Source organism: Rhinopithecus roxellana, chromosome 17, assembly GCF_007565055.1.
Source record: "Rhinopithecus roxellana isolate Shanxi Qingling chromosome 17, ASM756505v1, whole genome shotgun sequence".
NCBI classification, from domain to species: Eukaryota; Metazoa; Chordata; class Mammalia; order Primates; family Cercopithecidae; genus Rhinopithecus; species Rhinopithecus roxellana.
The window spans coordinates 113,998,826-114,143,004 of NC_044565.1; the positions used below are offsets into that span (position 1 = coordinate 113,998,826).

A 144,179-nucleotide genomic window follows, 5' to 3' on the forward strand; every position below is an offset into this window, starting at 1 on the left:
GATAACTTCAAATACTGGTGAGGTGAATACAAGTGCAATCCTGACAGGCACCATTTCCAATGCAGAATCAGATCTGAGAGCTGTAAGGGTCAAAGCAGTTAGATACCTATCTGGCCGTACATGGCATCATATAAACCCTGAGGTGACCTCTTTGATACAAAGTAAAGGATATCACAGTCAAGCTCCAGTTTTGAAGGAAGAACTAATTATGAACTAGGTAAAAACTCTGAGTCTCAAACAACATGTTGGAGTGAGACTTCTCTCTCAAGGAAAGAAACTCAATAAGCATGAGAAAACTAGTGAGACAATGGCAAGAGTCACATGTATCAGCTTTCTATCTCTGTTGAGGGCACAACTCAGCCTTTAACCTTCAAAGATAGGAACTGGGTAAAAACATTAGCACTAAGAACATTCATTAAAGGGCTAATCAGAAAGTAAATAAATAAACATGCATTGACTGCTTTCAATATTCTAGGTATTGTCCAGAGGAAGCATATTAACTGCAAGTGGTGGGGCTAACCAGTATTCCTTTTTCATGGTACCCTTTGGCATGATCATATGTTTCATCTGACTTATGGGCAACACTAATAATATCTGGCTATGTAGTGTCTTAGTGGTTCTTGGCTGGAGTAGAGTTGAACACACTAGTAATTAGTGATGACTATCAATATCAGGGTGGAATTTAGATACATAAGGTTTAAAAACAACTTTCATAACCTCTAGGATTCAATACAGTTGAAAGGCTTTTTGTCTTGTCTTTAATATTCAACTGACACCATAAAATCCTCATGAGTGATAATATTGCTTCACAGTCTTCGTGTGATTTGACCAAGGCATTTTCAGAGTGAGTTTGCAATTCCTTTCAGAACTGTGAAATCAAGGGGCCGTTATCTTTGTTTCATGAGAAAAAAAATCTACTTTTATTTTTGTGGCCATATTCATATATCACAGATGGACGTGTGGGAGGCAGGTTTACTTACACACGCACACACACACACATTATATATATATGTTCATGTGTGTGTGCATAGATACATACATATTTGGTCTCTGCTCTTGTTTCCTAGCACCCAGTTTCTAAAACCCTTGGAATCTCCAAAATGATGAGGGTCTTTTTGTGTGCTGATATGGTTTGGCTGTGTTCTGACCCAAAACTCATCTTGAATTGTAATCCCCATAACCCCCATGTGTCATGGAAGGGTCTCTCAACCAATTGAACCATGCTGGCTGTTTTTACCATGCTGTTCTAGTGATGGTGAGTTCTCAGAGGATCAAATGGTTTTATAAGTATCTGGTATGTCCCTGCTGGCACTCATTCTCTCTCCTGTCACCCTATGAAGAGATGCTGTCTGCCATAATTAAGTTTCCTGAGGCCTCCCCAGTCATACAGAACTCTCAGTCAATTATACCTCTCTTCTTTATAAATTATCCAGTCTTGAGTATTTCTTCATAGCGAGAGAGGCGGCAGGTAGGGGCTGGTTAGGCAGATAGAGAGGGAGGGTCTCAGAAGAGGGATAAGGCCTGCAGAACTGTAACTGCACTGCCCCTGTTATGTAGCTAGCAGGAGGAAATGTAGTTAAGAACTTCCCCTTAAACCAAGATGCTTGCTTGCTCACAAGTGACTTTCCAGCCACCCATGCAGGCACAGACAAGGGCAGAGGGCATCCTGAAATGACTCTGGACTCATCATAATGCCATTATAATTGTGGTTTTAGCCCCCTCACCCCCTGCGCCATGGTTTTCACTTAGGCACTCGTGGGTCATAACAAAGATGGAGTAGCTATGGCCAAACCCAGGCATGTGTAGATGCAACACCCTCATAGGGGAACTTTACCCCTGCAATTTGGGTGAAACCCACAGAAGACTTCCTTGTGTTTGCCACATAAAAAACCCAGAACTCAGCCATTATTTCTGGCAGCCCATTCTTGGGTCCCTTGCTGAGGTCAGGTTTTCTGTCATTTAATATATTTTACTTTGCCTTACTCTGTGGTGTTTGCCCATCTTATTCTTTTTGGTCATAGAACAACAACTGAGACCTCACTAAACTATGTGGTAATGAAACTGTAACAATAGCAGCAAAAGAAAGGACTAATACAGTAAATTGGCACTGAGGTACTGGGGCATTGTTATAAGATACATGAGAATATGGAAGTGGCTTTGGAACTGGGTATGGGACAGAGGATTGACAAGTTTGGAGGTCTCAGAAGAAGGCAGGAAGATGTGGGAATGTTTGGAACTTCTTAGAGACTTGCCAAATGGCTTTGATCAAAATGCTGATTAGTGATATGGACAATGAAGTCCAGGTTGAATTGGTCTCAGATGGAGATGAGAAATTTGTTGGGAACTAGAGTAAAGGTCACTTTTGCTAATGCTTTAGCAAAAAGGCTGGTGGCTTTTCTGCCCCTGCCCTAGAGATCTGTGGAACTTTGAACTTGAGAGATATGATGTAGGGTATCCATCAGAGTAATTTCTAAGCAGGAAAGCATTCAGGAGACGACAGAGCATAAAAGTTTGGAACATTTGCAGCCTGATGATGCAGTAGAAAAGAAAAACCCATTTTCTGGGGAAAAATTCAAGCCTGCTACAGAAATTTGCATACATAGTGAGGAGCCAAATGCTAATCTCCAAGACAATGTTGGAAATGTCTTCAGGTTATGTCAGAGACCTTCATGGCAGCCCCTCTCATCACAGGCCTGGAGGCCTAGGAGGGAGAAATGGTTTCCTGGGCCAGCTAATGTTAAATAATTGGCTAATGTTGGGGTGGGAGAATGTTACCCATTTGGTGGTAGAAGTAAAAAATATATATGAAGGGGTGTGTGTGTGTGTGTGTGTGTGTAGCAGTCACACAACACTCAGTATTTCACTTTTGACAGTATATATGTAGACGCATACCTCAAAGATATTGTAGGTTTGATACTAGACCACCATAACACAGATATCACAATAGAGTGAATCACAGGATTTTTGTTTGTTTCCAAGTGTGCATAAAAGTTATGCATACACTCTACACTATTAAGCATATGAAAAAGACCAAAATATCCTTCTCTACAATACTGGGGATTTTATTTAAATTACACAGTTAAAACATAGGGGCACATTCTGCCTCTGCTCTTTGCCTTTGTCAGCTCAGAAACAGCTCAGAGACAGCAGCACCAGAGGATCCAGAATTAGACATTATTCTGCTTAAAAATTACTTTCCCCACAATTTTCTGTCATTTAGAAGCCTGAAGATACTGTTTTCTTCATCTTGTCACTATATAGGACTTTGACCCTTCTAAATAAGTTGCTTAAGCAAGGTCCCTAAGCCACCACCTTGAGAAATACTTTTTGGAATTGAGGTTTTGCCTGTGAGATGGGTACAGCATGCATTAATAAACTTCTGTATGTCTTTCTTTTGTTGCTCTGACATTTGTCTTCAGAATATTGTCTGGTTAACTAAGAACCTAAAAAGGGGAAAAGATAGTCTCCCCAGCAAATATGGAAGCATTACGTCTAAGAAAAAAATGTACACACCTTAATTTAAAAATGCTCAGAGAAGGGGCTGGGCATGGTGGCTCACACCTGTAATCCCAGCACTTTGGGAGGCTGAAGCAGGTGGATCACAAGATCAGGAGATCGAGACCATCCTGGCTAACATGGTGAAACCCTGTTTCTGTTAAAAATACAAAAAAAATTAGCCAGGCGTGGTGGCAGGTGCCTGTAGTCCCAGCTACTCGGGAAGCTGAGGCAGGAGAATGGCATGAACCCAAGAGGCGGAGCTTGCATTGAACTGAGATTGCACCACTGCACTCCAGCCTGGGCGACAGAGTGAGACTCCGTCTCAAAAAACAAAAAAGAAAAAAAAAAGCTCAGCGAGGGAAAGGGGCCAAGATGGCCAATTAAAAGCAGCTATAGTCTGCAGCTCTTACAAAATGGCCAGTGAATTCTGCAGGTGAGGTATTCAGGTTCTCACGTTGGGACTGACTAGGCTGATGGCTCTACTCAGGGAGAGAGGGGAAAAGCCGGGTGGAGTGATGGACCAACTGTGAGCAACATGGAGCCAGAAAAGCCCCCATCCCCACCACACCAAGCTAATTTTTTATTTGTAGAGATGTTGACTAGGCTATTCTCAAACTCCTAGCCAAAGCAATCTTTCCACTTCAGCCACCCAAATATTGGGATTATAGGCATAGCCACCATGCCTAGCCCGAACACTTCTATTTATTTATTTTTGTTATGTATGAAAAGTCTTTATTTTACCCTTTAAAAATTCTATTTTTGACAGCTGTAATGAGGTCTAACTCATATACAATATAATTCACCCATTTAAAGTGTGCAATTCAGTGATTTTTTAAGGACATTTAAAGACTTGTGTAACCGTCACCCCAACCAGCTTTAGAACGTTTTTATTACCCCCCAAAGAAACCCCATATCCATTATCAGTCACTCCCTTATTCCTTGCAACCTTTCCCAGGTCTAGAAAACCACTAATCTACATTCTGCCTCAATATGTTTGCTTATTCTGGAAATTTTATATAAATGGAATTATTCAATATACAGTCTTTTGTAATTGGTGACATGGGCTCATGTCATGCTAATCCATCAAAAGCAACTCCTCATCTGCTCAAGCCTTATCATGAGATTGCAGCAACTCAGTCACATCCCAACTTTCATTTCTAATTATAATTTTCTTGTTATTGCCACCATATCTGCAGTTACTTCTCCCACTGAAGTCTTGAATCCCTCAAAGTCATCATGAGGGTTGATATCAAGTTCTTCCAAACTGTTATTAATGTTAACATTTTAAACTCTGCCCATGGATCACATATGTTCTTAATGACATCTTAAATGGTAAATCCTTTCCCCAAATATTTTCAATTTACTTTTCCAGATCAACAGATAAATCACTATTTATGGCAACTACAGGCTTACAAAACATATTTCTTAAGAAATAAGATTTGAAAGTCAAAATTAGTTCTTGATCCATGGAATATATAATGGATGTTTCACCAGCAGGCCTGAAAACAATATTAATCTCCTTGTACATCTCTATCAGCCCAATCTTGAGTGACTAGGTGCATTGTCAATGTGCGATAATAGATTGAAATGCATCTTTTTTACCAACTACTAGGTCTCAAAACTGGGCTTAAATTATTCAGCAAACTATGCTATAAACAGATGTGTTGTCATCCAAGCTTTATTGTTCTATTTATAGAGCACAGGCAGAGTAGATTTCAAATAATTCTTAAGGCCTCTAGAATTTTTAGAATAGTAAATGATCGCTGGCTTCAATTTAATGTCTCCAGCTTCATCAGCCACTAACAAGAGAAGATTTGAAGCCTCTCTCTTTGAAGCTTTGAAGCCGGGCACTGTTTATTCCTCTACAGCTCTGGAAGTCCTAGATGACTTCTTTTTCCAATAAAAGGTTATGTTGTCTACACTGAAAATCTGTTGTTTAGTGTAGTCACCTTGATCAATTACCCTACCTAGATCTTTTGGATAATTTGCCGCATTTCTACATCAACACTTGCTGCCTCATCTTGTACTTTTATATTATAGATACAGATTATTTCCTTAAACCTCATAAACCAACCTTTGCTGGCTTTAAACTTTTTTTCTATAGCTTTCTCATCCCTCTCAGGCTTCATAGGATTGAAAAATTAGGGCTTTGCTCTGGATTAGGTTTTGGCTTAAGAGAATGTTGTGGCTGGTTTGATATTCTATCCAGACCACTAAAACTGTCTCACTACAAGCAATAAAGCTATTTTGTTTTCTTATAACTTGTGTGTTAACCAGAGTAGTACTGTTAATCTCCTTTAATAAGTTCTTCTTTGCTTTTGCAACTTGGCTAACTGGTGCAAGAGACCTAGCTTTGGAGCTGTCTCTGCTTTCTACATAACTTCCTTACTAATTAAGCTTAATCATTTCTGGCTTTTGATTTAAAATGAGAGCCATGAGGCTCTTCCTTTCACTTGTACACTAGTGGCCATTGCATGGTTGCTAATTGATATAATTTCAACATTTTTACATCTCAGGCAATAGGGAAGCCTGAGGAAAGGGAGAGACACAGGGAGACACATGATTGGTGGAGCAGTTAGAACACACACAACATTGATTCAGCTTACCATCCTATATGGTTTGTGGTGTTTCAAAACAATTACAAGAGTAACATAAAAAAATCATTGATCACAAATCACCATAACAGATCCAATACAAATTACCAAAATATGACACAGAGACATGAAGTAAGCACGTGCTATTAGAAAAAAAAAAATAGCACTGATAGACTTGCTTGATGCAGCATTGCCACAAAACTTCAATTTGTAAGAAATGCAATATCTGCAAAGCAAAACAAAGAAAATAAAGAAGAGTGCCATAAAATGAGGTATGTCTGTATATAAATATATACAGAGAGTTTTTCAGAGAGAGAGAGAAACTATAGGTCCCACAGACCAGAATTAGCAAGCAATACAGATTCTCAACCCAATAATTTATTGAACTTAGTTATTATTAGCTTGCCTCCCATGGCAAAAAATGTCCCTCAGTCTGCATTTTGCTTGATAACATTTGCATTTTATTAAAATCCTCCACAGAATATTTTTGATCAGTTTTCCTAGAAATAACTTGATTTTGCCCTTTTATAACCAGTCTCTTCATTGTTTGCTTGTAGGCACATAATTTCTTCTGACTATATTCTCCAAGTGTGTGAGGTATAATGTTGTTACTCTAAATCAACATTTTCAACAAAAAGCGACAGCAGCCTTTTACTATAGCTCCAAGTGTTAGCTCCCCATAATTTGGCTGATTGGAAAATGTACCACCTTACTCATTCCAAAATATATTTCACTAGTATGCAATATACTTTGTCTTCTACAATATGAAATAAAGAAATTGATATGAAACAAAATGAAGCTCTTACACCCAGAATAGAACAGCAAAATGAATGTAATTCCAGGTGGAATTTGCACACATAAAATTTGGCTATAAATATGCCTGAAATAGTCATTTGCTTTTATAATGAAGAGAAAAAGGTTTTTTGAAAAACATGTTATGTGATATTGACAGGATTGCTAGCATGAACTCTACAAACTGCTGCAACATTACTTCCTGATCTTTATGTTAATAATGAAGTGATTTATTAACTTAAAATATATATATTAAATTATTTCCATATGCCAAGTTTTGTTTTTGATAGCAGGGCATACAGCAGTGAACATAACATGTACATGTACATACACACACAAATCCCTTTTTTCATGGAAATTAAAAACCACTAAATAATTTTAAGATAACTATGAGTAAGAAAAAATAGAAGTTGGGATTAAGCTTAAAATTTTTTAAACAACAAGGTAGAACTCACACTAGAAATTGACATTTGAAACTTCTGGGTAAATTCTTCTGCAAAACATTGTTTCTAAAGTCAGTTTAAGCCTCCCCATGTACATAGACAGCAGACAGTTCATTTAAAATAAATTACAACAAAAGTCATATTATAACATCCAGGACAGAGCTCTATCCTTTAAAACTGTTTTTAAATTAAGGCACCAGTACTATTGGCTATTTTTTTTTCATTGATTTTTTTCCTCAGAAAAATGCCTAACAATAATTGAGAGTAAATTATTTCAATTTTTTATTATAATCTGGGAATACAGATGTATTTTATAAAAAAGGGTAACCCGAGAAACAAATGTTTATTATCATCATCATGAAGACCCAGTTTTGGGGTCAAATCTAGTCTAAAGGCTAGAGAATAAAGAGCGAGAACTGGATCTCTAAAAGAATGAGAGGACTTGGAATGCTCAATGTGGCAGGAGGCCTAATCCTGGTTATCCTGTTACTAAAATATGCTGTAAGTATTGAAAAGGGGAGTTGATTTGAACCGCTGTTCATACACACCTTTTGGGTCAGAAAAAGTTGTTGTGCATACATCAGGTAAAGTCAAATTGAAAACTAATCCAAAGATGAGATGCAATAAACCTGAAGAACAAGCAACATGAAACATTTTCCTCCCAATGTACATGAGTTGTAACCTAGCAAAGGACTTCATATAGCAAATAAAGTGTACAATAAAGCACTGCCTTTTTTATTATTATTTTATTTTTTAGAGATGGACTCTCACTCTGTCATGCAACCTGGACACTATCACAGCTCAGTGCAGCCTCGAACTCCATGCATCAAGCAATCCTCCCACGCTGACCTCCCAAAGTGCTTGGATTGTAGGTATGAGCCACCACTCCCAGACAGCAATGCCCTCTTGATGTCCAACCTAATCAATAGGAAGCTCTCGACCTTGCCTCCTGAGCCTCCTCTCTCTTTCTCATGAAAGTGCCCTGCACCCAGCCACTTAAATATGTTGATAAATTAACAGCTTTGAGAACTTTTACTTCTGTCCCTCAGGGTTCTGTCTCTCAGGAGCAAGAATCTGAGCTAAGTGAATTGGACTTCCCACATCTTCATCTCCAGCCCAACACCTGTCAGCAAACACCTGATAATAATGTTCCTCTATGAATTGCTTCTTCCCATTCCAGCCTCATAATCTGGTCTTTCTATGATCATATGGAAGCTCCTTGGAGATATGAAATTGAAGAGGGATGTGAAAAGGCAAGTGGGAAGGATGAGAATGTTGAACTGCCTACAGCAATGAGGTATCACCTGATCAGCTTTTCCCTTTGACAGAAGAAGTCTTTGGCAAACTGTTGACTTTATGAGCATGAAGGAGAAATTATGGTTCATTTAGCCAATATGGCACAAGGGCTGAAAGTAAATTTTCTTTTTTAGATTATCTAGCCTTTCCCTCAATAGTCAAAGTTGACAGGCTCGACCATTATACAATAATTTTTTTCTAAAAAGCCCAGTTGACATTTATTAATCTTACTTGATTAGCTTCTCTTCCGTTAGGGAATTGTTTCTTTTCACAGACTCCATGTGGCTCCAGTGGGCTCACCGATGACAATGTTTTGCTAACCTTGTCCCAACATGGTATACGCCAGGTCAATCATTGATCTTTCCTGATATCTGATAAATAGATGCTGTAGGACAGTCCTGTTGTTCTGTATTCATGTAAGCCTAGAACAGTCTATGGCTATTTCCACAAAATGGGGGAAAATTCATCAGAAATTGGAGAAAATGAGGTCCATATAGAAGAATTGAGTTGAAAAATTAACAACAGTCCTGAGAGTCTCTGGAAAAGGTAAGACCAGGACAAAAAACTGTTACACTTGAATTTTTTTTTCTTGTGTATTTATCCTCTAACGTAGTTTGAATTGGGACTACTGCTTTCACCATCCACATAAAATATTGTGGCTAATGTAGTTAGTTGATTTCTAAAAGACTGAATTTGGAATGTAAAAATCCATTTAAGAGTACCAAATTAACAACAATTTATGATGTATAAAGATGCATATGGTAGAGTAGTTAGAGAACTAGAGGAGTGACCACAGACACAGTTCTGCTGTAACACACCATCTTTAAGTGAAGGCTGCCTTGAATCTGTGGAATCTGCTAAGTGGGAGTGTACCTGCTTGTTGAGACTGATAAATTTTCACAATAGGACAGCAGCAAAACTAGGATCATCCCCCAAAGCCTTCCAAGTCTGAGTTCCCATGTTTCTATGATCTGAGACACTGGACCGTAGAATGCTAATTCTAGTCGTTGCAACTGTTTTTAATCTGCCTACATTGAAACTGTGTGGGAACATACCATAAAGCTAAAAACACACATCAGTGACACAAACTGTTTTGCTACTTCTGCTACTTATATGCATGCAAGAATTAATATTCACCAGCCTGGCACATTATGCACGAGAGAAGTTTTAATTCTGGGAAATCTGCTCCTTGCTAACAAATTTAACATTAATTTAAAATCTAATATTAGAGACTTACCACCCAAAATTTGTAGTTGACTTTCTGCTACATTACTTACTGTTATGTAAGAAAAATTAAATATCTCATATATTTCTTGACTTTTAGTTTAGTTTATGACTTTTTAGATGATGTTTAAGTTTATTGAAGCACGTTAATAGAGTCAGATTTTTTCTTAGTCTGCATTCTATCTTAAAATTCCTAAGAATTCCTAAATGGTTTTTAATATTTGTGTACTTTAATGTTCACTATTTCTATGTACAGTATTTTAAGATCAATGTTAAGGTACAGATAGGATTATCTATTTGAATTAGAACAATAATTTTTAAAAACCTGTAAGATAGAAAAGTTAACTTCTATATGGTTGCAATGCTAGAAAATAGTAAGTTGAGATTAGAACCCACGTATCCCCGATGTGCTACTGTTTTGGAACACAAAACTTGTGAACTTTCTTAGGTTCTCTTGAATCTTGAATGCTTCCTGCTTTCTTTATCTTGGAAAAGGCATACCATACTGTACCATCTCTCTACTTCGATATGTAATCTGTACACAATTAGGTGTAGGTCCTGGCTTTCTGAGTGTTGCTAGGGGCTGGATTCTGCAAACCAGAAGTGTGTGAATGTTTTTCTAGATGGGCCACATTTTTATCAACAAGAAATAGGAGGTAGGTAAAAAAAAAAAAAAAAAAAAAAAAAAAAAAATCCCCTTACTCTGTTCTTCATGGACCACAGAAGGTTACAGACTTTTCTTGCAATACTCTGTACAATAGCACATGCAGGAAAAACAGATCTACTCTGTCTTCTTATGGCTCTTCGTAAAGTAATTTGCCAGCATAGTAATGCATTGCATCACATTACAATTGTATTTCTGCCTGCTTAATTTTACTTCTTATTTCACCTTCATGACCTTGGGTCTTTATTTTCCACTCAAAAAAAAAAAAAAAAAAAAAAAAAAAAAAAAAAAAAAAAAAACTGCTGGCAAGCAATCCTTGCCTCAGGCTCTGCTTTATAAAGAAGGTAGGATTAGACAATGTCTAAGTCTTTAATCGCTGGGACTTCAACCCAACTAATGGAATCAAAATATTTCCTGGGGTTTTGTCATCATTATAGTTTTGGAATTACAGAAAAAAACGTTATTTTATAATTAACACCTTTGTGTGTATATGTGTGAATGTGTGTAGGAAGAGAGAGAAAAAGTGTTTTGATTCCTGATGACTACACATATAGTAAACACAATTCTACAGAGATACAGAGACATAGTAATAGCTGGGACAATGTTTTTATTTCTAATACGTAGAAATTAAATTTTACTGGTTGCACTCTCAGAAAGCAGAATATAGCATCTTCTGAAATTAATGTATATGGTTAAATCCTCCAAATTCTATAATATTTCTAGCTATGTAAGGGAAACTCTATTTTCATCCCCAATGCATTATGATTTATCTTAATTCTGCATCTAAGTAAAAGAACTGAAGCTGTAATCAAACACAGGTTTGGCTGCTGACCACTTGCAAAGCCTACTAAGAATGAGGTGTGGTGAACAGAAAGTGACTTTATTCCAGAGCTAGCAGTGGGGAAATGGCCAAGGCTTCATGCCTTAAGGAAACCAGTTCAACTTTTTGACAAAATGCAAGGGCTTAAGAAGGAGAGCTTCATATGAGGATCATGCAGGAGGGGTGAGGAGGTGTGGATCTATGTGACTTGTTCTGATTACTTATCTTGAGTTATTGTTACATCTTGTGAATGGGCTGACACCATCCCAGGCACAATAGGGTGGTAAATTAACTAGGCTTGAGGTGATCTCCTGGTGGGGAAGAATTCCTGATGTGCCTAGATTGTTTCAAGATTAATTCCCTGGGGCTGAGTGTGGTGACTCACGCCTGTAATCCCAGCACTTTGGGAAGCTGAGGCAGGTGAATCACTTGAGGCCAGGAGTTCGAGACCAGCTTGGCTAACATGGTGAAACCCCATCTCTATTAAAAACACAATAATTAGTCGGGCATGGTGGCACATGCCTGTAATCCCAGCTACATGGGAGGCTTCAGCCTGGACGACAGAGCAAGACTGTCAAAAAAACAAAAACAAAGAAACAAAACAAAAAAAGAAAACCAAGAATGATTAAGTCCCTAGAGCTGATACAGGAAGGGGGCAGGAAAGTGCTGGGTAGAGAAGGGCAGGGTCACTGGCTGGGGCTCCACCCTTGAGTCTGTGCCCACGGACCTAAATGAGGATAGACATTTCTGTTTTTGCACCCAAAAAGGTGACTTTTGGCCCACCACGGCACCCATCCTTTACCCATAAAAACTCGAGACCCTAGCAGGCACAGACACAAGCGGATGGACAACAAGAGGAGCAGAGGGGCATACACATAGACACAAGCAGAAGCCAGCAGGCCATCCATGGCGGGTGGAATTCAGCCCGGGCAGTCAGAGGAGGATCTCCAGGGGAAGACCAACTTCCCACTCCATCCCCCTTCTGGCTGCCCATCTACGTCGCTGACTGCTACCTTCACCACTTAATAAAACCTTGCACTCATCCTCCAAGCCCACGTGTGATCTTATTTTTTTGGTACACGAGGGTAAGAACCCAGGATACAGAAAGTCTTCCATCCTTGTGATAAGGTTGGGGGTATAACTGAGCTGATTAACACAACTGCCTGCAGACAGCAAAGCTGAAAGAGCACACTGTGAACGCACACCCACTGAGGCCCCAGGAGCTATAAACACTCAACTCCAGATGCAGCTGTGGGGTTGGAGCCCAAAAACACTCCCTATGACCTGCCCATCTGCGTGCTTCCCCTAGGGGTCTGAGCAGCAGGACACTGAAGAAGCGAGCCACACCCCTGTTGCACACTCTGCAAGGGGGATAAGGGAACTTCTCCTGTTTCAGAACTTATAAGCAAGCATTTCAATAGACAAGGGAAACTGCAGGGGCGTGAGGTGGAAAAAAGAGACCAAAGGGTACCACTTCATGATTAAGAAGCTAAACATAAAAAACAAGAAGGGGCCGTGTGCAGTGGCTAACGCCTGTAATCCCAGCACTTTGGGAGGCCGAGGCAGGCAGATCACCTGAGGTCAGGAGTTCGAGACCAGCCTGGTCAACATGGTGAAATCCCGTCTCTACTAAAAATACAAAAATTAGCTGGGCGTGGTGATGGGCACCTGTAATTCCAGCTGCTTGGGAGGCTGAGGCAGGATAATTGCTTGAACCTGGGAAGAAGAGGTTGCAGTTAGCTGAGATCATGCCATTGCACTCCAGCCTGGTCAACAAGAGCGAAACTCCATCTCAAAAAAAATAAAATAAAATAGGCTGGGTGCAGTGGCTCACACCTGTAATCTCAGCACTATGGGAGGCTGAGGCGGGTGGATCATGAAGTCAGATCGAGACCATCCTGGCCAACATGGTGAAACCCTGTCTCTACCAAAAAATACAAAAAATTAGCTGGGTGTGGTGGTGCATGCCTGTAGTCCCAGCCACTCGGGAGGCTGGGGCAAGAGAATCGCTTGAACCCATGAGGCGGAGGTTGCACTGAGCCGAGATTGTGCCACTGCACTCCAGCCTGGTGACAGAGCTAGACTCCGCTCAAAAAAAAATTAAATAATAAATAAATAAATAAATAAATAAATAAATAAATAAATAAAATAAGCAAGAAGGGAAAAAGAAAAAAAAAAGTGGGGGGTGGGGAATGTTTAAAATCAGGGTACTTTGTTACAAAGCCCTCTTAGAAGGAAACTATGCCCCCTGAACATTCTACACTGAGTAGGTATGGTAAACCAATGATACTCAGAATTTAACCAATACCCTATTGTATTATCCTAGTTTATCCTATTTTATTTTCTTTTGAGTCATTTTTTAGCCAGTATTCTTACAACTGAGTACAATAGGTAATGCATTCATTCTTCATGTGTGCTAAAATGAAAAATATTAGTAGAGAAACAAAACATTAGATACTGTATACAGAGACATCTTTACACATGATTGTACACACATATCTAACCAGGTTTCCTATACTTACCCTCAATGTTTCTACCCCTTATTTTGTCCTCTCTGAATATATACTTTAGTTCTAATATACTATTTGATGTCAAAGAAAACAGGCTTTGTATTTTCATATTCAAGTTGATTAATAATTCCTTAGACCTATCTATTTAATTGTATGCCTAATAATTCCCAAGCATGTAGTATTCTAAGTTCCATGGGCACTGTGGGGGGCGGGGGAGTGTTACATTATAATAGCTGGTTAGGTTATAAGTGGAGTGACAAGAAGAAGGGAACTACCTGAAAATTAAATGCAAAACAAGCACAAAACCTTTTGTGCATAAGTGAGAGCCTGCAGAGTTGTTAGAATTCTATGAACAACAAGAGCAGCTAGAAATAAGTGTGACTATGTAGGTATGATACCGGCATGCTCTGGGTCAGTATACCCTCTTAGCCCCTATCTAAGGCCTTCTAGACTGAACTCTCTACATGTTAGCTTGTTCTAGAATACCGGGTTGAACAATAAAACTTCAAGGATGGCTTTATTACACTTTACTTTTAGGCACAAACCATAGTTTTAGGCACACAACATAAAACAAAAGGAAATGTCTGACCTCTCAGAAGGAGTTGAAGATAATTTGCAGCTGTCAAAATAATATTAATCCCTTAACTCCCTTGCACACCCTTTTCTCCTGTCCCAGACTCTATCTCTGTCACTTAAGTTTTATGCCTCTAATCCTTGGCATGTGTGAGTGTAATGTAAAACCACAGGGAGGATATATGGTTAACAGGGATTCATCACATGTTCCTTCATTCTGTGGAAAGGCAAATAAGAGAAAAACAACCTGTATAACTTAAAGTGAAATGCAATTCTTGTCTCTGCTTCATTTTTTTCAAGTTCTATTGAGACACTTTAAAGAGTCTCAGGCATTTTTTAACTTGGATTGTTACCGACTATGCAAAGACACTTGAGAGAACCTCTTTGATAATCACGTTATGTTTATAAAGTTAATCTAAAAAGTAATCTTTAGGATATAAATGTTCTAATGTGCAATATTAATAACAATGCTGAGTAAAACCTGAGAATAAAAACCAGTTGAATATTTTCAGAAGATGCTCCAAGGTTGAGGCTTCTTTGCTTAGATAAAGAATCTGAGTGTTTTTAAAAGATGACTGATGTACAATTTTTTTTTTTTTTTTTGCATTTCACTTGATACACAGTTTCAGCTACAAAAGACAAAACTGAGGAGTTAGTCAGTATTAGATTCAGGAATGTGAAAAGACCTACTATTATAAAGAAGAAAGTTATTTACTCTATCCTATCTTTGCAAAGCAGAGGCAATGCTCTATTAAAAGAAAACAACAGCTTTCATAGTTTGTGCAAAATGTTCCAGAATTTTACTGTAGATGTTTTATCACCCCAACTAGTTTATAAGCAAGTGGAGAAGAGATATGCTTGTCTTCTAGGCCTTTCTCACATCCCACTGCTGGCCCCAAATACCTAACAAAATAGACACATGAATACATGCTATTTTAGTTGAAGTGGGGAAATGAGAGGCCTGCATTTCTTTTAAAACACAAAATCCCATTATACCTATATTTGAATGTTCTTTTCATAAGATCCAGGCTTCCCAGTCTTGGTATCTGCAAAATACTGAAAGCAGATTACTCAGGAACTGCCAAATGGAACCTTATCGATTAGCGTTTTCTTCCTCTAAAGCACATTGCAGTAATAATTCTTGCTCTGAATAGCAAGCGTATGCCGGCACTAGACTCTGAAGTCCCTTCAGTATCATCAAAAGAATGGCAAATTGCCATCTCTTTTTGAGACGCAAGGTAAACTTTTCATTAAATAAACAATTCATTAATCAAATCCTGATGATTTCAAAAAATGTGATTGTATGGTATGTGGTCCATATAATCAGCCTCGGATGGGGTCATGTAGGAGAACGGCTTTCTAACTGGTCTTACTGCTTCTCTCATTCATCATCTGTGTTGCTTCAGATTTATATATCACACCAAAGATGTCCCCTCTCACCACTCCTATTCAACATAGTATCGAAAGTCCTGGACAGAGCAATCAGACAAGAGAAAGACAAAAAGGCCACCCAATTAAAAAGAGAGGGAACTCAAACTATTCCTCTTTGCTGATGACATGATTCTGTATCTGGAAAACTCCGTAGTCGCGGCCCAAAAGTCCCTTCAGCTGATAAACAACTTCAGCAAATTCTCAAGATACAAAATTAATATGCCAAAATTGCTAGCACTGCTATACACCAACAGCAGTCAAGCCAAGAGCAAAATTAGGAATTCAAACCCATTCACAATTGCCACATTAAATGTATTTGTTCCATTTATGCTGGACATGGCTGGTGGGAGTGAGAGTGGGGAACAAGGAAAATGGACCTAAGAGTGATTATTTTGCAAGACCTTTGGAGCATTAAGATTCTTCTATAAAAGTTTAGTGTTCCTATGTGCATAAACTTGTCACTAAATGCTAAGATACCAAAGAAGGATAGTATGGTTTTTGAATGAGACTACAAAGGAGCAATGTCTTTTCACTGAAGGCAATGCTCTTATTGGCAAGTTTGCTTCTCCTATTTATCACAATACTTAGACTGTTTTGAGAAAGGCTTTCCTGCTCAAAAGACACAGAAATACACAAAAGCTCATTCAAATCAAGAGATTCACTGAAACATTATAAGTGCAGATGCAATAAAAATCTTATGAAGACATAACATGGATCATACGAGAACTAAAGTTGTATCAAAGGACAATAACTTTTGTTTCTCAGTAACTATGCACTGTTTTGTCCTTATCTTTCTCTATACATTTGCTCAAGTCTTCGTTCATAGCAACTGGCTTCCTTATTACTTAAATTTGCAGTCACATGACTAGCTAAACTATTAAATCTGCAGACCATTCAGCTCCGTTTCTTAAAGTTACCAATTTCTCAGCTTCCTAAAAGTAATCTTGAAAAAAGGATTGGGTTGAAAAAATTTACCACTTAAATTACCTAATTTTCTTTTTTTTCCAGGCACTAAGCATTGACAAACCTTTGTATGACTTCTCTGCTTTAGTTCATGAATCCTTTTCTAATAAATCATAATTTGGTGACTGCATCTAGTATACAAGATGTTTCTATTTCTCAGGGGTTGTAGGTTAGGAAATATTATACTTTATTACTTTGAGGATGAGGGTAGGTATCCAAAACATGCAAGGAAACGTCAGAAAGTTTATTAAAAAATTGGATTAGAAGATAAAAGTTAAAAATAAGTAAGTTTTATTTCACAACACAAGCTTAATCATGTTTGAGACACCTTTGTAAGTGATTATGGCAGTCATTTAGTCCATCCCCAAAGAACTGAGGATGCTAAGAATTTAAGCATGCCTGCAGTCTTTTTTATATTATTAACTGAATAAAAATGGGTACCCTTTATAAACTTTTTTAAGACTAAGAAACAAACAAACAAACAAAACAATCGGAAGGAGCCAAATCACAACTGTATGGTGGATAATTTTACCTGAAAACTTTTACAAAATTGCCCTTGTTTGAGAAGGAGCATTGTCATGGTAGAGAGCTTTCTGGTGAAACTTTCCCAGGATTTTTTCTGCTAAGGCTTTCTTTTTCTCAAAACATTCTCATAATAAGTAGATGTTATTGTTCTTCGGCCCTCTGGAAAGTCAATAAGCAAAATGCCTTGAGTATCTTAAAAAACTATTGCAAGGACCTTTGTTCTTAACTGGTCCACTTTCACTTTGACTGCAACAGTTCTATTTCTCGGTAGCCATTGCTTTGATTGTGCTTTGTCTTCTTACTGTTACAGCCCTGTTTCATCTTCTGTTACAATTCTTTGAAGAAATGATTCAGGATCTTAATCCTGCTTGTTTAAAATTTCCATGGAAAATTTCTTTTGTCTGCAGCTGATGTGGGTACAATTGTTTTGACATCTATTGGTTGAAATGTTTGCACGACTTAAATTTTTCGGTTGGAATTATATAAGCTGAACCAGTTGAGATGTCTATGGTGCTGGCTGTGTTTTCTGCCATTAATTACCAATGTTCTTCAAGTAGTGCACAAACAAGGTGAATGTTTTCCTAGAAAATTGATGTGGACGATCTTCCACTGCAGCTTCATCTTTGCCATAATCATGTCCTTCCTTAAACAAGTTACTCATTTGTAAAGGACTGGTTTCTTTGGGGCATTGTCCCCATAAACTTTACAGAACGCATTAATGGTCTCACCATTCTTTCACCCAAGCATCCCAATAAATTTGATGTTTGTTCTTGCTTCAATTTTGGCAGAATTCGTGTTGCTCTGATAGGGGCTATTTTCAAAGTGATGTCATAGCTTTCTTAGCTCCTTGAACTAGATCCTGTTTGTAAATGTTACAGCAAATTAGTACCAGTTGATTTTGGTGCAAAAAATTGAAATCTATGTATAGTTCATTTCATAATATGCATTTTTCATGAACTTTTTAGAGACCCTCACATATTGTTCTACTTTATGTTAAAATATAATTATAAAAAATAAAGAAGTATGACCATGGGAGTAGATAAAAAGGTGGAATTCATAAAAGTTTATGAGTAAATTACTGTGGACATTCAGATATTAAGAAAAATCTGCGTTTAGAATAACTTACACATTGTAAGCTTGAGTTACTCTGTGCAGGTTGACACCAATCACTGAGGCATAGAATATCCAAGGAGAAACAAATTTTGGAGCTGAATTAGGGTATGATACTGAGTTCTATTTTGAGGATGTTTATTTTTCATGAACGTGAAGTACTGAAGTTTATCTAACTAGCATTTTCATATAATGTATATGGATTTGATATGGAAACTTGAGTTAAACACAATTATAGTTACCAGACTATGAGAATAAGATTAAAACCTGTACTGAAAACAGATATACTCTGCAGAACTGTTTAGACAGAGCAGTGCAGACTGCTAAGAAAACCCCACAACCACCAAACTTTAAGAGACTGGGGAAAAAAAAAGTGGAACCGTGTAATTAATATTGAGAATAAATGATATGAGTTAGACAAAAGTTAAGATGGCTTAAAATTGAAACGTTTGAGATTACACTGGTTACATAAAACAGAAAACAAAAATAGCAGTGGCTTTAAACCAACATAAGTTTATTTGTTATGTAAAATAATTCTAAAGCTTTAATTCAAGCAGTCCAGGGCTGTCTGCCGTAATTGTTTTATAAAGTATACAAGGCCTAGGTGCTTTCCAGATCTTTGCTCTTCATTTCTCACATGTAACAGTTATTCTCATGGTCCAAAGTTATTTATTATGAGTTAGCTATTATATTCCTTTTCCATAAATCTCAGGAAGCTAAATGAAAACCAATAGCCTACATACTTCAGTTAAGACCAAGTCTGCTGTACTTCTCTCACTTCCATTTGAAGACATCAAGTGGAGACCAGAACTCTGCTTGCTGAAATCAGAATGCCTCTAACATTCATACTGTATTCAGTACGAGTCAATATGGGTCTCAAGAACTCCATGTCCTCTGAGGCCTGGCTTCATATCAAATACTTCATTCCACAGGTCTAAAGAGCAAGGAAAAGGTTTTCAGATAAGCAAAATACATAAATGGATCACCGTTGTATAATATAAACCTAAAGTGGTATGGGTGATAGAAGGAAGGTTCAATAGGACCAGTTAGGAGGCCCTTGTCTTACATAAGCAAGACTGATTATATAAAGGCTACAAATAAAATTGCTCTCTAATCATATTTTTCAAATAATCAGGAAATTAGTTATTTTGCTTAATCAATTATCTATTTAATGAAAAGGTTACTTTATGTCTCAAAAGCAGGTAGAAACTTAACATTCTTTTGATGCTACTGAAGCGACTTCAACCTTTAACTTCATATAAAAATTAAGGGTGACATATCACACTTCTTTCTTACATGTTATATTCTACAGGCTCATTTTTCTATAGGTCTGAGAGGTCTGAGCATTTAGCTAGTTAGGACTAATGCAATAATTTCTCAGCAACTGCAGATAGCATCATAAATGTGCTGATTAAATGATGCTTGCTCAATGCCAAAGTTCATCACTTGAGCAAAAGAAGCTGAAGGCGAAAGAATTAACTTCATTTGAAATTAAAAAGAAAAGAAAGCTGTGAATATGGATTCTATGTAACTCCAATAAAAAAGCCCCAGGCCTGCAATTAATAGGAGTCATTTGGGCTGCACTTCATGGAAAAATGCTGCATAAAAAATGAAAAGTGATTCTGGAAAGTATTCAGGCCTTTCTGATAAACTCTAAACCCCATTTTCACTGTGAAGCCTTAAGTCACCACCAGTGAGCCTGCAATCCTCTGGGTGGTTGGTTGTTTTCGATACATTTAAAATGACAGCCTTGCTTCCTTTTTTAACTAGGAAAGCAGTAAATTGCATGCCATCTTTCTTATCATAAGAAATATGTAAAAAATGGCAGCATGAAAGGGCATCTTCAACTTAAAGACAAACTCTTTTATACAAAAGAGAATTATGAAGAATTTCAAACAAAATAAACTCTATTTTGAAGTGTAACACATTGCATTTTTCTACCCAATCAATTTCTGGTTTAAACAATACTTCCTAATATGAGACAGAGATGCAACTCTAAAGGATATGAAGAAGAATAAAATATGTTGTCACTATAGAATTGGAAGATTCAGTTCAGGTCAAGTGTCATATCTCAATGGAATAATTATTAATTTTGACCTACATTTTATATAATCAAACACATTGAGAATACTTCAATTATTGAGAACAAATATTTAACATAAAACTAAGTGGATAAAAGCATATTAAGAAGTAACTATGGAGTGTGCAGTTGGTTTTAAATACACACACCAATAAAAACATAGCTAAAACCACATTAAAATATCTAAGTCATATTAGTTATCACTGGTCTCAGAGAGAGACATGCATTTGAGGTAAATATTTTACCCATCTCAAATTTTTTTTTTTTTTTTTGAGACAAGATCTAGCTCTATAATCATAGCTCATTGTGGCAACAAACCCCCAGACTCAAGTGATTCTTCCACTTCAGTCTCTGGAGCAGCAAATCTCAAATTTCTAAAGCACAAAGTTTTTCTTCATTTTAGGTTATACTGAATACTCTGTATATTTTTTGCCTCCCATTTTTTAACCTACACAACAGACGATTTAGTTGTCTTTGTCTCATAGCAGAATTCCTGTACATGGATAATACAGATCTTCACCCCTGTTGAGTTACGACCACTTACCGCTTTAAGCATAAGCCTGATTCTCCCTCTTCCCCTTGATGTAGAACAGAAAGTTATTTCGAACAAATAATACAACAGGGTAAATAGAAGAAAAGAATAGCACTTTACTAACCAACTTGTTAATAAGGTCTGATATTTGTTCTTCTGTACATGTATTCCTTTTCTACCAATTTTCATGCCATTTATATATCCACTTCACCATCCTTAATTCCTTAACTCCCCAACAACTCTAGAAGGCCCAGTTGCCCAATGTAGAATTAATTTCTCTCACCTGTAAATCCCTATTTGTTTTCCATTAAACAGTATTCCCTTGGTATACACATTGTAAAGTACTTAATTATTAAATACAAAGCATGCTGCCTACTCTAATACATTGTAGATTCTTTGAGAAACAGAACTGAATCTGTTATTTTAATCTAACCTTCAAATACTCTGTTATCATTATCACCAAAAATTACCTATTTTTAATAACTTATCTGCACTTGTTCCCCATCTTTACTTTGAAGAAAAAAAAAAGTTGAGTTATTTGATATTTAATGGGGTAGTATCTTTCCAACTTGAGTTCAGATGGAAGTAGCCATGTATATTTCTGGGGTTATTTGTTTGCTACCATAGCTATTTAAGAATACACTACCAAAAGGGGATTGCGATACTCTACATGCATGTACATTTCCAGGAATCTCAGAAATCCAGCTGTGACTTTAATACTTCCCAGCATGTCAAACTCTAATTGCTGTAGGAAAGTGTAACAAAGATTTGGCCTTAGTGTACTCAAACAAAATTTTCAGTGCTAGATTACATGCACATTTTTTCCAAGCATTGTACATCAGATCTTAATTTTTTTAAAACTGTTTTCTTCTAAACTTTTCAAACTACTTGATTTTTAAGGCAAAGTTCAAACTTTTAGGATTTACTAACTTTTTCTCATGACAACTGTATTCAATCGACATTATTTTTATTTGTGTTTTATTTCTGATTAAAATGTACCCTAGTGGGACTTTACGAATGGTCTAAGATCATACCAGTTACTCAGAGTTAGAGGCAGATTTGTCAACTCAGAGTCTGATTTTAAAACCTGCATTTCAACCATTACTCTTTTTTATGGTTTTCCTAAATACAATATTTGATATTTATCAAAGTGATATCAATTGGTTAATACATTCAAGCAAACACTTCGATTATACTTGAATCTCATTGGTTATCCTTTTTAAAATGTTTTTTATCCTTTATTTTTTCTGAGAAGAACAATTTATATGAATAAAAATTAACCCGTTGATCCTTATTCCATCAACGTTATTTTAATATATAGGTAATACGTTTTATTCTGACTGCCTGAAATATTCAAAAAAGGGTCAAATAATTCATAATGTGCAAATTTCTCAGAGATATTTAGCACAATTTTTTTTTCAAGAAGCAAAGAGCCTCATAAAAAGAAAACATTATGATGGTAGTACTCACATTAGACACAATATGCTATCTGAAGAAGACAGATAAAATTATACTTTCTGTCAATGAATTTCATCAAGGGGAAGAAAATGTAACAACAAAGCTGAAAAATGCTATAATATTGTTTTAAAATATAAAAAATAAAGAAAAGTGAGCAAAAATTTCAAAGAGCACCTTAAAATAGAAATAGAGAAAATCAGAAAAAGAGGTGACAGCCAGAAAATAGGAAGATGTGAAATAAGACTTAACAAAACTCAGAAAAGTATAGCAAGAAATCCAAATTGAGACTAAATTAATAAAAGCTTTTTTTAAAAAGAGAAAACTATGAAAAGCTCATAAGTGCATTGAGGAAAAAAGAGAATTAGGAAATCAATCAAAATTAAAAAGTAGATTTGAAAGAAAATAATATAAAGAAAACATGGAATAATTATATACACAAAGAACAATAGTGTGCGTATAGAAACAATAATATTGTTCTTATATTTATTATACACACATATTGTAAGCATATTGTAATCCCATTTTTCCATTAACATATGGTATGGGGTGTTCGAATTTTGACTTCTCTGAGCCATGTTGGAAAAAGAATTGTCTTGATATAATAGACTAATGTAAAATACACTAACACTAACAGTAGCTGATGAGCTAAAAAAAAAAAAAATCACAAAAAACTCACTTTTTTTTTTTTTTTTTTTTTTTTTTTTTTTTTTTTTGATGAGGTCTCGCTCTATGATCCAGGCTGAAGTGCAGTGGCACAATCTTGGCTCACTGCAACTTCTGCCGCCTGTGTTCAAGTGATTCTCCTGCCTCAGCCCCCTGAGTAGCTGGGATTACAGGCATGCGCCACCACACCAGACTAATCTTTTATTTTTAGTAGAGACAGAGTTTCTCCATACTGGCCAGGCTGGTCTCAAACTCCTGATCTCAAGTGATCTGCCTGCATTAGCCTCCCAAAGTGCTGGGATTACAGGTGCAAGCCACTGCACCTGGCCAGAATCTCATAATGTTTTTATAAAGTTTATGAATTTCTACTGGGCTGCATTCAAAGCAGTCCTGGGCGAAGGGTTGAACAAGCTTGATTTTAGTGTGAGAAGAGGAGCAAAACCCTTTGATGCTCAGATAAAAATGTCAGTTATAAGAACTCAGTATGACATTATAAGAACTTATAATTCAGTATGAATTATAAGAACTCAGTATCTTATTTTATGTCTGATAATTTTTATCACTATTTTACTTGGAAATCCTTAATATATGTTATTAAATTTATTCATAATCATTTTATGCTGTTACTTAGAATATTGTTAAGAGAATAAGTAGCTAAAATAAATATTAATTATTTTGTATAATTAACATATTTCTTATCAGTTATATTAATTGCCCTTATTAATTACATTTTTCCTTAGATACCCACAGTACTCTTTATCATGTCAACAGAAAAGAAAGTATTTTCTCTTTTCCAAATATCTTTATAGTTATCTTATTTGTTTCTCCCATTCCATTCACTAAAACCTCTCATTCAAATTAAACCAATAATGAGTATAGCAAAAATAACCTAAAGTCTAGGTCTGACAAGTTGTTTCGATATGTATCATTTAGGACAATATTTGTTATGAATTTTAGAAAATAAATTTTATTATATTTGTAGTGGTTTATTTATTTAGTAAAAATTTATTTTGTAGTGTATTTATTTAGACTTTTAAAAATGGAAACTGAATAATTTTGTTATATTTCCCAGTTCATATTAAGGAACCCCATAATTTTATCACTATAATTTACCATTTAATATGGTAGATTATAATATGTACATAAAATAATGTGTCATTTAATGTAGTAGATTAAGTGGGTTACTTTTTAAATATGGAAACACCATTTAAATTATATAATCACATTCTGTTTGATTACCCTTGACCCATTGTTTATTTTTATTTTCTATTTTGTTTAGAATACATGCAGCAATATCCAACAGAAAAATGTGAATATTTTTATATTACCTTTTTCACAGGATTTTATTAGGTTCTCAAAATAAATATAGACAGCCCTGCCAATTGAATTACTTTATCAGACTATCTGCTCTTTCAATACTAGATAACAGGCCAAAGGTTACAAAATTACAGCTACATAGAAGGAGTAAGATACAGTGTTCTATACCACTGTAGGTTGACTAGGCTTAAAAATAACGTTATATAATTTTAAATACGTAGAAGAAGGATATTGACTATCCCCAACACAAAGAAGTGATACATCTTTGAAATAATGGATACTCTCATTATCTGATCAGTGTATATTGTATGTATCCAAACATCAATATGTACCGTATTAATACGTAAAATTATTATGTGTCAATTAAAAAAATTGTGAAGCCATGTGATGATTGATCTTCTTCACTATTCTAATACCTTCTATTAAAATTACGTATTCCAAATTTTTACCTCTTCTGAACTCAATTTTAAAATGTATACTTTATTAGAAAAGTGTGCATTTTCTGTTTTCAAATACGTTAAGCACATTTATTTGCGATCATTGCTCATTTTTTATTCCTAACCTGGCATAATTTCAGTCTTTCCGAATTTCTCTTATTTTTTCTAACCAGACATTAAATAGTATAGTTGCTTTATAATTATTTGAAACAACTGGATTTGCATTTGTTAATTCTCCCTGTTATAACTACTTTTTACTTTCCTTATTTTCACTGTTTATCTTTTTTTACTGCTCTCCCTGTGATTTATTTTGAATTATTTTATTGTCAGTTTTCTTATATCTGAGAATACTATTTTTTATATTTTTTAAATAATGATTTTTAAGAGAACACATTTTTCTCTAACTATAGTTTTTATTTCTGCTAACACATTTGGTACAAAATATCTTATCTGTATTAATTATTCCTTTTAATTTTTACTTTGATCAAAAGTTCTTTAATAAAGACTATCATTTATTTCCAAAATGACTATAATGTTGATAATATTTTAACAATATATTTTCCAATTTTTATATTTTATTAATAGAGAAAGGCTCTTAGATTGTCAAGTTTTTAAACAATGGCTTAAAATATTTTTATTGTGAGCACTTATATTATCAATTCTCATAACTATTCTGTGCCCACATGAAACATAATAATTATTATACAATGGAAGTAACTGGGTCTGTGTATATATAATTATATTATCTATATTTACATAATTTCATTTTTACAATACTTGTCAAACCAGAAGGGATTATGTTGATTGCTTATGCTCTGATTATATTTTATTTAGTTGCTATTTGCATTTATAATAATATTTTTTCATGTATTTCATTCCTATCTTGTTTGGTACACATAAAATTATGCAATATATTCTTAATAAAGTGTGCATTTTTCATTATCCAGTGTTCCATTGAAACCTATTATATATTTTATTTGTTTTTCACCTTGTCTCATATTAGTCTAAGAAGTTCTGATTTTTTTTTAATTTGTATTTGTTTGGAAGTTTGAGATTTTAATTTTACAAAGGAGGCAATATCAACCAAAGAATCTATGCTTAGTGGCACACTATTAACTTAAAGTTTGTACCCCAAGAAAACTGCCTTGAACTCACTAAGTTGAAATAACCAATATTGTGACAAGATCTCCATTCAAGGTCTCTATAGTTTCAATTTTTTAGCAACCACTGTCTGTACAAAGCATGGTGGAACTGAACCATTTAACTCACACATGGTTTCATGGAGAAAATAAAAACCACGGAAGAGACCTGGAAAATCCTGTCCCTCATTATGGAATTAGATACACAGGTGAGTGATCATCAATACACATTAAAATGCCGTAAGGAGCATTATCATAAGGAGTTTGGTGAAGATTTGCTTGGATATCTGTAATAATCAAAATCAGGGAAGATTTGCTTTAACCAGTGTGAAAACTGGAGTTAAATGTCATTATGTTGTCTTTATGTCCTCAGCACAAGATGCTAGTCATCAGCAAAAGACAGGTGGAGAAACATTTCCCCTTTAGAGAATGCTTCTACTTAAGTTTTCAGAGTCTCAGATATATTTAACTCTTAAGCATGAACATCAGTTACACATTTTTTATTATCTTGTATTTTTACCTTAAGAAAGAAAAAAAAGTCTATACCCAATTGAGCACATAAATGTGCAGATCTTGTGCTCCATATTTCAGAGAGCAGAATCAGAATGGCCAAATGTAATCCAGCCCTCAGTGGTTAGTTAGAATTAGTCACCTAATGTGTTCTATTGCTCAATATTGACACGGAATCAGACTTAAAAAACTAAAAGACAAAAATCTAACCTATGTAGTTGAGAAGATAGGCGAAAATCTAAGGTGAACTCTAATGAAATGTCTGTTCTAGTTTGGATGAGTTTCCAGAAGAGAGTTTAGCTATGCTGCACTCAGTTACCTAAACCAGCTAACTTCTTCAGAATGTACCTGAATCTACAATTGACACAAGTCGGGAAATAGGGGAGTAGGCAGTAACTGACAATGACCTAAGGGGACTAGAATGATGTTCTTCTTATTTTAAAGTAAGATAGGTCCAAAATGCAGCAAGTAATTAAACCTAAGAGATTAGTCCTGAGTCAGAGCCTTTGAATCACAATCTAGTAACTGAATAAGACATCCTAACTAGAAGACACAGAGCAGCTGTCTAGAGCTGAGGAGACTAGAAGGGCCGTAAGTAGGTTTTAGCAAAACAAAATGTATGCCTTCACCAGGAATCATGTACCCAACGATAAATGATTAATCTTCAGAAACTTGGAAGGAATTAATTTTAGAAGACCAAGGCTGTGAAATGACTGGTCAGTTGGGCCCTATATCAAGGGCATATTTTGTATTTATTCATAAAAATAAGAATTTCTCTTATTTTTCCTTAAATAAGGATGAGGTTCATGAAAAGAAGTAAGGAAAACACTGGTTTTCTTTTCCAATGAGAGTAAATTTATTGGAGAATAGAAATTAAATGCCTTAGTTCCATGAGAAGTTTCCTGACAACAGCAGAATATTTGAGGGAATTTTAGGTTGCATACATAACCTACCCTATCCTGTACCAGATGAGTACAGTTTTACTTTAAATATTACCTCATCACTCCAGCAGCACTATCCCACCTGCACCTGCCAATGAGTTCTCATGGTCCTCTATACATAACTCCATCCCCCACCAGGGAATGGGCTGAAGGCAAGAAGAAAAATACACAGAGTAGCGCTATTCTACATTTCTGCCAGTTTTCATTTGCTATCCAAAGTATAGTTATTTGATGATTCCTATAAATAGCAATGATCTAAGTTGCTGACATGTCTATCATTGTAGCTCAATTCTACAGTTCCTGTTCAATTTCATCTCTCCTTAGTGGTAATTATTATGATAAATTATTACTATTGTTATTATTAACTGCCTCACTAGGCAGTTCCATCTTTTCTTCTTCTCTTTGGTTATTGAATCATCACTGGTCAGATTCCTGGCTTTATATTTTACTCATGTCATATTCATTCACACATTCATTCATTCATTCAAGACACTTTTGGGCTTTTGTGTGGCATGACCCGTGCAACATATTTTTTAAAAATGCGAATGTTAATCAGAAATAAAACTACATGATGTGAAACAAAAATATTTAATATTAGATCAAAATATATAGATAGAATTAATAGCAGCTTATATGTCATCCCTTCAGTACTCAATAGAAAAAAAACAAAGATATATCTATAAAAATAAATAAAATTATTAGAAACCAAAATGATTGATAGGATTTAGAAATGCAGGAATGGAATATAGAAATAATTTTGCTGGTAGAATAATTAGAAGGAAATGTTGCAGATTCTATGGAAGAAGAAGTTAGTGGCTCACTTCTTCCATAGGGAAATAATGTTGGAAGGATTTTTAAAGCTTTAGCTAAGACAGAAGTCTTTCAGGCCAATAAGTGCTATTGCTTGCATTAGTTTCATACATATTTCCTATACTGAAAGCAGGTTTTGTAATTGTGTCTGAGCATGCAGTATACTCCAAGGTTTCTGATATACTCAAGCGTGAAGTGAAGATGAGGCAGCTATTGGGTTTTGTTTTGTTTTTGTTGTTCAATTTCTTAATACAGAGCAAGTATTAAGAACATTGAAATGTTTATGTCTATTTTTATTGTTAGCTATTTGAATTATTTTTCTTCGTCAGTCAAACACATAACTGAGACTAAGGAGTAGAAAGATAATCTTTTTTATTTTTCTCTTAAGAAGATAGTAATGGCATCTTTAGGAATAATACATTTCAAACAGAAATAGTAAGTGAGAAATAAATTATATTTTGCACATGTCACATTTAGAAGTCATCTACCAGCTTCTAAGAATGCCAGATAGTTCTTCATGTTTGAAATACCAATTTTGTAGTCGCAGCAGGAAAAAAACAACTCCATATATATCACTTGCATGTGCTAATATCACTGCCTAATAATTCCACATGACACTTCTAAAAAGCCACTTGCATCTAGTGCAATGATGCAGAAGTCTCATGACAGTCAGCAACATTCTGGATTCATTTATGACGGCTTGCCATGAAGGTTGGAAATATATTTAATAAAAAGTCCATGATAAAAACGGAAGAGAAAAAGATAAAATCAAAGGAAAATGTGGAAAATCACACATCTAGAAAGATAAATAACTGCCAGATCAAATAAACTGGAAGATCAAATAAAATGGGCAATTTAAAGTCCACTGTCAACAGAAAGAAAAATCATGCACATATGTACTTTTCAGCAACAGTTTTTTTTTTTTTTAATTAGAATTGCTAAGAATATTTCTGAGAAGAGTCTATTCTGACATTGCTAAATTGCTGCATAATAGCAACTGGATTATAAAAATTGATTTTTGCTTCTTATCATTTAAAAAATGGTATTCCTTATTATTTGTAAGACATCAAGAATATTGGAAGAAGAGGAGGAACTCATTTCCCATGGCTTCATATTTCCTTGTGATTAGACCCATTACAGTCACTTCTCCCTATCCTTCTCACTCTACTCCTTGCCATGGTAGGAGACATGAGTCATCTGTTCGGTGAGTTGAGAAGAGGAATTGAGCTTTGTTGCTCAGCAACAACTTACTTTCTCCAATTTTTTGCATCCTGCTGCTCATGAGAAGGGGTATTCGCCAACTTAGTGTGGGCAAAAGTAGGTTCAATTCAGGCAGTGTTAATATGCTCTTTGATGAGATTTAAGTCACACTCTTCAGTATAGCCTTAATGAGTAGCACAGGTAAAATTCTTATGTGAAAATACCTGCCTCCTGCCTCTTGAATTTCTCTCAATCATTTCTGAATACAAGCAGAGTAGAAGGGAAGTAACGTGTTGATCCTTTGAACTCGAAGAGAATGCACTGAAGCATGGCAGGTTGTCCTTATAGCACTATGTATTTGGACTGCTACACAAAGAAGAAAAAAAAATCAATGTTAAGACCCTTTGTACCCTAAAAATGAAACTATTGTGCTGCTAACTTTAAGAGAACAAATGTGACTGAGTTCTGCAAAAATTTTTAAACCAATGTAATATTTAATTTAAATACCCTCAGAAATAACGCCACACATCTACAAGCACCTAAACTTTGACAAACCTGACAAAAACAAACAATGGGGAAAGAATTCCCTATTTAATAAATGGTGTTGGGAAAACTGGCTAGCCATATGCAGAAAACTGAAACCGGACCCCTTCCTTACACCTTATACAAAAATTAAACATAAAACCTAAAACCATAAAAACTCTAGAAGGAAACCTAGGCAATACCATTCAGGACATAGGCATGGGCAAAGACTTCATGATCAAAACACTATAAGCAATGGCAACGAAAGCCAAAATGGACAAATGGGATCTAATTAAACTAAAGAGCTTCTGCGCAGCAAAAGAAAGTATCATCAGAGTGAATAGGCAACTTACAGAATGGGAGAAAATTGTTGCGATCTATCCATCTGACAAAGGGCTAATACTGAGAATCTACAAGGAACTTAAACAAATTTACAGGAAAAATACCAACAACCCCATCAAAAAACTGGGTGAAGGATATGAACAGACACTTCTCAAAAGAAGACATTTATGCGGCCACCAAACGTATGAAAAGAAGTTCATCATCACTGGTCATTAGAAAAATGCAAATCAAAACTACAATGAGGTACCAACTCATGCCAGTTAGAATGGTGATCATTAAAAAATCAGGAAACAACAGATGCTGGAGAGGGTGTGGAGAAATAGGAACGCTTTTACACCATTGGTGGAACGGTAAATTAGTTCAACCATTGTGGAAGACAGTGTGACAATTCCTCAAGGATCTAGAACCAGAAATATCATTTGACCCAGCAACTCCATTACTGGGTATATATCCAAAGGATTACAAATCATTCTACTATAAAGATACATGCACACGTATGTTTATTGCAGCAATATTCACAGTAGCAAAGACTTGGAATTGACCCAAATGCCCATCAAATATAGACTGGATAAAGAAAATGTGGCACATATACACCATGGAATACTATGCAGCCATAAAACAGGATGAGTTCATGTTCTTTGCATAGACCAGGATGAAGCTGGAAACCATCATTCTTAGCAAACTAACACAGGAACAGAAAACCAAACACTGCACATTCTCACTCATAAGTGAGAGTTGAACAATGAGAACACATGGACACAGGCAGGGGAACATCACACACTGGGACCTGTCAGGGGGTTGGGGGCTAGGGGAGGATAGCGTTAGGAGAAATACCCAATGTAGATGACGAGTTGATGCGTGCAGCAAACCACTGTGGCATATACATACCCGTGTAACAAACCTGCATGTTCTGCACATGTATCCCAGCACTTAAAGTATAATAATAATAATAAATAAATAAATAAATAATACCGTATGTTGACCTATGCCTTTTCTATATTCTAGTATGATAAGGCAAATCCTATCTTTGTCAATCTCACTTTTAAAGTCATTGACTATATCCCTTACATTTCTCCTGATTGCTCTTGGGTCTTGTGTGAGGGCAACAGTTTCACTGTAAATAAATTAAGAGAAAAGAAAGCAAGGTGAGGTAATATAAATAGATGGAATATTTATTAGTTCTTGAGGTTGCCTGGATAAATCGCAATTCTAATTTGCTGTCATCAGAACAATCCCAGCACAGTCTGAAACTGAGGGGAAGTTAAGGAAGAAGGAGAGGGATGGAGTCAGATATAATATATTTACAAATTCATAAGAATTCTCATTCCCCTGACTCATTTTATTCTTGCCATATGATCACATAAGAGTTCTTTTAGTTTTTTTTCTGGATAAAGTCTGATGGTTTTATTATTACAAAATTGTACTTTCATGAATATACTCCTTGAGGGAGCATAAAAGAAAGGAATGTTTAATGAAACTTATTCTTTATATTTGTTTTTTCTGTCTGCTTAATTTTACTAAAAACCCACCATCTGAATATAGATATTTAATATAATCATAGTACTATTCTTTTGTTTTTAATCACAGTTTATTGAGTTAACAGTTTAGAAATATGGTTATCAGAAATCTGTATTTGACAACAGGACTGGACAACAAGTACTACATCGGAACATTTTCCTGTATATTTTATTTTTAAAAATAAAGCCTGTGATCTCAAATTCTAATATTTCATTTCACTGATGATTCAAAAGCTGCTTTACAACAAATGAAACTTCTGCTTTGCAGTTGGGTCTTATTTCATGTAAAAAAGCATTGTATTTTTACGCAAAATTGCATATAAACTAATTGTACATCAACAAAAAAGACCTCGGAAAACTCACTCCTCCATAAAAGCAACAAAAATAATTGCAAAAATCATTAGAATATTTTTTTCCCCCAAACTCTACTAACCAAAGGCTGCCAGTAACCCATTTCAAGAAGCCTCTTTTTCAAATAAAACAGCTAAATTTCAACAGTAAGCTTTATGGTAGTTTAGCTAGCCTTAGTCTTCGTATTATTTTCAACTTCCTAGCTCAGTGGTAGCATTAAACAACAATTTGGGGGAAAGAGAATGAAGCTCAAGATTTTTTGAAGTCTCATTCCCAGAGAATTGTCATTATTTGACCTGTCAAGTGGGACACGCTGGGAGACTCCGCAGAAAAGGCTTGTCTGTATTGGCCTGGTTCATAACTCACTCAGTGCTAACAGTCTTTTCCTAGGATGCATATCTTTAAAATATTTACAGCAGGTGTTCTAACATAGTCGTTATTTGAGAAAATGTGTATCAGGTGCAGCAAACAATATACTAAATGAAAAATAGAAAAAGCTGAGGAACAAGATTCTCCTGGGAGAATCATAAAAGCTTTAACATATTCTAAGGACTATAGAAGACCACGTACATACGTAGAATTGTTTGTGTACATGTTCAAGATAGACATAAGAATGTCCTCAGTTGTTAACTACGGCTTATCTTAAAGCTTTATACCAGGTAAAAATGAAGGACAACACAGACGTAGAGAGAATGCCCTTTGCAAGGCTGGGAGATTTCTTGCTTTCAGGCACTTAAGGAGATACCTAATCATTTACTAAAAACTAAATAATTGAGTAAGACTCACAGGTAAAAGAAAATGCAGACTTTATCAAATTAGTTAAGAAATGTCACTAAACAAAGAAAGAGTATCACATAGAGTATCATATAAACAACAGCAACAATAAGTACTGGGAAGGGGATCTGATTTGCTACAGAGTTACGCTTCCTTATTTATAATGCCCTATTTTTAACAGCAACAACAAAAAATACAATTCATGCAAATTAAGAAAAAAGTGTGGTTCATACATTGATACAAAAGCAATCAAAAGAATTTATCACTGAAGAAGTCCATGTCTTATTAGATTCATACATTGATACAAAAGCAATCAAAAGAATTTATCACTGAAGAAGTCCATGTCTTATACTTATTAGACAAGGACTTCAAATCAGAAATTTGAAATATTTATCAAAGAGCTAAAGAAAAACATGACTGAAGAATTGAAGGAAAGTATGAGAACTTTGTTTCATCAAATAGACAACTTCAGTATAGAAATGGAAATTACAAAACGGAACCAAGTAGAAATTCTACAGTTGAAAAGTATAATAACCAAAATAAAAACTGCTTTACTGTGATTCAAGAGCAGATCTACGCAAACAGAAGAAAAAAATAATCAATCTTAATATTAGGTTTATTGAGGTTACTCAGTGTGAGGAACAGAAAAAATAAATTTAAGTTTAGAAAAATCTCAGAGACTGGGAAGTACCAAGATAATTACTAACATAGGTATAAATAAAGTCCTAGAAGGAGAGGCTAAAGAAAAAGCAGAAAACAGAGTATTTGAAAAATAGTGGCTGAAAGACTGACAATTTTCTGGTCAATAAAAATCCTGAATTTATACTTCCAAGAAACTTAATAGTCTCCAAGCAGGATAAACTCAAACAGACCCACACTGAGATACATTATAACAAAAATGTCAGAAGCAAATAGGAAGAAAGGATCTTCAAAGAAGGAATAGAGTAATGACTTGTCATGCACAAGGGAGTCACAATAAGATTAACATCCAGTTTCTCATAAGAAACTACGGAGTCCAGAGGCAATGAAATGCCATATTCAATGTGTTAAAATAAATAATCAATCATTAATTCTACGTCTGACACAACTATTCTACAAAAATAAAGGATAGATTAAGACCTAACCATATGACACATAAAACTCTTAACACAGCTGTCCTACAAGTAATATCAAAGGATGAAGTCAAAGGATAGTAGACACTAACTCAATACCACATGAAGAGGTAAAGCACACCAGTAAATATAACTATATAGTTAAAGATAAAGGACCGTATTTTTTGCTTGCATTTTTTTCATCTGATTTTAAAGACAAAAGCATGTCATAATTGAGCATTTAACTTAATGAGCACAAAATGGATAAACATGTAATTTATTACATTAAAAACTTAAAAGAAAGATGAAGAGTTCTGCAGGAGAAAATCTATGTATACTATTTAATTAAATTTGTGCCTATCCAAACTAGACTGTTATAAAATAATAAATAATGGTAATCTCCAGGAAAATCACGAAGAAAATACGTTCAAAAACGTAGTAAAAGAAAGGAAAATATACTTGAAAGGTTTCACTAAAAATACTTTATCAAAAATAATAATAGTGAAATTGGCCTTGCACAATGGCTCCCACCTATAATTCCAGCATTTTGGGAGGCTGAGGTGGGCTGGTTATGAGGTTAGGAGATCAAGAACATCCTGGCTAACACGGTGAAACCCCGTCTCTACTGAAAACACAAAAACAAAATTAGCCGGGCGTGGTGGTGGGCGCCTGTAGTCCCAGCTACTCGGGAGGCTGAGGCGGGAGAATCACTTGAACCTGGGAGGCGGAGCTTGCAGTGAACCGAGATCGCGCCACTGCACTCCAGCCTGGGCAACAGAGGGAGGCTCTGTTAAAAAAAAAAAAAAAAAAAAAAAAAAAAAAAAAAAAAAAAAGAATAATAGTGAGATCAAGGGAAAGAAATAATTCCACAAACTCTTTTACAACAGGAGGAAGTGAGACCACTTTTCAAACTCATTCTATGAGGCTGGTGTTACCCCAATACCAAAGAGCATAAGAAAAATAAAAAACGGCATATTAGCATCTCTTATGGATGTTCACACAAAAATTCTCAATAAAATACCACCAACCCAAAATCATCAGCAAATTACCAAGACAGATACCCCACGATCTAGTGGGTTTTCTCCCATACATTCAGGTCAATATAGGAAAATCAATGTAACATTTATGTCATATGTTACATTAGTTGAATAAAGGGAGAAAAGAATCCAAATGGTCATCTGGAAAAATACAGAAAAATCATTTTACAAATTCAGCATTCTTTATGATAAAAATATTCAACAAACAGAAATAGAGGGAAATTTTTCAATCTATAGTAATAATTGGTAGCTATGAAATCCCACAGAAAACATCATGCTTAATGGTGAAAAATGTAAAACTTTCTATTAAAATACACAATAAGAAAGACAAGGCTCTCCACTCTTGCCACTGTTACTCAATATTGCACTAGGGTTTAGAGCTGAGATAGTTAAGCAAGAACATTACAAAAAAGTCATCCATGTTGAAAACAAAAAAGTAAAACTATCTCCATTTGCAGAGGACATTACATATAGAAAACTCTAAGAATCAACTAAAATAAAGGATTATTTGGGCTAATAAATTCAGCAAGATTGCAGGATATAAGATCAATGCCACGTCAAATCTTCTAGGATAAGAATAATAAAAATAATGGAAAAAATAACAGCATAGTGAAGAAGTATGAACGATCCCCATACATTGCTGATGGGGATGTCAAATAGTGAAGCTTTTGCTGAAAATGGTTGGGTAGTTACTCAAAAAGTTAAAGATGGGGTTACAATAGGACTCAGATATTCCACACCTTGGTACATACTCCAAAATTGAAAACACGTGTTCAAACAAAAACTCTTATAAGAATGTTTATAGCATCGTTATTCATAAAAGACCAAAAGTACAAACAACCCAAATGGCCAGCAACAGATGAACAGACAAATAAAATGATGTCTATCCATACAGTGAACTGTTATTCAATCAAACACAGGCATGAAGCACTGGTACATGATGTAGATAACCTGAAAAAGATCATAATAAATAAAAGAAGAGAGACAACACAAGGATCTGTATCGTATGATTCCATTAATTTGAAATATTCAGAATAGGTAAATTCATAGAATCAGAAAGAACAGTGACTGCCACTGTCTGGAGATTGAGAGCTAGGTAAAGTGTGGGGGTTTCTTTTGCTGTGATAAAATTTTCTGAAATTGAGACAGTAAACTAATGAATATACTAAAAAACAATTTTACACTTTAGTGGGGTGAATTGTAGCATATATGTCTTATTTTTCTGTAAAAATTAATGAAATAGCATCTCCTTTAAATTTCACTGTATTTCTAGCGGCCAGGTCATGTAGAAGAAAGGCCATAGGCTTCATAGCTGTACAGAATGGTAATAAACCAAAGCTTCATTCTGTGGGAGCTCTATGCCTTAGGGCAATTACTTAATCATTTTGATCTTGGATTTTCTCACCTGTAAAATGGTGATAGTTACACTTACCTTAAAATGTTTTGGTGAGAATTAAAAGAGGTAGTGCAGGTAAAGAGCCAAGCCAAGTTAGCTGCACAGTAAGCATAATTTTATTTTCTGTATTCATATTGTTGCTTCTTTTTCTCCTTCTGCTTATGTTTAACGCAATTTAATTGCATCCTGTTCCTTCAGATGTCGCTTACATAGGAATCGTGTAATAAATTCATTTTTCTTTCTTTCTTTCTTTTTTTTTTTTTTTTTTTTTGAGACAGAGTCTTGCTCTGTCGCCCAGGCTGGAGTGCAGTGGCACGATCTCGGCTCACTGCAAGCTCTGCCTCCCGGGTTCACGCCATTCTCCTGCCTCAGCCTCCCGAGTAGCTGGGACTACAGGTGCCCGCCACCACGCCCAGCTAATTTTTTGTATTTTTAGTAGAGACGGGGTTTCACTGTATTAACCAGGATGTTCTTGATCTCCTGACCTCATGATCCGCCCACCTTGGTCTCCCAAAGTGCTGGGATTACAGGCATGAGCCACCGTGCCCGGCCCATTTTTCTTTTTTTTACTGCCTGTAATTGTATTTTTGCTCTCCTTTATCCTTATTTCAATTTCCTTATGAGAAAACAGACAACCATGTTTGCTCAGTGTTCTTGCCCCTCTGTGGTGCTGTGGCTTTCTGACCTCATTTAAAAGGAAACGTGCAAAAGTCATTTGGAAAAAGGAAACTGAGAACTTCCTAAGGTTTCTGGTTATACAATATTTAGGGACTAGATTGGACTTTTGTTACGAATAAATCTCTCTTTGGAAAGAGTGCCCAACAGTAAAATTAAGATGTTAAGTTCATAATTTGCATGCCATTAGTATTCTCATAAAGAATATCAAATTCTGCCTCATTTCCAGAAAATTTCAAATTTGAACAGTAGAAAAATAAAGCATGTGAGTAAGGGAAAGCTTTCAATCAGAAAATTTTAAATGTGGGGGGAAATAGTACAAACATATTTTTTCAATGTTAAATAATATTTGTACCAAAAATAATGCTTCATCAAATCGAATTTTTAAATATCTTGTATACAAAATAAGTAGAAGAGGACAACCCTGGGTTATAAGTAGATAGATCTCCATCTCCCAGTTCGGATAATCCTCTCATCAGTGACCTCCACAGGACTTTCATAAAATAACTTTTGAAAACGGTTTTCTAAGGTAACCTCTTCTTTTAAAGATAAAGAAGGGGAAATCTAAGAAGATTCAGTTAATTATTTAAAGCTCCCGAATATTGTCAGAACTGAAAATATAACTTACATTTCTGAATATCCAGTAATGTATATTATTTGTACTAAACAATGTTGATTGTTGAATGAGAAAAATTAAAAAAGAAACAACTACCTACTTGGAGTCACCCTATGATTTAAATCTCATATTTTTATTCAAATCTGTAAGTATCTCAAGGTCAGAGGCAGTCAAATATACACAGGCTGCATTAGTATCATTCTAGTGTCTCCACATATTTCCAAGTAGTCATTTGGACCATTTGACAACAAGAATGAATAGAAAATATGCGTAAACAGTTTGTCTGTAATTCATGATAAGATGTGCTAATTACTATTAAGCAGCAAGAAAAATTAGAATCTTCACAGTAAGGTCTTCTAGTAATGTATAATTAACTCTGTGGATTTCAAAATAACTGTATTTAAGATTACTTGAGGTTTGTCTTCTTTTGAATCTAATCTGTACTGAACTCATAGGTGACAATTATATATATATATGCACATATACATTTTGTAGTATGTGTAAAGTACATAGAGATTATATATTCACAATATGTAAACAGATATATATGTGTGTGTGTGTGTGTGTGTGTGTGTGTGTGTGTGTGTGTGTGTATGTAGTGCAACCTTACACAATTTTTAGGGAGCTTTGGTCATTTTGTATATATGTGCAAAATTTTACTTTACAGAAAAACAACCACAGATCTCTAATTAAATATTTGAAATCTAATTTTAGTGTGCATAAAATTTGGATTAAGAAAAACCTATGGAACTTAATTTTGGGTCCCACAGAGGTCATATGAGAAAACCTTTCAGCTACACATGTCGCTGGTAAAGATTATTCTAAAATTGAGTCAGTGCACTCTTCTGCCTTCGTTCAGCCAGTCTTCTAAATAAAGCTGAGTCTCTTGTTTGTAATGTGAGATTTAAGAGGGTCTCAAGAATGACAAACTAAGAATAATTACTCATTTCCCAGACTTCAACTAAAGAAGAAAAACTATCTTGCATATGTGAACAAATCCTGTAAGATATCCTCTGTGCTAAAGAGTACCTCACTAACTTCTCCACAAGTATGAAAACAGCTTATATCTTCTCTCCAAATTAGGAGATGAAGGAGAGATAGATTATCAAACATAGAAAGGAAATAATACTTCAGAGTTTCTTTTTTCAAGGGAAATAGGATTTGGTCTCAAGAAGGAGGTAAATAAAACTATAGAGTGGAGGATAGATTAATGAAAACACACTACTTTATTTGGAAACACAAATGAGAGAATCTACTCACCCATGAGACTCTGGCAGACTCTGAATGTTTATTTCAGAAGGAGCTCTAACACTATGTAGCTCTAAAATGGTGGTTGGAAACACTGCAAGACATGGTTCTATGCTTCTGGAGTATGGGAAGAAACTAGACAGGTAAGTCTTCGACTCTTATAGAACATTCAATCTATGAAAACACTGTATATTCAACAATACCAGATTCATCATTAATGACTCAAAATACAACATTCATTTACATTTATCTTTCTTCACACCTAATTTCTTCCTTCAGAAATTAATTTTCTTTTTTTCTATGCTCTGAAAACTCTGATTTTGCATTCAAGAAAAGGAATATTTTCCCCTAAATGAATCATGTCTAACCTGCTGTCTAGAATCTCACATTTTTAGGTTGAAAATGATATTGTAATGACATATAATGACAGAACTCATAGAAGCAGAGAATGACTCAGGTAACCTATAACATTTTGTGCTATTTCTAAATACATGATGGGTGTTTTCCTAATATTAAACTGAAATTTGCCTTTCTTTGGAACAATGTTTCTCATTCTGCTATATGAGGCTTCAATGAGAAATTTAAATACCTCTTCCACATATAGCATCTACACCTCCTACAACTTCATGTTCCTTTTACCAAGATAACTACCCCAATTTCTTTACCTTTCCTTTAATATTGTGTAATTTAAGACACTTCTTTAGCCTCTTCACTACCCTGTAAGAAATCTATTAATAAAAGCTTTTCTTAAATTTAACAACAAGAACTCAATTCAGTATCAGGGATGCTGTCTATAGTTAAAGAATGACCAAATATATATAACTAATCTCTTCTAATATAACTCAATATTCCAGTAGTTTCTCAAACTAAAAATCTAATTATTCATTGTTTAAAATATCTATATTACTGACATAGCTCTGATATCGCACAAGAACACCTCATTAAACAAAAATGAATTTTTAAAACTCATCATTCCTCAAACTCTATTTAGTGGAAGAGATTTCATCTCTTCAGATAAAACTGCAGAAAAAAATTAGGCAGTTTATGACTTCTCTTCTCTTAGTAAGTAATAAAAAGCCCTAGAGTCTCAATTTACAAATAAGAATGTTCCAACTCATGTAGTAATCAAAACTTGAAGATTGACAAATCATTCTCCCCTCTCAGCTTGGGCCTACTTTAGACCAGAACCTCTAGGGAAAAGGAATGTTAGCAGGGCTGCCTCCCTCCCACCCCCAAGCCTCACAAATAACAGATATATCATCAGGGTTTATCTAAGCCACTGGATGTACCTCATCAAAGAGTATGTGGTCATGCAGTGTCAGAGTGTGCTTGGTGGTAGCAGTATCTTCATAGTCTCTGATATTCGGAGGTAAAGTGATAAAGTGATGTTTTTATTTACTAAATATTCAAATTTAATGCTTGATCAAAAGAAATCATCATTAAAAATTAAAGATGGCATGTGTTTCCTTCAGTGCCTTCCGTTATTTCAGTGGTGAAGAACTTGAGCTTAAATATATGCAGTGATATGCCCAATATTACGATATTACGTAGCTGTTAAATAGTTTGATTTCTTTAGCAGTAAAGCAAAGACCTGGCTATTTCTCTATTTCTCTAGCAACAGCCAAGTCAACAAGATAAAGCCATCTCTTATTAAAACACAATTTTGGTTACAAATATCAGTGTTGATATTAACTGAATAAAATTTAAATTTGATCAAATTTAGAACACTCGATGGGGCTCTAGGCCATTTGTTTCATTTACCAATTATGTGTCACGTGCAGTGTGGAGCTGACACAGTTGGGCCCAGTGAAGGGCATTGGCAGTTGCGCTCTGAGTGCAACACGGAATCATTGGAAGCTTTGATTTTCAGCTTTTATTGAAGAATAACACAGAAAAATGCTCTAATTACAAGTTCAGTACTCAACAAAATATCCAAAATTAACACATTTCACCAGAACCTGGAAAGAAATCAAAGGTTCCAGCACCCCAGTGCCCATCTTTCACTCACTACTTGCCCAATCCCCAGTGTCGGCAGATCTTTCTGTATGGCCTTATCCACATGAGCAATTTTCCTTTGACGCTATTTTGCTAAAAGTTCTTGTCAAAATTTTATGCTAATATTTAATAAGTATTTTTGTGGCATCATCTGAGATGTATAATTTTTTAATTCTATATTTTATGAGGTTAGTAAAGTATACTAATGTATTTTCAAATTTAAACTAAACTGGCATTCCAGGAATAAACCTGATTTCATTGTCACACATTTCTTATTTTATATATTATTTAGAATCATGCTTTAGTGTTTTTTACTTCTCTCCTCAATAGTAATGCTGGATTACAATTTTATTTCTTTAATATTGTTGTTAAATTTGGATATCCAATTTATTTTAGCCTCATAATATATAAAAAGTGGCATTATTTCTACCTGGAATATTTGAGAGAAATAGCTAAGGAAGCCATATAGATCTGACATTTTCTTTTTAAAAAAATAAGTTTGAATTCCATTTATTTAATAAATATAGGTCTTTTCAGATATATTTCCTCTTGTTTTTCTTTTTGTAAGATAGGTATTTCTAAAAATGTTTCTATTTTCTTCATGGTATTAGAGTTTTTCTTGTATATCTTCCCCTACTCCTTTTTAAACTAGTTTTACTTCATTTTCGTCTCTTTTATTAGTTATTTTTTAAAATCAATTTTCACTTTATTCAGGTGCATATACACACACCATCAGTATATAGATCTATCTATCTATCATCTATCATCTATCTATAACATATTCATATGTATATTCTTTTGTTCTTTTGTTGTGCTGTCTGTTATTACCAACTTTCTACTTTCTTTGGATTGAATTTGTTGTTCTTTTTGTAGCATCATGAAATGGATAATTGTAATTCTTTCTGACCCCATCTTTGTGGCAATACATTTTTCCACAAAATGGAATTAGTTTGTAATTCCTTTTTCTGACCCATGGATTTTAGAAGTATCTGTATGAATTTTCAATTTTGTGTGATATTCTATTTAACTACTTATCTTAAATTTCTAACTACCTAAATTCCTCTGTGTTCCAAGAACAGACAGTATAACATCAGTACATTGGAAGTCACTGAGTTGTACTTAAAATTCAGACAATTTTTCCATGGTTGATTGGCATGTACCTTAAATGAAGTCTAGTGATGGATGTTGGGTCCTGTCCATTTTTGTTGTTGTATCAATTACTGAGATTATTAATATTTTCCACTCTGATTGTCTGTCTTTAGTTCTTTATATGTTTAGAATCTATGTCATTACAAATTTATAACTTTAAAAACTCTTCTTCATGAGTTAAACCTTCTTTTTTTTTTTCTTTTTTTGAGATAGCATCTTGCTCTGTCACCCAGGCTGGAATGCAGTGGCACAGTCATAGTTCACTGCAGCCTCGATCTCAAGCAGGCTCCCAGGCTCAAACAACCCTCCTGCCTCAGTGCCCCCAGTAGCTGAAATCACAAGCATGTAATTTCAGTCACCACGCCCAGCTAATTTTTGTGTTTTTGATAGAGATGAGGTTTTGCCATGTTGCCCAGGCTGTTCTACAATTCCTAGACTCAAGCGATTTTCCTGCCTCTACCTCCCAAAGTGCTGGGATTATAGGCATGAGCCACCATGCCTGGCCCCCTAAACCTTCTATAAATATGAAATATTCCTTTTTATTCCTAGCAATATTTTGCCATAAAACTCTAATTTATCTGATACTATTATAACTACTCTAGCTTTTTTGGTCATAATTTTTCAATCTTTTTTTCTGTCAATTATTTAAAACAAATCTTGTATTTTGATTGGACCATTAGGTATATTTACATTTAATTAAATTATTACTAATAAAAATGAATTTAAGTCTACTATATTACTTTTCTCTTTTTAACATTTCTCACACATATTTTAATAGTCTTTTCTCATACTTCTAATAAAGACATACCTGAGACAGGGTACTTTCTAAAGGAAAGAGGTTTAATGGACTCACAGTTCCACATGGCTGGGGAGGATTCACAATCATGATTGAAGGCAAAAAAGGAGCAAAGTCACATCTTGCATGGTGGCAGAGAAGCAAGAAAAAATGAGAACCAAGTAAAAGGAGAAATCCCTTATAAAATCATAAGATTTCATGAGACTTATTCACCACCATGAGAACAGTATGTGGGAAACCACCCCCATGACCTAATTATCTCCCACTGGTTTTCTCTCACATGTGGGAATTATGGGAATTACAATTCAAGATGAGATTTGGGTGGGGACACAGTCAAACCATGTCACATATACTATGTTCCATTTGCTCTCTTTTGTTGTCATAGTTTCTATTGATGTTTTATTATGCCATTTTTTCTTTTTTCTTTTTTGAGACAGAGTCTCACTATGTCGCCCAGGCTGGAGTGCAGTGGCCGGATCTCAGCTCACTGCAAGCTCCGCCTCCCGGGTTTATGCCATTCTCCTGCCTCAGCCTCCCAAGTAGCTGGGACTACAAGTGCCCGCCACCTCGCCCGGCTAGTTTTTTGTATTTTTTAGTAGAGACGGGGTTTCACTGGGTTAGCCAGGATGGTCTCGATCTCCTGACCTTGTGATCTGCCCGTCTCGGCCTCCCAAAGTGCTGGGATTACTTACAGGCTTGAGCCACCGCGCCCGGCTATTATGCCATTTTTTCTTCTTTCACTTGATACATTTTTTTAATGATTAAAATTATAAATTGAATCTTCAAAATGTCAACAACTATTAGAAGTTCTGAATGTTTCCTCCTGAAGATCCTGTGAGCTCTTTAACTCTGTTTATCACCTGACCTGTGACTTATATGATGCACTAGTTATGGGCTTAAATTCTGAATATACTTTAAAATAACAAGTACTGGTATTATTGTTTTGTCATCATCATGCATTCAAATTACTCATATATTTAGTCTTTTAAGGCCTCTTATTTCTTCTATCACTAATTTTTGAGGGGGACCATTTTTTTTTTCCTTCTGGAGAACAAAATGCACTAGTGTAAGTTTCCTATCAATATATTCTACTTTGATCTGTAAATTCTACTTTGGTGTGTAAATGTCATTGGTTAAACTTTTTTTTTAAAGGCATTTTCTTTGGTTTTAAAATTCTTGGCTGGTACATTATTTTCTTTCAAGCATTTGAATATGCCACTTCATTGACTTTTGGCTTCTTTTTCTGTATCTGCCTGTCATGTTCTTTTTATTTTTCTGTTTCTGGATGCTTTTAAGATTTTTCTCTCTGTTTTGCAGCTTTGCAGAAGTTTTACTATAATGTGACTAGGTGTGGTTTTCTTAGTAGTTTTTCTGCTTAAGATGTTTAATTCTTACAAATTTTAAATATACACTGAGAATATGGCCCAGTATGTAAAAATGCATGAGTCATACAAAAAACTGTACTCAAATGGTCATAGCAGCTTTACTCATAATATCCAGAAAATTTGAATGTCCATAGACTTGTGAATAGATAAATGTATTAAACTTATGAATAGATAAATGTATTAAAGCATATCCATACAATGGGATATTACTCAGCAATGAAAAAGTTACAAACTGATGATACACTAGCAACATTTTTAAAGTTTTCCAAACATTATAACAAATGAAAGAAGACTGAAATGAAAGAATGAAGGCTGTGTAAGTTCATTTAGAAACAGAATTTTTGAAAAGGCAAAACTATAGTGATAGAAAATAGACCAGAGGTTCCAAGGAGATTAAATTGGGATATAGAATATATTATAAAAAGACAGGAGTAAAATTATGAGGGTCGATGGAAATATTATTTATCATGATTGCTGTGGTGGTTGCATACTGTATAAAATTCCCCAAATTCATTGAACTGTAAATTAATTTTAGTGTATGTAAATTGTACCCCAATAAAACAGATAAAAAAGTGCTCCCAATAAACAAATTAGATAACTCATATGAACTGTATACATATTCCCATTTTATATTACCCCTTTGACATATAAGTGCATAGCCTTCAAATATTTTTTGTTAAATCAATCAATCAATATATCGACTAATAACTAAATCTTGGACTAGGTCCCATGACTATTATTTCAACTCAGTATCATATTAAAGACTTATTTTACTTCATTTATTTTGTTTGAAGAAGTTTGGGTTGATTACATTTACTAAATGTGCCATATATTTTTCCATCTCTGCATATGCTTACATAATTTCTTTCTAATGGAATTATTTAATTTTCCTTCACAGTGATGAAACCACCAATTGCTTTTTTAAAAAGACAATCTTGCCTCAGTTTCAAGTCTATCAAATGCAACCTACTCTGTAAGGGTATGGAAAAGTTCTCACTCCTAGAAATAATAACTCCAAATTCTAAACAGAATGTATTATAACTTTTTCTTTTAAAATATCTCATAAAAGCTTTGAAGTAAAGATGGCATTTCTTATAAAGACCAGTGCAATGTCTTATAAATATGGATTTGTTCAATATTTTTCATGAATATGTTTATGTGGTCTATTCTCATGTTGATTTTTTGTTTTCTCAGCAATATGGCAATGAAAGGAATTGCTTTGACACATTGATCTTATAAAAAAGTATTCAGTAATTCAAAGGAAGAAACCAGAAATGTTGGTTCACTTAAATTAAGGCTTATTTTATCATCTGGACACCTCAAAACTGAGATAGGCAAGTGCTTAAAGAAATCACCAAAATAAAATGTTGCTATTAAGAAGGTTAAATGTACAGCCTGAGGAAATTTCAGAGAACTTGCCTTTCCTGTGATTATTTTTAGAAGATATTTAATCTGTATGATAACAAAACTGTCAGAAGAAGCCAGTTTTGATTAAAGTAAACAACACAAAATGCGGAAAGAATGAGCTTATTCTATTCTCTGCTGATATTATGAAAATACCTGCATCTGAAAAGGAAATATCTTTTAATGCAATGGAATATGCCTTAAAAAGAATAAAAATTATGCATTAGACTCTGTCATAGGAAAAAAATGTGAAAAATAAAGAAAAACTAGCCATGGAAGAAAAAGACTTTGTAAAACAATGCCAATACTCATCGACTCCTCAAATCAATCCCATTCTTAATTTTAACAGACATGTATCATGGCATTTGTAAAACTAGGATGACACAGCATTTTGTGTCAATGACTATATAATTTTTCAACATGTTTTCAGAAATAGAAATATTAAATTTAGGAAAAACGTATTTTCTGGGTGTCAGTAAACTGGGGACACTGTGAAACTCTGTGTTACACATTTAGATAAGAAAAATATGGGGATAGCAACATATCAAATGGAAGATTGGAAGAGTTCACAAGGAAGAATGTAGAGTCAGTCAGTGAAACATTTGTGCCATGCAGCATGCTTGTATCAAAAAATTATACTCACAAGGCAGTTTCAATTGCTGTATCAATGACATCTCCAGTAAGCAAAAATGTTTATGAGAGTAAAACACCTAAAGTTTTCCCAACAGTCAAATATTAAATATAATGTTCACCACTTATGCAATAAACTATTACGGAATAATTACATAATGCTTATAGATCTCCTGTCTCATCATTCAAATATAGTTCAGAGATTTGGAAAATAATAGCAAAAAGGTAGGATACAAGTTTATGCTTATGTCATGACTAGCATTATATAACCAGAATTTTAACACAGGTTTTATATGGGTAGTAGATTTTATTGTAAATAATATTTTTGTTTATTATAATTGTTTCAATTTTCCAAGCCTTCTATAATATATATGGATCACTTTAAAAATTGCTATCTATTACTTTTAAAAGCTTTATTTCAAATGGACTAAGTTTTATGAAATATCTAAAAAGGCCAGGGACAATGCCTGTAATCTCAGCAGTTTGGAAGGCTGAGGTGGATGGATGGCTTGAGAACAGCCTGAACAAAAATTTTTATTATTTTTCTCTACAAAAAAATACAAAAATCAGTGTGGTGTGGTGGTGCATGCCTGTAGTCCTAGGTACTTCGGGGGCTGAGGCAAGAGGATCACTTGAGCCTGGGAGACAAAGGTTGCAGTGAGCTGTGATTGCACTACTGCACTCCAGCCTGGGTGTCAGAGGAAGACTACATCTCAAAAAAAAAAAAAAAAAAAAAAAACTAATTAAAAAATAAATGAAAAGTTACTTATGAAAAAATGTAATTTAATAATAAAGTCTATAAAAAGAAATTAACTAAAAGAAGGTGGGAAACTTGTACACTGAAAACTGTAAACAATGATGAAAGAAATAAAAAAAGGCACACATAAATAGATATCTCATGTTCAACATTTGAAATACTTAATATTGCTAAAATGTTTATACTATCAAAAGTGATCTACAATTTCAATGCAATCCCTATCAAAATCCCAATTGCATTTTTTCCAGAAATAGAAAAATGTACTAAAATTTACATTAAATCACAAAAGACCTCAAATAGCTGAAGCAAAATTGAGAAAGAAAAACAAAACTTTCTAATTGTAAAATATATCACAAGGCTACAATAATTAAAACAGTATGGTACTGATATAAAGACAGACATACAGACCAGTGAAACAGAACAGAGAACCCAAAAATAAATCAACGCATATATCATCAATTGGGTTGTGGCAAGGGAGCCAAGAACACACAATGGGGAAAGGATAGTTTCCTTCAAGAAATGGTGTTGGGAAAACTGGATATCCACATACAGAATAATTAAATTTGACTGTATCTTACACTATACATAAAAATCAACTTGACATGGATTAATGACTTAAATTTAAGACCTGAAATGTATGACTCCTAAAAGGAAACATAGGGAAAGAGTTTATGACATGGTGTTGAATTTTATGGGTATGATACCACAGGCCCAAACAACACAAGCAAAAATAGACAAATAGAACTACATTAAACTAAAATGTTTTTGCATAGCAAAGAAAACAATCACAGACTGAAAAAAAGCAATCTATGAAATTTCAGAGAATATTTGCCTTAAAAAATAATAGATTTCTGGCCAGGCACAGTGGCTCACGCTTGTAATCCCAGCACTATGGGAGACCAAGGTGGGCGGATCATGAGGTCGGGAGCTCGAGACCAGCATGATCAACATGGTGAAACCTCATCTCTACTAAAAATACAAAAATTAGCCAAGCATGGTGGCATGTGCCTGTAATCCCAGCTACTCAGGAGGCTGAGTAGGAGAATTGCTTGAACCCTGGAGGCATAGATTGCAGTGAGCCGAGATTGTACCATTGCACTCCAGCCTGGGCAACAGAGTGAGATTCCATCTCAAATAATAATAATAATAACAATAATAGTAATAACATAATTTTACTACTTGTGATAACATAGATGAACCTAGTAGATATTATTCTTTATAGACAAGCAAATGCTGAGAGATTTTGTCACCACCAGGCCTGCCTTACAAGAGCTCCTAGAGGAAGCACTAAATATGGAAAGGAAAAACCAGTAAAATCTAGTAGATAGTATGTTAAGAAAAAAAGCCAGTCATGGAAGAACAAATACATGATATCCCTTGTCTGAGGTATTAAAAATAGTCAAATAGTCAATCAAAAAGTGGAATGGTGGTCACAAGAGCCTAAGGGGAGCGGGGAGTGGGGAGGTGCTAAATCAAGGGGATAAAATAATCATTGTGCAAGAAAAATAAATTTTGAAGATCTGATATACAATGTTGTTCCTATAGTTAAAAATACTGTATTGTACAATTAAAAATTTATAAAGAGGGTAGATCTCATGCTAAGTATTCTTACCACAATAAAATACAAGTTTAAAATATAGATTCAGTTTTAGCCTTATTAAGGAATAATATTTAGCACATGAAGAATATCAGACCCATGGGCAACTTGATCAGGCAGGGGCTCTGTGTGTGTCCTAGATTATGTCTAGAATGCAAGTGAATGGCCCTAGACTTAGTAGCATCTGCTGATTCCAACATGTCAATTTTTCAGGGATGGTAAGATATGGTACTGGATTTATTTTGAACTTTAGGGGAAAGAGGTAGATTAGGACAACAAATGTTCAGAAACCGTGGAGCAACCCAACATAGTACAGACTGGTGGGATCTCAAGACAGAAAGTAGAACTAGAAGTTGTTTAAACCAATTTCAGACCATAGGAAATTGAAGCACACAACTTGTTGAACTGGCATCCCAGAAAATATAATAGCATGGAGATCATTCTGGAAGGGTTGTTACTTATGTGATGTTTCATTTATATCAGAGTATTTATTAATATTCAGGAAGCTAACATTAAAGCTTACTTACCTGTATCTAGTTGTAAATATTCACCAAGTGAGAAAAATTCTATCAATAGAACTTAATTTGGATTGCCAGTGGAGTAACTTCATGTGTTCTGTCTGATAGGAAACACATTATTGGACAGAAAACCATTGTATCCTCTCCTTTCTTTTATTAACTCATGCTAGCATTTAAATTTATTTTATTGTGAATAACTACTTTTTTTCTGGAATGAGATCATGTAAACCTCTTCCTTCAGCTACTCTCAGACTTGCATCATTTCAAATCCATTGTATTAACTCCCAGCTCATCAACTTTCATTGCTACTACAAATCTTGCAAAACTTGGGCTCAAGCCATTCTAGTTGAAAGAAATTCCTATTGTTATAATTCATTTATATGAAGGTCAAGGGGAATCTGTACCTCCCAGATGTTGCTGTACGTTGAGGCCTTGTGTGAAAGGCATGGCTTTTTGAACTCATACGTGCCTGAATTCAAATCATAAACACATCAATCACGAGCTCTGTGTTTTTGGGAAAATTACCTAGCCTTTTGAAATCTAAGTTTTCATATTCCTCAAATGAAGAGACTAACAGTGACTTTATATTTATCTTAGGAATTCCGTGATATAGCAGAATAAATTTTATGGGAGAGTACCTATAGTAGATTCATGAATACTCCTTTTTTTCTTTCCCTTTTTAAAAACTAAACAAGCATTCAGGGTATACATTAGTGGAAGTTGTACATGCAGAAGGTTCTGCTGTATTTGTTTTCTCAAAAAATGTTGGAAGAATTCCTGCAATCCTATATAACAGGAAGCCAAATATGCCATGGGAGAGACTTATCTGCCAGGATATCACATTCATCCTCCTTAGCAGAATAATGATCAAAACTATATTGTCGGGATACTTCTCTGACAACTGACTCTAACTAGGACAAACTGATGCGATTGTCAGAATTTAAATCACAGCATCTCAGTCTGAGAGTCAGGTTCAGTCAGAGATTTCCATGTCTATCGGTGCCCTCAAATCTGAAGCCACTATCACAAATTTGGAGTCATAAATGCAATTAAGGAAATAAAAGTATCTTCATCTGGGCTAAAAATTGCTAACAATATAAGTCTCAGTTGTAATTCTTATTCTTTTAGAACTAATATGGTTTAAAGAATGAATCTGATCAACATTCTAAGGAAGTGTCCCTAGCTCACAGGTAGGGTAGTATCATCTTTTTCTTCCTGGACCAGGAACTATGGATGTTCCGTCAATTGATATGACATTTATAAACTTAAGAAATTATATCTACCAAGCTGTGATTATCAAAAGTTAGCTATACTGGTTAGTGCCCTAGTAATATTCATACAATAATTTGTTATGTTTTACTGGGATACCCTCTTCCTATAATTGAATAGGGCCAGCTTCTGAGCATGTGACCTCTGCAGCCACTTAGGTTCCCAAGATTAGAAGGGCCCACGTTTCACTTAATACTCTATTATTGCCATCATACATTTTAAATAATTTTTGAAAGAAAGGATCCTGCATATTTATTTTCTACTAATCCTACAAATTAGGCAGTAGTCTTGGTTGGAATGTAAGATATTTCCATATTCTGTTATACCATTGTTATTTGACCAAATTGTCCTCACTTTTTGGAAATATTCTCTGTTGTTTCCGCTTGGATTTGTGCTCTTTGTTAAAGTAATGTCCATCTAAGTTATTTGACTGCTCACGGCTTACCTCACGTTTCCAGCATGAGAAACCATTCTTATTTTCTCTCATGATTTATGTTTATTCAAGTACATTCCTATTACAACATTGACTATAAAGTTTTGTTAATTTTCAAATCTATCTTGCTACACTAATACGATTTTTGAATCTTTTCTGTCTACAGCACCTTGTAATGTGCCCAAGATACATGTAAATACTTGAAAGTTTGTGAAAATAATAGATCTTACCAAAGAAGGTTATCACATAAGCAACTTCTCATTGCCTAATTTTATCTTAAAGACAAGGCATGTAGTTCTACAGGTATTGCACAGGTATTATATGCATGTAGTTCTACAGATATTATAAAGTCCAAATCCTTTTATCAACCATGTCTTTCTTCAACTCTAAAGGTTGTAGATACAGCCCAAAGGCAAGACTCTCTAGTAGCTGTATAAGTTGATGAACCTCTAATAAGTTGAAAAACTGCACTATAGCTTCCAAATTCACAATATGTCATCCAAATTGTGACAATTTTGAGAATGAAAGCTATGCTATTAATAATTATGCCAGGACAATCAACGTCAAATGGCCATATCCTCAGACAACAAGGATATATCATTACCCTAACTGTAGGGTGTGCAGGTCCCCATTAACACCCTTCAGTTTTTGCACTCCTTTCTTTCAATTTAATATTTTATGAATAAAATCATTCATGACTTATTGGTCAAGGTAATTGCCATGCATTTAACATTCTGATTATTTATCACCACCAACCTCATCTAAACAACTCATCTTTGGGCTTTTGACAATTGCATCTATGTAAACAGCTTGAGAAAAACAGGCTTTCCCATCTCTGTTAGACAGTCCAATGGAGATCCTCTTCCTTTACAAAATTTAGAAACTCGATGGTGCACTTTAATTCAGCAACATGGCTAAATGTCAGAACTTATCTAAAATCAGGTTACATCTGAGAGCTTCATGTATTAATGCTACGGATATTTTCTTGTTTATTTATCATCTGTAGCATAATTCCTTACTTAGTTTTCCAGCAGGCAAATTTCATTCCACAGCATCAGTTAGAGTCCATGAACCTAGAATGCTCTTGTGACCATGAAACAGTTTCCAGTTACATTTCCCGATAATTAATTTTCTCATAGATTGTGTTATAGTTTTAAATTCTGTGACTATTTCTGCTATATATTTATTTACACATCCCCAGAATAAAAAGCATTCAGTTATTCTGATGTGAGTGTCATATTTAGTGTAGACACAGACCTAAGGTGCAGAAAATACTATGGGTACTGGCTTATGGCATGAGACATACTGTGCATAGTAATTCAGTGCGGCAGAAGTATAAAGGAGTTTGTCTATGAGACTGACAAACACTTATAATTAGCCCAGATGAAAGTGTGCCTCTAAGGAGCCAAAGGCATTCAAGAACGGGATTATGGCCAAATGCAGTGAAATCTAGCAACATGCGTTTGTTAGACTCAAATATAAAGCGCTCTTTCTACCTAAGCCAATTAGTACACAAAGCAATTGAGAAAAATAAATAAATTCAGTCTCACAGGAGCATAATATAAACTAAACAACAATCTCTACCCAAAACTACATACGTTGAGCAGATTAAATACCAGATACACAGATTTATTTACCTTAATTGTTGTGAATATATATTCTTTAATTGTTTAACCCTTCAATGGTGGAATCTACAGTATCAGCAAGGGTATTAAGTGCTATCTTCTTCAACAGGTGTAGTAACTTACCCAAAGTCATTTGTTCATTTACTGTTAGAACCAAGGATACTCCATACCCTCTTTAAAATGCTTCACTCAATGTTTAAAAATGTATAAACTAGGTTACATTGTTTTAGAAAATGATGCCCTGTCAGTGTCTTGTCACCTGGTCACTGTTACTACTCTTTTATACATTGGCCTCTTCATTGTGGAGTGAAAACCAGGAGGTACATTTCCCAGAATCCCCTGCCAAATTTGAGTTTGCCAGTGGAAAGACCTTAGATGAGCTTTAAACAGGCAAAGGGGGAAGTCCATTGTTCTCCAGAAATGGTTTCAGTCAGATATGTTGGCAGCTCTGAAAGCTATACATGAGTAACACAAAGGCTCAGTGAAGACTTGAGAAATTTTGATGAACTCTTGTAGACTGAGACAGATGATGAGACCTTTGTGAATATCCTTGATAATCATAAAGATGTCTGGCTAATCTTCTGACAACTAGCTATCTAGATGTTTTAGTCTGAGGTGGTAAATGATTTTTTACTTAGGTTTAAGATGCAACATCTACCCGAGGCATGATCTTTCTACGGGAGAGGACAGATCTCAGAACTACAGGTGCAAGCCTCTGCTAAGAACTGGTACACCTTCACTTCTGTCTACCTTTCATTGGCAAAGTCTGTCACATGGCCTTGCATCAAGGAGCAGGAAATACACTCTTTTCAGGCACGTGAAGGAAGCAGGGGATTGAAAATTTGCTAATGATTCATGAAGTTTACCACACATGCTAACATGATAATATTTAACCACAATATTAATGCAGGTAAACAAATGGTATTTGAACACCTTTGATTCGACCATAAATTATCCACCTGAGACTATAAATGAATCAATTCTGGAACAAAATTCTAATGCCATCTATATCTGTATGTTTGTTATAAACTGCTTGTCGGTAAAATGGGAAAAATATCACCAGGTAGTAGGTATAGGAAGATATTTACCACAATGCCTGGTATGATCTGGGCACTTTATAAATTCTCATTTCTGTCTCGCTGTAAGACAAGTAGACCTACTCTCATTTGATTATTACTTTGCCTGAAATCTTTAGAAAATATACCTATGAACAAAAATTTAGAAAAAGCACCTTACATAATTGTATTTACATCATTATGAGATAGCTATACATTTTCCTTTCAGAAACTCTTTTTTTCTTTCTCCTGATAGAGATTGAGATTCAGTGATAGTTTTATAAACAAGGTGATGTTAAATTATTAAATTCATTTGTAATTGCTTATTTACCTCAACATATAACACCGGAATATTTTATATTGATAAATATAAAAGACTTATCAGTCACTAATTTACTATGTAACATAGCACTGCATGTATATACACCATTTTAATTAATAAATGTGTTGATGGCAATTAGTTTCTTTTTTAGTATAGTACAATGCTGTCATGAAGAGTCCTCATGAATATAACACATATCTTCCATATACATTTTCATTAACTTTTTTGTCAATTGTTTAATTATTTTCTAGGGATGAATTGCTGAAGAGAAGAATTGTTGCTTCAAATAGTTTACAAATTGTAACTTTGATCAATATTGTTATACTACTTTTCCAAAACTGTTAATGCCAATCTTTTCTCATAAAAGCAGCATGCAAAATTATGTTTCTCAACATGCTCCTGTAACTTGCAATTTATTAAACTGTTTATTTTTATTGTTAGACAGTGAAATTTCACATCTTTAATATCTAGTGAGGTGAGCTTTTTTCAAATGTTTATATATAACTCGTATTTCTAATTTTGAAATTTTCTCTCTTAAGAGCCAATCTTACTTGATTTGTAAGATAACTTGATGGAATAAAATATCTAAATTTACTTCATTATATTTGTTGCTATTATTATCTTGGCTTGAATTCTGTCTTTTAAATTTTTCCAATCATTTTAACCCTCACTTATTTAATATTAACTAAATGTCTTGTAGATGGCAGGCCATATTTCAAATGCTAGAATAACACATTGAACCAAATAGCCAAATGTTTTACCCTCATGGAGCCTGCATTTCCAAAAGGGTTAAGATAGGTATTATAAAAATTGAACAAAAAGAAAAAATTAATGAAAAAAATCAGGAATCCTGCAAAAGGGTAGGATTTCTATGCCATACATGCAAGTCAGGGAAGGCATGTCTACCTTAATTGGGTGACAGAAGCAAATGCTTAGAGGTAGTGAGGGAATAAGTCATTTTGACATGTGGGGGAATAGTGATCCATGAAGGGGAAGAGCAAGTTCCCTTGGCTAGTTCCAGGAAAAGCAAGGTCATCAGTTTACCCAGAGCCATGTCTGTGACAGGGAGAATGGTATGAGGGGAAATCAGAAGACTGGTGTGGAAACAATTAGGTAGGAACTTCTAAGGAACTTAGCTTTTCACACTGAAAAACATGTAAGCCATCAGATAATTTTAAAAGGTAGAAGGACCTGATCTCACATGCTTCACAGGGACACCCTGCTGTATGCAACATATCAGAGGACCAGAGTGGAAGCAGGAAACCCAGGGAGGAGGTTACTAGAGTCACCCAGGTGACAGATGATTGTGATGTGAAAGGAGTTGTGGTGGAGATGGCAAAATATGGTCAAATTCTGGAGCATTTACAGCTAAAAATATTGGCTGAATTATTGGATGTATATGTGTAATACAGACAAGTAGAAGATACTTCTAGAGATTTGGGTCTGAAAGCTAGAGCTACAAGTGTACTTCACAAATTATTTTAGTTAAATATTCCCATTCAAATCTATCTGTCTGTCTGTCTATCTATCTATCCATCCACATAAGTTGACATATTTCACTGTATCTTTATTTGGGTGCTATATACAAATAGTATATTCTTTTTAATGGATGGCAACAACACAGTGATTTATATCTAATTCTTTGTAGTAAATGTTGATTTCAATATCTATCTTACTTTTAAGCAAGTATCTGAATAATCTGTAGCTGTAATAGAATTGCATATGAATTTGTAGGAGATGTGTGTCATGAAAGATAGTCATTTTTTTAAATAATATTTTGGTTTACGTTTTCCCTATCCAATTTTTATGGCTCATATATGTTTTTTCTTATCTTAATGCATTGATTCATAATAAAACAACAACAAAAGAAGATTTTCATATCCTAATAAAGCAATACAAGAAAAATATATCTAGATGATAATATAAGAAAATAGTAAAAATCCTCATACTGTATTATAAATCATTATAAGCAAGAAAAAAGATAAATGCCTATCAATTACTATGTGCTTATATCATGCAATGGGCCATGCAGTATACAAAAAATAAAGAGACCATCTTTGATATTACAAAACTTAAAATTAGTTGAGGTTGGCTGGGTGCGATGGCTCAGACCTGTAATCCCAGCACTTTGGGAGGCCAAAGCAGGCTGATGGCTTGAGCCCAGGATTTTGAAACCAGCCTAGGCAACACGGTAAAACTCTGTCTCTACAAAAAACACAGAAAAATCAGCTGGGGGTGGTGACACACTCCTGTAGTCCCAGCTACTCAGGAAGCTGAGGTGGGAGGATGACTGGAGCCCAGTAGGTGGAGACTGTAGTGAGCTGTGATTGGGCCACTGCACTCCATAGAGATCCTGTCTCTATTAAAAATAAATAAACAAACAAAAAAACAAGTTGAGGTTATACAAAAGGAAATAATAAGAATTGATATATAATATGTTACTAACCCTTATCTTTGGTAAATTTATGATATGAGATTTCTGTTTTTATCTCCATTTCACAAATGAAGAGTCAGATTACGAGTCTGAGAATGACAACCCGAATCAATAGAAGATTATATCGTCTACCATGTGATCTAGTTCTCTGTGGTTCACAGAATGGTTGACATAGGATACCATAGGTGAAGCAGATCATTTAAGCCGGGATTATTCAGGCAAATATCAAAGAGGGAGAGATTATAATATTTTTTCAGAAGAAGCATAAGTTCAATGAAACTGTACCATAATATGTAAAAAAAGATTAATATTAATTGTAGCCTTGTAACATCAGTCTCGGTTTCCTCTCCTGTGTCTTCTAATTTTTTAGATGTTAGGCTTTGGCAATCATTAATTCTGAGTCTTGTTTGCTTTAACCATTATATCAGATGAAATGTTTATATTACACTGACATTATAAAAATTAAATTGGTAATATATTTAAAATATTGCAATGTGAAAACAAAAGAGCATGTTGAGGAAGGAAAAATGTATAAAGCAAGGCTTTTAAGAAATAAGTGTAAAAAGTGAATATCACATGTTGGGGGCAGCACAGAGACAAGTGGTGAATGAAGTACATGCTCCCCCATTCTCTAATTTGCACGAGGAACATTTACTGCTTATTTTGATAAATGGATCAGTGTCTGTAACTCAGAACATGCAGAGACTATTGTGATTCAGGATGACGAGAGCTATCATACTTAGATGCCTGGAAATAAAACTATATGAGGAAAATAGGATACACAGTTCCAAAAGGGGCAGTGATTGTGCCTTGTATTAATAGATGTGTGGATACTTTCTATATGATCAAGTGAGAAAATGTATTTCAGGCCATTGGAAAACAGAATGGTGAGACCCCATGGAAATGTGAGGGACTTCAAGAAGTTTAGTTTGTCAGAAAGGAAAACTTTCTGGCAATGTGGCAGAATGAGATACAGAAAAGGTTAGCAAGGCCCTGATTTTGAAAGGCAACCCATGCCATATTTGGGAGTATATAGTGAATATGAACTACAAGATGTGATTTCCATTTTTACAAGATATTTTGGGCAGACATGTACAGGATGAATTTTTAACTGTGAGAAAATGACTTAAAATGGGCTGGATAAATGATAGTAAGATCCTAAAATAAAGCAAGAAAATGGAGATGAGCTGGTGTTGAGAGAGATTTAGAAAAACTCAAATATACATTAACTTGGTGGCTCAATGAGTTCTGAGAATGAATAAGTAGAGTTTTAAAAAATATCTTTCAGTTTTCTGTTTTAGGATGCCTGGATAGGTTTTGGATGCTGGACAGACACTTGTAACCAAGTGTGAGGACATAAGAGCTAGGAAACTTTGAGGTAGGGATAAATGAACTGAGCTTAGAAGTTAATTTTGTTTGGGTGCAGTGGCTCACGCCTGTAATCCCAGCACTTTGAGAGGCCAAGGCGGGCAGATCAACTGAGGTCAGGAGTTCAAGACCAGCCTGGCCAACATGGTGAAACCTGTCTCTATAAAAATACAAAAATTAGCCAGGCATGATGGCGGGTGCCTGTAATCTTGGCTACTCTGGATGCCGAGGCAGAAGAATTGCTTGAACCCGGGAGGCAGAGGTTGGGGTGAGCCAAGATCATGCCATTGCACTACAGCCTGGGCAACAGAGCGAGACTCCATCTCAGAAAATAAACAAACAAAAAACAGATGTTATTTTTGAGGTTTCTACTGTTTCTACTGGAAAGGTAGATCTGCTCCTCAAGATACAATAGTATGGAAAATATAAGCTTAAATGATTTAGAAACCTAGTAGAATTTATATTTTATACAATAAGAATGAAGAGGCCAGGAGAATTTTCTTAGGGGCATCACATGTCATGAGAGAAATCTTAGTAGGATGAAATTGACAGTAGGGTCTTAGTGGCCACCATCCCCTCCATTTCAAATAGGCACACACATGATCATTTGTTTCACACTAATTCAACAAAATGTATCTTAATTATATATTAGCATTGGAGATATTACTATAAAACATCCAGAGCAATTATCATCCTTGCCACAACTCATAATTCACTGTGTTCCGTAGCTAAAGATTGTATAACCTAGATTTTTATAGCCCCACAGATGGAGTTTATTTTGACGTGATGGTCTAGCTCTTCATACACATAGTTTAATGTTTTTATGAAATTCAAATAGCAGTTATTTTAATAACTCCAAAATTATGCACAAATCATACAGCTAATATGAGACGAAGATTCAAAATTAAGTTTTGAGAATAACAAAAACCTAAAGGCAAATTACTTTAATTAATTACTTTAATACTGTCTATTATGATTTTTCAAGGAGAAACTGATGGTAGTTGGGATGATTCTTAATTAACGTGCTTTAATTTTTTTTAACTAGTGCATTTGAAATTTTGAGAGACTGAGCAAAAATAGAAACTATAGAGAGGCAGATGATACAAATGGAAGGAAATAAAGTAATGCTACTGTGAGTACAGATCTTGACCAAAAAAAAAAAAAAAAAGACAATAAAAGCCATAACTTGATAATCTGCAAATGGATGCTTCTAATGATCGCTATCCCACAAGCATTAGGTGGGAAGACATGCTTACATTTATTACTTATTGTTTAGTAGTGCCTGCTATGCAGTAGTTCTGAGAAAACTCTCATTGTCTCCAATTTACCCTTGACTTTCAGAGGATTTAACTAATTTTTCTCAGTCCACCTACAGTGTAGTGGAAGAGCTGGAATTTCAGACTTTTATCTCTGTGGTTCCAAAGGCTTTCCTCCTATTCTTCATCTAATGAAGACAGACTACATGTAAGGCACAAACCAGAATAAGTAAAATAAAATGTGTCAAGAAAGGAAAGAGAATGAAGTGAAGAAGATGGTGGAGAAAGAAGAAAGTTGAATGCCACATTTTTCTTTCTTCAATTACAAAATAAACATCAATGACAGTAGGAAGTCACAACCTTTGACGAAAAATACATGTATTCAGGCATATTTATAAATATATAATATGCCTTACAGACACATAAACCCACTCACATCACACGGAGTTCCTTTTTCTGTTTTATTTGTTTACCGGAGATTTGTCTCAAGAGTGATTCTGGAAATTGGCTGTGTCTAAAATGTTTCTATCTTCTTTAGTAAATGTTTCAAATTAATTCTGAAGGATTAAAAAAGATAGAATAAATTAGTCTCTGAGATAATTGTAATTTAAAAATAAGTCCTTCTGTTTGTGTGGATATAATTATTGGCCAGAAATGTATTTCTTCACATTTTTATATCTCAAAATTTCAGTGGATTTGCTAATAGTATTGTGACTAGGGCTTTCCTCAGCCCATCCTCTTCCACTGCTATTCTCCTCATCTTCAGGAGCCATATACGACCTTGGCAAGAATTTGCAATTCAATCTTATGGAGGTGGTGGCATTCTATAGTATGTAACTGGAGATAGTAAGAAATAGTCCTCTGGAATATCCATACTGGGAAAGGGCACCATATGAGCTATAGGTAAAACTTTGCAATATATATGTATATATTTTACACATATATATGTATATGTGTGTATGTGTGTATATATATATCTCTTTCATGGATAGAAAGGAGGCAAAGGATATCTTCTTCTTCTTTGTGCTGTTCTTAACATCTTAATCAAAAAGCCCTAAATTGAATTTGTTCTCACAACTTGGCTTTTTTTCAGGGAAAATAACTGACCAATTCTCAGTGACCTCGGCAGCCCGCAGCTTAAATCAAAATTAGTCTAATTTGTTTTCTATTGTAAATCAGTCTGAGTCTGAGTTTGAGGAACATCAGCCAGATTTTCTCTGATGCTGCCACCCACTGGATGCCTTCATCACTAAGGGACCAAAACTAAAGAGTCACAGGGACCAGAGAAGTTAGTCCAAAAAATAAATATTTATGATTTCTGTTATTCCCTGGTCCATAATCTCATAGAAGAACACAGATTTACACATATCCAGGTTTAAACATTACACCTAAATTTTCAGTTGGTCATTAGTAACTGATAACTATCTCTATGAGTACTCACTTTCTTAATTGTCTCATTTCACCTTCACAATTATATTAATCCAGTGAATAGGATGATATGAAAATGAATGAACATATCCTCATCACACAAAACAGAGGAAATATATTGAATTGGGCAAATTCGCAGCCAAAACAATATGTCTGAGAAAACACACAGCTTATCATGGTGATCAGCCCAGACTCTGGTTTCTTAGGGGTTATCATTCCCTCCCTCTCAAATAGGCACACACATACTAATTCCTCATTCAGAACTCATGATCAGGTGTTTCACACTAATTCAACAAAATTGTATCCTAATCATATATTAGCATTGGAGATATTACTATAAAACATCAAGAGCAATTGTCATCACTTGCCACAACTCATAATTCACTGTGTTCCATAGCTAAGGATTGTATAACCCCGATTTTTATAGACCGACAGACAGAGTTTATTTTGACGTGGTAGTCTAGCTCTTCTTACACATGGTTTAATGTTTTTATGAAATTCAAATTGTAGTTATTTTAATGACTTCAAAATTATGCACAAATCGTACAGCTAATATGATGGGACCAAGATTCACAATTAAGTTTGGAGAATAACAAAAAACCTAATGGCAAATTACTTTAATAATGGGGAAAGAAGAATAAATAAATTAGCATTTATTGAATTACTACTGCATGCTTAGCACTGGGTTGAATGTTTTATATCCCTGTGACTTTTTGTTTTAATTGCCAAGTTCATTTCTGTCTTGGAAACTTAGCAATTGATTGTGATCATATTGCTGGACCACTTCTCAGATCTTTAGATCTCTAATCCCACTCACTCCATGCGTACCCAATATAAATAGGTGTTATGCTCTCTATTCCAGTTTTTCCCACCCTAGCATGTCTTTAAACTTTATTTTCAGTGTTTTATGATTTTTAATTATATTTGTATCTGTTTGCCTGCTATACGTGATCTGTCCCTACTGGCCTGTAAATTCCAAAAGGTCTGGTACCCTCTACATCAGAGTCAAGACAAGCTTTGCTCAAATATGTCCTGAATGAATACTTCTGGACTATCAAACACAACAATTATAACAATCTCATAGATAAACATTGTAGTTCACAGATGAGGAAACTGAGTGGTATAGAGTAAATAACTTATTTAATTCTACCCATTATTTGTAAATAGTATAAAATCACTGTTAATATGGGACTGCCTGGACTGAAATTCATTGCTTCCCAATAGGATAAGGTCCATGTATATTATAGTACCCTTCAGCTCAGACCATAAAGGAGCCCTAAACTTTGTTAAATAATTAGAGAAAGAATGAGGAGACTCAAGGAGATGAGGAGAAAGCATTTTAAATACCTTGAATCCTGTGGGGTAGGGTGGAATCTGTAGCAAGATGACAAGCTCCAGAGTTTGTCATAACTTTAAGCAAAAGCAGAAACTTCTCTGAGTCCAGTTGACTATCCAGTGGACCTAAGGTTATCTGGTAGCATTAGTTTTCCTTTTTTCTCTACAAAATTGAATTATTGCAAATGTCAGGAGATTTCTGTTTTAACCAAGGCAAGGTGCAAGCCATTCATTGTTAATCAAATGGACACAGAAGTCAGTACAATTGGGAGAAAATTATGTTTTATGTCATGGAGAATTAGTATCTGATAGTGATGTTCAAATGTCATCCTCTATTTGTGTGGCAGATGAAGAAATATATTCTTTTTCAAATTTGGAGCCCTTGCTATCTTTTAGTCTCCAGAAAAGGTATGCACAAATTATGCTTAACAAATTTAAACCTTCGCAATGAAGATCTACTCCACATTAAACCTACTCTCAGATATGAATACATCTGAATAAAATAAAATAGAAAACACAAACAGAAACACAAAAGCATTTGGTACGAGTACACTTCAAAATAAATAGAGTTTTATCACCTAATGATTTCACATATAGAAATAAATGTTTTGAAGTAATTAAAATTTAAAGAAGGAAAATTCCAATAGAATAAATAAGAATAATTCTAAGGATAATCAATGCATTAACCAGGTTTAATTCATTTGTGTACAAACTACATCCAGCTGAATGCTCAGCCTCTGTACCCAAATATTCTATGCTAATCTCTCCTCTCTGTCAGACATCAGATTTTGAATGACATGTTGGTCAGCTTGCATAATTCCCAAGTAGCTTTCAGTGACTAAAACCTGCCCCATTAAAAGTCTACATTCATGGAAAACCCAGAGTTCACCCTCCTACTCCTCATAGTCACTGTGCAGAAAAGAGCAACTTAATTGGGTAGCTTTTGTGTTCCTCCTGTAGACTAAGTGGGAGCATGGTTAGCTTCCTCTCACATCCCTTTTGCATGCAATACTTATATAGCTGTCTTGTATTTGGCAGGAGGAAGAGGATATCTATTTCACTGTCTCATGAGTCCTCTTTCTGTTTCTTGATGCTTGTTCTCTGAGCACTACAGATTGACCACTGATGACTTCCATGTGACTGATTTCTAAATGCAGACTCTCTTGTGGGAAGTATGTGCAAAACATGTGGATTCTCTTTGGGAGTTCTCCCATGTACATAGTTCTCTGAAATAGAAAACTTGCTGCAGCAAGACTTCTTAAGTATGGTACTAGTAGAGGCTTTAGGACAGCTACTTACTATACAATTGATGTGCTAGAAAGCATTCGGTGTAGATCTACCAAATGGAAAGAAGGCAGGTTGATTGACTATCATAGCTTTGCCATTGTCTTCACACAATCACAGTAGATGCAAAGCTGAACAATACAGCTGTGTCTTCAGTTGGTCTTGTTCAACAGGAGGATGAGATACCAATCTTCTTTACATGGCAGGTACTTCCATGTTCTACTAACGAGTTTCTCAGGACAATTTTCACTAGGATTTTTAGGAAAAAAAAAAAAAAAAAAAAGGCTTTTCTTCCTGCCTGGGAATATTCTTTGGTGTGAACATGTTTTGTTTTCATCTACAAAATCAGCAACACTACATATTTAATGAATCCTACCATGGAGAAGGAATTGTATTAGTACACAGATGACATATGTTGTAAGAGAAAGTACAACATATCAGTGGACAATTATTAATAAATAATTACCAAAAAATTAGGCAGGTAAAAATTTAGAGGGAGAGGAAATTATGGATTGAAAAACAGAGAAATTTTAGAGTGGGCAATATATTGATTGTGCCATGAAAAAGTAAACTTATCTCAAGAAAGTCAGTTCATTAAAAGCAGAGACAAACCTTTCTGTAAATGGCCAAATAATAAATATTTTAGACTTCATGTGCCACGTATGGTTTCTGTCACATAGTATTTTTTTTTTCTACAGCCTTCACAAATGTAAGGAAAGATAATTCTTAGCTTAGAAGCCCTACAAAAATAGGCCACAGATAGGATTTGGCATGTGGGCCAGTCATAGTTTGCAACTCTTGCCTTGCGAGAGAATATATTTAAAGCTATCAGTAGATGTATCATGTTTAGAATAAGAGAAAAATGTTTCATTTGTTTTTTATAAAACTGATGTTACATTCAAGTACGCTGGCGTTATTGACACTCTAGCGGCAAATTTATTCTTCAATGAGACAGAGGGCACATTGTTTAGAGCTTACCCTTCCACATTGTCTGATTCTGATTCTAGCGGGAGCTTTGATCAACGTTGTGAGCTGTAGACATGTAAATGAATTCTGTCAGGTAGAAGGACAACCTTATTGACACTCCCACTCACCTGAAAACAAAACAGAAGCAAAAACAATATAGTTTTTTCTTCATTTACACATTTATTTTTAATATTTCTGCTCAATAAATGTGTCCTTTTATGGCTTCTCTTAGCCTTCTGTAACATAACATTCTCATTTAATTCATTGAAGTCTATGAAGAATAAATTTACTACCTGTAGTTTTGAGTACCTACTATGAATAAAATATATTTTCAATAAAAAATCTTAATATGTCAATTGCTATCACGCCTAGCTTCTAAGCCTGGGGTTTATCTGAAAGAAAATTCCGAAGTTAAAAAGAACAAGTATGAAAACAAAATTCTGGCATAATGCCCAAGCTACACCTTAACTTATTTATTTTACTGACTTATTTTTTAATACTCTGCTTAGTGAAAGAAATGTCAGGTGGGCAGCAGTAGGGAAAGTGAATTACTTTGGAGTGAAATGGATTTCCTGCCTCTTCCCAAATACTCCCTTCTACATTATCAGAAACAGTTAAATGTCCTTTGGTGTTTCATATCTATAGAACACTCTGGAGTTAAACAAACTCAATAATCTGGATATTTGAGAACTTTTTGTGTGTTTATGGGTCTAGGCCAAGAGGCAGAGTGCCTTGGGAGAAGAATAGAGAAGGAAGTATAATAGGGCCTGTAAGTGACAGATTCCAGGGCTCAGCCTGACTCTATATTGTGAGATTTGTTTGGAACCTAAGAGGTTTTGGGGTTTGTGAGAAAGAAAGGTTTTGGGGTTTGTGCTTGTAATCCATATAGAATTAGTGCCTGGGAAAGCAGCCACACTGCCACTTTGCAATTTGGTAACCCTTAGCCTTGAAAGTCCTGAGAGGAGATCCTGCCCAGTAGCTATTCTTACCACTGCTTGAATCAGAGCTCACACATTTCTGTTACAGAGGCAACATACTGTAGCAGTTAATATCACAAAGTCTAGAATCAGACGTATTGGGTTTATACTTCAGTTCTAAGAAACTGTATAGACAGACAATGACAACTCTGTATATGAAAATAGAACTTTGACCCATAATCGGCAGTCACCAGACTAGAAAGGCAAGTTATCACCTCTGCAGCAAATTGTAAGGGAGGTAAAGCCATAACATCTGTAGCAATAAGCCCCCAAAAGCCAGGACTTAATTAATAACTGACAGCATCCCTAATTTTTACTCCTGCTTCTGATGTGGGACCAACCAGAGACAGGCAAATCTGCTTCCCAAACCAGTCCCTAAGGATCTAGTTAGCCCACCTCCAGCTTTCCCGGGCCAACAGCCTCCAATCAGGCTTCCCTTTTCCCTTTTCTCTACTGTAAGGCTTTATCACATTTTTGTCTGCCTTTGAGTCTACCAACTGAAAGTGATAGTGACTAACTCCCTCATATTAGCAAGCTCTGTATACCCTTGTTTTCTTGCAGGTGATCTTCCTTTATTTCTATATCTCCTCCACTTGTTATCTATGCTACTCTGTGCATATCATTAGTGAAAGACAAATAGCCTTACCTCATTGAAGCTTCCACCTAAAATTAACTTGTTCAAAACAGAAGTTTGATTTCTATTACCTTCATTGCTGTATTACCACGTTTATACACAAATCTTAGCCACCTCAGACACCTATTTTCTTCTACAGTCATCTGTATTTCAGAAACTGACACAAGAGTTTCCTAGATTATTTTAAAGCTCAGTGTTAAACTGTGCTTAATTTTCTTTAAAATACTTAAGCTAGACAAAGCAATACATTTCTGTGTTATGAGTTTTATTGTCTTCATTCTTCTGTGGTGAGTTAGTATTTGGAAGTGCTCTAAGTACATACACTTAATATACAATGTAGGTGGTTGGTTAGCATTTGAATGACTATCCAGAGACAACCAGTAAATTTTCCATTAGCAATAAAGACTTTGCTATTTAGTCGGGGAAATTAAAAATAATACCTTATTAAGAAAAAGGAATGTTGTTAAAAAATTCTGGATTGGCTAGGAATACTGTGCAGATATCCCTGCTCTTGGCAGAACCAGCTATAAGAATAGGTTTTGTGAGCTGAGATCCAGCCACTGCACTCCAGCCTGGGCGAAAGAGCGAGACTCCGTCTCAAAAAAGAAAAAAAAGAAAAAAAAAAAAAAAAAAGAATAGGTTTTGTCAGCAGCCATTATCCAGGATATTCTTGGCTTGGAGTTTGTTTTGTTTTTTTGGCCTCATGTGTAAAATGGTATGATTTAATTAATGTAATGTTACATAACTTCATTTATTAAAAGAAAAGTTGAATAGCTGTTCAGTTTATTCAAAGTTTTAAAATATATTCATTATATTGAATACTATGTGTTTAAAAATTTGACATTTTTATAAATATGCACAATTTCTTTATATACCTTAAACAGTAACTTTTTTACATATGTCGGTAGTATTTCCTTGTTATATAATTTTCTGGTATGTCTTATTTCAGCTATTCTTAGTAATAAGTACTTTTGGTGTTTTGTTTATTTTTTAAATCTTTCCATTGCTTCCGTGGTTAAAGCCTGAGGCATATAAGGACAAATACAAATTGAAAATAAGAGTCTTACTTTTCTCTAATGAAAATAAAAGAAGAGATTGCTCTCTATTTCTTTTTCTTAGAGCATTTATTTTTAAAAAATGTAATTTTAAGTACTATCTCCTCTCTTTGAATGTATATAATTTCTTTTGAAGACTATATACAACTTTTGTCAGCTCTGTGACCTAGGAATGTGTTTCTCAAGGATCTGGGAGCCATTTCCTTGGAATGTAAACAGTAAGAGAAAGCAATTTTTGCCAATTGTGAATAATATCTATTTTTTATTGTGGTTTTGTAATAATCACTAATTAATAATTACTAATATATAACAATGTTATTGATTTCTGGATGCTAATCTAGTATCTACCAATATTGGTAAGCTACTTAATCACCTTTCCTACCAATATTGTTACAGTGTCGCTTTCTTAATAGTAATATTATTTAAAATATTAGTGTATTCTTAGGGTGACTGCAAAAGAAACTAATGTCTATATAAAACTATATTTTGTTAAAATACTTTTAAGGACAATACTGAAATGACACAGAAAGTTGGGGAACATGTTCTTTCAGAACCATATGGAACTTTTAATGACCCATCCCTCTTAGTCATTATTTGTTTCTTGTTAGGCTTGCTAACTTTTGATGTATTTGAAATTATTTTTCCCATTGTCTTCATATGTGAACATGAACTGCACAGGGGATAGAATTTTTGTATACCCTGTATCCTCAAAACCCTGTAGCATTGAGATCAAGTACTCTGACAGCAGATCCTATATTTAATATATAGTGTCAACCCCAGGATTTTACTACTGCTGTCCCTGGCTCTTAGCAAACTCTTAGTAAATATTTGTTCAGTCTTCAGTGAAAGACTTGGTATTTCTGCTAGTCCCAAGATTAAAATTTACCATGGTATATAGAAGCTATAAGAGAGAGAGTTGGCAGGTACTAAGAATAGACATCTTCTAACAACATGGTTCAAGAAAGACTTGATAGCTTTGAAATATAGTGAAAATATTGCTGCTGGAGTTTTCAAAAAAATAAAGCACATCAAAATGCAAACAAATACAAAAATGCTGGACAAATGTTGACCTGGGTTGGCTGTGATATTATAAATAAAATTTAAGCAAAGCTAGGTACTCTGTTTACATATGCTTCAAGATTCTGTCCAAACCTATGATTTGATGCTTATCATCACTGAATATGTATCATTCTACTATTGCTAAAGGATTTATTTTATTTCAAAAGCAAATTTTATTCACATATATTCAGCCTTTATAGTTTGTTTCCTTTGACATATGGCAGCCTACATACAGCAGCAAGTTTTTATGTTTGATACTGAATTTTTATGAGGATTATAATCTGCCTTTTAAGGTAGTGCATAAACGTTGGGCTTCACCCCAGTCTGAAGCTTAATCATATTTGGAACAATGATCTGGATGTTAATGAGAATAATATATTCCAAAATGTGTACATGGAAGTTAATAAAATGTATGTGGGTATTCACATTCTATCAGACTACTAAGCAACTTATTTAGTCATAACTATATATGTAGCATAAAATATATTTAATAATTTAAGATCAATCTGACTAATAGCCATGTGTTCTTCTGCTTAGTGTACTTCATTCAGGGTTTCAGAGAGGACTGGGGTTTCTAAAGACAAAATAAAATCAACCAACCAACCAACCAACCAGACAAATAAAATCACCTACTCATTGATTTATAAAATTTAAGTCAAATTCAAGCCTTCTTACCACAAGCAGTATGACTTGCGGCAATGTATTTAACCTCTGTGAACCTACTTTCCTTCCATAGATGGTAATGATAATAACATTTACCAAACAGCATGTTAGTAGACTGTAAGAATTATATGTAGAAAACAAATTCATGTATTTAAAAGTTTTATGAAGATGTCATTAAGATGGCAAGTAAACTTGTCTTCAATTTATATGTAATTGAATCTATTTCTTATTATAGAATCTAAGACATCAATTATTTATTAACTGCATTTATTGGATTGCTTTGATCCACTTCATAAAAGATACAATGCTAAAGAAATCTCTAAGCTCCTAAACAGCCAAGATTGTGTTTTCCTAAGAAACCACAGTTCCCTAAACGTCATTGAATCCATGGTTCATGTGGATAGAACTTTGCATTTGAAATTGTATTTATTCTATTTATTATCTTTGCCCAGTATAGACCACATTCTGCTTGAAATTATTATTTTAATCAATATTGTAGATGTTTTCCTCAAATTAAATCCATTTTTGTGTCAGAATTTGAAGTTTGTACATGAAATCATTTTTTTCTATAATTGTAAGAACTGCTTGAGTATCCTCTCTCCCCAGATGATAGCATAGAAAGCATCTTTGTGTTTGGGAGTTTGTCATGGAAATATTATTGATAGCATGAATGACTAATAATCATATTCACACATTGTGTCCCATGTGTTCAACCTTTATCAACTATTGAAAAATAACCATCTTTTTGCTCTTGCTTTATTTGATAAAAGAAATCAAGTTTAGTTAAGAAAAAATTCTAACTATAAACAAAGATAATATAAATTTCTATGAATAATCATACCCATCATAAATGCATTCTATTCATTTTTAGAAGATATTTTCTTTTTTCAAATTTCAGATATACAGAGAAATTCAAAAGATAGTAGAGATAATCCACATATACCCCATCAACCAGTTTCTACTACACCTTACACTAATATGGTAAACTTGCCACAATTAATAAAATAATAATGATATATTATTATTAACTAAAACTCACAGTTTTTACTTATAATTTTTATTTTTATTTTGAGACAGGGTCTCACTTTGTCACCCAGGCTGAAGCACAGTGGCACCATCACAGCTCACCTCAGCCTCGACCCCTCCTGGGCTCAGGCAATCCTCCAATCTCAGCCTCCTGAGTAGCTAGGACTACACACACTCACCACCATACCCGGCTAATTTTTTGTATTTTTTTGTAGAGGCAGACTTTTGCCATGTTGCCCAGGCTGGTCTCAAATGCCTGGGCTCAAGCAGTTTGCCTGCCTTGGTCTCCCGAAGTGCTAGGATTACAGATGTAAGCCACCGTGCCAGGCCTCCAGAGTTTCTTTAGATTTCTTTAGATTTTTTTGCCACTGCTTATGTGCAGTTCCTTTTGTATTCAGTGTTACTAACTCTACTCATATCCAAAGCTACATAGTTAACCATTTCCCTCCACCTGCCAAGCCTCTTCACCAAAGTTTTTCCATACATTTGTAATACAGTTTGATTTATTTGTGATCATCTTCATTCCTTCCTAAGATTCTCCCATCTACCAAATGATTCATTTTAATTTTGCAAACAATGTGTCATTCTTCGTGCTGTAAAATTTTGTGACATTTGACAAATGTATAATTTTATGCATCCAACATTACAATACCATATGTATTGTTTTCACCACACAAAATCCTGTTTCACCTGTTTAACTCCCTCCTTCTACCTGTACCTATGAAGATCACTGGTATTTTTAGTGTCTAGAGATTTTCCTTTCCAGAAAGTCATACAATTGGAATTGCATGTAGCCGTATCAGACTATATTCTTTCACTCAGCCACATGCATTTAAGTTTTATAAATGCATTTTCATGGCGTGATAGCTCATTTCTTTTTAGTGCTGAATGAATTTTATTGTATAGATGCACCACAGTTAATCTGTTCATCATTGAAGGGCATCTTGGTTGCTTCTAGTTTTGAGCAATGACGATTAAAGCTGCTATAAATGCTCATATGCAAAGTTTATGTGAACATAATTGTCAAATCTGTTCGATAAGTACCTAGGATGTGATCATATGATAAAACTATGTTTAGCTTTGTAAAAATTATTAAATTCCCTTCATGGTGGCAGTATGATTTTGTATTCCCACCAGCAATGAGCAATGATTTAGAGTTTTTATGCTCTGCTTTGTCTCTCTAGCATTTGGTTTTGCTTTTAAATAATTTTAGCCATTATAATAAATGTGCTGTAGCTTTTTTTTTTTTTTTTTTTTTTTTTTTTTTTTCCAGAGTCTTGCTCTGTTGCCAGGTTGGAGTGCAGTGGCATGATCTCGGCTCACTGCAACCTCCACCTCCCTGGTACAAACGATTCTCCTTCCTCAGCCTCCCAAGTAACTAGGACTACAGGCATGTGCCACCATGCCCAGCTAATTTTTGTATTTTTAGTAGAGACAGGATTTCACCATGTTGGCCAGGAAGGTCTTGATCTCTTGATCTCGTAAGTCTCCCACCTTGGCCTCCCAAAGTGCTGGGATTATAGTTCTGAGCCACCACGCCCAGCCGCATTTTAGTTTCTTAATTTTCAATTCCCTAATGACAAATTATTTGAACTTGTATTTTTACCTACAATAAAGACTTTTTTTTCAAGAAAATATGGAAACTACATCTCTATCACTATCCCTATCTATAGTACCTATAATGTCTATCAATATTAATATTAGTCAGAAAGTCAATGTTACAATTATAAATATATATACAAATATAAATTTGTAACTTCTGAACATTTTTGTATGTTTATAACAAATGCTATAGATTGAATGTGTCTTTTCTAATTTATATGTTGAAATCCTGGCCTCCAAAATAATGGTTATTGGGAGTTGGGGACTTTGTGACGGCCCCATTCTCATGAATAGAATTAATGTCCTATAAAAGCAGCCCTTGGAGAGACAGAGAGCGACCTCTTGTTCCTTGCATCATGTGAGGACACAGCAAGAAGGCGCACATTTAAGGAAGTGAGCCTTCACTAGATACTTAATCCACTAGCTCTTTATTTTGAACTTCCCAGGCTCCAGCACTGGTAAAAAATATATTTCTGTTGTTTATAAGCCACCCAGTTGGTGATATTTTGTTAAATTAGCCTGAATGAATGAATACAATAAATATAAGGAATTTATAATCTAGGCTTTGATTTGGTCCTCCAATCTCATGCTGCTTTCATGAAGTCTAACAGAACTTCAATGGCTTTATTGGGTGATCCTCACTGTTCTTTCTTTATGTTCTTACCAAAGGTCTTTTTCTTTCCTTCTATTAGTGTTTTTCTCTGGCCATTTTTGTTAATTGGAGAGGTCTAATGGACAGCTTTCTTTAGGGTTACTTTTTGTTTGTTTGTTTGTTTGTTTATTGACTACGGTTTTTTTTTTTTTTTTTTTTTTTTTTTTGAGACGGAGTCTCGCTCTGTCGCCCGGCCTGGAGTGCAGTGGCCGGATCTCAGCTCACTGCAAGCTCCGCCTCCCGGGTTTACGCCATTCTCCTGCCTCAGCCTCCCGAGTAGCTGGGACTACAGGCGCCCGCCACCTCGCCCGGCTAGCTTTTTGTATTTTTTAGTAGAGACGGGGTTTCACCGTGTTAGCCAGGATGGTCTCGAACTCCTGACCTCGTGATTCGCCCGTCTCGGCCTCCCAAAGTGCTGGGATTACAGGCTTGAGCCACCGCGCCCGGTCTTTTTTTTTTTTTTTTCATTATCAAAGAAGGAAAAACATTGCTGGCAAGAGAAAAACAAAATGCTAAAATGCAGGAAGTAACACACCATGTTTATAAACTAAAAAGTAGGCAGCCTAGGGAACAAACCATGAGGTTCTTTGTGGGCTTCATGACAGCCATTAATACCAATTTGAGCCTGTAAGTTTGGGACTGGAAATGACGATAAAGTTCTGACATAGATTGGCATGGTAGAAAACTTTCCAAAGAGAAGAAGGAATTAAAAGTTATTCATAATTGTTGCAAGCTCCCTTAATCTAGCTCTTAGAGGTTTTGTTTTGTTCATTTATTTTCCCTAAGATAATAAAACGAACAATTGCTGGGAAAGGGGAAAGAAAGAGTTCCTTTTATAATTACAGAATAACCCTAATAAAATTTTTACAACACAAAGCGGTTAAAAATAAATCTCTCCCTAAAATAAATGTGTCATTACTAATACAACTTTTAAAACTTAAAGTAAAACTATTTCCCTACATTGTGTCTTGTGAAGTATAATCACTAAATAATTTCAGGATGCTTAAGAGATGATCAAATTAAAGAAATATAATTAAGAAGTTATGTTAAATAAACCTATAATTTATCAGTTAAATGTACAGTAATACTTGAGACTAATTTCTTACATTTGATTTCGATTTTTTACCAAAATCACAAAAGAGCTATATTAACTTAAAGCTAATATCAATGCTATTAACAGAGAAAATAAAGCAATAATTTTGTCATTTTTATAAGATTATGTTCTACACAGTGAAAATATATTTTTACACTTTCATTCTTTCCATGGTGAGTATATTCATAGCAACTTCAGCATTTTTTCTTTTCAAGCGTTTTATGAATTTTTGGTAGAAACAATTTCTAACGCTACATTAACAATTCTACTATGGAAAAGTGGGTCAAAGGTTAAACACAAATAATCTAATAGAGACCCTAATACCTATTCTCATTGTCATCACAAGCATCTTTTGCTTTCAAAATCAAAACTGCAAAGAATATTAAAGGTAAAAGTGTCATCTGATCTCTACGTATAACTGCATAGAGATGAGTCTTCTCAGACATATAGCATTCTCGAGAACTAATTAATATTAATTCCATTATAAATACCTCTAAATGCAGTTGAGAAGAAAATAACTCATCACTTAGAACTAAGTCCATATCGCCGGGCGCGCAGTGGCTCACGCCTGTAATTCCAGCACTTTGGGAGGTCAAGGCAGATGGATCAGCCTGAGGTGGAGAGTTCAAGATCAGCCTGACCAACACGGAGAAACCCCCTCTCTACTAAAAATAAAAATTAAAAAAAGTAGCCAGGCGCGGTGGTGGTCGCCTGTAATCCCAGCTACTTGGAACGCTGAGGCAGGAGAATTGCTTGACATGGGAGGCGGAGGTTGCGGTGAGTCGAGATCGCGCCTGTGCACTCCAGCCTGGGCAACAAGAACGATCTCCATCTTAAAAAAAAAAAAAAGAAACGAAATAAGTCCATATCATACTGGGACTTTTTTTTACAAAGTAACTCAAAAATTACTTAATTGTTGGTGAACAATGTTTGTCTTTGTTGTTTACAAATTTATCAGAGATCAGAGATCAGATACTATGAAAACTCAGGATAAAAAGTAGATTTTTGTCTCATAGGAAGATAACCTCCAAAGGGTATGATTTTATTATTATGGAGAAAATGTTCTAATTTCACCTAGCAGCAAGCTTGTTCTGATACTTTTTTAACTTCTGCACTTTCTAATTAGCTGATAAACTCCTGTTTCCCAAATGTTCTTAGAATAAGTGTTACAACTTTACTGGTTCACTCATTAATGAGTTGAATAAAATTTTGAACACATGTTCACTATATATTCTTAGCAGTGTCAAATTTTAATATTTAAATGTTATTTTTGACAAATAAATAAATTGTATTCTGATATATTTTCTTTAAATGTTTAATTAAAACGCATTGCATGAATACACGCTTGTAAAAAGTACACAGAAACAGTAAAGTACCAAAGATTCTCTTTCATTCTCAGACTCTCATCTCTTCCTCATTAATAATTATTGTCAATTTGATGTGTTCTATTCCAAATTATTTTTAAATGTGAAAACATATATGCAAACTTTTCCCTAAACACACAAAAACACACCTTGGAGTATAGGTTTGAATAATTCTGTGTAGCAAATAATTTAACCTTGCCCAAAGAGAGGTCTGGACTTTGTCCTGGGTCCTGGGTGATACTCTCCAAACCCTTAAAATTTCCTGCTGGACAAGCATAACTTTGTGAACCTGGGGGCTTTGTGCCATGCTGGAGAGTCTGGTATATGTGGAAGGTTTAGATCACTTGGTATCACCTTGACCTTAGAAGGATCTGCAGACAGGGGTCAGCCAGTTTGGAAGTCAATAATGCCCATGTGGCCAAGCCTCAGTAGAATCTCTGGACAGCAAAACTTAAGTGAGCATCTCTGGCTGACACGTTTTTTCACACATTATTGCTAGAAAAGTTAGCACTGTTCATTACTCCGCTGGATGAAGAACTCTGCCTGAAGAATTTTCTGGATTCTGTCCCATGCATAACCTCTCTTGGCTGTCCTTAATCTGTATCTTTTTGCGATAATAAACCACAACTCACTGTAACAGCTTCCAGTGATATCTGGTTAGAGCTTCTAGTGAATAACTGAAATTGAGGGTAGTCTTAGAGACCCCTGACCTTCAAATTGGCATCAGAAGTGAGGGTGGTGCTGGCTGCAGTGGTTCACACTTTTAAGTCCAGCACATTGAGAGGCTGAGATGGGAGGATTACTTGAGACCATAAATTCACAAATGGCCTGGACAAGATAGTGAGACCCTGTTCTTAAATAAGTAAATAAATAAATAAACAAAAAATAGATAAATAAATAATCCAGGTGTGATGGCATATATCTGTAGTCCCACCTACTAGGAAGACTGAGTTGGGAGGATTGTTTGAGCCCAGGAGATTGAGGGTATACCAAGCTATGATCAGGCCATTCTAGTCTGCAAAATAGAGTGAGATTCCATCTTCAAAAAAAAAAAAAAAAAAAGTGAAAGTGATCATAAGGACTATTTCCTAAGTCTGCAATTATGTGCATGTGCACTTTGGGGTATATATCACAATTTCTTAAATTAGGGTGCACATAATTAAGATGCCTCACTAATTTTAACGGGACCACAACTCTCAGTATGGATACTCCCCAATTTATTTATGTAATCATACTCTCATTATTAAATGGCTTTTTTTTTTTTTTTTTTTTAAGACAAATTCTCACTCTGTCTCCCAGGCTAGAGTGCAGTGGTGCAATCTCAGCTCATTACAACCTCCACCTTCTGGGTTCAGGTGATTCTCCCGAGTCAGCCTCCCCAGTAGTTGGGACTACAGGCATGTGCCACTATGTCTAGCTAATTTTTTTTTTTTTTGTATTTTTAGTAGAAACAGGGTTTTGCCATGTTGCCCAGGCTAGTCTCTATTCCTGAGCTCAGGCAATTCACCTGCCTCGGCCTCCCAAAGTGCTAGGATTACAGGCATGAGCCACCACACCTAGCCACATCATCTAGTTTTCTACATTCCAAACAACAGTGTAAGAAATGTATAAACAAGTATATTTGTGAATTAATTCAAGTATATTATTTTTTGTGATAAATAACTGGACAGGAATTATTGAACAAAGAATATTATATTTTGATAATTATAGCCAAATTGCTCTCCATAAATTATCACTTCACACATCCATCAACATTATATTTGAATGCTATTTCTACATAACCAATTAATATATAATATTATTGCTAATTTAAATACTTTCAAATTCAATGAGAGAAGTGATACCTAGTTTTTATCTTTAAAATTTGTTTTCTCAACAATGTAAAAGCTTATAAAGCCATATTTTCAAGAGTCTAGTGGTCTTTTGCATTTCTTCTTCTCTGGATTGCTGAGTTATGCTCTGTCTCTAGAGTTCTTATTGTTTGTCTACTTGTAATTTATTTAAAAGAATTTATTTATTTATTATTTTTTCTTTCCCCACACCTTAGTCTAAAAGGAATTTATTATACAGTATAAATATTCCCCAAAGGCTTATTTCAAGTACTTTCTTTTTTTTTTTAGACGGAAGTCTCGCTCTGTCACCCAAGCTGGAGTGCACTGGCCAGATCTCAGCTCACTGCAAGCTCCGCCTCCCGGGTTCACGCCATTCTCCTGCCTCAGCCTCCCGAGTAGCTGGGACTACAGGCGCCCGCCACCTCGCCCGGCTAGTTTTTTGTATTTTTTAGTAGAGACGGGGTTTCACCGTGTTAGCCAGGATGGTCTCGATCTCCTGACCTTGTGATCCCCCCGCCTCGGCCTCCCAAAGTGCTGGGATTACAGGCTTGAGCCACCGCGCCCGGCCTCAAGTACTTTCTTCTAGATCATTTCATATTTAAAAATTATGTTGACGTTGAATGTAAAAACATTTTCTGTTTTACTTTTTTTTGCTTAAATCTGTCAATATTTCTACTTTTCAATGTTCTTTTTCTTTAAATGTAATGCCTGATTTTAAAAATCTCATATTGTGAATATAATCACCAAAATTTTGATTTACATCAGATTTTTGTCTTTACTGTATTTTATGTAGAGTATTATTTAGAAAAAATATTTTAATATGAATAGTTATAATTATCCCAGTAGCTTTAAATGTAGTACTTTTTAAAAGAGTGATTACACATTAATTTATATAAAAGATAACATTCCAACTTATGCCTAAATATGTTGCTGGATTCTATTCTGTTATATTGTATTTTGTCTCCTATATTTTCAAAACATGAAAACATTCTTTATTGGAAATTTTAATATGACCTCTCTTTTTTTTACATTAGTGATGACCTGTTGAAAGTTATATATGAAATAGTTTCACAGTTAGCAAGAAATTAGAGACTATTACACTTCAATTTTTGCCATATTATGAATATCTTTTTATGATTGAATATACTCCAAGATTTACCACCTCAACCCCTTTTGGGACTGCCTCTGCATTCACAAGAAAAGTAAAGATTTGTTCTTATAGACATCAGACTAAACAGGATTCATAAGATAAATTCAAAGCAAAAGAGGACTATAGCTTTGAATATATCTAATGCAGCCCTGAAAGTTTTGCAAGGGAGTATAACATTTAGAATATTTGACTCTCTCTCTCTCTCTCTCTCTCTCTCTCTCTCTCTCCCCCCCTCTGTCTAACTCTCTTTTTGTCTCTGTCAGATGACCTATTTTTTCATTTTTATCATATGATACAAACTCTGTTAATAATGAAAAATAGAGTACATGATTTCTTCTTTGCTAACCACCTCTCTTTAAATTACCCTAACTATAAAGTGTCTTGAGGTTTGATTTCTGGTAGGGGAAATGTATGTTCACTCCCATCTCATTTATTACTATTAAATTATATTTTATTATTTTTTGAATGATTACTACTTTACATTACATTTATAATACACTGGCATGTTTTCCTAAAATCAACTTTGAGTGTTTAAGTATGATCTTGTTGAATATATAGTTTATTTATAGCAAATAATTTGAAATTTGTAGTTATGATATATGAGAACATGATATAGGTATTTATTTGTTTAGATGCCATTATAAAAACTTTGAAAACATTGTATAGTTTTTGAATATAATTCCTACCCATTTCTTGTTGGATGCGTTCAAAAGTTTTTTAAAGTTTTTCTTTTTATTATAAGTAAACCCTTTAGTTTATTATATATTTATGGTCATCCATGCTGTCTAGCATAATCATGTATTTTATCATATGTTACTCTGGTATGAAAGCATTTCATTTTACTTGTCTAATAATTTTACATTTGAATATGTTTTCACATGTATTTCTGGTAGCAAATAAGATGGTTTGCAAGTATTTATTCTATAAATTGTTTATTGCTTCAGGTAGAACCTCTATAGTATTCTTTTATAGTGCAGATTATAGTGAATATTCTAGTCTTATTTTTAACTTTAATGGAAATATTTTTATAGTTTCAAAATATTAGTTATTAGTGATTTTTCTGTTGGTTTTTGTACTTAATTTGTATTTGTTTTAAAGTATACAATCTATGTTATAGTTTGTAAAATTATTTTTTATCACTGAGTAGTGAAATCATAGTGCTATTCACTTAATTAAACTAATTATGAGAATATTTCAGGCCGGGCGCGGTGGCTCAAGCCTGTAATCCCAGCACTTTGGGAGGCCGAGACGGGCGGATCACGAGGTCAGGAGATCGAGACCATCCTGGCTAACACGGTGAAACCCCGTCTCTACTAAAAATACAAAAAAACTAGCCGGGCGAGGTGGCGGCGCCTGTAGTCCCAGCTACTAGGGAGGCTGAGGCAGGAGAATGGCCTAAACCCAGGAGGCGGAGCTTGCAGTGAGCTGAGATCCAGCCACTGCACTCCAGTCCAGGGCGAGAGAGCGAGACTCTGCCTCAAAAAAAAAAAAAAAAAAAAAAAGAGAATATTTCGTTTGACCTATTGATCATTCCATTCCTGGGACAAACTTTACTTAGCAATGATGCATTACATTAATTATAATTAGACTTTATATGCTAAGGTTTTAACTAAATTTGTCAATTTATACTTTAAGATATCATTACATGCAGCTTAGTTTTGTGTTTACCTCAATTATGTTTACTTCATAATTATCAATTATGTTTACTTCAGTTGTGGGCATTAGGGTTATCCTACTCTCAAAGAACGAGTTGACACATAATCTATTCAGTGATCTTGAAATGTTTATCACAGAATATATTTTCTATCATGTTTGGTAGGATATCATAATACATCTGACTTATTTTCAGGTGGATATATTTTGTTTTGTAGAATTCCCATTGTAATTTATTTCTAAAGAGCCCATAAATCATTTACTTTTTCATTAACTTAAGAAATATTGTCAGAAAAAAAGATGTGTCTGTATATGCGTATGAGTGTGTCATCAGCTATCTTGGACCAAAAGCAAAATTATACATATTTTAAGTTATATGGGTCTAGAAAACCTGGCTCATAAAATTACAGGGTTTATAGTCAGAAAATAATAATAAAAATCAAATACATTAAAACTTTTGGTTTATTTTTCCAATACATTTTATACTTTAATACTTGTCATAAGTAAGTGCAGCAATTTTAAAAAATAATAATTATTAATTTTAAACTCCGTAAAGGGTCAAGAACTAAAGATTGTCAAAATAGCCACTTGTCGCTCAGAACTGGTGTGTACATAAACACTTGCTACTCCATTTAAGACCTGTATTGACAGATGACATCTATGTGTCTTTTGCTACTCCATGGAGATGATTTAGTTCAATCTGAAGAGTGTTGTCAGTCTGTGGGTGCTGCTTTTTAACACTAATCCTAACATACATTTAAAAACAGTAAGAGAACTTGCTCATAAAAATATAAAATCTTATATATTCTCCCCATAGTTTTTTTAAGTATTTGAATTATTTTTCACTGCAAAGCCCTTGATATTACTCTAACCATAATTAAAATGCATGTAAAAGAACATTGTACTTGTTTCTCCTAAACTTATTCATATAGCATTATCCTAAATTAGTAAGGACAGCAAAGTAGTTTACATGATTTATATTATCACATATATTTCTTTGGGTATGTAGTATGTCACAGAATTTCTGTGCATCACTGAACCAACTTTTATCTCTCTGATTATAACTTTTCTTCCGAAATTTTTATGTTAAAATCTACCTCTTAAAATATTTTCAGTCACAGGTACGCTTATTAATATTTTCATTTATTTTTTCGTATTGCAGATTACCTTAGAACAGTAGTTTTATGGTTTTCCTAGTTTTTCAGTGAAAAAAGTAGGGTTTTAGAAGTTATTTTTAAGGCATCTCCTACACCCATAGCTGATTAAGCCAAAGTTTTGTTAATAGAGTAACAGAACAAAAACAATTCCCTCTTCTTTCAGCTCATCACCTCTCAGCTGTAGCTGTGTTACTACAAATGATAAGGCAAAATGACCACAGTTAATTGCTGCAGGCTAGCGAATCTTAAAACTGATTATATATTGGAATCGCAAGGAGAGACTTTTAATTTATTGATATTCAGGACAAACCTCAAACCAATGTAATGAGAATCCCTGGTGGTGGAACGCAGATAATGGCAGTTTTTAATGCTCCTTAGGTGACTTAATGTAAAACCCCATTGTCTCAGCCCAAAATCTCCTTAAGCTGATAAGCAACTTCAGCAAAGTCTCAGGATACAAAATTAATGTGCAAAAGTCACAAGCATTCTTATACACCAGTAACAGACAAACAGAGAGCCAAATCATGAATGAACTTCCATTCACAATTGCTTCAAAGAGAATAAAATACCTAGGAATCCAACTTACAAGGGATGTCAGGACCTCTTCAAGGAGAACTACAAACCACTGCTCAGTGAAATCAAAGAGGACACAAACAAATGGAAGAACATACCATGCTCATGGATAGGAAGAATCAATATCATGAAAATGGCCATACTGCCCAAGGTTATTTATAGATTCAATGCCATCCCCATCAAGCTACCAATGAGTTTCTTCACAGAATTGGAAAAAAACTGCTTTAAAGTTCATATGGAACCAAAAAAGAGCCCGCATTGCCAAGACAATCCTAAGTCAAAAGGACAAAGCTGGAGGCGTCACGCTACCTGACTTCAAACTATACTACAAGGCTACAGTAACCAAAACAGCATGGTACTGGTACCAAAACAGAGCTATAGACCAATGGAACAGAACAGAGTCCTCAGAAATAATACCACACATCTACAGCCATCTGATCTTTGACAAACCTGAGAGAAACAAGAAATGGGGAAAGGATTCCCTATTTAATAAATGGTGCTGGGAAAATTGGCTAGCCATAAGTAGAAAGCTGAAACTGGATCCTTTCCTTACTCCTTATACGAAGATTAATTCAAGATGGATTAGAGACTTAAATGTCAGACCTAATACCATAAAAACCCTAGAAGAAAACCTAGGTAGTAGCATTCAGAACATAGGCATGGGCAAGGACTTCATGTCTAAAACACCAAAAGCAATGGCAGTAAAAGTCAACATTGACAAATGGGATCTAATTAAACTAAAGAGCTTCTGCACAGCAAAAGAAACTACCATCAGAGTGAACAGGCAACCTACAGAATGGGAGAAAATTTTTGCAATCTACTCATCTGACAAAGGGCTAATATCCAGAATCTACAAAGAACTCAAACAAATATACAAGAAAAAAACAAACAACCCCATCAAAAAGTGGGCAAAGGATATGAACAGACATTTCTCAAAAGAAGACATTCATACAGCCAACAGACACATGAAAAAATGCTCATCATCACTCGCCATCAGAGAAATGCAAATCAAAACCACAATGAGATACCATCTCACACCAGTTAGAATGGCAATCATTAAAAAGTCAGGAAACAACAGGTGCTGGAGAGGATGTGGAGAAATAGGGACACTTTTACACTATTGGTGGGATTGTAAACTAGTTCAACCATTATGGAAAACAGTATGGCGATTCCTCAAGGATCTAGAACTAGAAGTACCATATGACCCAGCCATCCCATTACTGGGTATATACCCAAAGGATTATAAATCATGCTGCTATAAAGACACATGCACACGTATGTTTATTGCAGCACTATTCACAATAGCAAAGACTTGGAATCAATCCAAATGTCCATCTGTGACAGACTGGATTAAGAAAATGTGGCACATATACACCATGGAATACTATGCGGCCATAAAAAAGGATGAGTTTGCGTCCTTTGTAGGGCCATGGATGCAGCTGGAAACCATCATTCTTAGCAAACTATCACAAGAACAGAAAACCAAACACCGCATGTTCTCACTCATAGGTGGGAACTGAACAATGAGATCACTTGGACTCGGGAAGGGGAGCATCACACACTGGGGCCTATCATGGGAAGGGGGGATGGGGGAGGGATTGCATTGGGAGTTATACATGATATAAATGATGAATTGATGGGTGCTGACCAGTTGATGGGTGCAGCACACCAACATGGCACAAGTATACATATGTAACAAACCTGCACGTTATGCACATGTACCCTAGAACTTAAAGTATAATAAAAAATAAATAAATAAATAAATAACAAAGTAGAGAAAGTTCAGGGTGGCAGGAGCAGGAAAGAAATTGTGAATAATTCTGGGCATCTTATTTTCCAAGTCAGAATTGCATAAATAAGTAAAATGTATGAGTAATTAGCAAATCAAGAAGACCGAGAAGGGCAGAAACAGAATAATTTTACAGTGCAAAAACTGAGAAACATCACTACAGCTATCAACATTAGCATCAGCAGTGAAGTCATAGCCTTGATATGATGATATGAAAATGCCAATTTTGCTCCGTGATGTTTCTCCTCAAAATACATAACCTGAGTCTAACATAAGAAAAACATCAGAAAACTCCCAATAAATGGGCATTTTGCAAAATACCTGACCGGTATTTCTCAAAAGTGTCACAGTCATCAAAAACAAGGAAGTACAGGAAACTCTCACAACCAAAAGCAACCTAAAGAGATGTGAAGACTAAATTCAATATCATATCCTGAATGGTATCCTAGAAGAGGAAAGTAACATTAAGTCAAAATTAAGAAAACCTAAATAAAATATAGACATTAATAGTGCATCATTATTTGTTCATTAATTGGGACAAATATATCCTACTAATATAAGATACTGCTATGGGAGTCTCTGTCCTCTTTTTTATTTTTCTGTAAATCTAAAACCTTTCTAAAGTTAAAAAACAAAGTTTATCAAAAAGAGAATGAGAATGCCAAAAAGTCATTGTGCCTACTTTATGAAGACATTCTTATGAGCAGCTTTACTTGTAAGCAAAATTTGAAAATATAAAATTGACTATTCTCTGCACATTTTTTTGAGTGGCACTGGAAATTCCTGCTAATTAGAAATATTCACTAGGTGCTCTACGTCAAAGACTTTCTCTGGATTTATGATTTTTTGGCATAGCTCATATTTCTAATTAACTTTATGTGAATAATTTCCAAATCTATGTTCCTCTAGCTCTGTCTTCCCACAATAGCTGAAGCCATATTTCCTTCTTATCCAAACTTTTTCATAGTTTCATTTTTCAGATATTTACACAACAGTAATGTGCTAGGAATTTTGTAAATCACTATGCCCCACCTTCTTATCCAAATAAATTGTTTTTTCCACCTTCTCCAATCCAACAACAACAACAACAAAAATCGGAACCTTTCAAAATGTCTCTAATTTTTCTACTTCAAGGTTAAATAAATCTATTAATAATATTCTTCAAATTCCATATTTAGAGAAATAAGAAATCCTATTGATGTTATCATGAAAATTTTTTTATGTACCACAGTTAATTGCTGTGCATTAGTGAATCTTAAAACTGATTATATATTGGAATAGGTTGCATAAAATTTTTCATTTTTACACAATTATGCCTAACATGCTATGTGTGTTCTACAGTTCCTGACACATTCTTCACTAGCATCAGTGACCTCAGTTTTCTCTATCCTCTTTACAGCTTCAAACTTCATTATCATATCCACCTTACAAACAGCCTGGGAAGACTCCCTCTTTCCAGGCAAAGCAAGGAAGAATTTCTAATCTTGGCATTCAAGATCTTTTATATTCTGACCCCAAGCCATCAACCTTATTTCCTTTGTTTCATAAAACAAGTTTACAGGTTCTCTGCTCTGAAAGTTAGGATCATGCGGTCAGGTGAAGCGGTTGTTCACATTCCTGTTGGTGTGGCTTTTTGTCTTTCTCTTTCACAGCAAATCCACCCACACAATAATGTTGCTTTCCTGACCCTTGTGTTTTCTGCACTCACTAATTTTCATCAAAACTTTAAATACCTTTTAGCACAAATAATATAGCCCAATTATGTTATGTCTTATTCTAAATGTTACTCAATTTTAGATCTAATCTTCTTGAAACAGATGCTATTTTAAATAATTTCCAGGCCGGGCGCGGTGGCTCAAGCCTGTAATCCCAGCACTTTGGGAGGCCAAGACGGGTGGATCACGAGGTCAGGAGATCAAGACCATCCTGGCTAACATGGTGAAAGCCCGTCTCTACTAAAAAATACAAAAAAAACCCTAGCCAGGCGAGGTGGTGGGTGCCTGTAGTCCCAGCTACTCCGGAGGCTGAGGCAGGAGAATGGCGTAAACCTGGGAGGCAGAGCTTGCAGTGAACTGAGATCCGGCCACTGCACTCCAGCCTGGGTGACAGAGCGAGACTCCGTCTCAAAAAATAAATAAATAAATAAATAAATAAATAAATAAATAAATAAATAATTTCTAAAGGCTGCCCCTCCTCCATGGAGTCAAATATGAAAATGTAGGTACCTCAGGGAGACGTAAGTAATTGTTAAAATACTAACATGAGTTTATGCTCCAATAGGGAAATTTTCTGTTTTTAGAATAGTTAGATCACAGAGAGGACAGAAAATTAAATTGGGGAGGAATAGTACAAAGATTGGGAAAATCTAGGGATAGGCCATGGTTGACTGAAGTGAGAAATCCTGACAACTAAGTCACTAACTTGACAGTGCAAAGCCCTCAGTAAAGGCTCTAGTTGAGGACTTAATGGACACCATGCTAGTGTGATCTCCTGTGGAAACATGAAATGCTTGCCCGGAGAATCTGTTCAGACATTAAAGGAGAAAATACATAGAGTCAAACTTTTGTTGAACTCCTAACTAGATACATTTCCTTTGTCATCAACTTTTCAGGTTTCCTAACTGTCAAAAAGTGGTGAGGCCAGGCACAGTGGCTCACTCCTGTAATCCCGCACTTTGGAGGCCGAGGTGGGAGGATGGCTTGAGCCTAGGCGTTCAAGACCAGCCTGGGAAACACAGTGAAACCCTGTCCTTACAAAAATACAAAAATTGGCTGGGTGTGGTGGCACACACCTGTTGTCCTAACTACTCGGGAGGCTGAGGCAAGAGGATCACTTGAGCCTGGAAGGCAGAGGTGGCAGTGAGCCAAGATCAGGTTACTGCATTCCAGCCTGGGCAACAGAGCGAGACAGTCTCAAAAAAAAAAAAAAAAAAAAAAACAACAACAAAAAAGAAAATAAAAACAAATAAATAAAAAGTAATGAGAACAGAGAACACAGGTCTCTCAACTCATCTCTGAAGGATTCAACAGGAACTGATAAGTTCATCTACCCTGTCCTCAGAAGTTATTTCAATGAGATGCCTATATGAAAAGCATATAACGTATTCTTGACTGGGAATTTTGACTTATGAATTGACTCTTGGATTTTTTTTCCTCAGATACAAATAATATATTGATCCCTGAAACCTACTGGAAAATCACATATAGGTATCATTAGAGGGAGTAAATAAAATGCAAAAATCATGGTAAGAGTATTGAAGAAAATGCCTGCTACCAGATAGCTTTTATTTGTCATAACATTTATAACGCATTTGGTACCCAAAACTAAACTACTTGACAGTATTTTCTTATTATGAAAATGCTGCTCTAGACTCTGTTAATTTTCCCATAAATCTGGCTATATTTAACAAGCCATCAGAAGGACCTAAAGCCCATGGAGGATGAGAATGACACTAAGAAAGGAGGCACAGATCACAATAAATTACCAGCCACAAATTACTCATGCTAGGGCCTTTTAATAAAAAAAGTAGAGTGAGCTATGATGTTATTTTTTTAAGTTAATGAAGAAAGAGATATTTCTATAGATTAATATGGTCTTGTGTTAACATGTTTCTATGTAAAGTCTAGTAAACGTTTTGAAATAAGCCCATAAAGCAAGTCTTTTTGTCCTTGAGAAAAAAAAAAAGTATTTGGAAGTATTGCGAAAGTTTTCAAGTTTAATGATGAGTGGGCATGTGGTGAAAGAATCGACCATTTACTAATTCTAGGTAGTGAAAGGCAAATAACACCTGGTAGCTGTGAAGCAGTTGAACAGTATGCTTGAAGGAAATAGAGTGACAGAAAAAGTAGGGGGAGGAACATATAGTTGACCTACTTAAATGTTGGCAAGTTGGTGAGAAGTACTTACACATACAGAAGAATAAGACTTTGAATTAAGGATTGTGAGGCGCGATCTAGTAAACTACTGTGAAGGAGTAAACAACAAAGCAGATTTGTTGGTCATTGATGTTGAAATCCAAAGCCAAACATCCGCAGTGTTCTCACTGGGGAATCTCTCCTACTGAAATGCATAGTAAGGTTCACAAGTAAAAAATAAAATACAACAGAGATGAATGTATTTATTTCCTTCAATACAATTTTACATCAGTCTTAGCTCATCAGAAGCCACATTAACCATAGTGGTCCAAAGTACATATATTAATATGTCATTCAAGGCATAACATTTTAAAAGAAATTTCAAGCAAATAAGTAAATAAGAAAATGAGAAGAAAATCCTCATTATGCTGAATATTTTCTGTTTGCTTTGCTGGATCAACTGGGCGCCCTTCAATTCCCTGCTATGTTATGTGAGAGGATACTATGTTTGCACTATATCAATAGAGCCTCTTTCTCTTCCTAGTGTGCTTTGCCAATGGGAGGCAGTGGTAGGAGAAGGGAAGTAGAAAGAGAGCAATGTTGAATTATTTATTCCCCTCACTCTTTTCCTGCTAACTCTCTTGAGTCATTTCTTTGTTTTCTTAAACTCTGCACACAAGTTTGTAAATAATATTTTTATTAAGCTGTCTTAATTTACCTAACCTGAATGTGACTTATCTTTCCTATTTGGACCCTGACTGATATGATTATATCCGACAGAATCAGAAAGAAAATTCGGGTCTTATATAAAATGTAATGATCCCACGCATTTGGTAGAAAAAACTATAGCTATTTAAGTACAGTTATAAAGTAGCTGTAGTAAGATTTAAATTTACAATACTCAAAAGTTATTGTAAGACTATATGGTTATAAATTTAGTCACGGAAATATTAAATAATTTAGTGATTAAATTGTTAACTGAGATCAACAGCTGAGAACACGAGACACTGGGAATCCCACTGTCAAATTTTTCCAACTTAGTTGAGAGAAACAATTTTCGTACAGTTTTAACTACCACCCACCTTCCTGAGTGATTACAGAGGGATGTAGGAAGAAAAAGAAACAATCAAATTGAGAAATACGTTGCTCATTAAGAAAGGACAGTCCCTCATTATAGCTTGCTTCTCTTCAAAACACAGGTACAGAGGCTCCAGATACAACGTTGAGTATATGAATGGATGTATAATTCATTAGGTATCTGATATTCTGATATTCCTTTGTTCTACCAAAAAATGGCAAATAATGTTTGTGAAAAGATGGAATCACTGAGAAAAGACAAGGTGAGAGGGGACCACACTGCTTCACCTTGATGTCAAGGTTTGTGAGAGATACAGAATTCAATGTTATGGTTGCACCAGGCATAGTTAGAACTACAGAGGTATGTGACCTAAAGTCCACACTCTGTATGTATAGAGCAAATCAGAGAACTGTGACCAAAAATGATTTTAAAAAAGTGACTGTTCATGTTGCTAAAAAAAGTGACTACAAAGACAAAAAATTCTGAACTGAGATATTTTTAAGATTGTTACCATCCAACAGGAAGAGGATCTGGTCCTATACTGCAGCATACTCAAAACACAGAGAAAATTGCTGCTCAAATTGTGGAAAGTACTGTTATTTATTGGTAGAATATAAAATAGTGATCACCTAATTGTGCTAAAAATGCTATTTACTACAAATTTATGCTAGATGAGGAAGTGACAATTAAAGAATATTTGTACTATGAGACTCTATACTGACATCAATGACTGGTAGTCTTGATTATAAACTTATTTTATATACATATAGGTTTCAAACATATAGTAGAATAAGAGATGAAGAGTGAGTTTATTATCTATATTAAAAAATCTGAAAATAAAAACATAGCGGTTCATTAAAAGTAAGCTAAAATTTAAACAAACTAAAAACCTTACCTAATATATTGAATTGAGTGATATTCCAAGCTTCATCTGTTCTATTCTTCCATTAAAGCTACCATTTTCTTCCACAGTATCCATGGTACATTGCTTTCTGATATTGTTTAAAATGTTTAATATATAAGCAAGTGGTTACTCCCTAAACTCTTGAAATTCATTATCAGCAGATATAATTGATAAACAAATTCTTATAGAAATAAAATGTGGTAGTGTGACATACTCACATAAACATCCTAAAATCTGGCTGCCTGGAGCCTCATAGAACTAGTGTCCATTACAGGAAGTCATTATATATAGGAAGGTATCATTTATATTCTATGTGTGAAATAACAAATTGATTTAGCTTTATTGTAGGTTTTTCCCCCAAATTTTGTGGTATAAGATACCTTTGTCACTGTACTTACGCACCCAGAAAAAAACACACAAGTTTCCAGTGTATTTAAAGCTTATTTGAGATCAATTAAACTATATCTTCTGAAAATACCATCAACACTTTGCACAGCTTTTACAGCGTTTACATTTTTCTTTACCATTAATTGTGGCCAAAATGCATTCCCCAGATGTAGTTCATAGTAACTGCTGTTCAAAACAGTTTTTTTTTTTTTAGTAGTATATTGAGAAGAAAGACAGCAAAGATAAGAACAGCTACTATTCCTATGTATTCTTTAGATAAAACTGGCTAGCCTATGTAAATTTTCATTCAGAATTAAATTACAATCACAGCAGATTTCTACACTATGCCTCTGGAATTTATCTCTGCCACTTCCTTCTTACCTGCTCTGCTCTGCTTTGTTTTTTTTTTTTTTTTTTTCCTTCATTATTCTCACTGTCTGATGTCGAACACCTTTTTTTCTCTAACTTGTATTATATTATTAATGAACTCAGAATTATTCGGTGACAAATTCATGTGTGTTTGATTTTCAGTCTTCTTGGCAGACTGTTCCACTTAGATAATACAGCATTCCTCCTCTACAGCCAGCAGAACCTAGGGGTAATCATATGATTTCAAACCAATACAATTTTGAGAAAGACAGTACTATGGATAATCTCTCTGGGGCAATGTACATAAGCTCAGACTGTCCCTCCTAAAAGTTTATATGTTTAACTTCCAAAAGCCCAGTCTTCACTGGATGACATAAACAAATTAAGAGTTCATTTTATATTTTCCCTCATAAAAATATAACTTTGTAATCAAGAATATAATAATATTAATAATAATACTCATTCCTGAGAAGAGAGTAAAATGCATTGCTCCTAATAGAAACATGCTGAGTTTAATACAAAACTGATTATTGGATCCTCATGTTTGTCATTTACCTCTGAGAAAGTTTTCACCTTCTGAAAAGGTGAGTTTTCTCAGAGGTAAATGGTTTAGTTCTGCCTATTATTTTTATCAAGTCAAGATAATCACTGTTTATAGGAACATTTATAATTAAATCAAATTCGTACCTAATTTTTAAAGTCAAATTGGATGACATTCTTCACTTAAACTAGCATTCGATATTAAATGTGTTTAATAAGCTTTGGGCTTATCAACATTTATCAGTTTTATTACTGAAAGATGTTCTTTTTCACCATTTTACTTTCCTAATGGTTTACATAAGTATTCTTCCATGGCCAGAAAATTTAGAAACACTATTTTAGTGCAAGTATAATAGCACTACTGCAATATTAAGAGTGGCAATAGGCCGGGCACGGTGGCTCACGCCTGTAATCCCAGCAATTTGGGAGGCCGAGGCGGGTGGATCACGAGGTCAGGAGATGGAGACCATCCTGGCTAACACGGTGAAACCTCATCTCTACTAAAAATACAAAAAATTAACTGGGCGTGGTGGCGGGCGCCTGTAGTCTCAGTTGCTTGGGAGGCTGAGAGGCAGGAGAATGGCGTAGCTTGCAGTGAGCCGAGATTGCGAAAACTAACGGGTGGCAATAGAACCAATCAAACTACATTTCAGATAAGATGGAGGCATGAAGTTTGCTTGTTATTTGATAATAAGAAATTACCACTTCTTTTCATAAATACCTCCTTTTTTATTTATTTGCTTTGTTTTGTTTTTTGAGATGGAATCTTGTTCTGTCACCCAGGCTGCAGTGCAGTGCAACGATCTCTGCTCACTGCAACCTCTGCCTCCTGGGTTCAAGCGATTCTTCTGCCTCAGCCTCCTGAGTAGCTGGGATTAAGGGCGTGCACCACCACGCCCGGCTATTTTTTGTATTTTTAGTAGAGATGGAGTTTCACTATGTTGGCCAGGCTGGTCTTGAACTCCTGACCTCATGATCCACACAGCTTGGCCTCCCAAAGTGCTGGGATTACAGGCGTGAGCCACCATACCAGGCCCATAAATACCTACTTATTAACCAATTTGGCTACAACTACTTCCTTTGGCCATAGATCATAGTACATATGTTCCCTTAATACAAGTAAGAGATTTATGAGGGTTACATGAAATGAAGGACTGGTAGCATTCTCCTGTTAAGAAGGGACAAAGTAACCACCTTGCTATTAATACTCCAGGAAGCACCTGGTTCCCAGGTTACCACCTGATGAAGCTGAGGCTCCTTTTAAGAAGTGCAATGTTTTTCATTTTTACTATTATTATTATTATGATTTTGAGACAGTCTTGCTCTGTTGCCCAGGCTGGAGTGCAGTGGTGCTATCTTGTCTCACTGCAAGCCCCACCTCCCGGGTTCATGCCATTCTCCTGCCTCAGCCTCCCAAGTAGCTGGGACTACAGGCGTCCACCACCACGCCTGGCTAAATTTTTGTATTTTTAGTAGAGACGGGATTTCACTGTGTTAGCCAGGATGGTCTTGATCTCCTGACCTCATGATCCGCCCGCCTCGGCCTCCCAAAGTGCTGGGATTACAGGCGTGAGTCACCGCGCCCGGCCCTTTTTCATTTTTAGAAGTGGTGTCTTCATAGCTTTCTCATAGCTTAAGTGTATGCCATAGAAAAAGTGAATTTAAGAGGTAAAGACATTTTTAAATAAGGTTAACAGGGTTAATCTCTCTTCTAATCACTGCATATTTAACTGTAATTTTCATTCTGAATAGTGAATTGTTAGATAATCAGTGTGTTTTAGAGCCCAGTTCCAGGGATCACCTAATGTCTACATATCCCATTTTTATTATTCAAGAATGTTCTTTTAATTATTGTTATTTAGCCGAGAAGAGTAGAACTGGGAAAATGCTGATTCATTGTCTCATTTTTTCTATCATTAGGTTAAATTTTCACCTTCTTTCTCCCTTCCAACTTTTGTTTTAAGTTTAGGGGGTTCATATGCAGGTTTGTTACATGGGTAAGTTATGTGTTGTGGGGATTTGGTGTACACATTATTATGTCACCCAGGTAATGAACATAGTACCTGATAGGTAGTTTTTGATGCTCATCCTTCCTCTACCCTCCACCCTCAAGTAGACTCCAGTGTCTGTTGTTTCCTTCTTAGTGTCCATGTGTACTCAGTGCTTAGTTTCAACTTATAAGTGAGAACACACGGTATTTTCTTTTCTGTTCTTGCATTAATGTGTTTAGGATGATGGCCTCCAGCTGCATCCATGTTGCTGCAAATGGCATGTTTCATTTTTTTATGACTGCATAGTACTCAATGGTATATATGTACCATATTTTCTTTATCTAGTCCACATTGATGGGCATCTGGATTGATTTCATGTCTTTGCTGTTGTGAATAGTGCTGCAATGAACATATATATGCATACTCTTTATCACAGAACTCTTTATATTCCTTTGGATATATACCCAGTAACGAGATTGCTGGGTCAAATGGTAGTTCTGTTTTAATTTCTTTGAGAAATCTTCCAACTGTTTTCCACAGTGGCTTAACTAATTTACATTGTCATGAGCAGTGTATAAGTATTCCCTTTTCTCCACAACCTCACCAGTATCTGTCATATTTTGACTTTTTAATAACAGCCATTCTGACTGGTATGAGATTGTATATTATGGTGGTTTTGGTTTGCATTTTTCTAATGACTAATGACGTTGAACATTATTTCATATGCTCATTGGCTGCATATATATCTTCTTTTGAAAAGTGTCTGTTTATGTCCTTTGCCTACTTTTTAACGGGGTTTTCGCTCATTAATTTGTTACATTTCTTACAGATTCTGGACATTCGACCTTTGTCAGACGCATATTCACAAAATTTTTCTCTCATTCTGTAGGCTATCTGCTCAATTTGTTGATAGTTTTTTGTTGTTGTTGTTGTCATTGTTTTTTTGTTGTTGTTGTGCAGATAGATCCCATTTGTCAATATTTGATTTCATTGCAATTGCTGTTGGCATCTTTGTCATGAAATCTTTGCCCATGTCTTTGTCCTGAATGGCATAGCCTAGGTAGTCTTCCAGGGTTTTTGTAATTTGGGGTTTTACATTGAAGTCTTTAATTCATCTTGAATTAATTTTTGAATATTGTAAAGGAAGGGGGTCCAGCTTCAGTCCTCTGAATATGACTGGCTAGTTATACTAGCACTATTTATTGAATTAGGGAGTCTTTTCTTATTGCTTGTTATTGTTGACTATGTCAAAGATCAGATGGTTGTAGGTGCATGGATTTATTTCTGGGATGTATAACCTGTTGAATTGATCTATGTGTCTGTTTTTGTACCAGGACCATGCTGTTTTGTTTACTATAACCTTGTAGTAAAGTTTAAAGTCAGGTAGTATGATGTTTCTGGATTTATTCTTTTTGCTTAGGATTACTTTGGCTATTCAGGCTCTTTTCTTGGTTCACATAAATTTTAGAATAGTTTCTTCCAATTCTGTGAAAAGTGTCACTGGTAGTTTGATAGGAATAGCATTGAAACTCTAAATTGGTGGACATGATATTCTTGGTTGGAATTTCTTTAAGGATACTGAACATAGTGCCTCACTCTCTTCTGGCTTGTAGGATTTCTCCTGAAAGGTGCACTGTTAGCTTGATGGGGCTCCCTTTGTTGATGACCTGCCCCTTCTCTGTAGCTACCTTTAATATTTTTTCTTTCGCATTGACTTTGGAGAATCTGATCACCATGTCTGTTGGAGATGGTGGTCTCATATAGTTTCTCGTAGAGGTTTTCTGAATTTCCTGAATTTGAATGTCAATCTCTCTAGTGAGGTTGGAGAAGTTTTTGTGGACAGTATCCTTAAATATCTTTTGAAAGTTGCTTGCTTTCTTTCCCTTTCTTTCAGGGACACTAATGAGTTACAGGTTTGGTGACTTTACATAACTTCATATCTCCACAAGGTTTTGTTCACTTTTTTATTATTTTTCTTTATTTTTGTCTGACTCAGTTGATTTGAAGAACCTGTCTTTGAGCTATGAAATTCTTTCCTCAGCTTGATCTACTTGACTGTTAATACTTCTGATTGTATTACAAAATTCTTGGTGTGAGTTTTTCAGCTCTATCAAATTAGTTTGGTTCTTTTTTAAAATGGCTATGTGGTCTTTTAACTCTTGTATTATATTACTGGATTTCTTAGATTCCTCAGATTGGATTTCAACTATCTCCTGAATCTCAATGATCTTCATTGCCATTTAGGTTCTGAATTCTATGTCTGTCATTTCAGCCATTTCAGCCTAGTTAAGAACCATTGCTGGGGAGCTAATCCAGTTGTTGGAGGTAAGAAGATGCTGGCATGTAGAGTTGCCAGAGTTCTTGTGGTTCCTTCCCATCTGTGTGGGCTGATGTTCCCTCAATCTTTGAAGTTACTGCCCTTTGAATGGGGCTTTTTGATTTTATATTCTTTGAGGCCCTTGAGGGTTTGACTATGTTATAGGTTCTGTTCAATCAATAGCTTCGTTTCTAGATGATTTCAAGGGGCCAAAGCCCAAATCAGGCCTCCTGTGGTCTAACTCTGGGAGACTGGGACCAGGCCCTCAGTTTTGTTCCCTGGTCCCTTGAGGTTAAGTACCTGCTGTGCTGGCAGAGCTGAGGTGTTTCCCATCTGCTAGAAACAACACTCCAATGGGGCTCACTAGCAAAAGTGCTTCACTGTGGTGGCAACAGCTGGGTCCATGCTTGCATACATAGCAAAGTGGTAGTATGACAGAGCCCACATGCACATGTGTGCTGGTAGCAGCTTGGGCAGAGCAGCAGTGTTGAGGTCCACACATGCACATACTCATAGTGGTGGGGTGAGGAGATCCACCTCCATGGGCTGATAAAGCAGTATAGGTAGCCGTCGGAGGGTATGTGCTTGCACTGTCAGTCTGCAGAACTCTCCAACAATCAGATGAGGTCTGCCAGCAAAGGAGCTATAGTGGCAACGATTGGAATATGTCCTGGTTGGGCAACTGAAGCTGTGCTACAAGTGCAGTAAGGCAAGACCTGGGGAGAGGCCAGCAGACAGAGGGGTTCTTAGTTCAAACTGGACCCATCTCTTGGGCTAAGTAGCCCTATTCTGTTCAGGTTCAAGGATCTGAGAGTGAACAAAGGCCAAAGCCACCCAGAGGAGCATGGTGTGCCTTAGGTGATGGATGTCCCTGGCCTGGCCATGCTCCACTGCAGCTGTTCCCATGCCAAACCTTCTGGACTACGCACAGGATACAGTCCTATCCCTGCCAACTCTCCAAGTAGCTCTTCCTGCCAACTCAAATGTCCATTAGGGTCTTGGGGTCTCTGGTAGCTAATACTCTGGAGGTCCATGATGAGAGTCAGCCATTGCACACATATTTAATTCATCCCTTCCCCCAGAGTCACTAGGAGCTAGGAATTAGTCCTGGTGCTCAGCATCCTGTAGAAGGTTACCAGACTTCTTCTTCAGTTGAGGCTCTGTATGCTCCCTTAGTCCACTCCCAATGCCTTGCTTCTGATGATCTTCTCCGGATGTGCTGGTCTTCCTTACAGTCTGATCTCAGTGGAAGAAGCGCTTCTTGGTTGCAGCTAGTCGGCCATCTGGGCTCCTCTCTGTCCTATTATTAAACAAGACATATATTTCAAGATTCTTCTCCTATAACAGCAACTGTTGCATATGTGTGTATCACCTGGTCTTCACTACACGTTCTTATAGGATTGGGAGAAACAGAAAACAATGTAGTCTTGATGCTGTTCCTTCTGTTTGTCCTGTAAAGAAATCTGTTTTCTGTCAGCATCCATGAAACAGTAGCAGGCTAACTTGCCAGGTTACAAGAACAGGATAATAGCAGACCCTTCATATTTCTTGACATCAATGAGCATTTCCTTCACTGAAGTTTTTAATTCTGAAAACTTTGCAGAATAGAAAGTTTTTCAGCAGTAAAGTTTATAAGAAAATAAACAATATGTTTGTATTGCCAAGTAGTTAATGCATCACATTTCAATTAGCAAGGATGGTTCAAAAGAGAATCCAAGACCCCAGTGGACATTTGAGCTGGCAGGAAGAGCTACTTGGAGAGTTGGCAGGGACAGGACTCTATCCTGTGTGTAGTTCAGGAAGTTTGGCATGGCAACAGCTGCAGTGGAACATGGCCAGGCCAGGGACATCCATCACCTAAATTTCATATGGGTCAAAAATGTTAAAGTGCTTAATTCAGATAATAGGCAACCATTCAATCAAACATTTAGATTCCACTACATTCTTCGCATTTTGTTAACCCTGTGAATAAATGAAAAGCATATGTCTATGTAAAATATGACATAATACAACAAGTATACTACATAATATAGCAGTCACATTCTCCTCTCATTATCTAATTGCAAAATTAATATACATTTTTATGACTAAGACTTAGTAGATGAATGATTAATACGTATAGATATTAGGGCAAATTAGAGGGTGACTTAAAACTTCAAATGCATTAAATGTAAAAGAAAAGCTTTCTTTAAATTTAAGATTTGGCAAGGTCCTTAAGGTAAAAAATAGCAAAGCAAATAGGAAGAATTAGAGTAACCTACTCAAGAGAAAGTATAGAAAAAAAAATGAAGGTGAGGATTATAAAACATGTATGTATTAAACTTATAATGTATCATACATGCATGTATTATAGTCAATCCATCCATACTGAGGAACTGAAGCAAATAATTGAACAAACGGCAACTGATTGCAAGAGGCTTTTAATTTCACTCCATAGAGGTTTTTCCTTGTCCTGTCATTAACAGAGAGGCATTAGATTCTTTTTAAAATAATGAGCAAATGTGGTTTTAGGAAATTAAATCTAAGATATCACATAATAAAACACTGTGACTTCTTAATATTCTAGAATATACCAAGTAAACATGAGGCCAATATGTATTTCATGATATTGTTTTGTAATCAACATACTAATGATTTTCTGAATTATTTTCATAGACTGAAAATCACTATTATGCTCTTTTGATATATCATTGAATATATATTTCTAAATCTCAGTAATATACTTCTAAAAATAATAAAAAGCAAAAGCACAGTTACAGGTTATAAAGGAAGGTGCTTTCTTCTCAAGGCAGGAATGTTTTAAATTTTCTCATAAGAGTTCACATATCAGTTCAGTAAATGAATGAATAAGGAATAAATAACAGAAGAATAAAAATAGTAAAACAAAAAAAAGGAAAGAAAAAGAAATCAACATATAAATTAACTATGACTTTTTTTTTTTTTTTTTTTTTTTTTTGCAGATAACCTGTGCCTTTTTAATGAGCTGTTCTAGGACAATGTTGTTTCTTTGTCTTTAATCCTCAAAATAGATTCTAAGGACTATAAATAAATTTTAGTCAAGGAAGAATAGTTAGAGGGTGATAAGGCCTATTCATAAGGAGAGTCATAAGGTAGATCCATAAGTAGAGTGTTCGATAGTACTTAAAGGATAGACCTTTTGGTAAGGACACTTCAGGAAATGTGAACACTGAAGGGCTGTATGTGTAATAATAGGTTGGTGCAAAAGTAATTGAGGTTTTTTTCCAGTAAAAAGTGGCGGCGGGTGTGGAGGCTCACGCCTGTAATCCCAGCACTTTGGGAAGCGGAGGTGGGCGGATCACGAGGTCAAGAGATCCAGACCAGCCTGGCCAACATGGTGGAACCCCTTCTCTAACAAAAATACAAAAATTAGCTGGGCGTGGTGCGCGTGCCTGTAGTCCCAGCTACTGGGGAGGCTGAGGCAGGAGAATCACTTGAACCTGGGAGGCAGAGGTCGCAGTGAGCCGAGACTGAGCCACCGCACTCCAGCCTCGCAACAGAGTGAGACTCAAAAAAAAAGTCTCAAAAAACAAGAAGTGGCAAAACCTGCAATTACTTTTGCACCAACCTAATACATTGTAAGCTTATGTTACAGTAGCATAACATAAACATTTTATTTAATGCTGTTCCCGAGATTGCATTTAAGACTTAGCGAGTATACCATTTTTTATGCGAAACAATTGCATTTAAAACTTAGAGAGTATACGATATTTTATTAATTAAACAGAAGCAAAGCTTAATGACATAAATGCAATTAAAGTACAAAGAAGAAACAGATGAGCATGATGAACATAGCTTTAAATTACAAGAAAAAGTAAATTTGTAAATGATTCAGCTAGAAGCAAAAAATAAACCATGCAATATAGTGATCTCTGTAACAGAGTAGCTACTTATTATTGGACTAAACACAGTGATTAGGAGATTTTGTATTTTTTGCATACCCACCTACCTCTGCGATAACTGGTAATGAAGGAATTAAATGGTTCACTAACTACTGAATTCAGCATCCCAATACCATAGAGAATCATTCTTGCTAATTGAAATGTGATGCATTAACTACTTGGCAATACAAACATATTGTTTATTTTGTTATAATACATGTACACTGATGAATATGCCTAAACATTATGCTTATTTCACTATAGAATTATCAAGAAATTAACATTGAATTATTTTAAATTATTTCTAATCCTGTCGATAAGCTAAAAATATTATTATAGAGGGCATAGTATATGATACACATGCATTTTTCTACATATATATTATATTTGTATCTGCCTACTTACAACTGTATATAAATATTTACATACTATATGTACATAAATGTATACACATAGAGTTATAGATATATTTATTTGTTTACTTATGGATAATGGATAAAATGAAATGAGCAAGAATATATAGGGAATAAGACAGAGTTGATCTCATTTTCACTATTGTGGCAACTGTCCTAGCCATAGACTACAGAAAGCTGACTCCTATCCTGGGTCCTACACCTCTGGGGACTCTACCACATTGAGTACACTTTATGAGCTTTCCTAAGTACCACCCTTGTACCTGGACCTCTCTGACTGGCAGCAATATCCGCTGAATAACAAGGCATAGATCCTCTGTCAAAATGTTCCACATCCTTCTCAGGTGACTGCGACCAGCCCAGGACACTGGTGCCATTTGGGTAGGATGGTCTGAGCCAAGATCTAGATTGATACAATGTTTGGTCTCTGTGTCTCCATTTCAAAGCACTCTTTAACCCTTTATTCTCTGTGTAATCCAGATGTCCAAAGGAGGTCAGAAATCATGATTATGTGTTTTTTTCTAGGAGAGTGGCTTTGTGAGCAGCTCGCACACCCTGGTCACCATGGTCTTTCATTTCCAGTATTGGGGGCTGTCAGAATGTTGACAAGATGCTGATTTTGGTTGACTCTCTGATGGGTAGCCAGATGGAGATTTAAACCAATCATATGTCCATGGGCTATGTTTATACCCACTTATGGTCACCTAAATTCTCCCTGAGGCAAAAGTTTGGTTTCTTCAGTAGTGAGTTGTACACAGGACAGTAGTATATCGGTTTGGGAACAGGGAGAGGAGAAAGGCCAATGTTTTGAAAGACACACAGTTCTTTAAAGATCAGAAATTAAAGTATCGGCTTCATTTGTAATCCTAGGTTGATGCGGACAGAGAAATACTTATTATATGTTATAAACTATGGCAAGAAAGAGGAAAATGTTCTGAGTCAAAGGAAGGGCGGCTGATGATGAGATGACCTTGTTTAATATATAACAATATTATACAGGATGGCAAACATAAGAAAGTGAAAGAAATTGAAACATTGAAAGATAACATTTGAAGAAGAACATAGCTTCTGTATTTCTGATTACTTTCCTATTAAAATATGTTAACATGTTAAAGATTTAGTGAACATTTATTTTCCCTAACATATATTTGGAGGAGACACTTGAAATAGCAGCCAGAAAGTGCACCCCTCAATTTGCACCAAAATCTAATGTGAATCTAATGGAAACAAAGCCTCAGGGTATTTCCTGCCCCTTCTGTGAGTACTTCGTATAAGGCTCAATTGGTAAACATTGGTGAAATAAAAGAGAGGAGCACTTCTACAATTTCTCTAATGATCTTTAGTCAGGTCAATATCTTATTAAAACAAAAGATTTATTTGAAATATTATGTATAAACTATTAAAATTTTTGAGGGATAAGGCAGGTGTTTAATGAACGAAACAGACATTTCCTTTCTACAAACTCTTCCTGAGTCTTTCAAGAATCAGTCATTTGATTTCACTCTGTAGGGTGTCTCCGGGGAAGACAGTTTTCCCACTAACCCATATGTGCTTTCTGAAGAGTCTCTGCCTACTCTTCCACCCAGGCTCTGATTATCAGCCCAGCACCTGGAGAGCAGGAGGCAAATGGAACCCTTACATAACTGAACTCCTGTTTTGCCTAGTTACGGTGCTAGTAGATTTGAATGCATCTGACTGAGCCTAATTCACTAATACTTGAAGGAACAGTTATAAAATTGAAGTGTGAATGGAGAGGTAGATAATAGTGACTTCAATGACCTGATTCACTTTTCAATGAGTAGCTTAAGAAAATACAAAATGCATCCACTCTGGCTTCCAACCCTATACATGGTTGATGTAATAGGGTCCTTGCCTTGTTTAGACTTTCTTTCTGGGGTGAATTTATTTGCTAAGAATTAACAGGCTACAATCTGTCTCTTCTAATTCTATTCAGCCAGAATGAAAAACATGAAAAAAAAATGTGTTTTTAAACAGATGGTGAAATAGAGTAAATTGATCTTTGGGGCTCAGAATAGGCTCTGTGCCCTCAGTGCTAAGTAGCAATGTTTGTATAATTTAGCATAAAAGTCAATTTTAAAAAGAAATATAATTCTACAAATATGATGAATATATATACACCAACATATATCTTTAGAGAATAATGTTGCGTGATTTTTATTTTACATTTATACTTGCCCCATGTGCAACATTATGTATTCACATACTCAAACACATACACTCAGAGAGGGGTTTTAGCTCCTAATGCTATTTTTACTTGGAAATTAAAGCTTGGGACATGGCAAGATACAACTGGAAAACAAAATGAATTTAAGACATGAAAACAGAATGAACACAAGATAATACCAAAAACAATCTCTTGTAATGTGGTTTATCCCACTTTCAACATTAATTCAGTGTTTAATGCTTGGAAGCCAAGCAGGACAAGCCCAGCCTTGTATTTCATACTAATGTAAGAAAATAGATAACAAGGTTTAATTCAGCATAAAGAAATGACCTGAGTATTATGTCACTTTAAAATTATTTTTAAAGTGTGCACTATAATTTATTGGTGATTTTGGTAAGACTGCAACACATTCAGAGTAAATTTTCAAATTTTTATAGACATAATTCTAAAGAGTTAGCTAATGTGGGAAGGAAATGACAGATATGAAAATTAACTACAAATAAGTAGTGCAGAGAGAGGATGCCAAGTGTCATCACTCTTTCAAATTTAAAATCCTTTTTGTCAGTCTCGCTTGGATAGTCCAGGTGTTTGAACTTTAAGTACAACATGTGCCTCTTTATCTTCTCACTCTAAACAAGCAGCATCTGCATTAATTATTTTCCATTCCTGAAATGGTCTCACTGTACTGGCCTCCCTCTTTTGCTCTTCCTCCATCCCCACCTCTCTCCCTCCCACCCTCTGTCTCTCTCTTTCTCTTCCTGTGTCCCTTCTCTCCTTCCACTTTCTCTCCCTTCCCCTCCTCAGATCAGACATTTATTGCCTGCTTACAATGGCCCCCTTTCCCTGCTTATTGTTCTATCTTACACTTTCTTATTTGAAAATAGTCCAAAGAGCGGAATAATCACTCTTCTGTCTAGCCCATAGACAGCATCAGCCATGAAACTGAGTTATTGTTATAAATTAAGCTCTGGAACTGCTACCCTGGGATAAATTATGTCACTACAATATAGGAGTATATTCCATATTTCCAACAACATTTTCCCTTATTTTTAACTAGATTAAAAATGGTTTCAATCCAGAATCAATGGAAACCACATACCATTGTAATCGAGGACTGAATACGAATAGGAAGAATGAATAAACACAGAGTATTTGTTTTTTCAGATTATACATCAAAGTGTGTAAACACATTCTATTCAAAAGAGATTTTATAAAATTTTAAATAAAAACAGAAATATCCAAAATTATAGATAAACTTCAGAAAGACCCTTTAGAATTGTCTTGTTTCTTGATGAATTGACATTCGCAATATTATCAAATATACGTTTTGCTCTGATAATATTCTTCATATGGTGTGAATGTTTTTGTCCTCCCAAAATTCATCAGTTGAAGAATTAACACCCATGAGAATGTTGCAAAGAAGTGGGATCTTTAGAAGGTGATTGGGGTGGAGCCCTCATGAATGGGATTAATGCCCTCTTAAGAGGCCCACAGAGGCTGAGGCATGAGAATCCCTTGAACCTGGGAGGTGAAGGTTGCAGCAAGCCAAGATCACACCACTGCACTCCAGCCTGGGCAACAAAGCAAGATTCTGTCTCAAAAAGAAAAACATAAAAGCTCAATCACCATGTGAGGATATAGAAAGATGGAGGCAACATCCAGCAACCAGAAAGCAAGAAAGCAGCTCACCAAACCCAAATCTGCTTATCCCTGAACCTTGAACTCTCCACTTCTCCTAAACTGTGAAAAATAATTTTCTATTGTTTATAAGCTACCCAGCTTATGGTATTTTGTTATGGCAGCCCAAAATAACTAAGACAATACCTTATCTCAAAGTGTACTCTTGCTAATATTAACATAAACATTCAAGCTTTCTAATGATTTAAAGTTTCCCTAGCATAATGTTTACCACTATATTTTTAACCTATTATTTTTAAAACATTTAAAGTACATTTCTTGGAAATGTATGTATGTGAGTTTTGGTATTTTACCCTAGTCTGCCAAATGAGTCTTTGTTTTTTTTTTTTGTTGTTGTTGTTTTTTTAATAAACTTTTAAAATTCTAGAATAGTTTAGATTTCCAAATTACTCAGACAATACAGAGACATCCCATAAACTCAATTCCCCTAGTATTAATATCTTAGTGTTGTACATTTTTCAAAATTAATAAAATGGTATTCATATATCGTTCTTAAAGACCATACTTCATTTAGATTCCTTAATTTTTTTAACCTAATGCTCTTCATATATTTTGTTTGTTTGTTTCAAGATCCCCTCCAGGGTATCACATTGCATTTGGATATCATGTCTTCTTTGGCTCTCTGAGTATGACAGTTTCTCAAACTTGCCTTGTTTTTGATGATCTTGATATTTAAAGGAATACAAGTCATCTATTTTGCAGAATACTTTATTCAGGATTTGTTTACTGTTATTCTCATGGTTAGGAGGGGAAGTATCAGTTTGGAAGAGGAAGACCGCAAATGTAAAGTGCCATTTTCCTTGTATTCCATCAAGGGTGTGAACTGTTAATGTGATATACTACTGTTGATGTTGACCTTGATCACCTGACTGATGTAGTGTTTGTCAGATTTTCTCCACTTTAAAGTGCCCCCTTTTACCCTTTTGCATTATGTTCTTGTTGGAAGGAAGTAACTATGCACAATCCATACTTAAGAAGTGGAAAGTTAAAGTTTATGTCCTTATAAGTGAAATGTTTATATAAATAACTGGGAAATCTGCTCAAGAGAGTTTTTTTTTTTTCTTTTCTCGAACTTTTACTAAATTTATTAATTTCATTATGGATGAATGTATATTATTATACTTTCGGGCTATAATCCAGTGTTTATTTAGTTAGTTTAGTTTTCCATTTCAGTCACATAGAGTTCTTTCACTTTTAGTTTCTTTGTCCCTTTGACATACTTTCATCATTGTAGATTTTTATTATATTATCATCCCTTACTTTATTAAAATACATGATGCTTCAGGTTCATCTTTTATATTCCATTCCCAAGTCCTAGAATGACTCATTTCTTTAAGGAGCCATGTTTTCCTTAAGGGACAATGGTATTATTAAACAAAATCTGTGTGCTTAGTGAGCTCATTGATACTGGGATGCCACTGTGTCCAGGTCTCTCAGCTGGGAAAGAAAGTATATGTGTGTATATATACCACACACAAACACCCACAAAACATGTGTAACTATATGGATATATTTTAAGTTTATTGAGTTCTTACTGAAGTTGTCAAATCGCATTCATTATCATGTGGATCTTACTAGCCTTCTCATCTCTGTCTTTTAAGTGTAGATTTTATTTTATTTTCATTTAATGTACTGATTACATTGTTTGGCTTGTCCATTAGCCTTCCTTCCTTCTTTACTTCTCTCTTTTCTCCTTTCCTTCCTCCCTTTCTCTGTCCCTTTATTGTTACTCTCTTCTCTCCTGTTCAATGACTTATCACTTTCTGAAGAGAGTCTCATAAAAACCTAACAATATTTTGATGCATTCATCATGTTAAAAATATTTTTGCACACTTTGGTTTCAGATATTTTAGAGATATAATTTTTGTTATTTTTACCTTGTTTCCCTGGTAATGTCTTCATTTTAATATTGTGAAGTAAATTATGGTTATTTCAATTCAAGCTTTTTTCTTTATAGTGTATTTTATCTGATTTTAATACAGCTGCATAAGCTTACTTTTGATCAGCATTTTTTTAGGGGGGAGGGTACTCTCTTCCCATCTTTAAGCCTTTAACCTTTTTGTATTTTTTTTCCTATTAGCTCTTTCTTGTAAGCATTGTATAACTAAATTTTCGTTCTTTGCACATTGTAAAAAACTATTTTCAAATTCAGTTGAAATTATTAATATTTATTGTGATTGTGAAGAGATATGCTCTGTGATAAATAAATTTTTGCAGCTTTTATTCATTTATTTATCTCTCACACTAGGAAAATTCCTAACAAATATTAGATATACAAAAATAATTAAATTAATTAATTATTGTTCTTTAAAATTTCCCTGCCATTATGTTTTCTGACTTTATACGCAATTATATAATGTGATTTATATAAACTATGGTTTATTTTTAGTTTTTTCTTTTCCTGAAAATTAGTAATTTGATTATATCTTTCCTGTTTTATCTACTCTAATTTTCAATTGCATATCTATTTTCTATTATTGCATGATACTCATACATTGCAACTTGTACATCTTAATCAATCCCTCTGTCTTTTTCCTCAAGTACTAAGAAAGTAAGAACTCATCAATTCTTTCAGCTTCATAACTGACAGCATCCAAATCTCACCTCAATTGCTTATGACCTTAGAGAAATATACAATTTAAATTCCTTTTTTCCTTCATTTTCAAAATATAGGGAGAAGATGAATATCTACTGGAATGAGTCACAATGAGAAGTGAAATGTTATATGTAAAGCAATTAAAACTCTAAGCAAAATATGAGATAGCTTGTGTCATTATTGTGGTATATTTCATTTTCTATTTCTTTTAAACTTCAAATTAAGTAATGTTAGTCAATAATTATTTAAATTTCTGAAACTTTTACCTACCAGGGTTTCTAATTATTAACATTTTCTGCATTCCATTCTTTCCTCTCAAGTTTTAGTTTTTTCTTACATTTTTGGTAGTCCTTTATTTGATGATATTTGAGTGTGAAATTTGTTTAATATTTAGCCTGAAAAATAGCTTCATATTTCCTCTACACTTTTATGAACACTTAGCTGGGCAAAGAATTTTCAGTTAAGAATTATTCTCATTAGCAATTTCAGGACATTTTATTTGTTATGGATCTCATTATTAGTGATGAGAAGTAAGTGGTTAATCTGATTTTCTCCACTTTAGGAGTTTTATCTTTTTTCAATTGTGACTATTTTTCATCCACAATCACTGAAAAAAATTCTCAATATATTTATTTGCTTTTCAAGAAACTACAGTTACATGTGTCTTCATGTTTTCATTATGTTTTCTATTTTTCATAAATTTATGTATCCAGCTTAATATCAATAATATTTTCAGATCTATCTCAAAGTTTGCATATTATCTCATTAGCATCTGGACTGCAATTTAACATGCCCATTGATTTCTTATAAAATTTCAATAACGAAATATTTCAAAAAGTCATTTTGTATTTTTTTTCTTTTAAATGTTATTTTAAGTTCAGGGGCACATGTGCAGGATGTGCAGGATGTGCAGGTCTGTTACATAGGTAAACATGTGTCATGGGGTGAGCTGTAAAGATTATTTTACCACCCAGGTATTAAGCCTCATATAAATTAATTATTTTTCCTAATCCTCCCCCTCCTACCACCCTGCTTTCTGGTAGGCCCCAGTGTATGTTGTCCCCTCTATGAGTCCATGTGTTCTCATCATTTAACTCCCACTTATAAGTGAAAACATTTGGTATTTGGTTTTCTGTTTGTGTGTTAGTTTACTAAGTATAATGGCCTTCAGGATATGTTCCTGCAAAGTATATGTTCCTGCAAAGGACATAATCTAATTCCCTTTTATGCCTGCATAGTATTTCGTGGTGTATATGTACCACATTTTCTGTATACAGTCTATCATTAATGTACATTTAGGTTGTTTCCATGGTTTTGCTATTGTGAATAGTGCCGCAATGAACATACATGTGCATGTGTTTTTATAACAGAACAATTTATATTCCTTTGGACAAATATCCAGTAATGGGATTGCTGGGTCAAATGGTATTTCTGTTTCTAAGGTTTTTAAGGAATTGCCACACTGTCTTCCTCAATGGTTCAACCAATTTTCACTTTTGCCAACAATGTAAAAGCATTCCTTTATCTCCACAACCTTGTCAGAATCTGTTATTTTTTGACTTTTTAGTAATAGCCATTATGACTGGTGTGAGATGGTATTTCACTGTGGTTTTGATTTGCATTTCTCTAATGATCAGGGATGTTGCACTTTTTTAAATATGTTTGTTGGTGGCATGTATGTCTTCTTTTGAGAAGTATCTGTTCATGTCCTTTGCCCACTTTTCAATGGGGTTGTTGTCTTTTTCTTCTAAATTTGTGCACATTCCTTATGGATGCTGGATATTAGACCTTTGTCAGATGAAGAGATTGAAAAAATTTTATCCCATTCTGTAGGTCATCTGTTTACTCTGTTGATAGTTTCTTTTGCTGTGCAGAAGCTCTTTCATTTAATTAGATCATGTTTGTCAAATTTTGCCATTGTGGCAATTGCTTTTGGCATCTTTGTAATGAAATATTTGCCTGTGTCAATGTTCTGAAAGGTATTGCCTAGGTTTTCCTCTAGGGTTTTTATAATTTAGTGTTTTCCATTGAAGTCTTTAATCCATCTTGAATTAATTGCTGTATATGGTGTAAGGAAGGGATCCAGTTTTAATTTTCTGTGTATGGCTAGCCAGTTCTACTAGTACCATTTATTGAATAGGAAATACTTTCTCTATTGCTTGTTTTTGTCAGGTTTATTGAAGATCAGATAGTTTTGGTGTACAGTCTTATTTCTAGGTTCTCTCTTATGTTCCATTAGTCCATGTGTCTGTTCTTGTATCAGTAGCATGCTGTTTTGGTTACTGTAGCATTGTAGTATAGTTTGAAGTCAGGTAGCCTGATGCCTGCAGCTTTGTCCTTTTTGCTTAGGATTGCCTTGGTCATTTGGGCTCTTTTTTGATTCTATATGAATTTTAAAACAGTTTTTTCTACTTCTGTTAAGACTGTCAATGGTAGTTTAAGAGGAACAGCATTGAATCTGTAAATTGGTTTGGGCAGTATGGCCATTTTCATGACACTGATTCTTCCTATTCATGAGCAGGTAATGTTGTTCCATTTGTTTGTGTCATCTCTGATCTCTTTGAGCAGTGGTTTGTAGTTCTCCTTGTGGAGGTCCTTCTCTTCCTTTGTTAGCTATTTCTAGATATTTTATTCTTTTTGTGGCAATTGTGAATGAGAGTTCATTTGTGATTTTGTTCTTGGCTTGACTGTTTTTGATTCTTATGAATGCTAACGATTTTTCCACATTGATGTTGTATCCTGAGACTTTGCTGGAGTTACTTATAAGCCTAAGAAGGTTTTGGGCTGAGACAATGCAGTTTTCTAGGTACAGGATCGTGTCATCTGCAAACAAAGATAATATGACTTTCTATCTTCCTATTTGAATACGCTTTATTTATTTTTCTTGCTTGATTGCCCTGGCCAGAATCTCCAACACTATGGTGAATAGAAATGGCGAGAGAAGTAATCCTTCTCTTGGGCCAATTTTGAAGAGGAATGTTTTCAGCTCTTGCTTATTCAGTATGATATTGGTTGTGGGTTTGTTATAAATGGCTTTGATTATATTGAGATGTGTTCCTTCAATACCTAGTTTACTGAGAGATTTTAATATGAAAGGATATTGGATTTTATCAAAAGCATTTTCTGTGTCTATTGAGATAATGTGTTTTTTGTCTTTAGTCCTTTTTAGTTGATGAATAACACTTATTAATTTGTGTATGTTGAACCAAGCTTGCATTCCAGGGATGAAACCTTTTTGATCATGGCGGATAAGTTTTTTGATGTGCTGCTGGATTTGATTTGATAGTATTTTGTTGTGCTTTTTGCATCAATGTTCATCAAGGATATTAGCCTGAAAATTTCTTTTTGTTGCTGTTGTATCTCTGCCAGGTTTCAGTGTCAGGATGTTGTTATCCTCACAGAATGACTTAGAGGAGTTAGAGGAGTTAGAGAGGAGTCCATTCTCAATTTTTTGGAATAGTTTTAGTGTAAATGGTGGCAGCTCTTCTTTGTACATCTAGTAAAATTCATCTGTCCGTCCATCTTGCCCTGGGTTTTTTCTGGTTGGCAGGCTTTTTACTACTGCCTCAATTTCAGAACTTGTTATTGGTCTGTTCGGGGATTCAATTTCTTTCTAATTCAGTCTTGGGAGGGTGTTTGTGTCCAGGAATTTATCTGCTTCCAGATTTTCCAGTTTATGTGCCTAAAGGTGTTTATGATATTCTCTGATGGTTGTTTGTATTTCTGTGGGGTCAGTGGTAATATCTCCCTTATGATTGCCGATTGTGTTTGTTTGAATATTCTCTCTTTTCTTCTTTATTAGTGTAGTCTATCTATTTTGTTATTATTATTATTTTTTGAAATAACAGCTCCTGGATTCATAGATCCTTTGAATGGTTTTCTATGCTTCTATCTCTTTCAGTTTAGCTCTGATTTTGGTTATTTCTTGTCTTCTGCTAGCTTTGGTGTTCGTTTGCTCTTAGTTCTTCCATTCTTTCAGTTGTGATGTTAAGATGTTAATTTGAGATCTTTTTAGCTTTTTGATGTGGGCATTTAGTGCTGTGAATTTCCCTCTTAACACTGCCTTAGCTGTGTCTCAGAGATACTGGTACATTTTATCTTTGTTCTCATTAGTTTCAAAGAACTTACTAATTTCTGCCTTAATTTCATTGTTTACCCCAAAGTCATTCAGGAGCAGGTTGTTCAATTTCCATATAGTTGTACTGAGTGAATTTCTTAGTCTTGAATTCTACTTTGATAGCTCTGTGATCTGAGAGACTGTTAAGGGCAACCAGAGAGAAAGGCCAGATCACTTACAAAGGGAAGCCCATTAGACTAACAGCAGACCTCTCAGCAGAAACTCTACAAGTCCGAAGAGATTGGAGGCCAATATTCAACATTTTTTTTTTTTTTTTTTTCAGAAGGAGTTTCACTCTTGTTGCCTAGGGTGGAGTGCAATGGCACAATCTCGGCTCACTGCAACCTCGGCCTCCCACGTTCAAGCGATTCTTCTGCCTCAGTCTCCCAAGTAGCTGGGATTACAGGGGCCCACCACCACGCCCAGGTAAGTTTTTGTATTTTTGGTAGAAATGGGGTTTCACCATGTTGGCCAGGCTGCTTGAACTCCTGACCTCAGGTGATGCACCCGCCTCAGCCTCCCAAAGTGCTGGGATTACAGGCGTGAGCCAACATGCCCGGCCCCCAACATTCTTAAAGAAAATAATTTTCAACCAAAGTTTCATATTTAGCCAAACTTCATAAGCAAATAAGGAATAAGATCCTTTTCAGACAAACAAATGCTGAAAGAATTTGTTACCACCAGACCTGCCTTGCAAGAGCTCCTGAAGGTAGCACTAAATATGGATCAGAAATACCATTACCAGCCATTACAAAAACACACTGAAGTACACAGACCAGTGACACCATAAAGTAACCACGTAAACAAGTCTGCAAAATAACCAGCTAGCATTGTGATGACAAGATCAAATCCACATATAACAATATTAACCTTAAATGGAAATTACTAAATCCACCAATTAAAAGACAGAGTGCCAAGTTGGATAATGAACCAAGACACATTGATAAACTGTATTCAAGAGACCCATCTAACATACAAAGACACACATGGGCTGAAAATAAAGCGATGAAGGAAATTTTATCAACCAATGGAAAACAGAATAAAAAGCAGGGATCACAATCCTAGTCTCTGACAAAACAGACTTTAAAACAACAAAGATCAAAAAAGACAAAGAAGAGCATTACGTAATAGTAAAGGGTTCAATTCGACAAGAAGAATTAACTATCTTAAATATGTATGTGCCCAACACAGGAGAACCCAGATTCCTAAAACATGTCCTTAGAGACCTTCAAAGAGACTTAGACTCCCACACAATTAGAATGGGAGACTTTAACACCCAACTCACAATATTAATATTAGACAGATCATTGAAATAAAAAATTAGCAAAGATATTCAGGACTTGAACTCAGCTCTGTATCAAGTTGACCTGATAGATACCTATAGCACTCTCCACTCATTTTGCTTTCTTTTCAAGTTTTTGTTTTTTTTCTACACTTATTTTTTAAAATCTCTAATCCATCATTTTTAATAACTTTAAATATTCAATTATTGTAATTTCTTTAAGATTGGTCTCTTATTTATGTGGTAATATCTTGATATGCTAATGTTCTACTTTATTATATAAGTTGACTCCATGTTGGATATTATACGGTTTCCTTTGTTTGTGTGTTCATTATTTATTTTTACCAGAAAATCTTTTTATTTTCTTTCTGCCTACTCATGGCCCCTCCCCTTCCCACTCCAATAACGTCCCATATGCTCTGGGCTTGGGTAGTGTCTATATAGCATGGTTATGTGTTTTCTTTGTCCAGTTTCTCTACATATTTCACATATTCTGTAAGATTATTTTATGTTTAGTTATTAATTTTTTATTCTGTTACATCATAGTTCAAGGTAAAAAGTCACATGCAATATGATTTTGGGGTTTTAGTTTTTCCATAGGTTTGCTTATCTCCAACATAGCACCAGGAAACATAGATTTTTGTCAGGTCTGAAGATCATATCAGATTTTGTGTGTGAAGAGATTTAGTTACAATGTGGTTGTTTCATCAAAGCCTCGGGTCATTTAGTATTTTCTGATAGTATTAGTGTGTCTACAGGAAGAAGAAAGATTCATGGGAACTGAGAAAAGGGAGGTGAGGCAGGCAAATACCTGGTCTGGGGTAATGGTCCATCACCCATCCTTATCTTGAAAACAAGGCTTCCCATCAACATGTTCTAAAGCTGTATTTGAGTCTCTCTTCTAAAAGTATGGTTGGGCATTCAGTAGTGAGGTGATTTAGGAAACGGATATTTAGTACATTGTTATTTGAAAAAACTTATTGTGGGTCTAGAATCCCTGGACTATATGTGAATAATCAGAATGATCTGTTAATATAAAAATGTAGATTTTATTTCAAAGATGCTATGATCATATGGACATAAGAGGGTCGCTGATACAAATTAGATGACAATTAAACTGTGCTCTATTAATTTTTTTATTATACACTTTTCTTTCTTGTTTAAAAATAGTCGAACAGATACATACGTATGAACACACAAAAAAGTGAACAGATAAAAATCTGTACAAATTTATTGTTCACAGGTGGCCTCCCAATCTGCATCTTTGAACATGAGTGGGTGATACTGAGAAGCATGTGGGATGATATAGTAATGACTGTGTTACTTTCTTTCCTCACCTTTATTTTATTTCCTAGACTTGAAAATTCAAAACCTGAACGTTTTGTTGTGTCATATGTTCTACAACATTGTCAGGGAAAGTTTAGCTTTCCTATCAGTCAGTAAGCCCTTGGGATGTTTCTCAGAAGGAAGCTGAAACTGACAAACTTCTCCTACATAGAAGAGGACATGCACTGGATTCCTGTGTGAATTTGAGGGATTGTATCTGCTAAACACATGTATCTACAGAGCATTCTCAGAATTCTATGAGTTCAGAAAAGATTTTTTTAACAAATAATTTCAAACATGATTTTTTAGTAATGAAAAACCAATGGAGGTAGATGCTTCGAGCAGGCTTTTCAAAGGAAGAAAAGAGTGACTCATACAATTTCCACATTGTAAAAGAAAACTAAGTGTAAGGGTTGCAACAGGCCAAGGTGACAACAATTAATTTCTAATCAATATCTCTCTCTTTCTTCTTTACTCAGTAACTGTTTAAGGTGCTATATCAGAGATGATACTGCTCCCAGTTTCCTATTTAGTTTGATAAAAAATAAGAAAACTAAATATGTGAGGCATTATCTAAAAGAAAATTACTCTTAGGGGAACCATTTTACTAACTTGGAAATCAGAAGACTACAAAAACTCCCACTCTTTTCATGGAGAAGAGGGAAGTGGAGGGTCTGAAAGGTATCAAAGATTAATGTGACAAACTTCCTAGATCATCTGTGCTCCTGCCTGCCTAGGAAACCAAATATAGTCGATTCAAGGAGGAATTCAATGCTGTCACCTCAGCACTTCACATACTTTGGTCATTAATCATAATAGCTTGTTAATAAGGTCACCCAGACTTGATTATTTTTTTTTTCCAGCCTTTCTAGTCATGCATCTCATACTGAAGAATGACATGTCCTTTGGTCTTAATTGAGAAAATTACATTTATTGAATATTGAATATAGTTCAATGTTGCTTATGATACATTGGGAAATATGCATAGATAAAATTTTATTTTTAAAAAATTGAAAAATTTATACAACTAATACAAAGAGGACAATTTATGGGCAAAGATTATATTGTCCTGAAGTTTCTAGGGGACTTCTTGATGAAGGCCAGGATTGACATTGCTCTTTAATAGTGCAGGTGGAAGAAGATGAGATAGGATGTTGTTGCACTTAAGGAGAATAGATGTAATAAAGGATTGTCTTAATATATGAAAGGAGCATCTATGGAGCAGTGAGAAGTTAGTAAAGTTGAAAATATTTTTGGACTATGATTTCCCTTGTGGTCAGATGTCTTTATATTTTTACATTTCAGTACATTGGAGAGTGATAGCTTCCACAACATATATTTGACAAATAAGTCAATACTGAATTACTACTATTTGTAAGCAGGAGAGAGCATAAGGAAAAGTATATTTATGAAAAATATAAATAGAACTAAAAAACTATAATGGGAATAATGTATTAGAAAGAAGTAAAATACATATGAGAATGCTGTTATCTTCAAAATGACATGGAAAAGAAGTAACAAATTTAAAAAGTATTATGAAATAAGTTTACCAGACTTATCAATTAATTGGATTTGTTGAGTGAAGAGGGAGGAAGAAATTTAGTTAACTGTAAAGCCTAGAACCAAGATTAATGAGATAATAATTTTATTATCCAATGATACTCAGAACCAAAAGGGCTAACAAGTTTAGAATAAAATAAAGAGTGTCACATCCAGCAGTGAGAACAGAGCCATACAAAAGCTATATTTTTTCATGCAAGTACGTTTGGTTTTTGAGTATCTGAAAACTTGGGAGAAACAGAATTCATCTAAAACTTTACTGTTAATAGAAATGATATAACCCAACTATTACTTTCAAATATGTCTTTACAGCAAAGAGAAAGCAGCAGACAACAAACAAGGACCAAGCCTGGCTTCTATTTCACGGACGGACAAGTATTCTTGTTATTGAAGTAAAAGCTAGATTAACAAGACTCTTTCCTACAGTGCTCCTGAGAACTCCTTAAAGGCAATGTATCGTGTACTCTCCTGCATTAGACATTTGATTTCTTGAATACAATAATATGGAGTGGATCTTCTACATGCTAAGAAAGTATGTGAGATGACATGATTGCCTTCCAATACTCAAAGCCAATGTGACAGGTATAGATACGTATTTCTTTACGAAGGCCTATAGCTTTCCAAATAATCATCCCAAAACTTAAGCATGCTGATTATTTATCAAAACTTAATCCATCTACCTATGTTGAACCATCATTAAATCAACATTTTTTAATATTAAATCACTTAGCAAGACACAGCCATACTAAATGATATATATGTATACACACACAGAGATCAATAGCTAGATATAGATATAGATATAGATATAGATATAGATATAGATATATCTGAGGTTATTGTGATTCTAGTTTAAGATTTTTCCAGGGCCAGGTACAGTGACTCATGGCTGTAACCCCAGTGCTTTGTGAGGCTGAGCTTAGAGGATTGCTTGGTGCCAGGAGTTTGAGACTAGCTGCACAACACAGCAAGACTCTGTCTGTACAAAAAATAAAATAATAAATAAATAAATAAATAAAATAGGAAATGGTGGAGTTCACTGGCAGTCCTAGATACTCAGGAGGTTGAGGCAGGAGAATCCTTTGAGCACAGGAGTTTGAGGTTATAGTGAGCTATGATCTTGCACTCCAGCCTGGGTAACAGAGCAAGACCCCGTCTATTAAACAAACAAACAAAAAAGACTTTTCTAGATGTTCTCATGGAATATAGGCAGCCAGAAAGGCATTCTACTGAGCATAAAATATAACTTGATTCATTATAATAATTACTGACATTTAACAAAATATTGTTAGGTGACATATATTGTATAAAGTGCTTCAGATATATTATCTCATTTAATCCCCAACCAATCAATTTTACAAAGGAAAGAAATATGCTTTAGAATAACTAAGTAAATTTTTCAATATTACACATCTAGGAATCATCACAGCAAGACACCAAGATAAAACCTGAACTAACATAAAAGCCAAGCCATCTGAACCACCATACAGGGTAGACTGTGCCACTACTAGGTCTTGGAAGGGAGACAAAATAGAAGTGCGGGATACGAAAATGGAGCTACAATGAGTGATAAAAATGTATTAAACTAAACAGTTCAGTATTATTCCATTTTCTCACTGCTATAAAGAAATGCCTGAGGCTAGGTCATTTATAAAGGAAAAAGGTTTAATTGACTCACAATTCTGCATGGTTGGGGAGGCGTCAGGAAATGTGCAATCATGGAGGAAGGCAAAGGAGAAGTACCTTTTTCATAAGGTGGCAAGTCTTGGGAGGGACTGTCAAACACTTATAAAACCATCAGATCTCGTGAGAACTCACTCACCATCATGAGAACAGCATGGGGGAAACTGCCTCCACCACCCAATCGCCTCCCCACAAGTCCCTCCTTGACACCTAGAGATTCTGGGGATTACAATTTGAGATGAGATTTGGGTAGGGACACAGAGCCAAATTATATCAGGAGGTAGATCTGGTAAATTCAGGTATATAGCCTCAGTGAAATCATATGCACAGTAGCATTTTCTGAAAAGGTACACTTTCACCAAATCCTGATCATAGTAGAAAAGAAATGTGAAAATAGGAGAAAAAAGAAAAAAATTCAAAAGGAGAAAAAAGAAAATAGGTGAAATTATATTACACATATTTCTCCAATGTGTAATACAACAGGTAAAGAAATTCTATTTCTCCAAAGAAAATAGGAGAAAAAAGACAAAAAAACATGTCTGATAATTTGAATTTTTTATTTATTTCTCTGTGGACAATATTATAGTTCATAGTATTCCTTTATGTGTGTGTATATATGCATTAATTATATAGTACGTATTTTATACATTTTTCCTCTGGTAATACATAGGGAATTTATCAAGTGCTAACTGCGTGATTGAGAAGTGGCAACCTGAACAGAATAGGAAAAAGAATATTAATTTTTTAAAAATATATTTCAATAATATAAAATGGCATTAGGAGGTGTTCTGTTTCATTACTACTTATTGAGTTATGTTAACATAATTCCTTTTTGTCTTTAAGGAGTTCCATATTTGTGGACAAGTTTGCTCCAGAGACATCTACATATTAAGAATGCATACTTACGATACACAGAAGATAATAGGAAAGGCAAGGGTACCAAGAGAGTTTGAAAGGTAAGAAATTATAGTTAATATATGAAGAATAAGTTCTTCAACTAAATTGGGTAACTAAATAATAATTAGGACCTTTTTCTTGTATTTAGTACAAACCCAGGTTAAGAGAAAATCAGATTTACTTCTGTGCTTATCGTCGTAATAGTCCTATTGAGTAGAGGAGGAAAATATAATAGAGAAAGGAAAATGTAATATATTCTTGATTGAGAGAGAGGGAGTGGTCTCCTGCTTCACCAAAACATGATCTTCCATGTGTAAACTTGGTTATCTTATCTGAAAATTTTATAAGATTAAGTATATGACTCAATGAAATATCTTTAGCTCAAAAATGAATTGTAAAACTCCCTCTATTTTTAACTCACTGAGTAATGTTTAACAAGGCAATTTACATCCCTGTCATTCATTCCTTCTTACAGTAAGATGTGTTCTTCTGCATTATTCTATATTTTTTCTATCCGGAGAAAATGTGAAAGAATTTGAGAAAAGTGAAAAACACAAGAGAAATATTCTCATCTGGAGAAGGAGATGCATACACTGTGTTATTTAGATTCATGGCTGGATCAGATACTTCAAGTTAATGGAAGAGCCTGAGGAGTCATAAAAGATGACATTGAAGAGTTGAATGAAATAAAGTATTATAGATTATGTTAATATTTCTTCAGTAGCAAAAGGAAAAGGTCTCAAATCCTAATCAGCAGTTAGGATAACTCAGTCTAAGGAAGTAAGCTGGAACTGATGATCAGATGTTCTAGGTCAATGAAGAGACCCCAGAAGGTCAGAGGAGCTCTCACACCATGGCACCATGTTGCTGACAGCCCACACCCTACTGACTGGAAATTAGTTATCAAGCATCCCACATGCTCTTTGAGGAAAACAGAATAAGATAAATAAAAATAGCACATAATAGGAATTACGTGGTAGAAAGAATAACTAAACTGATTTTCTAGGTAGGCATGGGGCGCCTTGATTCAGTGAATCTATAATGGCCAGGGCTACAAGGAGGCAAAGATTTTCTACTTGGACAAAGTCTAGCCAGGCTCCTCAGATATTTTTTCTTGACTGGGCCTCAACCTTGGCCCATGAAGACTTGAACAAACACTAACATGGTTTCTAACAGCTCAAGACTACATTCCTAGGATGTTCTCTGTACCCCTTGAAGAGCCTTCTTGAGAAAACTCAAGTCAACTTAAAGAATGTCCTGTTTGTTCCAGTATATTCTAGAGATCAGGCTACTGCTCCCCACTCCCACCCCAGGTTCTGTGGCAGTATAGAAACCTAACTTCAATAAGCGCCAGGTTAGCAGACCCAGATGGCTTTCTCATGGACCAGTCTCTGCCTTTTATAATTTTTCACTCCTTCTCACCCTCCTCCGTACTCTCTCATACTCTATGGAAAATATCAAGTAATAGCTATACAAATTGAAGTTGAGTTTAGTTCATGTGGTACTCTTTTTCTTACTGTATTAGTATATTATTGACTGCAGTCTGTTCTTATCCCCTTAACTAGTGGCAGGTTTGGTTTATCTTTGACAAGGTGGAGGAGCAAGATGAGTCAGGCCGAGCCTGAAATGGGCCAGTTATAAGGAGAGGTTTATGGGTTAGCGATGGACAAGCATGAGTGAGCAACCTGGGGACATTGATTGAGAAAATTTAAAGTTACCATAGGTGTGAAAATAGTGGGAGAATACTAAATGAAATCAGTCTTATTATTTTTCTTAATTCTATTTATACACTTTTGACAATGTGAGTTCTTAAGGTGGAAAGGGAATATGATAGGATAAATAGCATGAAGGAGAAAAAGATGAGATTCTAAGAAAAGGAGGGCAGAGAGAAAAGGGGGGCAGACAGAATGAAAAGGAGGACAGGAAAAATAGATGACAAGGAGGAGGAAAAGGAAGAAAAACAACAGTAAGGTTTTAACATTTTCTTACATTTTTCAGATACATTTGGTAACAACATAGTGAAATTGATTACATATTTTCATTGAAAGGTAAGGTTAAAGTTCTATATGATGAGAAATGAGTAAACATGCTTTCATTGGTTGATCTTTAATAAAACAAGAGGGTGACACACTGAAGAAAAACTGTGTGGCTATGGTAAGTTACTTTCCTCGTTTGTTTTATTTTTTCAAATTGCGTCTGAGTTCCTATAATGTAAACAGGGCTCTGCTGCTTTCTCAAGGTTTTTTTTTTTTTTTTTTTTTTTTTTTTTCTTATCCTTATCAACACACAGATCTTTAACATTTGAGCATAGGGCAATAAAGTAAATAAGTAGAATTAATTATTTTGACCTTTAAAGCAAGTACCTATTTTTCCAATCTATTCTATTTTTCTACCTTAGCAGTTAATTTTAGACAATTTTCTTCTATATTTACATTTAGTGACAAATAAATAGAATTAAAAAAATGTATACTTTCACAGCAGAATTCCATACAATTAGCAAATATATATGGTCCAGTAAAAATACAAAATCTTGAATCAAAAACATTAATATTTTTGTCTAACTCTGCTACCTTATATATGCAGCATTTTATATTAACATATGTTAGACACATTTGCCTGTAATATTATTCTCATTTTATTCATATATATATAGACATATATTAAGGAAAGTAGTTTAAATAGAGCCTACGCAAAAGTCATGCAGTTGGTTATTAGACTAGACCAGCACTTTAGCTTTTATTTGTTCATTATTTTCCATTTCAGTCAGGGAACTATACTTAACTACTCTCTTATATTCAATATTTTTAAACTTATAATATTCCCTGCTCTCTTTTTTAATTCTCTTATTTATAAATATGGAAATGCAATTTCTGTCCTCTGTGAGACTTACTTTGTGGAATGCATAAAATAAATTTTCTTGGCAGTAACAAGTAGAAATATGTGTAATATAATTTCATCTACTGTTTCCCTGATCACCTTTATTAGTATAAGAATAGGTTAAATACAAGATATTTTTCTCTACTCTGTAGCCTATAAGGTGGCCCATGTTCCTAAAGTCCCCAAACATTTAAAAAATATCTCCCATTATCAATAGTAACACCATACATGTATTAATAAATATAAACACAATAAAAAGACTCTATGATTTGTTATTATGCTAAAAATATGTTTACATTCTCTCAAATTCTTTAAAATAATTTTTTCTATAGTTTTAAAATTTTGTGTTATTTTTCATACTAAGTCTTTTGAAACCCTGGAATTTCAGAACTATAAGGCACATCACAAATGTAACAATTATTCATTTTGAAAATAAAGAAATAAAACTAGATAGAGGAAATGACTTATTAATTGATGTCTTGATACTAGACTAATTTTTCTACCTCATTATTAATTGCAGGCTGCAATATGATTTTATCTTAAGAAACAAAAACATTATTTGGAATCCATGGAGCATTAGAATGGCAACTCAAAAAGTCTGTGAAAACATCTGTAGGGTTACATATAATAAAACACCAATAATTATTATTTCTAATATTAATTCATTCATAATTTAACAAGGGACCCAACTTAAATGCCTGAATGAATATGATGACATTTGAATTAAGAGAACATAACAGTAGTCATACATATTAAGAAAACAATTTGGAAACCAAAATTAAACTTTCTCAAATATATCAAGTTTCAAATATAATATATAATTTTTGATATCTCAGTCAAGGTGGCATACAGGCAATTCTATTATGTTTTAGAGTAATTTCAATTTTATGAAAGAATAGTTATACATACTATGTAATCCTAGATAAGATCTAACCTAAGCAAAATATTTTCAGAAAATGTAATCATTGACATCCACCTCCTAGCCTGTATTTACTCATCCTTTTAAAATTTTGCAATTTTGTATATCTAATAATTCTCATCAGAATGGGCTCCATAGGATAAATCTGCTGTCAATCTTCATGTTTACATATGACTTCCAGTCACTGTGTTTTGTCTCCTGGATGGATGTGTAATTCAGTTAATAACTTGTGACTAAGAATGGCATGCATATTTTTAATAGGCATCCTTATAACCAAAAAATAATTCTGAACACTTAACACATATTAGTTTATTTCACCCTTATATTTAATTATATTAATCATATTTTTATACTCCCAATTCTCAAATGAGAAAACTGAGGGACAGAAATACCAAATACTGATCATACTTGATTGAAAGTAGATAGACTTTTCACCCTATGGACAATATGGAGTCAAAACTACCATATTTATTCTTTAGCTGGAAACAATCAAAACAATGACAAAATATATAAAATAACAATTTCAACATACTAGATCTCAGGCAATGAAGGACAGTTATCCTTGAGACAGGATAAATAAATAAGGTAAGTTTCATCTTTACTACAACTTACTGTTTTAGGAGTTTCCAGGCCAACATGAGGGAGGGGGAAGTCAGGCAGAGCCCAGATGACTGCTTAATTAAAGAGAAAAGTTTGAGAGCCCAGAGAGAAGTTAGCTAGAGTTCTCATTAGAGATCTCTAAAGAGGAGATTGCTGCATAGAGAGAGAACACTAGAAATATTAAGAGGATCCCTCCTTGAGTATCCAGCTGAGTAATGATCAGCACATACATGTGGCAGAGCTAACCAAGATCAGACAAGAAAAGGTCTGAAACTATTAGATAAAGCGGTGCCCAAAGCTCACAGAGTCAGAAATTGCGTTTCCCCAACAGCCAGACTAGAAAAATATTATAAATAGCATAAATACGATGAGTGGAGGCCCTTGACTTGGGCAAATAATTTATGAGATGCCAAAAAAAAAAAAAAAAAAAAAAAAAAAACAGACAAAAAAAAACTTGCAATCAAAATACATGTTAATATAATGCAATATTTTGTAAAAATCAATATTGAAGAAAGGAATACATAATGAAAAAATAATTTTAAATAAAGATAGAATTAGTTTTAGAGCTATGCTGTCATATTATAGCCTGAGGCAAAAGGAAAAGGCAACGATATTGAATAGCTGAATTTCTCTTTCCCTGAACACTACTCTGAATCCATCTAACAAATAAAACAAGTCCCAAAAGAATCATAGTATTTCCAATTTCATCCAGAAAAGGCTTAAACACACACACAGACACACACACACACGAATAAGAAAATACTCGTACCCCTAAAAATAGGAAATTTAGAATCCCTGGCTTTCAATAAGCTGACTAGAAATGAAAAAAAGCAGAAAAATGTAACCTCTAGTGAGAAAAAAAATCAGTCTGTCAAGACTTATACCTATGTTGGAATTAGCAGTGAGGTACATTAAGACAGTTCATAATCTAGTCCATATGTTCAAAAGTTAAGTGGAAATACAGTAGATGTAAAACACAAAAACAAATCCAATATTAGAGATAAACACTATCATGTGGCATGTGAAAATAAACTGAGTGGAATTAACTACCAATTCCATACTGAAGAAGAAAAATTTAGTATACTCGAGGACATAAGAATTTAATGAACCCAAAATCAAAACTTAAGGGAAGATTTATGACACTAAGTGCTTGTGTTAGAAAAGAAAAAAGTTGGCCGGGCGCGGTGGCTCAAGCCTGTAATCCCAGCACTTTGGGAGGCCGAGACGGGCGGATCATGAGGTCAGGAGATCGAGACCATCTTGGCTACCACGGTGAAACCCCGTCTCTACTAAAAATACAAAAAATTAGCCGGGCGAGGTGGCGGGCGCCTGTAGTCCCAGCTACTCTGGAGGCTGAGGCAGGAGAATGGCGCGAACCCGGGAGGCGGAGCTTGCAGTGAGCTGAGATTCGGCCACTGCACTCCAGCCTGGGAGACAGAGCGAGACTCCGTCTCAGAAAAAAAAAAAAAAAAAAAAAAAAGAAAAGAAAAAAGTTCTCAAGTTAGTGGCCTTCCTTCCTCTTCTTAAGGAAACAAAGAATTCCAAAGATGAAACAAAGAATTCCAAAGATAAAACAAAAAGTCCCTAGAAGAAAGGAAATAATAAATATCAGATCAGAAATCAATATAATAAAAATAAGATGAAGAAAATAATCAATGAAATTAAATCTGGTTCCTTGTGATGAGCAATAAAATTGATAAACCTCTGGAAGACTGACCAAGAAAAAGAAAAAATAAAAATTACTAGTATCAGGAATAACTGTGGTGATAATAATTACATATTCTCAGATATTAAGTGAAAAACAAGTGAATCTTATGAACAACTTTATGCCAATAATTTAACAACTTAAACAAAATAGAAAAATGTCTCAAAATACTCAAATTACTAAAACTAGATTAAAACAAAATATATAACTTGAATAGCTCTATTTAAAAAATAAATGAAACCGATTCTGAAAATACATCCCACAAAGAAAACTTTTGGTCCAGAAAGTCTCATTAATGGATTCTACCAAATAGTTAAACAGATAATTAGAAATCTATAAGAAGTTTTCTACAAATACAAAACAAAGTAATATTTCTCTTTTTTTTTTCTTTTTTCTTTTTTTGAGATGGAGTCTCACTATGTCACCCAGGCTGGAGTGCAGTGGCACGATCTCGGCTCACTGCAAACTCCACCTCCCGGGTTCACGCCATTCTCCTGCCTCAGCCTTCCGAGTAGCTGGGACTACAGGCGCCCGCCACCACGCCCAGCTAATTTTTTGTATTTTTAGTAGAGACGGGGTTTCACTGTGTTAGCCAGGATGGTCTCGATCTCCTGACCTTGTGATCCGCCCATCTTGGCCTCCCAAAGTGCTGGGATTACCGGCGTGAGCCAGTGCGCCCGGCCAGTAATATTTCTTAACTTAATCCTTGAGGCCAGTGTTACCTTGATATGAAAACCACCGAAGATACTATTAAAAATTATAACAACAAACTAGCATTTCTAATAAATATAGATAAAAAATTATAAATTAAATTTTAGCAGGTGAAATCCAACAATATATATAAATAACACTATGTCATGAATAAGTGAGTTTTATATCAGGTCAAGGATTTAATATTTTAAAAAATCGATAAAAGTTACCTCACCATACTAACAAACTGGAAAAAGAAAATGATGATCTCAAAATGCATATAAAAAACATTTAACAAAATATACCATCTGTTTCTGATAAAAAATATGAAGCTAAGTAGTAAAAGACCTACATCAACCTGATAAAGGTATTAAAATATAATACAACTTTCATCATAATTATGAAATACTAAATGCTTTTCCCCTAACTTGTGTAACTTAATAACAATTCGCACTCTCAACAATGGGCTGGGGGTTCTAGCCAGTAAAAAAAAAAGCAAGATTAAAAAAAAGGTACAAATTGGAAAGAGAGAAAACTATTTTCTAACAACATGATTGTCTATTAGAAAATCTGATTATATCCACAAAATTTTGATAGAAATAATAAATGAGTTGACGAAGATTGGAAGACACGAGATAAATATACAAAAATAAATTGTTATTTTTTATACTGGGAATGAACAACGAAAAATTAATATTAAAACAATAGCATTTACATTACTGTTAAAAGCATGAAATGCCTGGTGATAAATCTGACAAAACAGGTAAAGTATATGCACAGTAATAACTACATTGCTGAGAGAAATTAAAGAATTCCCAAGAAAATGTGTATTGTGTTCATTGATCAGATACTCAAAATTAAAAACTATTTTTCTATGGACTCAACACAATTCTAATCAAAATCTTATATTTTTTTGTAAAAATTTACATACCAATTCAAAATTCATATTGAAATGCAATAGATCTAGTACAGTGAAACAACTGTTCAAAAGAAGAATACATAATAGTAGGACTCATACTACCTGGCAAAGAACAGAGAATCCGGAAATATACCCACACATGTACAGACGACTAATTTTAGAAAAAAGAGCAAAGGCAATCCAGAAAAGAAATGGTATGCCTTCCAATAAATCTTCCTGGATAAAATGGAAATCTATATGCACAAAAATAACTGATGAATTCCTTGCAGAATATGCAAGTATCAATTTAAAAACAATCATAGATGTAAATATAAAATCTAAATATATACAACTAATAGAAAAAATATTGGAGAATACTATTTTCATTGTTATAATTAATTTTATGTGTCAACTTGACTGGGAAGCAGAATGCCCAGATATTTGGTTTGACATTATTCTGGGTGTGTCTGTGAGTGGGACACATCCGAAACATCTTAGGCCTAAGTAGAACAAAAGGTTAAGGAAGGGAGAATTCCTTCTTTCTCTGCCTGTTTTTGAGCTGGATCATTGGTCTTCTCTGGCACCTAGACTGGAACTCTCACCTCGCCTGCTTCTCAAGACTTTGGACTTGGTCTGTAATTACACTACCAGCTCTCCTGGGTCTCCAGCTCGCAGACAGCAGATGATAGGACTTCTCAGGCTCCATAATCACTTAAGCCAATTTCCTAAAAATGATTATCTTTCTCTCTCTCCAGATACCTAGCACTTTCAATATTTTATATGTACAAACTACCCTTTACTAAATTATTTTTCCTAAAATATCTAGAGTAGTTGTCTTACATTTGTAACTGAACTCTGACTGAGATATTGACAGTTCATAGTGACAAATCATATTCCACAGACAGATATCTGCTGCTCTTAAAAAAAGCCTGGTATGGACTTTAAAATTAAGGAGAATTTAATTACAAACTACGTGTAGAGAATTTACTTTTATCCACAGCATCATTTATTAAAGATGAGGGTTAAATACATTTATTAAATATGAAAGTTAAATATATATAACTATATATTTATACATATAGATATAAAACTATATATATATGTTTTATTTTGTTTCAATAGTTTTTGGGGAACAGGTGGTTTTGGTTTACATGGATAAGTTCTGTAGTAGTGATTTTTGAGATTTTGGTGCACCTGTTACTCAAGGAGTGTACACGGTACCCAATATGTAGTGTTTTATTCCTCAGCCCCCTCCTACCCTTCCCCTTGAGTCCCCAAAGTCCATTATATCATTATTATGCTTTGCATCCTCATAGCTGAGTTCCAACTTATAAGTAAGAACACACACACACACACTTAAAACTGTGTGATTGTCCAGAAAGCTCAGTGTGCTTAGATTTTTAAAGGACTTTCTCATCTATATGCCTTACATCAAGTTTTCACATTGCTTTACAGTGAATCTAAATTTAAGTGTTTACCAAGAACACCATGGTAGTATCTTCCTTGCCTGTGCTTAATTGAGTGATGTCCTGTGCTTATTTAGGCATTGGTGTATTTAGGTATTGATTTCTGCACCTAATGGCTAACTAAAGTACATAGTAAATATGTACATCATATGAATTTTTAAATATCACATTTTATTAAAAATGGAAAAGATAAATTTGTTATAATCAATGTAAGTGACATAGTCATGAATAGTTATGAAACCCATTATTTGGTAGAAATATTCCACTATTATTGCAGAAAATAATCTTTAATATACATGCCATCTCTATCTTCTTTCTTCCTATGATTGGGTGAATTCAGGCAGATTATTTAATTTTTTTACATTAATTTCTACATTTTTTGAGGAAAAAGAATAACAATAGGTCAGGGAAGTAAACAGAGTGGCCAAATTGGGCAGAGCCACAAAATTCAGTTGAAATAGAATCCACTGGTTTGTGTAAATATGAATTAATGAAAAACATTCCAAGAGACATGAAACCCCAAATAATAAATGGCAACAGGAATTGAATTGGAGAAGATATGGTTTAATATTTATAAACTGCTGTTACAAATGATAATTGTTTTGGGGAAATCTTACATCATAAACAAGACTCTTGTCATATATATGACTCAAGTTATGGGCTAAAAATAAATTACTTTTTTCTTTATTTTTACCTCTGTATGTTTCTCTCTTTCTATGTCTGTGTATACACACACACATTACATACTCAAACATGTAAGTTAATAAATATAATTTTATTGGAAAATGTTTAGAACAAAATATGTGTAATAAAAGTGATTCAAAGTCATTTCATACTCTTTCAGAAAGTCTTTGCCAAAATCTCCAATATCTTTCAACAAATCACTAAAGAAACTGTCATAGGGTCTGAAAGTCAAAATAAGTACAAAAATATTTAGAATAAGAAAACAAAAATAGAAATAATATGGTGAAGTATGAAAGTGTCAAGAGGCATTTGAACCAGAGCAACTCCATCTTGAGTAGGGACTGGGTAAAATGAGGCTAAGACCTACTGGGCTGCATTCCCAGATAGTTAAGGATGGTTAAGGCATTCTAAGTCACAGAATGACATAGGAGGTTGGCACAAGATACAGGTCTTAAAGACCTTGCTGATAAAACAGTTTGCAGTAAAGAAGCTGGCTAAAACCCACCAAAACCAACATGGCAACGAGAGTGATCTCTGGTCGTCCTCACTGCTACACTCCCATCAGCACCATGACAGTGGAATGTCAGGAAGTCAGTGAAATGCCATGGAATGTCAGGAAGTAACTCTATATGGTCTAAAAAGGGAGGCATGAAAAATCCACCCCTTGTTTAGCAAATCATCAAAAAATAACCGTAAAAATGGGCAACCAGTAGTTTTTGGGGCTGCTGTGTCTATGAAGTAGCCATTCTTTCATTCCTCTACTTTCTTAATAAACTTGCTTTCACTTTATGGACTCATTGTGAATTCTTTCTTGAGTGACATATAAAAATCCTCCCTTGGGGTCTGAATCGGGACCCCTTTTCTGTAACAAAAGCAAGATTTCAACAAAATTATTAGGCAATTATGAAATCCCCGTAATGACTATTATATGTTCCAGAACCTCATTCTCACTTCTGCAGACTCAGAAATCGAAGCACAGGGAAGATTAAAGCCTTGTTCAAAGTTACTTGCAATTCTTGTCGGACCTGAATTGTAAGAAAGCAACCTAGTCCAGTACCTTTTCCTTTACCTTGAAGAGGTGGCATTTATTTAAATTTAAGACTTTAAAAATGTAAATGTTTGCATAGGAGTGAATGACCATGATAATTTAGCCTTAAAGTTCTCATAATCTCTTTCTCTAGTGAAAAAAAAAAATACACACATTATCTCTCTCTCTCTCAGTTGAAAGGTCATTGAAACCTAATGCTATCTGATGTTCCTCAGTAAGTACATCAATTAGGATGGAAATTCATAAGGGCCAGCATGCTGGTTAATATCCATTTAAGTAATATAATGTATTCTATTGAGGTTATTTGGTTGAAAGTCACTTATGATGAGGATAATAATCTGTTTATATTCCCACAATCTGTTCACCCAAGTAATCCTAGAGACAAGATATCTTTCATATTTAGTATAAAGTGTTAGAGAAATAACGCTGAGTAGAAACAATATTTTGAATTGGGAAGATTATTTTTAAAAATTATAAGGAAGCATTTGTGTAAGAGATTATAAATTTTGGACCAACGAGGTCATATGTTAGTTTTTTTTTTTCTAATTGCTCATATATATAATTATTGTGCTATACTGTAACGTCTCAGTTTTTATATAATACAGATGTGAAATAACATCAAAATGTGTTTATATACCTAGTTCGTGGTTTTAGGCATAATAACAGAGTATTACAAAATGTCAAGGTACATTGGTTACAAAATGTCAAGGTAGTGGATTATGGCTAATTAAAATGTAATTTAATTTTTTTATTTGTTCAATATGTTTTATTTGTGACACCCCCAAAATCTTGTATATTTTAGCTCTAAATTAGCTTCCAAACTGTTCCCACTATTATTTGAGACTAGTCTCTCCCACATATATAAGCTAACAAACCACCTTCTCTCTCATTTGCTCTGTCTTGTTTGTAGCCTTTGCTCATGCAATTCTGCCTTTCTAGAAAGGATTATTTTATTGTTGTTTTTGGCTTGTTTCTTGGTTTTATTTACTTACTCAGTTTAACTAAAATCTATGTAGACTTCAAGGGAAAGCTTAGGTGACTTTACTTCTTGGAAATTTTTCAAAATAACATTTCTCATGAGAATACCACTCTGCCCATCACTTGTTTCTCTGAACACTTATAATATTTAATATGAATATTTAAATAGCCATATGAATTTTGCTGCCTTGTGACTTTTCCACTAAGGGTTTGTGTTTCATACTGATACTTATATGTTTTTTAATTTTATTAATCTCATTAATCCATGTATGTCATTTAAGGAGCACTTTCAAAATATATCTTCAACTACTTAAAAGAGCTCTCAGTGAAATTTATAGAACAAGATGTCAGAATGTGACTTTTTAGTGCTTGTTGCCTACAGAAGCATCAATTTGGACAATTATCCATTCATAAAAATACCTTCACAAGAGTTAAGAAATCCAAATGAGTGAGTACAATACCTGTAGCATAGGAATAAAAAAAAAAATGCATTGATGAGAGAAGGAAGGACAGTTTCACATTTCCTAAGTCACCCCTGCCCCAAGTCCAGAGAGCACAGCATGGATAAAATACCCTTCACATGGGAAAAAAGACTAAAGTGAATATCCACCTTTGCTGTGGACCTCAGCAATTGGCCTGCCCCATGAAACCCAGGGCCAGGACTCCAGCAACACCAGAATGATCTCTGTGACCCCACACTGCAGGTCATCCGCATAGACACATGAGCATAGCCTACAATTCAGAACCCATGGTCCTAGGCTCTCTAGGCAGGCATCTGTGATTCCAGGCAGCATGACAGTACACAAAGGCCCAAACTCCAGACTGGTCCCTAGAGACCTAGATTCCAGTGGACTCAGGGCCCAGTCCTGCTTCAGTAGACTCCAGTTGTGGTCCCACCCCATAGACCCAGGCTCCAGGACCACTCCTGCAGACCCAGAACTCAGACCTGCTGCCACAGACTAAGGATCAAGGTCAGACTCATTGCCAAATCGGCCCTCATTGACTCAGCCTTCACTTTTGTCCTCATGGATCTGTGCATCAGGCTCACCGCAGTGCAAGGCCTGCCCTCACAGACTCAGGGTTTCAGGGCTGCCCCAGTACTATGTTGGCTCCTGTCTACCCAGGTTCCAGGCACACTCTCTATAGATCCAGTCAGCAAACCCGCCACAGTATATCCTGGAACCAGGATGGCTCCCCTGGATTCAAGATCCAGGCTTACCCCAGTGAACCTAAGCTCTAGGCCTGCACCAGCGGATGCAGACACTGAAGTGGCCTCAGTGAACGAGGTGCCTGGCCAGCCCACAGGTTGATACAGGCAACAGACCATCTTGTCTAAGAATTCCTGCAGAAAGCCTCTCCATGAACCCCACCAGATGGGCTACCTAGAATCTCTAGTCAGGAAGACTGATGAAGGGATTTTCCCTGACAAAGTCAGTCTATAAAGACTGGAATAAGTACCTAATTCTTCAAATGTGCAGATACCAATTCAGAAACCCGTCTTAAAAAACAAACAAACAAAGTAAAGGACATAACCAAAAAAGTAACAACAAAAGCACCAGTAACCAATCTGAAAGAAATAGAGATTTATGAAAGGCCTGAGAAATAAATTTAAAAATTAGCCTTAAGTTTAGTGAGCTACAAGAACACACAGATAAATAACAAAATTAGGTAAAACTACATTAACAAAATGAGAGTTCAACAAATAGAAACCATCAAAAGGAACCAATGAGAAAACTGGAGCTAAAGTGCACAAAGACTGAGCTAAAAAATTCTACACAGAGCTTCAATAGCAGATATAAGCAAGCAGAAGAAGGAATCAGCGAGCTTGAAGACAGATATTTGAAATTATATAGTCAGAGGGAAAAAAATCTAAAAAGTAAGGAAAATTTATGGGACTTAAAGGATATTGTTAAACATATCAATGTATGCATTATACATTTCCCAGGAGCAGAGAAACATAAAGCGGGTAGAATGCTTATTTAAATGAACAATGACCAAATACTTTTCAATACTGGAAAAGGAAACAAAGCTACAGATTCAAAATAAAGTCCAAAGAACCACAAATAAATTAAATAGAGGTTTTTACTGAAGCATGTCACAGCCAGAATCTCAAATGTTACAGATAATTTTGAAAGCAGCAGGAGAAAAAGGATCTTGTCACATGCAAAGGAGCCTCCATAAAATATCAGTGGATTTCTCAGCAGAAACTTTGCAGGACAGGAGAAAGTGTGGTCATATATTCAAAGTGCTGAGAAAAACAAACAAACATGACAACTACCATTGAGTATACTATACCTGGCAAGGTTTTCCTTCAGAAATAACACAAATAAGGCTTTTCCCAGACAAATAAAAGCTGTGGGAGTTTGTCACTATTCGGCTGCCTTACAAGAAGTGCTAAAGGCAGCTCTTCAAGTTGAAATAAATGGACACTAATAAACAACATAAAAACATATGCAAGTATGAAACTCACTGGTAAAAGGAATGTGCTAGGATTGAGTATATTGTAATAGTGTAATGGTGCATAAATCACATTTAAAGCAGATATAAAAGTTAAAAGACAAAAATATTTAAAGTAATCATAGATAAATATTTTGTTAATGGACAGATAATATATTTAAAAGTTTAAATTGTGACACTGGTGATATAATGTGAGAAAAGGAAATATTAAAATTTACATTTAAAAATATAGTTAAAGTTAAGTTGCTTAACTGCTTAAAATATACTGTTATAACTGTAAGGTGTTTTATGTAAGCCTCATGATAACCTAAAGGAATATATGTATAATAGGTACATAAAAGATAAAGAGAAAAGAATCAAAGCCTACCACTACCAAAAAAATAAAATAATAATTAAATCTAAAAGAAAAAGAACAAAAGATTAAATGGAACAAAGTAACTGCAAAATAATCAGACAACAATTAACAAAAGGAGAGCAGTAAGCCATTTTCTATCAATAATTACTTTAAATATAAATGGATTAATAACCTTATAATAGATGAAATAGACATTAAGTCAAGAACAGTCATAAGAGATAAAGAAAGTCATAGTACAATGATAAAGGGGTCAATTCATCAAGAGGATTAAAAATTATAAATTTATATGCACCAAACATTGGAGTTTCTAAATATATAAAGTAAATTTGACAGAACTGAATGGAGAAATAGAAGAAATACAATAATAATGCTGGATTTCAATACCCCAATTTCAACAAAAGCTAGATCACCCAGGCTGAAATTCAATAAAGTAACAGCAGAGCAGACTTCAACACTATAGACCTAAGAGACATATATAAAACCTTCCATGCAATTGCAGAAGAATATATTCTTCAATACACATGGAATATTCTCCAAGGTCAATCATATGTTAGACCTCCAAACACTTCTTACCAAGTTTAAAAATATTTAAATCATGCAAAATATTTTTTTTCTGACCACAGTAATATGGAAATGGAGATCAACAAAAAGAAGAAAATTAGAAAATTTATAGACACATGGAAGATAAAAAAGACATTTCTGGATGACTGTCAAAGGAGAAATAATCAAAAGGGAATTCAAATAATATTTTAAGACAAATAAACTGAAACATAAACCTACTAAAACTTATGTGTTGCAGCAAGATGAGTTGTAAGGGTGAAGTTTACAGAAATACATGCCTACATTCTACAGTAACCAAAACAGCATGGTACTGGTACCAAAACAGAGATATAAACCAATGGAACAGAACAGAGTCCTCAGAAATAATACCACACATCTACAGCCATCTGATCTTTGACAAACCTGAGAGAAACAAGAAATGGGGAAAGGATTCCCTATTTAATAAATGGTGCTGGGAAAATTGGCTAGCCATAAGTAGAAAGCTGAAACTGGATCCTTTCCTTACTCCTTATACGAAGATTAATTCAAGATGGATTAGAGACTTAAATGTTAGACCTAATACCATAAAAACCCTAGAAGAAAACCTAGGTAGTAGCATTCAGAACATAGGCATGGGCAAGGACTTCATGTCTAAAACACCAAAAGCAACGGCAGCAAAAGCCAAAATTGACAAATGGGATCTAATTAAACTAAAGAGCTTCTGCACAGCAAAAGAAACTACCATCAGAGTGAACAGGCAACCTACAGAATGGGAGAAAATTTTTGCAATCTACTCATCTGACAAAGGGCTAATATCCAGAATCTACAAAGAACTCAAACAAATATACAAGAAAAAAACAAACAACCCCATCAAAAAGTGGGCAAAGGATATGAACAGACATTTCTCAAAAGAAGACATTCATACAGCCAACAGACACGTGAAAGAATGCTCATCATCACTCGCCATCAGAGAAATGCAAATCAAAACCACAATGAGATACCATCTCACACCAGTTAGAATGGCAATCATTAAAAAGTCAGGAAACAACAGGTGTTGGAGAGGATGTGGAGAAATAGGAACACTTTTACACTGTTGGTGGGATTGTAAACTAGTTCAACCATTATGGAAAATGGTATGGCAATTCCTCAAGGATCTAGAACTAGATGTACCATATGACCCAGCCATCCCACTACTGGGTATATACCCAAAGGATTATAAATCATGCTGCTATAAAGACACATGCACACGTATGTTTATTGCAGCACTATTCACAATAGCAAAGACTTGGAATCAACCCAAATGTCCATCTGTGACAGACTGGATTAAGAAAATGTGGCACATATACACCATGGAATATTATGCGGCCATAAAAAAGGATGAGTTTGCCTCCTTTGTAGGGACATGGATGCAGCTGGAAACCATCGTTCTTAGCAAACTATCACAAGAACAGAAAACCAAACACCGCATGTTCTCACTCATAGGTGGGAACTGAACAATGAGATCACTTGGACTCGGGAAGGGGAACATCACACACTGGGGCCTATCATGGGGAGAGGGGGGAGGGGGGAGGGATTGCACTGGGAGTTATACATGATATAAATGATGAATTGATGGGTGCTGACGAGTTGATGGGTGCAGCACAGCAACATGGCACAAGTATACATATGTAACAAACCTGCACATTATGCACATGTACCCTAGAACTTAAAGTATAATTAAAAAAAAAAAGAAATACATGCCTACATTAATAAAAAGAAACATCTAAAATAAACAATCTAATGTCACCTGTTAGGGAAGTAGAATAGTGAAACATGTTAAGCCAAAAATCAGCAAAAAGGAGTTAATAAACTCAAAGCAGAAATAAATAAGAAATTACAAAAACAATTGAAAAAGTAAATGATACTGAGTTTTTTTTTTAAAAAAAAGAAACTCAAATTTTAGAAACCTATAAGTAAGCTAGCCAGTAAAAAAGAAAGAAAACACAAATAAATACAATTATAAATGGCAGAGCACACATTATTATTGGTACCACAGAAATGCAAAGGAGTATAAGAAACTACCCTAAACAATTATATGCCAACATATAGGATAATTTAGAAGAAATGGAGACATTTCTAGAAACATGCAGCCTACCAAGACTGAATCATGGAGAAACAGAATATATGAATAAAGAAATAATGATTAAGGAGATTGAATCAGTGATTAAAATCCTCTTAAGAAAGAAATGTCCAGGACCTAATGTATTCACTGGTAAATTTGACCAAACATTTATGGTAATTATGCCAATCGTTCTCAAACTCTTCCAAACAACTGAAAAGGTGGAAACATTTTCAAATTTATTTTACAAGGCTATCACTACCTTAATACCAAAATTAGACAAAAGCTCTAAAATAAATGAAACTTATGGGCCAATATCCCCGATGAAACAGCATCAAGAATCCTCAACAAAATGCTACCAAACCAAAATCAACAGCACATGAAAGTGTTCATACACAAATTTTACGTGGAATTTATACCTGGGATGCAAGGATAATTTAATGTATGCAAATAAAGAAAGGTAATACACCACATTAACAGAATGGAAGACAAAACCGCACTATCATCTCAATAAATACAGCAATAGCATTTGAAAAAATGCAACAACAATCCATTCACTATAAAAATTCTCAGCAAATTGGGTACAAAAAGAATGAACCTCCACACAATAAAGGACATATATGACAACACCACGGTTAACATTACACTTAGTGGTGGCAAGCTGAAAACTTTTCTTGTAAGATCAGGAACAAGATGAGGAAGCCCACTCTCACCACATATATTCAATACAGTACTAGATGTTTTAACCAGGTAAATTAGGCAAGATAAATAAATAAAAAACATCTAATTGGAAAGAAAGAAGTTAAATTGTCTTTATATGCATATGACACAATCATATATAAAAAACCTAAACACTCCCCCAAAAGAATATTAGAACTAATAAATGGATTCAGTAAAGTTTCAAATAGAAAATCATCATACCAAAATAGTAGTGTCTCTAAACAGTAACAAGAAACTATCAGAAAGAACAATCAAGGAAATGGTTTCACTCTTCTCCTGCCCACTCTGACCCATGCTTGGCTAAGGTCCGTGGGTGCCTGTGAGCCATCTAGTGAGCAGGCAACTCTGTGCTGCCAGACCACACCGTTCAGGTCTCAGCATCCAGCACACCTGTGCCCCTCCTCCTCCAAGAGAGAAAGATGGCAGTTAAGAGGCAGGGCTAACGTGTAGCTCCCACTTGGACAGACAGAACAACATGTGGATACACACGCTATGGACCTTTGCTCCAAGAACCACTGCAAGAACCTACCAGGAAAATCTAAATAATTCACAGATGCTTGAAAGAAGTAGTGCACTGCTGCAAACTCCACAAGACAGGTGAAAAACTTGGGTGCTGTCTTGCAAGCACTACCTCCTGACTGGAGGCCAACCAACTCAAGACATTACAACAACTCATGACAGAATAACCCTGATCCAAGGAAAGAGAAAACAATAGCTGATTCCACTGCCTGAAACATCCTAGCTAACCGGAAGTCCTGAGTCTGTGCACGTGACAACTTCACTGCTAGTATAACTAGCATTCAAGAAAGCCATCACACTAAACATATCTACAATCAAGGACTCTCACATAGTCTACTTCACTCCCCTGACACCTACATGAAAGCAGGTACTGCTATCCATGGCTAGGAGATCTGAAGATGGATCACATTACAGCACATTTTGCAGACATTCTCCAGCACCAGTCTAGAACCTGATAGCCCCGCTGGGTGACTAGGCCCAGAAGAGTTACAACAATGTCTGCAGTCTCCCAAAAAGCTTTATCCCTAGGGAAAGGGGGAGTGCACCACATCAAGGAATCACCTCATGGGACAAAAGAATCTGAAGAGTAGCCCTTGAGTTGCAGATTTTTCCACCGAAAAGGTCAAACCAAATGAGAAGAAATCAGAAAAGTAATTCTGATAATATTACAAAACAAGGTTTTATAAAACCCCACAAATACCACACTGGCTCCCCAGCAATGGATCCTAACGAAGAAGAAATCTGAATTGCCAGATAAAGAATTCAGAAGGTTGATTATTAAGCTACTCAAGGAGGTACCAGAGAAAGGTAAAGCCAACTTAAAGAAATAAAAAGAAGAAAAATACAGGATGAGAAAGTCTCCAGGGAAATAGATATCATAAAGAAAAAACAATCACAACTTCTGGAAATGAAAATATGCACTTAAAGAATACAAAATACATTGGAAACTTTCAATAATAGGCTAGAACAAGCAGAAGAAAGAATTTCAGAGCTCAAAGACAAAGCTTTTATATTAACCCATTCAGACAAAGACAAAGAAAAAAACTTTTAATGAACAAAGCCTCCAAGAAATTTGGGATTCTGTTAAATAGCCAAACCTTAGAATAATTGGTGTTCATGACAAAGAAGAGAAATCTAGAAGTCTAGACAACTCATTTGAGGGAATAATACAGGAAAATCTTCCTGGCTTTATTAGAGATCTACACATCCAAATATAAGAAGCTCAAGGAACACCTGGGAAATTCATCCCAAAAAGATCATCACTTAGGCACATAGTCTTCAGGTTATTTAAAGTCAAGATGAAGGAAAAAATCTTAAGAGCTGTAAGACAAAATATCAGGTAACCTATAAAGGAAAACCTATCACATTAACAGCTGACTTCTCAGCAAATTCCATATAAGACAGAAGGAATTATAGGTCCTAGATTAAGCCAAGAAGAAACAGAAACTCTGAACAGAGTAATACCAAGTAGCAAGATTGAAACAGTAATAGAAAATTTGCCAACCAGAAAAAGTCCAGGACCACATGGAGTCACAGCTGAATTCTATCAGGCATTCAAAGAAGAATGGATACCAATCTGCTGAAACTATTTCAACAGATAGAGAAAGAGGGAATCCTCCATAAATCATTCTATGAAGCCAGTATTACTGTAGCAAAACCAGGAAAGGACATAACGAGAAAAAGAAAACTACAGACCAATAACCTTGATAAATATAGATGCAAAAATCCTCAATAAAATACTAGCTAAATGAGTCCAACAGCATGTCAAAAGAATAATAGACCATGATCAAGTGCATTTCATACCAAGGATGCAGGGATTGTTTAACATACAAAAGTCAATAAATGTGACACATCACATAAACAGAATTAAAAACAAAAATCATATGATCATCTCAATAGATGCAGAAAAAAATTAGACAAAATTCAGCATTGAATTATGATTAAAACCCTCAGCTAAATTGGCATAGAAGGGACATACATCAATGTAATAAAAGTCATCTATGATGAACCCACAGTCAATATTATATTGAGTTAGGAAAAAGTTGAAAGCATTCTCCTTGAGAACTGGAACACGACAAGGATGCCTACTTTCACCACTGCTATTCCACATTGTGTTGGGTGTCATAGCTAGAGTAATCAGGCAAGAGAAGGAAATAAAGAACATCCAAATTGAAAAAGAGGAAGTCAAGCTATCATTGTTTGACTATGATATAATCACACACTAAAAAACACTAAGGACTCATCCGAAAAGCTCCTAGATCTGAAAAATAAATTCAGTAGAGTTTCAGGATACAAAATCAATGTACACGAATCAGTAGTACTGCTATACACCAAAATGATCAAGCTGAGAAGAAAATCAAGAGATCAACCCCTTTAAAAACAACTACAAACATATATATACTTAGGAATATACCTAACCAAGGAGGTGAAAAATCTCTCCAAGGAAAACTACAAAATGCTGCTGAAATAAATCATAGATGACATGAAGAAAAGGAAACACATCCCATGCTCATGAATAGGTAGAATTAATATTGTGAAAATGGCCATACTGCCAAAAGCAATTTACAACTTCAACACAATTCCCACTGAAATGCCATCATCATTTTTCACGAAACTAGAAATATAATTCTAAAATTCATACTGAACTGAAAAAGAGTCCTCATAGCCAAAAAAAGACTAAGCAAAAAGAACATATCTGGAGGCGTCTTATTACCCAATTTCAAACTAAATTGCAAGAATATAGTTAAACAAAACAGCTTTGTACCCATATAAAAATAGGCACAGAGATCAATGGAAAAGAATAGAGAACCCCCCAAAATTCACTACTAACAGCATACTGATCTTTAACAATGCAAACAAAAACATTAAATGGGAAAAGGTCACCCTTTTCGACAATTTATACTAGGATAATTGGCAAGCCAGACATAGAAGAATGAAGCTGGATCCCCGTCTTTCACCTTAATCAAAAAATCAACTCAGGATAAATCAAAGACTTAAGTCTAAGGCCTGAAATCATAACAATTCTAGAAGATAACATCAGAAAAACTCTTATAGACATTTTCTTAGGCAAAGAGTTTATGATCAAAATCCAAAAGCAAATGCAACAAAAACATAGATAAATAGATGGGACTTAAATAAACTAAACATTTTCTTCACAGCAAAATAAATAACCAGCAGAGTAAACAGGCAACCCACAGAATGGGATAAAATATTCATAAACTATGAATAATATTCAGAATCCAGGACTAATATCCAGAATCTACAAGGAACTCAAACAAATCAGCAAGAAGAAAACAAACAATCCTATCAAAAAGTGGGCAAAGAACATGAATACATAATTCTCAAAAGAAGATATACATATCGCCAACAAACACATAAAAAATGCTCAGTATCACTAATTATCAGGGAAATACAAATAAAAACTGCAATGTACTACCACCTTACTTCTGTAGGAATGGACATCATTAAAGAAAAAAGAAAAAAGAAAAGGATCAGTTCCTGCCATGAATTTGGTGAAAGGAGAACACTTACACTGCTGGTGGGAATGAAAATTAGCACAACCACTATGGAAAACAGTATGGAGATTTCTTAAAGAACTAAAAGTAGATCTACCGTTTGATCCAGCAATCCCACTACTGGATACCTACCCAGAAGAAAATAGGTCATTATAGGAGAAAAACAGTGCACATGCATATTTGTAGCAGCACAATTCACAAATTTCAAATATATCAAACCACCCTAAATGCTCATCAATTAATAAATGAGTGAATAAAGAAAATGTTATATATATATATATAATATATAATATAAAAATATATAAAATGTTACACACACACACACACACACACACACAGACACACACACACACACCATAAAATACTACTCAGCCATAAAAAGGAATGAAACAATGGCATTCATAGCAACCTGGATAGTGTTGGAGACCATATTTCTAAGTGAAATCACTCGGGAAAAAATTCAAACATCGTATATTCTCACTCATAAGTGGGACCTAAGCTATCTGGACACAGATGCATAAGAATGATATAACAGACTTTAGAAGCTTAGGGACAACAGTGGGATGGACTTGAGGGGGTTGAGAGATAGAAGTCTATACATTGGCCACAGTGTACACTGCTTGGGTGATGGGCACATCAAAATCTCAGAAATCACCACTAAAGAACTCTCCATGTAACCAAACACCACTTGTTCCCAAAAACTATTGAAATAAAACAAATTAAATACATATCTTTAAGAGCTTAGAAAAAAAAGAAAACAATTCCATTTATAATAGCATCTGGAAAAAAAAAAAAAAAACTTAGAAATAAATTTAACCAAGAAAGTGAAAGATCTTAACACTGAAGCACCACTCATTAAAGAAATTGAACCAGATACACAAATAAGTGAAAAATATTCCATATTCATGGATTGGAAGAATTGGTAGTGTTAAAATGTCCATACTACCCAAAATGATCTTCAGATTTAATATAATGCCTATCAAAATTTTAATGGATTTTTTTCACTAAAACAAAAAGCAATCCTAAAATTCATATGGAATGGCAACTGAATTGAATAGCCAAAGCAATACTGAGGAAAAATAACAAAGCTAGAGGTGTCACACTATCTGATTTCACAATATACTACAAATGTATATTAAGCAAAACAGCATGATACAGGAATAAAAGACATATTGACCAATAGAAGACAATAAAGAACCCAGAAATAAATCTACACATTCATGATGAAGTGATCTTTGATACAAGTGCTAAGAACACACAATGGGGAAAGGATAGTTATTTTTATAAATGTTGTTGGAAAAAGTGAATACCCACATGTAGATGAATGAAATTGAAATCTTAATTCTCCATCATGTACAAATATCAACTGAAAGTGTATTAAATGTTTAAGTGTAATACTTGTAACTATAAACCTACTAGAAAATCATATATGGACCAGGTGTGGTGGCTCATGCCAGTAATCCCAGCACTTTGGCAGGCTAAGGCGGGAAGATGGCTTGAGCTCCAGAATTTGAGACCAGCCTGGACAACATGACAAGACCCCATATTTACAAGAAATACAAAACATCAGCTGATAGTGGTGTTGCATGCCTGTAATTCCAGCTTCTTGGGGGGCTACATAGGGAAAGGAAGTTCTTGACATTGGTGTGGGCAATAGATTTTTGGATATGAATCCCAAAACATGGGCAACACAAGAAAAACAGACAAATGAGACTGCCTCAAACTTAAAAGCTTCTACATAGCAAATGAAACAGTCACCAGAGTGAAGAGACAACCCATGGACTGGACAAAAGTGTTTGCAAACCATACATCTGTTATGGTATTAATATACAAAATGCTTAACAGGACTGGGCATGGTGGTTCATGCTTGTAATCCCAGCATTTTGGGAGGCCAAGGTAGGTGGATCATTTGAGGTCAGGAATTCGAGACCAGCCTGGCTAACATGGTGAAACTCTGTATCAAATTTATATGTATATAAATACGTATATGTGTATGATATGTGTGTGTATATATATATATCAAACCGGCCTAAATGTTAATCAATCAATAAATGAGTGAATAAAGAAAATGTTTTATATATATAATATATAATATAAAATGTTATACATACAAAATGTATAAAATGTTATATACACACACACACACACACACACACACACACCATAAAATACTACTCAGCCAAAAAAGCAATGAAACAATGGCATTCATAGCAACCAGGATCATGTTGGAGACCATTATATATATATACACACACACATAAATATATATACACACACATACACATATATATTTGCTGGGCATGGTGGCACATCACTGTAATCTCAGTTATTAGGGAGACTGAGGCAGGAGAATTACTTGAACCTGAGAGACAGAGGCTGCAGTGAGCCGCGATTGTGCCATTGCACTGAGAGAGTGAGACTCAGCCTCAAAAAAAAAAAAAAAAAAGCTTTACAAACTCAAAAACAAAAAACAAATTTCCAATAAAAAAAATGAGTCACTTCTCAAAAAACAACATACAAATAGCCAACAAGTATTTGAAAAAATTCTTAACATCACTGATCATTAGAATAATGCAAAACAAAATTACAAGGAGATATCACTTCTCATCTGTCAGAATGGCTATTATCAAAAAGACAAATGTGAAGTTTTGCAAGGTTATGAAAAAAAAGGGAAAGTTATTGGTGGGAATGTAAAATAGAAAAATATACCCATTTTGACTAACAGTATAGAGGTTTCTCAAACTATTAAAAATAGAAATACCATGTGATCCAGCCATCTCACTTCTGGGCATATGATATATCTAAAGAAAATGAAATCAGGATCTTGAAGATATATTTGCATTTCTATGTTTATTTCAGCATTTTTCACAATAGACAAGATATGGAATCAATCAATCAAAGTTTTCAAAAACTAATGAATGGACAAGGAAAAAAAATATTATATATATCAGGATAAACAACATGATTTTTTTCTTTATGAATGAATAAGCCAGGCACAGAGGGGAAAATACTGCTTGATCTCATCCATATGTGAAATCTAAGGAAGCTGAGCTCATAGAAACAGGAAGTTGAATGGTGGTTACTAGGGGACAGGCCAAGATGGGAAAATGTTGGTTAAAATTTTAGTTCTGGATAACTTTTAAGCAGCATAGTTACCACAGTGAATAATGACATATTACAAACTTAAAAATGCTAAGAGAGAGAATATTAAATATTATCATCCCAAATAAATATCCTGCTACAAAAGTATGTGAAAACTGTGTAACTTGTCAAAGGATAAACAAAAAAGTGATTAGAAAACAGGCCATGGGAGGAAGACCTCCCAGACTAAGACCACGTCAGAGCATTCAAGTAGATTTCACAGAAATGCTCAAAGTAAAAAGACTAAAGTATTTGCTGGTGATCATAGATCACTTATACAACTGGTTGGAAGCCTTTCCTTTTACAATAGCCACTGCCAGGAATGTGATCAAAATAATATTAGAACACATTGTACCTAGATTTGGCATGGTGGAAAATATTGCTCTGGACAATGGGAACCACTTTTCCTCAAGGGTGTTAAGGGAATTATGAACAGTTTACAATGACAGTTTAGATGAGATTATCACACCTCTTGGCATCCCCCTTCCTCTGGAAAGGTTGAAATAATGAATCAAACTCTCAAAAAGCATATTACCAAATGAATCTTAGAAACTAAAATTCCTTGGACCAAATATCTCCCATTAGCTAATGTGCTAATCTCCTTAAGATTAGCACAATCCCAAGAAAAGACTTGGGATTTTCCCTCTATGAGTTATTATATGGACTCTCCTGTATTTGGGCAGATTTACAGACCCTCCTACTACAGAAACAAAGGACCAATTCTTAAGAAACTGTATACTGGCCATATCCTCTATCTTGTCATCCCTTAGGTTAAAAGGACTTCTTACTCAAACTCTGCCTCTTGAGTTTGCAGTTCACCACTTCCAGCCCAGTGACTTGGTGCTGATTAAGACTTGGAAAGAAGACAAGCTCATCTAAGCTGGGAATGTCCCTATCAAGTGCTCCTGACTACTGAGATGGCTGTGTGAACAACTGAATGGGGTGAACTCACTATACTTGAGTCAAGAAACTGGTAAAAGAGAGCTTGGAAAGGAAAGAAAAGACCAATGTAAAGTGTGGGAAGTGCACGGGTCACCAGAGGAACCCTTAATGTTAACTCCAGGAAAAACCTAAAAAGGAAACATGGGCTGGCCCCATCTCTGGAAATTAATATGGCTGGGATGGGTTACTATACAAAACTAGAAGGTCGAAATGAAAATTGGCAGGGCACTCTTCCCTACCCAATCAAGTTAGTGATTAATGTGACCAAGACGGTAGCACCCCAGACTATAAGATATAATGCCTGCCAGGTTTGATCTTGTGGTAATTTAGAAAATCAGAGACAGCTCTTACAGGTGGATAAATATCTTTGCCCTGAACCAGATACAGGTTACAATAGGACATCACCCTGCCCTAGCTTGGATGATGTATGTTGGATTACCCAGTTTCAGGGTTGGACAGTAAACATGGGGTGGGTAACTCCAGCCAGAGATCCTTGAAGAATAAACTACATCTATCCAAGGGGTCCCCACCAAATAACTGCCAGAATTTTGAATGCAAGCCTATACTCCTCACCATTGAAAATCCAGCTGTTCTAGACTAAGAACCAAAAGTAGCCTCTTGGGTATATGGGTTAGGAGTAGAAATCACAGTAAAAGACCCCCACAGGGTAATTTGTTCTCAAACTTATCAAGAACTCGACCTCCCATTTGCCTGGGACTACTCCAACCCCAGAACTTAACAAACACTTTAGTTCACCAAATAATGACCCTAAAAGAGTAGAAATAATTGAAGTAAAGAATTTAAAGCAAACCTTAGAAATTGAGACAGCATACAAAGATGTGAATGCCTGAGTGGAATGGGTCAAATTTTCAGTACAAACCCTCAAGAAGAGTAACTGCTATGCGTGTGCTGTGGGACAACCACAGACGCAGGTGGTTCCTTTTCCTCTAGGATGGGATACTGATCCTGAAGGAATGCATTGCATGTTGGCTTTATACCAGGACAAGGATGCATGGTGAAATGAGACTTGTAAGAGTCAGTTATTGCTCTTTCCCACACTGGGGAGATCAGATCCCAGAGCAATCCCCTCGTTCTCTGTAGGAAACATGAACCACTCCTCTTGCCTCTCTAGGCAGGGGGCAGAGTTTAATAAGCCCATGGAGAACTCTCGACCTGTACCCACATCCTAAATGTCACTGGTGAGTCAGACAATGGCCATTACCCAGCTCTCCATATACCTTGGGCTGATGTCTGGTGGTATTGCAGGAAGAGGAACCTCCATAACCTGTTACCATCCAATTGGACTGGGACTTGTACTTCAGTTCAATTGGCCTTTTCCTTCACCCTGACATTCCATAAAATATCCAAAGATACACATGGCCATCAAAACTGGAGAGACTTGACAAATTCTTTTGATCACAATATACATGTTGACTCAATAGGAGTTTCTAGGGGGGTGCCTAATGAATTTAAGGTCCAAAACCAAATAGCTACTGAGTTTGAGTTAGCACTTCTCTGGTGGTCAATTATTAATAAAAATGTAGATTGGATTAATTATTTTATTATAATCAACAGAGGTTCATCAATTATACTCAGGATGCCCTCAAAGGGGTGGCTAGCCAGTTAGATGCCACCAGCCAAATGACCTGGGAAAACAGGTGTGCACTAGACATGATACCAGCAGGAAAAGGGGGCATATGTATTATGCCGGGTGGGAAATGTTGCACTTTCATTCCCAACAATACTGCCCCAGATGGAACCATTACAAAAGTGTTACAAGGACTTACACTTTCGCCAACGAACTGGCAGAAAATGCTGGAATTGATGACCCTTTTACTGGTTGGCTGGAAGGTTAGTGAGGGAAATGGAAAGGCATGATATCTTCAGTCCTTACATCTTTCATAATTGTAGCAGGGGTCTTAATGGCAGTGGGATGCTGTATTATCCGTTGTATAAGCAGACTAGCACAAAGGTTAATTGAAACAGCTATTAGCAAGCAAATGTCCATGACCCACCAGCCACATAATTTACTGCTGTTAGACACCAAACCAGACTATGAAGAAGAAAGTAAACTAGTCCTAAAATGATTTAAGGACCCAAGAACCCAAAGATTAAAGTGAAAATAAGATCAAAAAGATGTAAAAAAAAAAAAAAAAAAAAAGGAAGGAACTTCTAAGAAAACATTTTAATGGTCCATTTTCAAGGCATGATAGAAGTAAATACCGGCAGCCAGCCTGCTTACATGACAAACCACACGGCTCATGCACCTAGAACGTCATGATAAGCAAACAGAATGTAGAGAAGAGGTCAACCCATAAAAGGGAATAAAGTTTCATTATTGGGAAATCAAAACTTAAGCAGGAAAGGGGACCTGGGTATGACGTTACAAGGGGATAATGAAACTTAGGCAACATCCAGGAAGATTGTTACCCCATAGTATTCAACCAATGAGGAACTGGGGGAGGGACTTGCATGTTAGGAAATAAATTGCCTGCTGTAACTACCCCAGGTATGCCTGCCTACCAGACACCCGATCTTACAAGACTG

General features: G+C 35.0%; 1 long non-coding RNA gene across 1 annotated transcript; it reads right to left on the bottom strand.

Annotated features, from left to right (window-relative positions):
• Window positions 1–59,528: 59,528 nt before the first annotated feature.
• LOC115894352 lies at window positions 59,529–120,058 on the bottom strand. The gene is made up of 4 exons (XR_004054460.1): window positions 119,889–120,058; window positions 64,118–64,233; window positions 61,868–62,018; window positions 59,529–59,649 (listed from the first exon to the last, which is right to left on the bottom strand). It is a non-coding gene; the product is annotated as an uncharacterized LOC115894352 (long non-coding RNA).
• Between the last annotated feature and the right edge of the window lie 24,121 nt (window positions 120,059–144,179).